This window comes from Oncorhynchus masou, chromosome 9, assembly GCF_036934945.1.
Source record: "Oncorhynchus masou masou isolate Uvic2021 chromosome 9, UVic_Omas_1.1, whole genome shotgun sequence".
In the NCBI taxonomy this organism is placed as follows: Eukaryota; Metazoa; Chordata; class Actinopteri; order Salmoniformes; family Salmonidae; genus Oncorhynchus; species Oncorhynchus masou.
Window position 1 is genome coordinate 63,370,272 of NC_088220.1, and position 144,179 is coordinate 63,514,450.

The 144,179-nt window shown below is 43.4% G+C and overlaps 4 protein-coding genes and 2 long non-coding RNA genes across 11 annotated transcripts in view; 3 read left to right on the forward strand and 3 right to left on the reverse strand.

The window, feature by feature from the left end:
• The window catches only part of LOC135546446 (uncharacterized), a 3,599-nt gene extending 2,619 nt beyond the window's left edge, over window positions 1–980 (forward strand). Inside the window, exon 4 of the long non-coding RNA XR_010456584.1 lies at window positions 1–980. This exon is cut by the window's left edge and continues 268 nt beyond it. This is a non-coding gene — a long non-coding RNA (uncharacterized LOC135546446).
• Window positions 1–5,889, reverse strand: part of LOC135546445 (uncharacterized) — a 7,802-nt gene extending 1,913 nt beyond the window's left edge. Inside the window, exons 1-2 of the long non-coding RNA XR_010456583.1 lie at window positions 5,778–5,889; window positions 3,350–3,569 (exon numbers count right to left, since the gene is read on the reverse strand). This is a non-coding gene — a long non-coding RNA (uncharacterized LOC135546445). The remainder of the gene's footprint in view (window positions 1–3,349; window positions 3,570–5,777) is intronic.
• LOC135546444 (transcriptional adapter 2-alpha-like) lies at window positions 5,091–18,644 on the forward strand. The gene is given in 15 exon segments (XM_064974866.1): window positions 5,091–5,266; window positions 6,359–6,465; window positions 6,604–6,695; window positions 6,879–7,036; window positions 7,630–7,718; window positions 8,045–8,117; window positions 8,255–8,315; window positions 10,453–10,496; window positions 13,344–13,454; window positions 13,917–13,988; window positions 14,259–14,292; window positions 14,294–14,383; window positions 14,813–14,850; window positions 15,240–15,319; window positions 15,753–18,644. Coding segments are annotated over 15 exon segments (1,260 nt in total). The 5' UTR covers window positions 5,091–5,241; the 3' UTR covers window positions 15,939–18,644.
• Window positions 18,645–26,250: 7,606 nt separating this feature from the next.
• On the forward strand, window positions 26,251–34,840 carry LOC135546447 (dual specificity protein phosphatase 14-like). Of its 3 annotated transcripts, XM_064974869.1 has the most exons (3): window positions 26,251–26,840; window positions 29,566–29,769; window positions 32,803–34,840. In XM_064974869.1, exon 3 carries the CDS (start codon window positions 32,914–32,916, stop codon window positions 33,541–33,543), a length of 630 nt encoding a protein of 209 aa, XP_064830941.1. In that variant the 5' UTR covers window positions 26,251–26,840; window positions 29,566–29,769; window positions 32,803–32,913; the 3' UTR covers window positions 33,544–34,840. The 3 variants fall into 3 exon arrangements, with proteins under 3 accessions (XP_064830941.1, XP_064830940.1, XP_064830942.1); XM_064974868.1 differs by lacking the exon at window positions 29,566–29,769; XM_064974870.1 differs by lacking the exons at window positions 26,251–26,840; window positions 29,566–29,769 and adding an exon at window positions 29,787–31,981.
• A 5,576-nt stretch (window positions 34,841–40,416) lies between these two features.
• On the reverse strand, window positions 40,417–81,783 carry LOC135546448 (synergin gamma-like). The gene is given in 25 exon segments (XM_064974871.1): window positions 40,417–41,804; window positions 43,093–43,125; window positions 45,432–45,470; window positions 45,804–45,914; window positions 47,421–47,569; window positions 48,839–48,935; window positions 49,048–49,101; window positions 49,340–49,506; window positions 50,550–51,125; window positions 58,976–59,464; window positions 59,467–59,973; window positions 61,112–61,177; window positions 61,395–61,510; window positions 62,401–62,537; window positions 62,719–62,985; window positions 64,436–64,632; window positions 64,806–64,868; window positions 66,465–66,743; window positions 68,122–68,460; window positions 69,101–69,215; window positions 69,367–69,472; window positions 69,574–69,701; window positions 70,422–70,558; window positions 72,393–72,433; window positions 81,721–81,783. Coding segments are annotated over 25 exon segments (4,380 nt in total). The 5' UTR covers window positions 81,756–81,783; the 3' UTR covers window positions 40,417–41,672.
• An 8,036-nt stretch (window positions 81,784–89,819) lies between these two features.
• Window positions 89,820–114,922, reverse strand: LOC135546449 (hepatocyte nuclear factor 1-beta-A-like). 4 transcript variants are annotated; one of them, XM_064974875.1, is made up of 10 exons: window positions 114,397–114,922; window positions 111,522–111,721; window positions 110,918–111,188; window positions 110,297–110,532; window positions 102,311–102,462; window positions 98,600–98,726; window positions 98,178–98,351; window positions 97,739–97,857; window positions 94,107–94,151; window positions 89,820–92,168 (listed from the first exon to the last, which is right to left on the reverse strand). In XM_064974875.1, exons 1-10 carry the CDS (start codon window positions 114,765–114,767, stop codon window positions 92,148–92,150), a joined length of 1,716 nt encoding a protein of 571 aa, XP_064830947.1. In that variant the 5' UTR covers window positions 114,768–114,922; the 3' UTR covers window positions 89,820–92,147. The 4 variants fall into 4 exon arrangements, with proteins under 4 accessions (XP_064830947.1, XP_064830945.1, XP_064830946.1 ...); XM_064974873.1 differs by having other exon boundaries at window positions 98,160–98,351; XM_064974874.1 differs by having other exon boundaries at window positions 110,285–110,532.
• Between the last annotated feature and the right edge of the window lie 29,257 nt (window positions 114,923–144,179).

Below are 144,179 nucleotides of genomic sequence, written 5' to 3' on the forward strand. Positions count from 1 at the left end.
TGTGTGTGTGTGTGTGTGTGTGTGTGTGTGTGTGTGTGTGTGTGTATAAGCATGTGTGTGTGTGTGTACGTGTGTGTGTGTGGTAGCTAGGAAATGTATGTTTTTGTATTTAAGTAAATATTTGCTATTACTTATGCAGTGAGATGGCCTTTTCATGTTCCAATCAAAATCATAAAACACCAAGAGTGCTTTGGTGATTCCACTCTGGTTGCAGATAATATTTTTTTCTGATAGATTAGTTAGCCTTCAAAATTCATTACATATGAGCAGGAACTAGCCATAATATTATTGCCTTGATCACACTGACAGCATCATTGTGCATTGTCTAGATATGTGTGCAACAAAAGTTCACCTTCTGCTACCATTTTTGTCAAGCCGTCTACACATACAGTTTGACTCATACGTTGATAAATCCAATGTATGCACCACACAGAACGCACTGCAACTGCCTCTGCAACGCAATGCTGGAAGTCAAACGCAGCATTCCATTGGAAATGAATGTACTTCTGGTGTACTAAAACGCAATGAAGCTGTTGGTGTGACTGAGGCATTTTAAGTTGGATTTATCGAAGATATGCGTCAAACTGTATGCATAGAGGGCTTGACAGAAAGGGTAGCAGAAGGTGAATGTTGAAGTTGTATCTTTAATCTCAGTTTTAGATCTATGATAGATCAGTCTTTACCACTTTACCACCGTTGGGCTTGTGAGGGAGATCACCATTAGGGTGGTACATCTAGGCATAGTAGTACCGAATTCTGTGAGACTCTGCATTACTATAAAGTATACTGTAAATGTCACACCTGCTCCCGATCCCCCTCTCTGGTGCTCAATGTCACCAGCGCACTCATCATTACACACACCTGCGCTTAATTATGGGACTCACCTGGACTCCATCACATCATTTACCTCCCCTATATCTGTCACTTCCTCAGATTCATTCCAGAGTCAGCATTGATGCTGTTATGTTTCTCCTGTTCAGAAGCTGTTCTTGTTTTGTTTCATGTCTATTTATTATTAAATCCACACCCTGTACTCGCTTCTCGTCTCCCAGCGTCTGTCATTACAGATCCGCTACAATAAAGGTACCCGTATCCGGCAGTTAAGGGAGCCCCCAAATTAAGTAAGGCCTGGCCATTGGCTTGTTTTTGCCCTTTGTTTTACCGATACACACATCTGCAAACACACACCCTTCTATACAAATAAATATTTGTTTGTGGTGTTAAAACCGTGTCTGGTTTATTGTGTAGGTTTTCTACTTTGTTTTAGTAGGTTCTTCATGGGCTAAAAAGGATGTACCTTCAAGGGCACACAAATGCAATTTACTGAAGTATCAATTGTCTGAATTTTGGATGAACACATGTAAGTTCTCCTGATGAGAAACGTACTGAAAACCCCAATGTAAACCTGCTATAGAGAATCTTTGAAATGTTTTACAACAATGAGTCTGAAATAAATGGAAAGAAAAGGGAAAGAACAGGTATTGAAAGACCTCTGTTCTGACTTTCTGGTGAGGCCTGATCACCCTCGCAAGAAAGATCAGGGACAATGCTTGACATTTTGAATTCATATGTAAACATTGAGAATTTTGAAGAACTTTATAATTGCTACATTTTTCTAAGTGTGATTCGGACCCCGTGAAGGAGAGAGGGAGGGAGTGCTGTCCCTGAATGAGGGAAACCTGTCTCTAGTCTATTTGACTCTTCCTTGAAATCCCTTAAGGGATAAAAGTATTTCCTTATGGAGTTATCAAGGGTTGTAATTCTAATTTTATTTGTTCTGAATCGTTTATATTTTTATTTAACCGGCACTGTTGGGTTACCTTGGACGCATGAATCACAGAGTGGCTTGAAGCCTTCCCCACATTAAATAAGGAAGAAAAGACTGTGTCTTAATGCCTGCTACATGATATTGTTGCACGATTCGGTATACCAAAGTCTAGATAGCGATAAGGGGACACATTTCAACTCAAAGATAATAAAATAACTGTGTAACATGATGCAAGTTAAGAGAAATTTGCATGTACCATTTCAACCGGAAAATTCTGGACTTGTAGAACACTACAATGGCGTTCGGAAAAATAAACTGGCAAAAATATGTGCTCAACCAGGACTACCTGGGTGGATACACTACCCATAGCCTTGTTTTCAATGCGTTCCACCCCAGTCAGTAAAACTGGACTTAGTCCACATGAGGTACTCATGGCCTGTCCCATGAGGACCCCAGCATCGCCACCAGCTGCAGTCACAGATCTGCATCTGTTGGATGACACTATGATGATGTACAGTATAACTCTGACTAACTGTACTCAAGCTGTTCACTCACAGGTCTCTGCTGCCCTAACCTCCCCAGACGACTGTCCCCATCACGATCTCCAGCCCTGAGATTGGGTAATGGTGAGGAGGCACGGCAGAGGTAAAGAAACTTCAAAACCCAGGTGGAAGGGACCACAACAAATCTCCCTCACAAGCCCAACGGTGGTAAAGTGCTTAGGGAAAGACACATGGATCCACGCCTCCCACTGTAAGGTAGCAGAGCCAGAAGATGTTACTCCTGTTACTCCTACACCCCAGTAGAGGCACTCTGCTTACCCTGGGACCTCCTACAACCCAGTAGAGGCATTCTGCTTACCCTGGGACCTCCTACAACCCAGTAGGGGCACTCTGCTTACCCTGGGACCTCCTACAACCCAGTAGAGGCACTCTGCTTACCCTGGGACCTCCTACAACCCAGTAGAGGCACTCTGCTTACCCTGGGACCTCCTACAACCCAGTAGAGGCACTCTGCTTACCCTGGGACCTCCTACAACCCAGTAGAGGCACTCTGCTTACCCTGGGACCTCCTACAACCCAGTAGAGGCACTCTGCTTACCCTGGGACCTCCTACAACCCAGTAGAGGCACTCTGCTTACCCTGGGACCTCCTACAACCCAGTAGAGGCACTCTGCTTACCCTGGGACCTCCTACAACCCAGTAGAGGCACTCTGCTTACCCTGGGTCCTCCTACAACCCAGTAGAGGCACTCTGCTTACCCTGGGACCTCCTACAACCCAGTAGAGGCACTCTGCTTACCCTGGGACCTCCTACAACCCAGTAGAGGCACTCTGCTTACCCTGGGACCTCCTACAACCCAGTAGAGGCACTCTGCTTACCCTGGGTCCTCCTACAACCCAGTAGAGGCACTCTGCTTACCCTGGGACCTCCTACAACCCAGTAGAGGCACTCTGCTTACCCTGGGACCTCCTACAACCCGGTAGGGGCACTCTGCTTACCCTGGGACCTCCTACAACCCAGTAGGAGCACTCTGCTTACCCTGGGACCTTCTACAATCCAGTAGAGGCACTCTGCTTACCCTGGGACCTGCAGCCATTGTGGCTGTGGGCATGCTCTGGGTGGTAGTAGACTTCGAGCAAGAGGAGGATGAACGTGCTAATAACCTCTCTCAGACCTCTCTGCTCCAACAAGGCCCGGCTTAAACAAGGGGAAGCCCAGGAGTAGATGACCCCGCTGACCTGAACCTGGACTCTGATGACCCCGCTGACCTGAACCTGGACTCTGATGACCCCACTGACCTGAAAAGAAGAAAAAGAGGACATGGACATTCCACAGGTCAAACACTTTCTTATAGTTAGCTAGTAATGTCTCTGTACTCCAGAATGAATCAGATTGTTGGGTTTGTTACCAGACAGTGCTAAGACTATGCCATTACTAGCTATACAGTGGGGCAAAAAAGTATTTAGTCAGCCACCAATTGTGCAAGTTCTCCCACTTAAAAAGATGAGAGAGGCCTGTAATTTTCATCATAGGTACACTTCAACTATGACAGAAAAAATGAGAAGAAAATCACATTGTAGGATTTTTAATGAATTTATTTGCAAATTATGGTGGAAAATAAGTATTTGGTCACCTACAAACAAGCAAGATTTCTGGCTCTCACAGACCTGTAACTTCTTCTTTAAGAGGCTCCTCTGTCCTCCACTCGTTACATGTATTAATGGCACCTGTTTGAACTTGTTATCAGTATAAAAGACACCTGTCCACAACCTCAAACAGTCACACTCCAAACTCCACTATGGCCAAGACCAAAGAGCTGTCAAAGGACACCAGAAACAAAATTGTAGACGTGCACCAGGCTGGGAAGACTGAATCTGCAATAGGTAAGCAGCTTGGTTTGAAGAAATCAACTGTGGGAGCAATTATTAGGAAATGGAAGACATACAAGACCACTGATAATCTCCCTCGATCTGGGGCTCCACCCCCACATGGAGTCAAAATGATCACAAGAACGGTGAGCAAAAATCACAGAACCACACGGGGGGACCTAGTGAATGACCTGCAGAGAGCTGGGACCAAAGTAACAAAGCCTACCATCAGTAACACACTACGCCGCCAGGGACTCAAATCCTTTGGAGTGTGTATCAATACACCCAATCACTACAAAGGTATAGGTGTCCTTCCTAACTCAGTTGCTGGAGAGGAGGGAAAATGTTCAGGGATTTTTATATGAGGTCAATGGTGACTTTAAAACAGTTAGAGTTTAATGGCTGTGATAGGAGAAAACTGACATTTTAGTTACTCCACAATACTAACCTAAATGACAGAGTGAAAAGGAAGCCTGTACAGTATAAAATATTCCAAAAACATGTATCCTGTTTACAAGGCACTAAAGTAATACTGAAAAAAATGTGTTCATTAGTTTACTCCAATTAGGGGAGGGGTGGTAGAGTTAAAAGAAGAAAAAAATGTATATACATATATAGTACCAGTCAAAAGTTTGACTATTTTCTACATTGTAGAATAATATTGAAGACATCAAAACTATGAAATAACATATGGAATCATTCAGTAACTAAAAAAAGTGTTAAACAAATCAAAATATATTTTATATTCCATATTCTTCAAAGTAGCCACCCATTGCTTTGATGAGAGCTTTGCACACTCTTGGCATTCTCTCAATGGGATGGTATTTTCATGTTCCACTCAATCATAAAAAAACACCAATATTGCTTTGGTGGTCCAACTCTGGTTGCAGATAATCGGTGTTTTCCGATAGATTAGTTAACCTTAAATTGCTTTACTTTTGAGCATGAACGGTGCAGCGTTTGCGCGAATAAATTGCATCCATCCAGCCAGAGAATCAACAAAGTTGCGCAAATGCTTCCTTTTCAGACACGCTGAATCAAACGCGAAGCAATACATTGGCAACAAACAACATATTCGGGCTTCAGCTGATTTGTTGACCTTATGGACCGCTTGGCATGTTTTGGAAGTAAGTGTTGGCTAAATTGCACAGATAGCAACAGCGCTCAAACACGGCTGAAAACGAGTTTGCACGAGATATGGTTTTCCATCTAACTATCTGCTCAGCTCGTCGCACTAACGCAACATTAGCTACATATAGCTAGATAGAAGTCTAGCCCAGCTAGCTAACAATTATCCATTTTAGCTAACTATGTATTTGCCTTCTGCTAGCTAATCGATTCAACCAGCTACTGTAGCTAGCTAACCAATGCGTCTCTGTTAGCTACATAATTGTCAGCTAGCTTCCGACTTGAAGGGCCTACGCTAGTTACAGTGTATTCAGACCCCTTGACTTTACCCATATTTTGTTACATTACAGCCTTATTCTAAAATTAAATTGTTTTCCTTCATCAATCAACACAAAAACATTGAAATTGAGCTCTGGTGCATCCTGTCGAAATTGATCATCCTTGAGATGTTGCTACAGCTTGATTGGAGTCCACCTGCGGTAAATTAAATTGATTTGGAAAGGAACACACCTGTCTATATAAGGTCCCACCGTTGACAGTGCATGTCAGGGCAAAAACCAAGCCGTGAGGTCAAAAATTGCTATGCAGCGACGCGCCTCCTTAAAACTTGACGGAGCTTGAGAGGATCTGCAGCGAAGAATGGGAGAAACTCCCCAAATTCAGATGTGCCAAGCTTGTAGCATCATACCCAAGAATACTTGAGGCTGTAATCGCTGCTAAAGGTGCTTCAACTGAGTAAAGGGTCTGAATACTTGTAAATGTGATATTTCAGTTTATTGTTAATACATTTGCTAAACATTCTAGACCTGTTTTTGCTTTGTCAATATGGTATATTGTGTGTAGATTGAAGGGGGGGGGGGACAATTGAATCAATTTTAGAATGATGCTGTAACTTAACAAAATGTGGAAAAAGTCAAGGGGTCTGACTACTTCCTGAATGCACCTTCTGTTAGCTACTGCTAAACCTGTGATGCTTGCTTTAAATCTGACCAATAATACATATTTTAACAGAAGATTTCTAGTTGCTAACGTCTGCATATGGTTACCAATAGAATTGGCCAGTTTTGGACGTTACTCTGACTTATTTTCAGATGACCCTTCTGACAAGCCCCCATGTCGAGGTTGCTCATCTAACCTGGTCGAACCCTACATAAAATGTGCTGAGTGTGGACCCTCACCCTTCCTTCTATGTCTCCAGGTGAGGGGTGCACATTGCATCCTCTGGCATGTGCATAAAACTGTTAATACATTTTGCCTAACTTGATAACTCTACTGACACTACCCCCCCCCCCCCCCCAAGTGACCATGCTCAATACCATGCCTCCCCTTCACACAGACGTCAGACTTCCCTGTGGTGGAACCTGGCTGGACAGCGCAGGAAGAGATGGCTGTACTTGAAGCAGTTATGGACTGTGGCTTTGGGAACTGGTTAGTACACACACAATCGCTCTCTCTCTCGTCATATATTACAAACTTGCAGACGAGGGGCCATTTGCAGTCTAACTTGTTTCGTAGCAGCACTCTCGTGTACTGTCTGCCAATATCAATATAAACATGTTCAAATTTATTACAAAAAACATAACTATCACTTTTCTATTTGACTCTGCACAGGCAGGATGTAGCATATCAGATGCGCACCAAAAGCAAGGAGGAGTGTGAGGCCCACTACATGAAGAACTTCATCAACAACCCCTTGTTCTCCTCCACCCTGCTAAATCTCAGACAGATAGAGGAGGCCCGTACTGCAGACACAGCCATTCCCTTCAAACGTCAGTATACGCAAGCAACACACCTACTCCTCTGGACTTCTCCCTCCATAGTAATAAGGAGAGTTTTTGTCATACACGTTATTATAGAATTCTGAAGCCATACAACAAACACAATTTAGGCTATGCTTCAAAATAAATTGTAAACTGGGTGGTTCGAACCCTGTATGCTGATTGGTTGACAGCTGTTTTATATCAGACCGTATGACAAAACATGTATATTTACTGCTGTAATTACGTTGATAACCAGTTTATAATAGCAATAATGCACCATGGGGGTTTGTGATATATGGCCAATATACCACAGCTAAGGGCTGTGTCCAGGCACTCCACACTACGTCATGCTTAAGAACAGCCCTTAGCCGCGGTATATTGGCCATATACCACACCTCCTCGGGCCTTATTGCTTAATTAGACTTCTGTGTATGATTTCCAGCTGATAAAGGCAGGGAGGAATACATGGCTTTTATGATTTATCTGATATGCAACGACATCGTTCCTCATTTGTGCTTGCTTTCTTACACAGCAGTAACGTGTTTATCATGAGGGCCATTTCAGAGCACTAGGTATAAGTACTATGTTGGTTTTCCTCCCAGCCACTGACGATCCCCCCAGGCCCACCTTTGACTCTCTGTTGTCTCGAGACATGGCTGGATACATGCCTGCTCGAGCAGACTTCATGGAGGTGAGGGGAACTAGGGTCTTAAAGCATCCATGCCTTTAGTTGTTCTAATCTCACAAGCCATAGTCAGACATTCACTTTTTCTCTTCTTCTGCCAAAAACATTTCCCCATGTCATAATGAGCATGTCCTCATACTCCTGGCACATTCTAATTAGAATCATTGTAACTACTTAACGATAACCAAGACATAACCCTTGCCACCCTGCTTTTGTATGCATAAATGAAGATATTAGTTCTCCCAAGGGCCATCTTTCTGCAGTCCTATTGAACTCTTACTCATCTCCTTGTCCTTCTGTGGTCCCCTCCTGTTATTTGTCATCCTGTCTAGGAATTCGACAACTATGCTGAGTGGGATCTGAAAGACATTGATTTTGTGGATGATGACTCAGACCTACTACATGGTGTGTTGATAGTGCTATAATTGTATTTGAATTGAAAGTAAAGTCCAACCCTGCTTTCAATAGAGATTGGAAGTGTATGTTTATTGTACAAAATATCCTCATTGCTTTGTCTGACATATGTTTCTGGTTCAATCTAGCGTTGAAGATTGCTGTTTTTGACATATACCATTCAAGGTTAAAGGAGAGAGGTAGAAGAAAGTAAGTTGAAATGTTTTAACTCTGATGTAAGGGGCTTATTCAGCCACTAGATGGCCTCAAATATCTTAGAATCTTTGCCTTTCATCATATGCCTAAAACACTCTGCAAATGTTTCCACAAGAACATTTAATTGCTTTCCAAAATTGGAAATGTGATACCTACACAAGTAACACAACAGTCTACTGACACTAGCCTATTACCATAATCACTGAAGCACTGGTTCAGAATCATCGGTTGCTATGAATTCTGAAAGGCTTAGACATTGCACAACTGTCAAATTTGAGTATTATTTGACCTGGTCACTTTTTATTTATTTTATTTTTTAGATTTGAGACGTTCATGAATTGTCAAACTCCGTCCTCAGCCCCCTTCAGTGTGTGTCAGTACTGGTCTTGGCCACGGTGGTCAGTCCATTCATGTGGTAATACATCCATCACTAAATCAAACATAATGAGTTGCTATTCCCCTAACTCTGTGGTATGGCATGTGGGGTGTGTATTGTATGTTAGCTGGCCAGAGCTCCCAGTACCGTGCATGTTTGTCTCCTCTCAAATGGCCCCCTAGTCCCTACATAGTGCACTACTTTTGACCAGGGCCCATCAAAATTAGTGCACTATGTAGAGACTAGGGGGCCATTTGGGATGTAACACTGCTCGTCTGCCCAATGACTCCCACCCCGAGCTGGTGACATGACTTGACTTGCAGGCCACATAGTTCAAACTCAGTACGCCCCACTGTCAGGTCCTGTTGCACAGCATAGGAAGCCTACTTGTTGCAAAGCTGTTCTCACAACCGTATCTTCAAGCTACACTATATATACAGAAGTATGTGGACACTCCTTTTAAATTAGTGGTTTTGGCTATTTCAGCCACCTGTTGCTGACAGGTGTATAAAATTGAGCACACAGCCATGCGGGGCAGCAGGGTAGCCTAGTGGTTAGAGCGTTGGACTGTTAACCCACTGTTCCTAGGCCGTCATTGAAAATAAGAATTTGTTCTTAACTGACTTGCCTAGTTAAATAAAGGTGTAAAAAAAAAAATAATCTCCATAGAAAAACATTGGCAATAGAATGGCCTTACTGAAGAGCTCAGTGACTTTCAATGTGTCACTGTCATAGGATGCCACCTTTCAACAAGTCAGTTCATCAAATTTCTGCCCTGCTCGAGCTGCCTCGGTCAACTGTGTTATTGTGAAGTGGAAACGTCTAGGAGCAACAGGCTCAGCTGCGAAGTGGTAGGACACACGAGCTTACAGAACACGACTGTTGAGTGCTGAATTGCGTAGTGCTTAAAAATCGTCTGTTCTTGGTTTCCACACTTACTAACGAGTTCCAAACTGCCTCTGGAAGCAACCTCTGCACAAGAACTGTCTGTCAGGACTCAGGAGCTTCATGAAATGTGTTTCCAGCTGCACACAAGCCTAAGATCACCATGCACAATGCCAAGCATTTGCTGAGTGGTTTAAAGCTCACCACCATTGGACTCTGGAGTAGTGGTAACGCGTTCTCTGGAGTGATGAATCTCGCTTCATCTGGCAGTCCGACGGACGAATCTGTGTTTGGCGGATGCCAGGAGATGCAACCTGTCCAAATGCATAAAGCCAACTAAAGTTTTTGGTGGAGGAGGAATAATGGTTTGGGGCTGTTCATGGTTTGGGCAAGACCTCTTAGTTCCAGTGAAGGGAAATCTTAACGCTACAGCATACAATGACATTCTAGACTATTCTGTGCTTCCAACTTGGTAGCAACAGTTTGGGGAAGGCCCTTTCCTGTGTCGGCATGACAATGCCCCCGTGCTGCAGGGATTTGCTACCTTTCGGCCAATGTTTCAACAGCTAGTGGAAAACCTTCCCAGAAAAGTGGAGTCTGTTTTTTAGCAGCAAATGGGAGGTGGACCAAATCCATATTAATGCGCATGATTTTGGAATGAGATGGTTATCAAGCAGGTGGCCACATACTTTTGGTCATGTAGTGTATGCGGTTCAGGTTTAGCAGATATAAGGTACCATCACTCATTCAATAAATGTCAGTCTAAACCCTCTGCTGTTTTCACTCTCTCTACCGGCCTGAGAATTGGCTGGTATTCACCAATGGACGTGTCCATATATTTGACTTTGGTGTCTTAATGTTGTCTTACAGGATCATCAGGGACCATGGACTGATCAACCTGCGGAAGTTCCAGAGTAAGTGCTCTCCTAACAGATTAGAACTGGGCTGCAGAACAACCAGGAGTCCAGGCGTTACTATAACGCCCAGACTGAGTATGCGTTATGTATCCATGGTTGTATGTAAACAACTGTTGCAATAATGATCAACAGTAACCCGAGGGACCCTGGAGGCACTGCCTGTGCTTTTATTTACGCTGGAAGCTGAGAATAGCCCAGTGCGACGTGTGCCAGAGCATGCCGCAGCATAATTATTGCTCCACTATGAATAGATGCCTATGAAATGAACACTGCAGGTCTAATGACCAACTGTATTGGAGATTTGTGAGCTCTTATTGATCCCCTCTCCATGGGCAGTTTTTCATCTAGCTTGGTAATATAATACATTTGTGTGTCCCGCTTTTTATTCATGGGAGATGGGACCGCAAGAGACTCCCTGAATAGATTTATACAATCAGTTCCTCTTTTTCCATTACTGCCCAGTGCAGTGTTATCTCCAGGTGATGCTCTGGGAAATTGGCTGTAGTTTTAGGGGTGGAAAAGGACACCCTTATGTTTTATTTACCAGTCTCCAGTCACTACGGCCCTCCTCCCCATCTCTCCTCCTATCTCGTTAGTCTTTCAAGACAAAAGAGAACCCAGAGTTGCGGTAGAGCTGCAGCGTGGTTGTCATGGAGACTGTCAAAGTGTGTGTGTGTGTGTGTGTGTGTGTGTTAGTCATACGGTAATGGAAGCAGTGTCCAAGCCTGGGAGGCTCACAGTGTCGTGCCTATGCTGATCATGCTGTTGCTCCAGGCAGTTTGAACAAACCATCTCACTCTTCTTATCGGCATCAGTACCACCAATCCAGCCCATTCCTGTTATGGAGTGTTTCAAATCTTTGACTCCGCAGGACATTGACTCTACCTGTGTGTGCATGTCAGACACATTCTCATCACTGTACAGCCACTAAATCAAAGAGAAACTCTTGCTGCCAGCTTGCAGATAGACAAAGCTGTACCAGCCTTGAGCTGCTGTCATACTACCCCACATTCATTGTGTACAGAATATAGAAATCACCATGTCTGCAAAGCCACGAGAGTCCACTCAATAAATAAATATATATATATATTTATCTCAGCAAAAAAAGAAATGTCCCTTTTTTTTCAGGACCCTGTCTTTCAAAGATAATTTGTAAAAATCCAAATAACTTCACAGTTCTTAATTGTAAAAGGTTTAAACACTGTTTCCCATGCTTGTTCAATGAACCATAAACAATTAACGAACATGCACCTGTGGAGCAGTTGTTAAGACACTAACAGCTTACAGATGGCAATTAAGGTTACAGTTATGAAAACTTAGGACACTAAAGAGGCCTTTCTACTGACTCTGAAAGACACCAAAAGAAAGATGCCCAGGGTCCCTGCTCATCTGTGTGAACGTGCCTTAGGCATGCTTTAAGGAGGCATGAGGACTGCAGATGTGGTAAGGGCAATAAATTGCCATATCTGTACTGTGAGATGCCTAAGACCGGATGGACAGCTGATCGTCCTCGCAGTGGCAGACCACGTGTAACTCCTGCACAGGAACGATACATCCGAACATCACACCTGCGGGACAGGTACAGGATGGCAACAACTGCCTGAGTTACACCAGGAATGCACAATCCCTCCATCAGTGCTCAGACTGTTCGCAATAGGCTGAGAGGCTGGACTGAGGGCTTGTAGACCTGTTGTAAGGCAGGTCCTCACCGGGCACAAACCCACCGTCGCTGGACCAGACAGGACTGGCAAAAGGTCCTCTTCACTGACGAGTCACGGTTTTGTCTCACCTGGGGTGATGGTCGGATTCGTGTTTATTGTCGAAGGAATGAGCGTTACACCGAGGCCTGTACTCTGGAGCGGGATCGATTTGGAGGTGGAAGGTCCATCATGGTCTGGGGTGGTGTGTAATAGCATCATTGGACTGCGCTTGTTGTCATTGCAGGCAATCTCAACGCTGTGTGTTACAGGGAAGACATCTTCCTCCCTCATGTGGTACCCTTCCTGCAGGCTCATCCTGACATGACCCTCCAGCATGACAATGCCACCTGTTCAATGCCCGTTCTGTGCGTGATTTCCTGCAAGACAGGAACGTCAGTTTTCTGCCATGGCCAGCGACGAACCTGGATCTCAATCCCATTGAGCATGTCTGGGACCTGTTGGATCCGAGGGTGAGGGCTAGGGCCATTCCCCCCAGAACTGTCCGAGAACTTGCAGGTGCCTTTGTGGAAGAGGGGTAACATCTCACAGCAAGAACTGGCAAATCTGGTGCAGTCCATTAGAAGATGCACTGCAGTACTTAATGCAGCTGGTGGCCACACCAGATACTGACTGTTACTTTTGATTTTGACCCCCCCCCCCCTGTTCAGGGACACATTCTATTTATGTTGGTCATATGTCTGTGGAACGTGTTGAGTTTGTCTCCAGTTGTTGAATCTTGTTATGTTCAAATGCCCATCGGGGGAGCTTTTAACCTGCTGTGGCCATGAACGGCTTATCTCAGTGATGCAAGGGGGTCACTTAATGTGCAATGTCTGGACATGTTCTCCTCTGGTGTTCCTCAAAAGCCTCTAATCTACCAAGATTGAATGTAATACAGATCACTGCTGTCATATCCTCTACAACAGGGCTGCCAGACCCTCTTCCTGGAGATCTACCGGGTTTACAGTCCAACTCTAATTTACCACCTCATTCTACTTATTAGCTGCTCACCAAGACCTTAACTGGCCGTGTCGGGTATGTAGTGTTAGACTGAACCTACACAGGACGGTAGATCTCCAGGAAGAGGGTTGGGCAGTCCTGCTCTACAATTACGTCTCGCGACCATTGTCTTTTTATCTTCCAGTCCTGGAGCATCGCTACCCTAAGGAGGTACAGGATCTGTATGATGCTATGAGACGTTTCGCCAGGGTGGTGGGCCCTATCGAACACGACAAGTTCATAGAGGGTCATGCATGTGAGTATGACATTATAATGCGCACACACAGTAGTCATTTGATGTTCACACCTACAGAATTCAGTTTCTTCCAACCCTTCTACCTCCACAGTCACACATTCTATAATCCCTTGTCTTTAATAAACTTGGTAACACTAAGTTCATCGCTGTGGTAATGAGCCTATTAGATTACCTCCTGTCCTTACACAGCAGATCTCAGCAGCTGGCCTGCTGGAGGTCACATGACTGTCTGGGGCTGAGACATCTCGTTCTGATTAAAGGGCTTGGGCTTCAGGATAGCATGGCACTACTCCTTTGTGTCAGAGAGAGCAGCATTAGAGGTAGAGCCTGCCTGGGTTACAACTCTGATCTGATGTTGGTAGGCACAGGTCTGAGGGATTAAGTGTCTGTCCCTGTCTGCAGTATAGACCGGTGAGGTGAGTGGACAGGCCTTTCTGACCTCATGTCATCCTTGTCTTTCAGTGGAGTTTGAGCTGAGGAGAGAGATTGGCAGGCTGCAGGAGTACAAGAGAGCAGGCATCCATTCTTTCTGCAGTGAGTCCAGTCTACCCATATAACCCTGTCCCCCCCCCCCTACTGCCAGACAGTCCCCCTCGAAACCTGTGTCCCAAATGGCACCCTATTCCCTATTTAGTGCATTACTTTTGACCAGAGCCCATACAGCGCTGGTCAAATTGTGAACTATGTAGGAAAAGGGTTCAATTTTGGACAGAGGCAGAGCCTCATTAGTAACTTCCTTGTGTCAGCCAGGACCCAGGGCTGACTGCACCAGTAACCCCCTCCCTCCTCTGTGTCCCCCTGCAGGTGCCAAGGTGTATGAGCGTGTGAAGCACGTGCGGGCGGATGAAGAGGACCATGCTAGTTGATGTGCTACAGTACATTCAGGACGGACGGGCCTGCCAGCAGTGGCTCAGCAAACAGGCTGCCATGTGAGCCCCGTCCTCTTACCCTTTTGTCCAGTGTTTCACAATCCATTCCTCTGGACCATGTGGTTGTACGGTCATGTTTAAGTCCAACACTAGCCCTCCTGATTCTACTAATCAATGGCTTGATGATTAGTTGACTATTTGAATCCGGGCTGTAACTGAGATACCACCCACTTCTGCAGTTTATTACTGTGCTTGGCTCTAACTGCAACAAGCAGTGCTTGATTGTTGATTTTTTTTTTTAAATATATATTATTTTTTATGTAGAGCTGTTCTTGTCCTTTTGTTTATCCTAAGCACAGCTCTTGGGTGTTCTGATAATTATTCTTCATGAAAAAAAACAGAACTGCTAGTGATTAATTCTCTCTGTGGACAACGATCCCGGAGAGTGAAGTGTGTGCATTGCCTGTAGTGACACTTCTCTTTCCACAGTGATGCTGGTATCACTCCTGTTGTCATCACCACATCAGGTAAGGACTCTCTTCCTTTCCCTCTCCCTCCCTTCCTCTCCTTCCCCAGCTGCCCCTCTTTTTTTCATGGTCCCAGGTGCAGTCACATTAATGTATTCTCAGAGATGCGCATCCAGAAATCCAGTCAACGTACAGGACTGTTATGCTTATTTGTCTGTTAGCTTTATCTTCCCTGTTTCCGTTGTCATTCAGTGACCTCCAGTGCACAAATAGGACACATCTATGTACTCAGTCATTTCCACACAGCTATATTTATACTAATTTGCCTGTCATAAATATTTGTCTTTATTTTCCTCAAACTGATTTTGTCAACCCATCAGTTTGTCATTTATAACAATAATAGAATAGTATTTTTTTTAGATCTGTTAAACAGTGTTATTTTTCCACAGTAACAGGCAGGAGAAGCGCCCCTCCTCTCAACCTGACCGGCCTGCCAGGGACCGAGAAGCTCAACGACAGGGAGAAAGAGGTACACACAGAATCCATTCCATTACATATGAATTCTAGGATCTCTATGGATGTAAGGCTCTCAGCCCCACCAGGGCGGGAAATGATGGGCTTAACAGAGAGTGTGTCCTAAATGGTACCCTCTTCCTCGTAGGCCCTGGTAAAAAGTAGTATACCCTATAGCAGTGCTCGAACTCTGTTCCTGGAGAGCTGTCCTCCTGTAGGTTTTTGCTCCAAAACCAGTTGTAACTAACCTGATTCAGCTTATCAACAATCTAATTATCAGAATCTGGTGTTGTAGCGAAAAACCTACAGGACAGCACCTCTGAGGAAAACGGCTTGGAGAGCGCTGCTCTATGGGGAATACAGTGGTATTTGAGATGCAGTCACGACTGGCATTTTGTTGATGTAACATGGCGTGTCTCTCGCTCTCTCTCTACTGTGGCTGGCTGCAGCTGTGCCAGGTGGTGCGTCTGGTGCCAGGTGCCTACCTGGAGTACAAGCAGGCCCTGCTGAACGAGTGCAGGCGGCAGGGTGGTCTACGGCTGGCACAGGCCCGGGCACTCATCAAGATCGACGTCAACAAGACACGCAAGTTCTACGACTTCCTGATCAAGGAGGGCTACATCAACAAGGCCTAGGCCAGCCTGAGACCAAGGTTGTGTCATAAATGGAACCCAATTCCCTAAATAGTGCACTACTTCTGACCAGAGCCGGGTGCTATTTGGGACACATCCAGAGTCAGAACTGTTCCAGCAGAGGTCATGGCTGGACTGGACACTAACTGACATGTTTTATTCTCATGTCTTGGTGAAATGATGCTGTCATGTGCTGTGAGAACTACGTTTCAATGCCCTTCCTTTGAAAGAAAAACAAAGAATTGTACACTATATTTACAAAAGTATGTGGACACCCCTTAAAATTATTTGATTCTGCTATTTCAGCCACACCCGTTACTGACAGGTGTTTTAAAATTGAGCACACAGCCATGCAATCTCCATAGACAAACATTGGCAGTAGAATGGCTTTACTGAAGCGCTCAGTGACTTAAATCAGTTTGTCAAATTTCTGCCCTGCTAGAGTTGTCCCAGTTAACTGTAAGTGCTGTTATTGTGAAGTGGAAACGTCTAGGAGCAACAACGGCTCAGCCGCGAAGTGGTAGGCCACACAAGCTCACAAGACCGGCGAGTGCTGAAGCGAATAGCGCTTAAGCATTGTCTGTCCTCGGTTGCAACACTCACTACCAAGTTCCAAACTGCCTCTGGAAGCGACGTCAGGACAATAATTGTTCATCGGGCGCTGAATGAAATGGGTTTCCATGGCTGAGCAACAGCACTCAAGTCTAAGATCACCATGCGCAATGTCAAGCGTCGGCTGGAGTGGTGTAAAGCTCAACGCCATTGGACTCTGGAGTGATGAATCACACTTGGCAGACCGATGGACGACTCTGGGTTTGGCAGATGCCAGGAGAACACTACCTGCCCGAATGCATAGTACTAACTGTAAAGTTTGGAGGAGGAATAATGGTCTAGGGCTGTTTTTCATGGTTCAGTCTAGACCCATTGGTTCCAGTGAAGGGAAATCTTAATGCTACAGCATACAATAACATTCTATATGATCCTGTGCTTCCAACTTGGTGGTAACAGTTTGGGGAAGGCCCTTTCCTGTTTCAGCATGACACTGCCCCCGTGCACAAAAAGAGGTCCATACAGAAATGGTTTGTCGGGCCTCCCGGGTGGTACAGTGGTCTAGGGCACTGCATCGCAGTGCTAGCTGTGCCACCAGAGACTCTGGGTTCGCGCCCAGGCTCTATCGCAGCCGGTCGCGACTGGGAGGTCCGTGGGGCGACGCACAATTGGCCTGATGTCATCCGGGTTAGAGAGGGTTTGGCCGGTATGGATATCCTTGTCTCATCGCGCACCAGCGACTCCTGTGGCGGGCCGGGCGCAGTGCACGCTAACCAAGGTCGCCTGGTGCACAGTGTTTCCTCCGACACATTGGTGTGGCTAGCTTCTGGGTTGGATGCGCGCTTGGTTGGGTTGTGTTTCGGAGGACGCATGGCTTTCGACCTTCGTCTCTCCCGAGCCCGTACGGGAGTTGTAGCGATGAGACAAGATAGTAATTACTAACCACGAAAAGGGGTAAAAAAAATGTAATGGTTGGTTGAGATCGGTGTGGAAGAACATGACTGGCCTGCATAGAGCCCTGACATAAACCCCATCAAAAACCTTTGGGATAAAATGAAAAGCGGACTGTGAGCCAGGCCTAATCACCCAACATCAGTGCCCGACCTCACTAATGCTCTTGTGGCTGAATGGAAGCATGTCCCCGCAGCAATGTTCCAAACACTAGTGGAAAGTCTTCCCAGAAGAGTGTTGTTATATCAGCGAAGGGAGGACGTTGAGATGTTTGACGAGCACATACACTACATGTATCTCTGAATTTGTTATCAACTTCAGGTCCTACATTTTTGCATCAGTCTTGCCTTTGTATATGTTCTAACCAAACTGACACAATACCAGTCAAAAGTTTGGACACACCTACTCATTCAAGGGTTTTTCCTTCATTGTATTATTTTCTACATTGTAGAATAATAGAGAAGACATCAAAACTATGAAATAACACATGGAATCATGTAGGATTGAAAAAAAGTATTTTTAAAAAATCAAATATATTTTAGGTTCTTCAAAGTAGCTGCCTTGATGACAGCTTTGCACACTCTTGGCATTCTCTTAACCAGCTTCACCTAGAATGCTTTTCCAACGGTCTTGAAGGAATTCCCACATGCTGAGCACTTGTTGGCTACTTTTCCTTCACTCTGTGATCCAACTCATTCCAAACCATCACAATTGGGTTGAGGTTGGGTGATTGTGGAGGCCAGGTCATCTGATACAGCACTCCATTACTCTCCTTCTTGGTCAAATAGCCCTTACACAGCATGGAGGTGTGTTGGGTCATTGTCCTGTTGTAAAACAAATGATAGTCCCACTAAGTGCAAACCAGATGGGATGGAGTATCGCCGCAGAACGCTGTGGTAGCCATGTTGGTTAAGTGGGCCTTGAATTCTGAATAAATCACTGAGAGTGTCACCTGCATGTACCATCACACCACCATGCTTCACAGTGGGAGCTACACATACGGAGATCAAGCGTTCACCTACTCTGCGTCTCACAAAGACACAATAATCTCAAATTTGGACTTATCAGTGTACAATGTAGAAAATAGTCCAAATAAAGAAAAACCTTGGAATGAGAGGTGTCAACGTTTGACTGGTACTGTACCTTCCTATTTGTACAGTACTTTAATTGTCAGTGACACAGGAGCAGAAAATAAAATTGTGTATTTATTTCTCCTTGTAATGAAATGTTTCATGTAAAATGTATAACAGTACATGGTGTATTTTACTTATCAATGTGTAATAGCAGTTACATGATAACCAACTTTCCATCGTAGCATCGGTGCTAAGTTGCTTTATCTAAGCACGTTCTGTTAGCAACACCTCTCCCAGTTTGATAATGGGCTCCATCTCTGATTCGATTCCTTCTCTGCCAGTGGAGTGAGTCTGGGGCTGTATTTCTACAACTTTTCAGAGTAGGAGTGCTGACCTAGGATCATACCCCCACCCATCCATGTAACCTTAGAAATCTAAAAGGCATAACTGATCCTAAATCAGCACTTTTACCTTGAAACTCTATATACATACAGGCCCTGGTGTGACGTGAGAGATGTGACTAATGCTGACTACCACCTAGACCCAGCCAGCCCAGCGGCCTCTCCCTCTACTCTGATGGCATTATCAGAGCAGCGGTGTCACGTCAGCCAGCGCTAATAGTCTGATTACAGCTCTAGATCCCTCTTTGATGATAAGGAGGAGGCCGCTTCCTGAAATGGCCTTGGGCCTAGAAATGTGTTCTGTCTACAGGGATGAAGAACCCAGAAAGTCTGTTTTGCAGCCTATTGTTATTTCTCTTTTTTGTTATGATACTAGAATATTGTTTATGATTCTGAGGTTCAGCAAGATCGGTGTCTGTTACTGTGGTCCCTAACTAGTATCCTTTGCCCCAATCGCATAGTTTCTTATAATACCAGTCTGCTGCAGACTATGCAGGACCTTGTTAAGACCAATGCAGTTCAAGATGGCTTGTGAGGTTGTAGGTGTATTGGAGAGTTTGAAAAAGTTGTCAGCATTGACTGGACTCTCAATCAATGTGGCTCAATGGGGCCACGTGAACCCCTTATCTACATTGCAAATGGGCCCTGGTCAAAAGTAGTGCACTATATAGGGAACAGGGTGCCATTTGGGATACATGCACTCTGCTCCTCCTGGTGAGAAGATGGAGGAGTGTGAAATAGGAAAGAGAGACTGTCCCAAAAGGTACCTTATTCCCTATAAAGTCTACTACTTTTGACCAGAGCCCATAGACCCTGATCAAAAGTAGTGCACTATAAAGGTACTAGGGTGTTGTTTGGGACATAGACGGAGTGCAGCTGTCAGCAGGTGTCATGGGAGGAAATCGGGATGAGGTTCTGTGGGCGAGAGAACGTTTATCAGGCAGTAAGAAGCTCTGGGACATTCATTTTGACACCAGTGTCTCATGGCCAGGTAAACAAGTTAATTTGCTGGGTTGTCTTGGAATAAGCGTGACATGGCAATGATCAATAAAATAACGAATCAGTAAGGTTAGTTGTTCAAATTACAAGAGCTGTTGATGACAAGAGCTGTTGTTTGTTATGGGGGGAGTGTCAAATTAAGCAGGTTAGGTTTAGCTACAGTGTAAATCCAAGCCGGCTTGGCTCAGCTACAGTGTAAAACCAAGCATGCTGGGCTCAGCTGCACTGTAAAACCAAGCAGGCTGGTTTTAGCTACAGTGTACCGTTTCTCTCTTCACCCACACACTGTCTGTTCAGATGCACTCACCATCACTCCCTTCCCCCATCCATCCCTACAGGGGTGAAGTGATACTGACTTCCTTCAGGGGAAACTCTGCCTCTGTTCATCCATTGAAGTTAAAGTGCATGTGATGGAATAGCGCCACTCTACATTACGCATAAAACACAGAAAGCAAGTGGAACGTGTTAAGATTTTAAGAGCTCTCTTTTTGTCACACACTCCTGTTGTTTTTCATTTTTGCTGACAATAGCTGGTAATTTTTTTATGAACTTTTATTTCACATTTATTTAACCAGGTAGGCTAGTTGAGAACAAGTTCTCAATTACAACTGCGACCTGGCCAAGATAAAACAAAGCAGTGTGACAAACAACAACACAGAGTTACACGTGGAATAAACAAACATACAGTCAATAATTCTTACGTGAATTATGTTATCAATGTTCATAAACTGAACTTCAATTAAACGGCTCAGTCTGCAACCCAGAATTTGTAAGATTATGGTTGAATGAAAGAGAGTCCCAGCTACAATAGCCAAAATGTTTATTCACGAGGAGTAGAGTGTTGGATGCTATTTTGTAAATGACATCGCCGAAGTTAAGGATCGGTAGGATAGTCAGTTAATATATGAGATGCATTGGATGACATCAGTACCCTTTTTCTAGTACTCTCTACTCTGTGCTAAATCTGAAGCATTTCTAATGCACAACTACCAGATCAATCAGTTCAATTATGTAGGCCTATGTTCAGTCATCGAGGAGATATAATCAATCGATAACCTACAATACATCTGACAAACATGTATTTGGATGAATAGTACTAACCGCTCTGTTGTGTACGCATACACAGTAAGGACAAGACACTGTATGATAAGATAAATGACCCTTCAGGGATCATGAACAGGAAATAATGTTAATTTGCTGCTTATTTGAGAAGGCATTGTTAAGTGCCTGCCAAGTCCCCCCTAACATGATCTCGTTCTGTGCCGTTCTCAGTGTTGAAGTGAGGATACATTTTACGGAGTTTACACAATACTGTACTTAGGGCTCTGAAGAAACCTTGGTTAGAAACACAGCTCTCCTAAAGAAATGGACATCTTGATTTTAAAGCATCCCTCGTCTTCCTCAGTATCGATTTTGAACTGCAGTATTATTTTGTGAAAATGGAAGAGAGATGTTTCCTTCCAGTTGGATGAATAAACAAGCAGTTTGGCTTTTTTTCCTGGTCAGTGGAGTCTTGGCCTGTGTGCTAAATGACACACTATTCCCTATACAGTGCACTACTTTTTGTCATGACCAATAGAGTCCTAAACCCTGTATAGTATCCCACTATTTGGGGAATAGGGTGCTATTTGGGACATAACCCTGCTCCTGCTGAAAGGACAAGCTCTAGCCGTTGCCCCCCCACCCGCCGCCTGCCCTTCTGCCTGGCCCCTTTCAGCCATTATTGCTAGGCAGTGATTAACACAGAGTGGAACCTGTCTGCCATTGTCAACACGCTTGGTTCCCTTGGCAACCAGTTCTCAGACCCTCTAGAGCTGAAGTCTGAAAAGAGGATTGGCTGGTGGAAGGAGGAGCAATGGGGGGAGATGTGTCAATAGCCATACACTCGCGCACGCACACACAAGCACACACACACACTTTCTCTTGCCCTGTTGCTCACGCTCATCACTGACTGAGTCACTGTAACGAAAGCCGAGAGCAAGCAGCTGCATTCCATTTAACACATAACATAGTGTTTTTACACTCAATGAGGCACACTTATTGCAGACATTTACTCCAAGTAGAATTTGAATTCTCAGTCAGTCAAATCCTTCTCCTATCAGGACACAAAGCAACAGCGAAGAGTGCAACCTCTTTGACGCTCTGTTATCACAGGTTCTACATGGTTTTCTTTGCAGGAGCTAGCAGCAGCTAAATGTGTTGTTTGATGTGGGAGTAGTCCTGGTCACTGTAACAGAGACACCATGCTAAGACCAGCCTCTCCTGCTGACATGTTGCCACTGCAAACACTTACTGCAGTCACAGCTGGAGCGATGCAGGGAGGGAGGCACCTACGGGAGCAATGGCAGCAGCCAGGGCTTAATTTAGACCGCCGGCCAGAGTTTAATTTAGACCGCCAGCCAGGACTTAATTTAGACCGCCAGCCAGGGCTTAATTTAGACCGCCAGACAGGGCTTAATTTAGACCGCCGGCCAGAGTTTAATTTAGACCGCCAGCCAGGACTTAATTTAGACCGCCAGCCAGGGCTTAATTTAGACCGCCAGCCAGGGCTTAATTTAGACCGCCAGCCATGTCTTAATTTAGACCGCCAGACAGGGCTTAATTTAGACCGCCAGCCAGGTCTTAATTTAGACCGCCAGCCAGGGCTTAATTTAGACCTCCAGCCAGGTCTTAATTTAGACCGCCAGCCAGGGCTTAATTTAGACCTCCAGCCAGGTCTTAATTTAGACCGCCAGCCAGGTCTTAATTTAGACCGCCAGCCAGGTCTTAATTTAGACCGCCAGCCAGGTCTTAATTTAGACCGCCAGCAAGGGCTTAATTTAGACCGCCAGCCAGGTCCAGCATATCTACTCTCCATCACTGACCACAAAACACTTTCCACACGCCTCATCTTACCAGCTCCCTGCCAAGGGGGAGAATGCATCAATGGCAGTCCCAAAATGAATGGCAGAGCAATCCGCAATGTGGCTCTTCTCTTTAGGTTGCGATAGTGTTGCAGCAAGGCTATCTGACAGAGCAGAGCAGAGGATTAGGGTGGATCAGACTGTGCATCTGTTGATTTAGTTTATTTTCTTAGGCATCATCATTAATCATATTATCAGAGGAGAGTATCATGTCCTGTCTGAACTTTGTCCAACTTAGCCGTTTTTACACAGGCCTTTAATTCCACGATAGAGACTGTACTGTACCGACATATAATTCATATAATCTCTGCTGTCCAGAGACATGCCCACCTAAACCATTGAAGCTCCCTGGCTGACCCCTAAACCCAAGGCCAGTCTCCTCTCACTCTAACCCCCTGGAAGTGGCCTACTGGCTTGGAAGGTGTGGAGGGTCCTGGGAGAGAGCAGTACACTCTTAGAAAACAAAGTGCTATCTAGAACCTAAAAGGATTCTTCAGCTGTCCCCATTTGAAGAACGCTTTTTATTCCCAGGTAGAACTTTTTCCATTGAGATGTATACATGGAACACAGAAGGGTTCTATCTGGAAACAAAAAGAGTGATCCAATGGGGATGACCTAAGAATCCTTTTGTAACCATTTTTTTCTAAGAGTTTACTAACATCTCTTATGGGGCAGGTCTCTCTCAGCTCCTGCCAATGCTTCTGGCGCAGCACTTCTATTTCTGCTGTAGGGCTCTCTCTAACTGGGACGCTAAAATGGGTTAGCTGTCACGTCCAGCATTCTTCCTTAACGATTGAATTAGAATCTGGCTCTCGTGCCATGTTTTTATGTTCTTGATTTATTAGTGGGATTCAAGGTTTTCTATAGGCCCCATTGACAAGCGATAGTAGTTATACCCCACCAGTCTTCATTATTTAGAAACTACATACTACAATGTTATGTGGAAAGATGCCTGTGTGTGAAATGTTTGATACTCCAGTGGTAGGTGTGACAGATATGTGTGACAGTCACTATGCTTGCTTAACAGCTTTGCTTCCACAAGTCTGCTACAAACAAACTCTGTTATATAGGAAGCCTCAGTCATTGTGGCCCTAGTGCACCCTGCACCATCATCTGAGCACCTCTCTGAGTAATGGGAAGTGGTACCGCCCACCCATTCGGACCAGACAGCTCCACTGAAAAGAGGCTGCAGGTGCATGTTGTTTTTGGGTGACAGTGAGTGTATATTTTCAGCCTCCATCGCAGGAGGCTCTGGAACAATATTAAACCACCTCACCATCTCACCGGAATGCCTGTGAGTCATCTGACATTTCCGTCTCCCTCTCCCTGCAGCCTCCAGCACTCAAACACACTCTCTTCTCTGTGACGCTCTGTGTCCCAAATGGCACCCTATTCCTGATATAATGCACTACATAAGGAATAGGGTGCCATTAGGGATGTATCCCCTGTCGCTCTCCCTCAATCTTTTTTTCAGTTTTGCCCTCACCCTCTGTCCGAACACTCCTTATTACATCTTACTGCTGGCTTTAATCTCCTTCACTCTATTGGCAGACTACTATTTGCTCTGCTTTTACAATTTGCTCCCCTCCCCACGCATTTCTCCTGTGGTTCTTTGATAAGCACTGACATGTAGCATGAGCTAATATCTGTCTCCTACACCTTGTCCTGTCCTGTGAAATATGACATGCCAATATAGAAAGAGGAACAATGTGTGACTAGCTGTCTACTCCCTGTGTATGTCCCAAATTGCACCATATTCCCTATATAGTGCAATACTTTTGACCAGGGCCCATAGGAAATAGAGCGCCATGTGGAACACACAAAGCTTTTTGGTTTTCATTTGCCCCTGTTTCTTTGCCTTCCTGCCCATCCGGCCAGGCAGCCAGCTCTATATCACCAGAGTTGTGTTGTATTGTGGCTGCACAGCCAGGTAGACAGACCACTGTTTCTTTGCCTTCCTGCCCATCCGGCCAGGCAGCCAGCTCTATATCACCAGAGTTGTGTTGTATTGTGGCTGCACAGCCAGGTAGACAGACCACTGTTTCTTTGCCTTCCTGCCCATCCGGCCAGGCAGCCAGCTCTATATCACCAGAGCTGTGTTGTATTGTGGCTGCACAGCCAGGTAGACAGACCACTGTTTCTTTGCCTTCCTGCCCATCCGGCCAGGCAGCCAGCTCTATATCACCAGTGTTGTGTTGTATTGTGGCTGCACAGCCAGGTAGACAGACCACTGTTTCTTTGCCTTCCTGCCCATCCGGCCAGGCAGCCAGCTCTATATCACCAGTGTTGTGTTGTATTGTGGCTGCACAGCCAGGTAGACAGACCACTGTTTCTTTCACAATTGATTGAGTTTGGTGATTATCATCATGGAACGTAATTAGGAATGACTCAGAGCGGGGACCATGCTTGGGTTTATGGGTAGGAAAATACCCCCTCAGGATCTCATCAAATAACATTGACTTTTCTGCATCCCAATTGGCATCCTATTCCCTACATAGTGCACTATTTCACCAATAGGACTCTGGTCAAACGTAGTGCACTTTATTTGAATTACGGTGCCACATGGGATGCAGACTTTGGCATGCAGCAGCCTTGATAATGGCTGTGTATGGATGTAGTGAAGACATTGTATATCACAGTGGCTTTATGGAAAGCTCTACTGGGGCAGCTGTTCTGCCTGGTCTCAGAGCTGTGACATAGTTGCCGTGGGTCATGTACGGTCATCTCACCCAGCCAGCAGACTGCTTCAACACATTCACAGATTGGGCTGCCTCCGTCTGCTCTGCTCTACAAGGAAATCAAAGAGATTACTCACAGGATAGGGACAAGTGTGTTATTAAACACATTGGCCTATAGCAACAGGTTTATGTAGTCCAGTCTTTGTGAAATAAATGTACCTCATTGATTGCATTTCTTTTGTGTTTGTTGTTACATTTCCTGAATCACATAATTGAAATGTAATGTGAAGAATGCAAGGATACCCAAAGGCAGAAAACGTTCAACCGGTACATTGTAGTGCATGGAATTCTCCGTCCTGTGTTCTATCTCTGAGCCTAATGAGACCAGCCAGACCTTCACAGGGGCTTGGTAACTGGCCAACAGCATTCATAGAACTGTGATGTCTATTGTTGTGTCAGTCCCAAATGGCACCTGATTCCTAATGTAGTGCAATACTTTTGATCAGGGCCCATAGGGCTCAGTATAGGGAATAGGGTGCCATTTGTGCCCCATAATAGACATTCCAGATCTGATTCCTGCTAAAGGTATCAGGTTTTCATCTGACCTTTTCTCTCTTTGTTTTCTTTGACTCCTTTAAACTCTGACCATGAGCGCAGCTGGCTGTTCTAACAAACAACAAACACTGGCATTGTGTCTTGTTTCAGGAAATTTCAAGTTCAAGTATGCTTCCTTGTAGTTCTATTAGTAGACATCGGTCATCTATGACAGCCATGCTCTTTGTGACCCTGTATGGCAGAACATTTGATTGCTTCCTGTTGACTGTGACATTTTTGAAGCGATTCAGATGTTCATGACTATGTTTTCAAAGAACTGCCTTTTGGAGAGATTTGTGAGCTTTGTGAGGCAATGTAGTTGAAGTTCTGTAGAATACCTAGTAGCAAGTCAGATTTCACCATAATTTCACAGGGGCTTGGTACTAACCTATTGTACCCTACCCACGGCTACTTCTACTGCGTTGTTCAGAGGGGAGGCGCTTCAATATACCACCTAGGTTCTTGCTTCAGTATCGAATGTTTTCCTGCGCGACACCGTTGCTGCGCGAACGTTGGAGAGCTGGCTGAAAAAATTTCATTCGCATGGAGTTCTCTCTCTGTTGATTTTGACATTTTAGTGATATTGCTACATACTTATTCTTTAATATTGTATTTTATTTCCCACAAGACTACGACTGTGCGAATTTTCTGCTTTACCTAATGTTCAGAGTTTGAAGCATCTGCAACCGCATGCCTGGAATCGTGCGTTAGCAACTCGCTTGGAAAATCATCGACTCAGGCAAAGTAAAGTGGTTTGGTAAGTTGGTTTATCCTCTACTGTATGTAGCCTATAGATCAAATATCTAGATTTAGTTTTATTCTTGTGATGATAATATTTTGTGTAAAACTCACATATTAGGCAAAGCATAGCCTTTGCATGTCTTTCTGAATGCTTTTCTACAATATCTTATAGTAGGCAGAGAAGGTAGGATTTTCAGCTGGTCAAAGAGTGACAGTAGCGTATCAGTCAAGAGACCAAAACATAGAGCATATATCGCTCTATATATATTCACAGTTCGTTTGCATAATTCGTAGTTATTTTATCATGCCCTGCTAATTTGGTGTGTGATCCAGATGGGATAAAGCTAAAAGGGGAATAATGTGTTTGCACTACAATCAAATAGACTACCATGTGATTTACAAGACCTTACAGAAATCACAAGACCTTGTATTCTTGTAGTCTACTGGACTTATGTTCAACACATGGCATACACGCACACCTATTCACTTTGCACACACACAGTGTAACAGGTTGAGGTTTCCATTCTCATATCTATGAAAGTAGCAGGGATGAAAAGGAGATGACTACTCAATAAGCAACAACATGTATCTCCAACCTCTTTTTTAATACTGTACAATGCTATGGTCTGATCATCGCAGGTAATGCTATACCTGTGACATAAAAATAGTTGTAGACTGTACAACACTCACTCACTCACTCACTCACTCACCCTCATCGTGCCAGCTGGCCATAGGGCAGCAACAAAGGCTCTCCATGTTAGTAAATGCATTATAAATACAGTGATACTTATCATATAATTTATACTGTGTATTCTGCCACAACAACCAATGAATGTGTTCAGTCTTTGTGTCTGTATCGACTAGAGCGAGAGAGATCAAATTACATACATTGAACAAATCAAGCCCTTCAAACAGGATATTCGCAAACAATTAAACATAGCCTTATCTTATGCTTACTCTACCGCAATTTTCTGTCATTCAATTAGCTGGTGCTGCAGGTGGCTTGGGTCCACTTCTCTAGCTGATAGAGAGGGACTTTAAAAAGGGGGCGGCAGGACTGTGTAGAGGGTTACATGGCAGCTTCCACAGACAGGAGACAAATTGCTGGTGTGAATGAGCAGCACCCAGTCGCCGGTGTCACAGGGAGGTGGTACTCTGCTCAGACAGGTGTCAAGACAGCCTAACCCTGGCCTCGTGTGAGGTGTCATCCCTCATATACTGGACAACATACCAGACCAGATTCTCATCTAGCACTTCAAGTTAGGCTGAAGAGGTTCCCTAATCTATGAATGCCCCTGTAAAACAACCCATTTCACATCACCTAGCTGGTGTACGGTGCGTTCGGAAAATATTCAGACCTCTTGACTTTTCCCACATTTAGTTACATTACAGCCTGATTCTAAAATGGATTAAATTCATGGAAGTAGTTTGGAACTCTTCCTAGAGCTGGCTGCCTGGCCAAACTGAGCAATTGGGGGAGAAGGGCCTTGGTCAGGGAGGTGACCAAGAATCCGATGGTCACTTTGACAGAGCTCCAGAGTTCCTCTGTAGAGATGGGAGAACCTTCCAGAAGGACAACCATCTCTGCAGTTCTCCACCAATCAGGCCCTTCATGGTAGAGTGGCCAGACGGAAGCCACTCCTCAGTAAAAGGCACATGACAGCCCGCTTGGAGTTTGACAAAAAGGCACCAAAAGGACTCTCAGACCATGAGAAACAAGATTCTATGGTCTAAAGAAACCAATATTTAATGTTTTTCAGCGGCAGGGACTGGGAGTCTAGTCAGGATCGAGGGAAAGATGACCGGAGCAAAGTACAGAGAGATCCTTGATGAAAACTTGCTCCAGAGCACTCAGGACCTCAGACTGGGGTGAAGGTACACCTTCCAACAGGACAACGACCCTGAGCACATAGCCAAGACAATGCAAGAGTGGCTTCAGGACAAGTCTCTGAATATCCTTGAGTGACCCAGCCAGAGCCCGGACTTGGAGAGACTTGAAATTAGCTGTGCAGCCACGCTCCCCATCCAACCTGACAGAGCTTGAGAGGATCTGCAGAGAAGAATGGGAGAAACTCCCCTAATACAGGTGTGCCAAGCTTGTAGTGTCATACCCAAAGAAGACTCAAGGCTATAATCGCTGCCAAAGGTGCTTCAACAAAGTACTGAGTAAAGGGTCTGAATACTTATGTAAATGTATTATTTCAGTTTTGTATTTTTTTAATCAATTTAATTTAATCCATTGTAGAATAAAGCTGTAACGTAACAAAATGAGGAAAACGTCAATGGGTCTGAATACTTTCCGAATGCACTGTATGTGACAATACATAACCCCCCCAAAAAACGTATAGATGCAGAGCCCTTTATTGTACATAGAAGGCTCTGGGTAGGTGTACAGTTCCTCACAGCTCCCATTTAGCGATAGTGTTCTAGAATAAAGAGTAACTCTGTGGGAACACTGTCTATGAGGGTGAACTACTACGAATTGTATTGTGAGAGAACAGTACACTACTGCTTACTTCCCTCTCTGTTCCAGTCAGACAGCCACTGGTTGATTCAGGAATGTTCTGTGTTTTCAGACATGTCTTGACCAACGGGTGTGAGTGTCAATGAGCTGCTAAATTAGCTGCACATGCCCAGTTCAAATCTGATTTTGAAGGTCCACATTTGGTGTGGGAGAAGAGCCAATTTATGAGGCTCCAGTTTTTCTGCAACGTGGCTCACGTTCCCCATTTGTGCTATAGGAGGTGGAACCGGACCAGAATCTCGCCATGCAGAGAGAGAGAGTCGAGATGTGCATCAGGGAATCTGTGATGGGCCCTGTGTTGACATGTCCTGAAACGAACACTGAGTGATGGGCTGTGTGTTTGCAATGCAGATGTAGGAGAATGCATTTCTGCCATGCCGAGTAGAGCCAAGCACCAGCCAGATGGCTGGCCTCAAGTGTGGTGAGAATGTGCATGATGTGCCTTGAAGGCAGATCGACAGATGGATATTAATGTTAACCCTGTGGAAGGTGCTGAACACTTTTATAAGGGTCCTGTAAATGTGTCTCAAGCTGCTCCCTCTATCAGCTTCATTTTACATATTTATTTTGGAGAATTAAACCACAGAGAAAATTCGATTGACAGAGAGCCATCTCTTTGTCGACAGACAGTCGGTTCATCTCGATGATATCCCCTGCGTAGCCTCCTTCCCTCTTCTCTACTTCCTGCCTCCTCTGCCCAGGCCAAGTCAGATATAAATAGCCATGTGGATGGAGGGAGCGAATGTCAGCAAAGCCAGGCAGTGGTTTTGTGCTTTGCTCCTGTTTCATTCCCTCCAAAAATCTGAGGGGGCACAACGTATGTGAGCATGGCTAGGGCGTGGCTAGGGCGTGGCTAGGGCGTGGCTAGGGTGTGGTCGGATCATTTATTATTTTCAGACACCTGAAACAGCCTTTTCCTGCAATCTAGAGCCATAATCATTATGCCTAATTCTATATGAAAATGAATGTTTCTGCTTATCTAAGCATACCTCTTGAGCTGTCTGTATCCTCCTGACTGGTGGTTATTTTAAATAAGTAAAGTAAGTAAAGTAAGTAAGTAAATATGCTTCTCTGCATCTTTGCTTAAATCTGGAAAGAGATTTAAGGGAATGTGAGTCTTATTCGGTACATTTAGTAATTTAGTAAAAGTCTACCAACTTTGCCTACAGGCATGCCCGGGAACTTGATTGATAACCTGAAAGGTTGGGAGATTGGGAACCTATCTGGGCTAGCTAAAGCCAACTTCATAAAATTGCTAGGTAGTATTACAGAGAAACATAAAATAAAATAGAAAACTGGACAAGTCTGAGGGGACAACTGCCCATGTGCCCCCTATGGGCATGACACCTCTGGTACAGTATATCCTGTTCCCTTTCTCCCATTAAATGTCATTTTGAATCAGTCACTATCTGTATATACAGTCATAGACTGCTCCTAGTGTTGCTGTCACTGCAGGTATTTTTGGTTTATCACCAACGGCAACTGTGAGAAAGATTGTGGAGTCAGCTGCACCTAAGTGTTCCATGGCAACCACTGCATGTGTGAGCAGGCAAGATGCAGGCCAGAGTGAAATGTGGCTCAGGAACAAGGGATTCCGTGGCCGGGCTGAGAGGATAGATTTCTTTGAAGTTAGCATCGGAGGGGAATAGGATAGCAGGATGTGTATCAGTGCTGGGGAAGGAGGGAGGGCAGGGAATAAGGGAGATAGACAACTTGCTCAAACTGGGCCATTGATGGGAATGCAGCCTCAGCCCTCAGTGAATGGCATTCTTGTGACTGCCATTAAAACGAAGCTCTCTGGTAGAAAGCAGGCGCTATCTGTCCTGGTTAGTGGCTTTATGATATGTGTGTGTGTCATACAGAGAGCCTCAGAGAACAACCACATTGAGGTGGAGGGGGACATGGGGTGTGCAGGTGTTTTCAGCACAGACGGCAGATTGAATTCATATTTCATGTGTTTGATTTGATCTGTGTGGCTTGTTAACCAGACTGTGGCAGAGCGGGAGAGAGAGCTCCCCCGGCTATTGTGCAAGGTGTGGATGGGATGACGCACGACCAGTGCAACAGTGTGTAAGGTAGTGCCTTAAACTCTGTGATCCCCCCCCCCCCCTCCAGATAACTAACTTCAATTTAAATGCAGATGGATGAAGGGTCTTTCAAATCAGAGACTGGAGCGATTTGATCTGTATGCAGGAGCTGTGGAGGAGCTGGTAGTGTGTATCTGCCTCCAGAGGACTGATGTCCATATGGTAGAGGGAGGCAGGGGGAGAGGGAGACAGAGAGAGGCTGAGAGAAATGGGACAGGGTGAGTCAGAAAGGCACAGGGAGGAAGAGGGAGACGGGGAGGGACAGCAGGAGTGACGCATTACTCAGAATGGAAGACTGTAGCTTCAGTAACAGTTCTTACTGTGCAGGGGACAGTGTTCTGGTTCCACGTACTGGAAGCTACTGTGTGACCTGTTACAGGAAAACATCCCCAGCCCAGTGTATTTGAATTGTTTTTGTGTTGTTCAGTTTGTTCTTATTAGTCTCTTCTATGCTGTGATGGGGCAACTGGCTCTCTGGCTCCCCTCCATAGATGCCTTAAAGGCATTTTACAGCCACTGAGCCACCACAATACCTTCCCTGGGGGGGTAAGTAGACCCTGCCTGGTACTGGCACTGTGGGCCACACACACATCTCTCTCTCCTGGCGAGGGATGACTTGTGGTAACATTTGCCAGACACAGAACTTTTCTGTCACAGCACAATGTTATCCAAAAAGATCCTAATACCTAATTTGATGAGTCATTGCAAATAGCTTTAATGGCACCCTGCTGATGTAGTTGTATAGGTAACTGCCAAAATAAAGGAAACACTTGAGTAAATGAGGGATACAACGTATATTGAAAGTGGGTGCTTCCACACAGGTGTGGTTCCAGAGATAATTAAGCAATTAACATCCCATCATACTTAGGGTCATGTATAAAAATACTGGGCAGGCCATTATATTGGCTACCATGGCTATGCCCCCATAGGATGACCATGCCTCCATCTGCAGGGCACGAGTGGTCACTGAATGGTTTGATGAGCATGAAAATTATGTAAACCATATGCCGTGGCCATCTGTCACCAGATCTCAACCCAATTGAACACTTATGGGAGATTCTGGAGCGGCGCCTGAGACAGCATTTTTCCACCACTAATAAAACACCAAATTACAGAATTTCTCATGGAAGAATGGTGACAAGTCCCTCCAATAGAGTTCCAGACACTTGTAGAAATTATGCCAAGGTTCATGGAAGCGGTTCTGGCTCGTGGTGGCCCAGCGCCCTATTAAGACACTGTTAGTGGTTTCTTTATTTTGACACTTACCTGTATGTTTGCCAGTCTGAGAGTGGTCATCACAAATTGAATAAAAACACATTTTAAAAAATTGAAAAAACTGAAATTGGGATGTGCCTTTGTTGTTTTAGGTGAATCTTCTGCTGTCTGGTTCTGCTGTTCCAACATGACCTCAGGCTACTGAAGACCTCCCTGTTATTCCTCCTGCTCTCTCTGTATCCCTCCTAGTACTCTATTCTCCAATGGGTTCCCGCAGTCAAGGTGGCTTTTTCCACCATCACCACCATCACAGCTCGGTGGTGCCCACAGCCGTGCCCAGGCTTCTCACAGAGAACGGCAGTCTGCTAGGGGGCATCGCCCAGATCACCCCCAACCTCTTCCTGAGCCGGGGAAACGTGGCATCCAACCGCAGCCTGCTGCTGTCCAAGGGCATCACCTGCGTGGTCAATGCCACTATTGAGCTGCCCAACTTCAACTGGCCCCACGTGGAGTATGTAAAGGTACCCCTCGCGGACATGCCCCACTCCCCCCTCTCCCTGTACTTCGACAGCATAGCTGATAAGATCCACAGTGTTGGGAGAAAGCGGGGAGCCGTGCTGGTGCACTGTGCTGCAGGGGTGAGCCGCTCAGCCTCCCTGTGCCTGGCCTACCTGATGAAGTACCACCGCGTGTCTCTGGCTGAGGCCCACGCTTGGGTCAAGGCCCGCCGGCCAGTCATCCGGCCCAACGGGGGCTTCTGGCGTCAGCTCATCGACTACGAAAGGAAGCTGTTTGGCAGGAACTCTGTGAAAATGGTGCAGACGCCCTACGGGGTGATACCTGACATCTATGAGCGGGAGCGCAGGAATCTGGCACCCTACTGGGGCCTGTAGAGGAGGTCTGGGGCCTCGCCAAGGGGGGAGGGAAGGCGACGGAGAAGAGAGTCCTCCAGGGCTGCCGGTTCATGCATGTTCCCCCAGCCAGAGATGCAGAGTGAGATGAAGCGTGTGACTGTCTATGTGAAGCTTAATTAATAAATGCATTGGGATGTAGGGAGTCTTAGTAATCAGTCACTACACTGCAGACTGGTTACTGGTGGGTGATGCTACACTACACTGCATCAACCCCCGTCTGTCTGTCTCTGAGAGGAAGCAAGGCCTCCTCAAGTCTGGAATCCTCAGGACCAAAGGAGTAGCAGAACCATGACCAAGCCAGACCCCAGATCAGCTGACATGGCCAGACCCAGACTGTGACTTTAGAGTCTAGCTTAATGCCCCAGACTCTGGGAAGGTGTAGGCGGTGCTTTAGACTCGGCAATTTTGACAGGCAGCGGTGTGACTCACTCAAGTCCTTCCCCGACGTAACGTCATGTGATGGTATTGTGCCAGTTTTGCTGTTGTCTTTAATGTGAGAACTAGCAGCAGTCCTGCTCTGTTTTGTTTGACAAATTGAATTATGTTCTTGAGAGAGAACTGAAATCAAGAAAAGATATGGTGCACAATGAATATTTAAAGCTGTTTGTGTATACACATTTTAATCAAGACAACATCTAAGGCTGTTAGTGTATACACTTAAAAGTCCCTACTTACTATGGGGATGATTGTGCAGAATATACTGTATTGGTACTAATATTGTACAATATTATGCTATTTTAGAATGTCACCACCCTCTGTTAATAGGAAGACTACTGTGTTAGGGGCTTGGGAGAATCACAGTTTCTATTTCCCTATTTTTGCCTCATATTGATGTTTAAGTGAAATGAGGTCCAGGGAAGAACACAACCAGATAGTCCTGTGCTTAACTGGTGTACTGTCATTGATAAACCTTCCTATTTTTGTGGTTTGGAAGAATGCTATACCTTACACACGAAAAGCTTTTAATTAAAATGTTAATATTACTGTAGCAAGTGAACAATGCCCTTGTCACAGGTGTAAGCAGAAAGCCAAGCTTACATGAATTTAGTGCTCTATTCAATCTATGGCTGAAGCGTTACAGATTGTGCAATAGAAATGTCAAGGTAATTTCCGACTGAGCCAAATTTGTATCACACTGTAACGCTAAACTTGACATGGATTGAATAGAGCCCGTAGGTTATGAAACTAAGGCAATGAATGATTAACAAGCTAATGTAACGGGTTAGCTCATGCAACTGTTTGTGTTTGAAATGAATAATAAAAGACATGACTGATATGCATTATTGTCAGTTTATACTTTGCCCTGTAAATATGGAATAGTACTGAAGCAGAGTAACATAATGGATCCAGATACAGTGTGACTACACTAGTTTATATAAAAAAGAAAATCTATACATGGAGTATATCAAACATTAGGAACACCTCCACAAACCGGTACACATGGCTGGCACCTACAACCATCAGCCGTTCAGAGGCACTTACATCTTTTGTTTTGCCCATTCACCCTCTAAATGGCACACAAACACAATCCATGTCTCAATTGTCTCAAGGCTTAAAAATCCTTCTTTAACCTGTCTCCTGGATTTAACAAGTGACATCAATAAGGGATCATAGCTTTCACCTGGTCAGTCTATGTCATGGAATGCGCTGGTCTTAATGTTTTGTATTCTCAGTATATATGGAACGTTTAGAAAAGGTAAGACTTTTATGAGGGATTTTCAAGTCCCTCAGTCGAGCACCTGATTCTCTTTTTGTTTAAGCTGGGCTGAAGCGTGTTTTGGGTACACACTTTTTATTTGCTGCTAATGGTCAATATTCATCCATGGTGTTGTAAAGTCATTGTCATTTTGAGAGCCAATCAGTCAATTGTAACTGACCATGGGAATATTCATTGTAATTTTCATGGTGATACTCAAGTTCTTTATTCAGGCCAGTGGAAAATAAAGATGTAATGAGGTTAACAGTAAGTTTAGAATAATTGCAGAATTTTTCACTTTTGATAGATCCTGTTAAAGTCCTACTATCCAGCTGTGCCAACAATGAGGCTGGAATGATTATAACATGGTTCTCTATAGCAACAAAGACAATTCAGATTGAAAATGCACATTTCTTACAAGTTAACCGTGTGCTCTGTTTCTTTGTGACTTTAAACGTCTTGATATAAAAGTGAACTCTGTACACCAGCTCCTTCAACAGAAGACCATGGATGCATCCCAAATGGCACCTTTTTCCCTATATAGTGCACTTCGTTTGACCAGAGCCCTATGGTGTCTGGTCGCAATTAGTGCTCTATAAAGGGAATAAGGTGTCATTTGATTTGGGAAGCAGCCTACTGATGTTGCTCACAACAATTTTCCTCAGAGAAGTCTTCAGATGTCACATCAACATTCTATCATTCATTCTCATTTGGAATGACCACGGAGAACCAGACAGACAGGATGGGAACTATTTGTCTTGTGGCCTATTCTACTGAGGGATCTCCAGAATGGCCTACACAATAAACAGCATTAACCACACAGACACTGGCTCCATTAGATGACAGGCCAAGCGTGATGAAGATGCAGGAGTGATGGGCCCAAATGATACCTTTTTTTATCAGCTTACTTCCCCCAATAGACTGACGCTCTCTGTGTGTGTGTGTGTGTGTGTGTGTGTGTGTGTGTGTGTGTGTGTGTGTGTGTGTGTGTGTGTGTGTGTGTGTGTGTGTGTGTGTGTGTGTGTGTGTGTGTGTGTGTGTGTGTGTGTGTGTGTGTGTGTGTGTGTGTGTGTGTGTGTGTGTGTGTGCGCGCGCGCGCGCGTGGGTATGTCTCTCACTCACTGATTCTCAGGGAATAGTTAGCCATCCTAGAGTAAAGACTACTTTCAGCAGCAGCAGAATATGACCATCAATCAGGAAACCAGTAAGCAGAATGATCTACATTACCCTGAACACCACAGGCAGTAGACTGGGCAACAGTGCAGGCCATGCAGAACAAACTGCTGTGATGAACTGTCGTTAGGCTGTATGTAGGAAGGAGATGTGACTGGCAAAAGGGCTCACAACAAACTTCCTGCCTGACTGCAGCTTAATACGCTTTGCAAAGCTTGGATGGTTGCACTCACATCAAGTTGGTCTCTTTAGAAGATCCTCCATTTTAAATTGGAATATGATCAAATACAAATGATGTGAACAAGCAGATAATATTTCTCATGACACTAACATAGTAGTTTTATTTAACCAGGCAAGTCAGTTAAGAACACATTCTTATTTTCAATGATGGCCTGGGAACAGTGGGTTAACTGCCTGTTCAGGGGCAGAACGACAGATTTGTACCTTGTCAGCTCAGGGGTTTGAACTCACAACCTTCCAGTTACTAGTCCAACGCTCTAACCACTAGGCTACGCTGCCGCCCCAAAGTAATGGTAGTAATGTTATGATGCATCGCCTAATAAAGGAACGTGTTCCTATTCCAGTATTTTATTTAGCCTTTATTTAACTAGGCAAGTCAGTTAAGAACAAATGCTTCTTACAATAATGGCCTACCCCGGCCAAACCCTAACCCGGACAATGCTGGGCCAATTGTGCGCCGCCCTATGGGACTCCCAATCACCGCCGGTTGTGATACAGCCTGGAATTGAACCAGGGTCTGGAATGACACCTCTAGCACAGATGTAGGATCTTAATTTGAGCCAGTTTGTTACAGCAGGAAAATAATAATTCAGCACCAGGAAATGTGAATTGCACTGAAAAAATATATAAACACAAAATGTAAAATGTTGGTTCAATGTTTCATGAGGTGAAATAAATGTACCCACAAAATGCTTATTTCTCTCAAATGTTATGCACAAATTTGTTTACATCCCTGTTAGTGAACATTTATCATTTGCCAAGATAACCCATCAACCTGACAGGTTTTTAATATCAAGAAGCTGATTAAACAGCATGATCATTACACAGGTGCAACTTGTGCTGGGGATGATAAAAGGCCACTCTAAAATATAGTTTTGTCACACAATACAAAACCACAGATAACTCAAGTTTTAAAGGGAGTGTGCAATTGGCATGTTGACTGCAGAAATGTCCACCACAGTTGTTGCCAGAGAATTGAATGTTAACTTTTCTACCAAAAGCCACCTCCAACATAATTTTAGAGAATTTGGCAGTACATTCAACCGGCCTCACAACCGCAGACCATGTGTAACCATGCCAGCCCAGGACCTCCACATCCAGCTTCTTCATCTGCGGGATCGTCTGAGACCAGCCACCTGGACAGCTGATGAAACTGAGGAGTATTTATATCTGTAATAAAGCCCTTTTGTGGGGAAAAACTCATTCTGATTGGCCGGACCTGGCTCCTCAGTGTATAGGCCTATGCCCTCCCACGCATAGGCCTGTGCACCTGCACAGTTATGTGAAATTCATAGATTAGGGACAAATTAATTAATTTCAATTGACTGATTTCCTTATATGAACTGTAACTCAGAGAAATTGTTAATTGTTTATATGTTTGTTCAGTATAATTATGTGGATTGTAATTAATGGATATTTTTTTGTATAGGTTGATACATTATACATTAGGGCAAATGTGGAAATTGCAAACTTCAGAAGCCTTTTTAAACCTTGAATACACTACAAGTTTGCATTTCCTGCTGTGCAAGAAAATTCTCATCAACAAAAGAGTGATCAAATTAGATCCTACATCTGTAAGCTTACTTTTAATTAAAACAGCTCATACAGTTTTTTCCTGGTATATATCATGCTTTTCTATTTAATAACAAAGTACAGACGGAGAGCATAGTCAATATTCTGACAAATAATAATCACGCTTGTTACACCATTGATGGGATAAGAGAAGGCTGCCGAAAAGGGACATGATTTTCTAAAGCAATCAATCCTCATACAGGATGCACTTTGTATGACAATACCTTGACAGCAAATGAAAACTACAGTAACCTTAGTAATGGTCACCAAGTGCAGTGGTGCTGTTAGTGATGAACATTAACACTGAATCAATGTCTGGGCACAGTAATCAATTGCTGTGGAGGAAAAATGGTGGGAGAAGGCGAGGAAGAGAGAGAGTATACTGTATGTATGAATTACAGACTGAGTTCATGTTCATTTGAAAGTTAAACTCAATAAAAATGGAGACAGAATGTGATGGGTTATGAATAGCCCAAGCATCATCAAAGCAGTTATATTTGTCCTCGTGTTCATTCCAAAACCATTTGGTACGACAACTTCTATTGAAACACAATCATGGATGTTTCAGAAAACGATCACAGAATTCTTGCTCCTTTTCCATAGTCATATAGTCAAAGACTGAAGTTCAATCGAGAGAGGGAGACTGACCTTGAAGTAATTCAATTTAAGCAGGGGTGGATGCAGTCATTCTTTCTCAGTGATCGGTTGACTGAGTGGGATTCTATCCTCTCTTCAAGCCTGCCTTTGACTCATCTATCCATTCCCCTTTAGAATGAACACTGATGAGCTCTAAATCCATGGCCCTACCTCACTGTGTTGTCTGGATCAGTTTATAGAAAGGACATAGATGCTGAATACTGTCATCTATTTGTAATAAATAATTAGTGATTAATACATAGTAAGGATTTCTAATAATTTTATCTTGTCATTGTTAAACTGAACAATTGAAAGTGTCTGTAGGAGATATGACTAATCTTGTCAGTGCCTTCTTCAAAGACCCATATTTGACCAGACAGGGGATTCAAATCCTTAATTTCAAAGTACAAGATCTTGGACACTCAAGTGAAAATCTTCACAGATCTCAAGTCATGTAAGCCTCAAGCCTTTTCAAATCAGCAAAACTACAGTTCAGTCTGAAATATCACCCAGATTAGGCTGTGAACACTAGCTTTCATGGCCAATAGGATGTTTGTATGAATTCTAAAGAAAAAAAGGAAAATATAAATTTTTCTAGGGACATCAAAGTAATAAAAATCTCCACTTGAGAATTAAGGGTAAAGGCATTACTTGCGAGTCAGTTGGGCAAAAATTCTGCCTTTAATCAATACTGTAACTGACAATGGGCAGAACATATGAAAGAGCCTGTGGCTGAAGAATAGCAGTAAATACAGTAGGGTAGCACTCCCTCCCATCTCTCCAGACCCATTCTCCTCAGGTGATCCTCCGAGGCACAGCCCTGCAGACAATACTAGGCATGAAGAAGACAGGACATGGGGACAGATGGATGGGTCTGCATTTTAAATTTACAAAGCCTTATTATTCAGTAATTTGAGCATTTGTAATTTTCTGTAATCTGGCAGCTCATGGTGAGAAGACAGAGAGAGGAATTCATTTTCAGCAGGATGTTCAATTAGGGAATGGTGAGAGATAAAATGTATGTTGGAGAACACACACACCTGTCCTGTACACATAAGGAGACAGAATGATAATGAGACTGGTTCCATGCATGGTGCTACTATAAGCATATTTTTCATTTGATTGTCTTAGCTCTCCATCCTCCAGCGATGGCTAAGGTTAATGTATTTCATTTGGCCACAAAGTGATAGAGATGAAGCCTCTCTGGTCTGAGAAATAGCATGTTATTGAGTGAAAAATAAAAGACGAGACAATCTCAAACCATTTGGCATTTTAGGAGAAGTACTGCTAATATGATATTGCTGCATTAGACTCTGAACCTGACTTTATTCCAGATGTCATCCAGATTAAACGACTCGTGCTATTGGGACAATAGAATGCCCTCAGGATTCATGTTGACATTCAAGCCAACCTTCGATTATATTCAGAAAATATTGAAAACAAAACCAAATTCAGCAGAACTGTACCAATAGTTGGATGTGTATGGTAATAGGCTTCCAGGTAATACATTCATTCATTAATGACCATGAAAAGTATTGAATTTATGCATCAATGTATTATTTATGTAAATGTCATCACCTCACATTACAGTTAGTCATTGCAATTACAATACTATGATACTGTAATCCTCACAAAGAGCTGCTGCAATAGTCCATAATTGACTTCATTCAAGACTTAGATCTGCAAAAACATCCCCGCCAACAGCGCGAGTATATATACACTGGCACAGCAAGACAGAAAAACAAAACCTACAGCCAACAATCTTTAAGAATTAAGACTCCCTTTCAAGCCCCAATGTCACAAAAATGTTCAAACAGGACATGAACATTCATTTAGATAAAGCAGTCCTTATCAAACAATACAAAGACATTAAAAAGCAGTCAATGTCACACAATACTTAAAAAGTGAAATATCAATTCAAATGTTAGCAACCATAGACTCTCCTTTTAGAGACCTGACCTTAAAATGGATTCAGTTCCAGCAGTGTGATGACACCACAACCCTGATTCGAGAAGAACAGAGGAGAAAATACTACTTTAAGACCAAAACACCAATAAAGTCTCCCTTTCTTTGCTGAGCTCAAGCATTAAAGAGTAACCAAGCAACAAGTGACAATCAAGGGAAATGACAGATAGCTTTACACTTCAGTTTGTCTCCAAGTTCCTTCATTAGTAGTATATTGCACAGTTTTAATAGTTTGTTATGGACTTGTTGAGTCACAGAAAGAGTGCAGTACAGAAAATGTTGAAACCCATTACCCCATTCATATAACTGTCCACATTTTATCCTGGTCTGACATAGGGACTAGACCTCCTTTGGGTTACCGTAGCACAACATTGGTTAATTATCTGAATAATGTTCGCCAAAATAAATCCTGCCAGGGAAGTCGCATAAGCATCAATGCTAAAAGGCCAACTTGCATTCTACTGTATATGAGACCAGACAATGAAAAAAGAGAGAGAAAATGACACCATTTTTAAAGTATAATTTTACAATACATTATGATACAGAATAGTCTTTACTGTGTCAAGCCTTGAATTTGTACAAACTAGCAGATTTGCACTTCTTCACCGCCGCAAAGAGCACAGAGTACCTCTGAGAGAGAAAGAGAGAGAATAAAAGGCAAATAAATAAAGATGATTCCAGTGAATTCTGAGGTCTCTCCCTCTGTGATCTCTGTATTCGCAGCCCAAGGTGTGAGGCTGTGAGGTGTATGGCGGAGAGCCCGGCTGTTGCACCTCGCCGGTGTTGATTACCTGGCGCCCGTTGCCATGGCAGCGGTGTCTGCAGTTCAGAGCAGGTCGGGCAGAATGAGGCCCGGCGGTTTGGGCTCCACGCAGTTAATCCAGAAATTGGCACAGCTGGCGTGGTACTGGTGGCCCCCGTACGGCAGCTTGAAGTTGTCCGTCTCTGAGTTGAAAGCCTGGCGGAAGGGTCAAATAAGAGCGAAACGAGGGGGATGTTAGGACAACAAGGTTCTACTGAATAGTTAATAAACAGATGAACTTGGCAGTAGCTCAGGCTAACAAATAGAAAGCAGTGGTAAAGATAAATCAACGATCAACAGGAACTAAATAATTGATCTATGAAAGTAATGGTAGAAGCAGGGATTTGTAGGTAGCTTAACCTGCATACAACATCTCCACTGTGGCATATAAACAAGGGGTCAATGAAAACTGGTCCTTTGAAAATATGACTCGTGTTTGGCACAATGATCTGTTTACTGATCAATAAGACTGCTGCTCATTGCCTGTCCTCCTGACTGTTAGTTGAATATATTGAGATAGCTGAATGGCACTCCCACATAACATCTGAATATAGCCGTTGAGAAAATAAACTGAGTGAACTGAGAGGGGCAGAGAGTTGTTATGCGAGCTTGCATTTAGCTGAGCCCAGCTGTAGCAGCAGGTTGGTGATGAGGAGGAGATGCTAATGTTTAAGAGTTTGCATCCCTGGTGAAATATCCGAACTGAAGCAAGAAAGAGAAATAAGTCATGTGTGGTGAATCATATCCTCCCACAGACAACAACCTAGAAACACACACATCATATAGTATACTCATACCTGTCCACCTGCTCACAAACCATTTATAGTACATTTACTATGCTGTGCACACCTGTTGTCTTTCTCACACACACTGACACACTCAGGTTTCACAGACACAATGTATTCTCCTTCCATCTTTTGCACGTCCTCCCACTTCTTTTGTCAAACCTGCATTTAGTCCGCCTGCCAAAGCCTGGAATGTTGGAGAGCGAGAGCGAGAAGAAAGGAGAGAACACAAAGGCATAACCCCTCGTCTCCACGTCCTCCCTCTCCTCCTCCTCACCCCCACCTCCACCTCCACAGTCCCAGCCTGCAGAACTGTAATGATGTGCAATTTACCCATCAAACATGATTGTGCCGACACATATAATGTGGTGAGACATAACAGAAGTAGAAAGTGCTGGAGAGAGGATATGCTTGGGAGAGTTAGACAATTTGAAAACCAAAATGAAAGGTCAGCATGATTAATCCTAGGTAACCTTTCTAACTGTAATCTAAAGGTTAATGACCCTCCATTAGGAAACCAAGACGACAGTGCTGCTCATGGTGCTACAGGGCTCCAGACTAGAAACACCAGCTGTTAATGCAAGGGGCATCATGCCTAAAGAGGGAGGCTACAGTCTACTGCTGCTTAAGAGGTGGAAATAAGTGAAGCATACCCTTACCCTTAACCTCTTGTCATGGTCTTTAGCCAGTGCCTGTAAGTAGCATAAGAGGTGTCAGCATTTTCCTGGTTTCATGCATTGTCCTGAGTAAGCAAAGTGAAACTCTACAGTAACTGAGGATCAGTCCGTCAGTTTGCACAGAATGGAACGTTGGTACACCAAGGAGCTGAAAGAGCAACATTCCAAGAGCCACAAAGTGAAAGAATCTAAAGCACCACCTTACGATCATCCATCTAATTTTCCAATAAACATCAAACAGGGATGGGCATCTTTCAAACAGGGATGGGCATCTTTCAAACAGGGATGGGTATGTTTCAAACAGGGATGGGCATGTTTCAAACAGGGATGGGTAGGATTCCAGACTGTAATAGATTTGAGAGAAATACAGTGCAGTCTGCAAAGACATGGCATCCACTGCCAAGTAAACTTATTTGAATGTTATTGGCCTATTTCCAGATAAAGTCATAACCAAATTAAACAAACTGAAAAATAACTTAAAATCCTGGAGGTACAGTATATTTCAGAATTTGACATTTATGAATAATAATGCATCATACTGCATAAATTAGCATAGGGAAAAAATCCAAACCAGTACTTTTGGGAACGTTTGCACTCATTAGCATTTATCACTGACCAAAAATAGTAATACTTCATTAAACCCAAATTATCACTCAGAGAGTTTATAGCTTGTTGCAGTCGCCAAGTAATAAACTATGTTTAGATGCTACCTGTTGCTTAGCCTGACAGCAGATCTGTATGTGCTGTAACCAACTCCCTTGTCATTCGTTGTCATACCAAACATGTTTGACATGACAACAAGCACATCAGAGGACTTGGCTGACACCCAGGCTGATCTGCTACCAGGCTACATGGTGCTGCTGTTGCCCATCCCTGACATGTGAGGGTGATTGGATGAAGAACATTGAGAAAGGTCTCCATTGGATAAGTTAAAACCCAGAACCCAGTCAGCAGTATCAAAGACCAACAGCCTAGAACCAGTCTCTCAATGGTGCCCATCATCATATTATGCCAGTGATGCCATCAACACCACACCTTTACTTGTAGTTGGAAGACAGACAGAAACTACCTGTACTCTGAAAGATAACAGTATTATCAGCTTCTGTATGAAAACACTTTCTGTGATTTCATTATTCTCTGAGGGGATGTTATTCTCTGTTTGGCTTTTATGCTTCCTTACAAATGTTCCTCTGGACACAAGTTTAATTAAAAGGTGGCTTATTAATCTGATGTCAGGGGCAGGCTGAATATAACTATTATTCAGCCTGCCTCAGTTCACACGAAAGAGAGAGAGGAGAAAGAGCGAGAGAAAGATTGAGATGAACACAGAGAGAGTGTGAGAGAGAGATGGAGAAATACCCTAACCCTCAGCAAATTTCTTAGCACCTGCGCTCCCAGCTCCTGACTGATCTGATGCGTGAGCCACATCAGCTGCCTAAACTCAGCCATCCTCCCTCCGCCTCGCCTCATCAATATATCTCTAGCTAAATGATGCAGGGGAACATCGCAAGAAACAATCAAAGCAATCTTGCCCTGCAGACTGTCCAGTCAAACAATACTATTAATGGACCCCAATATGACAAATAGTTACTGATGATCAGGGTTTGACAAGTGGAAAAGAAAGTGTCACAAACACATTTTAAGCCATAGCAGAACTCAAATGATGAAACAAATGAACACACAGATATGGATGAGTAATGTATAGACTTGTTGTTAGTAGCTGGTAAGAGGTGAAGTGAGAGGTGGCTGCCAGATGAAGGTTGAGCTACAAGCCTGTTATTGTCAGAGTAAAGCTGCATGCTTCACTGACCCTCCAGAAACCTTCCCACAATTCCCTCAGCTCAACCAGAGGTGCCAAAAGAACAACTTCACTCCTCTCACGTCCTGTCTGTCTCCTCCAACTCTTTTTATCTCCCTCTTTTTCTCCATCTCTCCCTTCCTGAATTGTTATCATCTTAACAGGTGTCATTTTATCATCATTGTTTCATCACCTTCTCTTCTAAGACTCATTTTGGAGGGATATCTGGTGAAATCGGATTGTCTGGTCATTTCTAACACATCTGTGCATGAACACAGTGCTGCTGCTGTCGGCATTGGCAGTGTCTCAAATAGCACTCTATACCCTGTATAGTGCACTAGTTTTGACCAGGGCCCATTTTGTCTTTTGGGATGCGGTCAGTGTGAAGGGAGGGAGCTGAGAGGAGAAGAGTGTGCTGTCATTTTGGCACCCCATCGCCTGTCTATCAGTGGAGAATTTGGCCCCCAGGCCCCCAGTAGCAGAGAGTGAAGTGAGATTCAGTTGACAGTTCACTGCCTCATACTCTTTTAAACAGACGTCCAATAGTTGTCTCTTCTTTGCTCTGCAAAATGTTCAAAGTCAAAGAAACGATCATTTAGTTATTATGCGTCAACCACTAGTTTAAAAACAACTCTCAAAAGGCAAAATGATTCATGGTTTATTCAGCTTGAGAAATTTGTTGGAACGGATTTATAATCAAATGTTTCAACAGTTGTTGGGTCCATCTGTTGAGGGATTGAGGGTGTGTTGGTTGGCAATCATGATTATGTGTTGACTGAGAATTACTGTATGCTTATTTTGTTGTGTGTCTGTACGTTTGTGTGTGTGTGTGTGTGTGTGTGTGTGTGTGTGTGTGTGTGTGTGTGTGTGTGTGTGTGTGTGTGTGTGTGCAGACCTTGCTGCGTGAGTCCACGTTGAGCAGGCACACCCCACAGGCCAGCTCCTTGGCGTTCTTGATGCCGTGTCTCAGGATACAAGAGGAGAAGTCCAGCGAGCTCTCATCAGGCTGTACGGAGAAACACACAACATTACACAAGGAGATGCACACACAGGCGAACGTACTCAAACATACACACACACTTTATTTGAATTCACAAATTGCATTACATTCAAGGAGGATTCAAAACATTTCAAAGGTCTTTGTATGCATGGACACTTAAGGATACAGAAAGCCCCTTCTCATAACAGCTGAAACAGAGCAGTACCTAGCCAATTACTTTGCCTTAGGCTGGCCTGCAACCTGGAGGCCACGTACTGTCAGCCTATGTTTGTGACCGAGACACACACAGGGTGGTAGCTTGCCCCCCGTGTGGAGGTGCTGGCAGATTGGTCACCTGATCATAGGACTCCGCTGTGGGGCACACGATGTTGCTACGCCTCACATCAACAACTTCACAAAACACTGCATGAAACGAGGGATCTACAGTTCTGAAATTTGAGGAAATGTACCATATTTGCAAGGATTTTATAAGGGTGCTAACCAATTTACATTTAAAAAATAAGTTGTATATTGAAGCAATAAGGCTCGGGGTGGTGTGGTATATGGCCAATATAACATGTCTAAGGGCTATTCTTAGGCACGACACAATGCATTCAAAGCTCGAACAACCTGGTTTACAATACCTAGATACAGACCACTGTAACTGTACATGTGTAGCAGCCTCCTCTCCAACACTGAGCTACAGAACAATAGCTTGAAGGAAGAGACATGTCTCTATTCATTCATTAACCAGCTAAATGAACTGAAGTAGAAATATGTATTTAATCTGGGAAATTAAAGTAAATACAGTCCACTAGTCTGTTGGCAGCAGAGCTGTGTGAACAAGTGAGTGTGCCCAGACATATATATATATATACACCCTCACCTCCTTTTACTCACTCTCTCTCTCCCTCTCTCTCTCTATCTATATATATATATATATATAGAGAGAATCAAAAGGCAGCTGCAGGTCTACGGTCTGAGATAACGTAGCGTTACAACTCACTCACTGACCGTCTACCTCTACCTCCCTCTGTCCCTCTCTGCTAATTCTCTCTCTTTCTGTACTGACATTATCTCCAGTCAAGAGATGGCCAGCCTGTATTATCTGCTGGCATTTGAGAAGCAATGTTATTCCTGAGGCTGGCTGCAGAGGATAAGGCCAGCACATCTCCTCTCTGCCTCTGTTCTCAACACATCACTACAGCCTACAACAGACAGCTCTACACTCCCCATCCCACAGCTACACACACTAACATATACCAGCATAGGGTTTGGTTTCGTACACTGTCAAGGTTTCATTGATAATCCTACTAGGCAGTCCTTATCCACTCATCATTTCATCAGGAACATTTTCTAGACAAAGTTGTTACAATCAAGTGTCATTTTCTCAGGTCTGTGTGTAGCCTAACCAACTGCATTTTAGGAAGGGAGGTCTGTGAGTGTGTGTGTGTTGACTGTACTGTGTGCGTGGGTCTGTGTGTGTGTGTGTGTGTGTGTGTGTGTCTGTACTGTATCATGTGTGTTTCTTACCGCCAGGTTGGCCAGGGACATGAAGCCCATGAGGTTGTTCCAGACGCGGCTGATGTCTTTCAGCAGCTGCTGCAGCTTCTCGGAACACACGGCTGTGGCCTTGATACCCAGCTCCACACGCTTGGTCACGCGGTACACCTCCACCACACCTGCCACATAAACACACTTGGACAATAAGACAACACCCCTGCTCCCAGTTCTCTCCCACAGCCAGCTCCAACATAAGCCAAATATAGACAGTGAGATGGACAATGAAAAACAGATAACATGTCTACACTCCCCTATGTTGAAACCTCCTCTGAAGTTGGATCATTAGACCAACCTGACATAATGTTGGCTGTAACACTACCCTCCCTGGGGATTGAAGGGTTAACATGTTGTTGTTCTCCGTTGAGAGGTCAAAGGTTTATAATGGTGTGTTTTTGGAAGAAGACTCATTGGTGGTACACTGTGTTCTGTTCTCAGCCCCTCACAACGGTATGGGTGCCTGTCCGACTCTCACCGCTCATTAAAAAGACACCCTGCTGTCTGTCTGGTCAGATACACACTCACGTGCATCCCAAATGGCACCCTATTCCTACTCTGTCTATGACCAGAGCCCTATAGGACAAAAGGAATAAGGTGACATTTGAGACACATCCACAGTCCGTCAGGCCGAGCGGAGACAAGCCCCAACTAGGATCCACAGTCCGTCAGGCCGAGCGAGGACAAGCCCCCGCTAGGATCCACAGTCCGTCAGGCCGAGCGAAGACAAGCCCCCGCTAGGATCCACAGTCCGTCAGGCCGAGCGAAGACAAGCCCCCGCTAGGATCCACAGTCCGTCAGGCCGAGCGAAGACAAGCCCCCAATAGGATCCACAGTCCGTCAGGAAGAGCGAAGAGAAGCCCCCACTAGGATCCACAGTCTGTCAGGCCGAGCGAAGACAAGCCCCCAATAGGATCCACAGTCCGTCAGGAAGAGCGAAGAGAAGCCCCCACTAGGATCCACAGTCCGTCAGGCCGAGCGAAGACAAGCCCCCGCTAGGATCCACAGTCCGTCAGGCCGAGCGAAGACAAGCCCCCAATAGGATCCACAGTCCGTCAGGAAGAGCGAAGACAAGCCCCCGCTAGGATCCACAGTCCGTCAGGCCGAGCGAAGACAAGCCCCCACTAGGATCCACAGTCTGTCAGGCCGAGCGAAGACAAGCCCCCACTAGGATCCACAGTCTGTCAGGCAGAGCGAAGACAAGCCCCCACTAGGATCCACAGTCTGTCAGGCCGAGCAAAGACAATCCCCCACTAGGATCCACAGGCAACACTGGAGCGCTGAATAAATCTCTCAGAGGGGATCAGGCAGAGTTTGGGGTTCTAGCTGAAGACGGTTGGACCTTGTTTAACAAGCTCAGGACCTCTGTCTGTGTCTGTGTGTGTGTCTCTCACCCAGTAGGTAATCCATGCCCTGAGCAGACTGGATGACCTCAGTGCAAACAGTAGAGCAGCTGATGCTGTTTAGGGTGTTGTTGGCTTTAATGATGACCTGGGGACAGAGACAGACAGCAGAATGGGTTAGGGTGACACACACACACACACACACACACAAAAACACACACGCTCAGATATGGCAAAACATATATGTCACACTATCTTACCTGTACAGCACTCTCCAGACACCTCTGCCACTCATATGCATAGCGCTCACTCTCCTGAAACAACATGCTATAGTTGTTAGAAAGAGTTCAGATATGAGAAGACATTTACACATTTCCATAAAGACACTTACATAAATACAAAAAAAATAATAATAAACTTATTAAGGCCAAAGCCTCTGTGGTTTGCTATTGAAATCAATGTCTATTGAACTTCTAAACACTCTACAGAGCACCTGAATAATTGGCAAATGTAGTTAACATGTCTGGGATAGTGTGACTGTGTGTGTCTCACCTCCACCTCCCCAGTCAGGTCCTTGTACTTGTCTCTGATGACGGGCAGGGCAGGCTTCTTCTCACTCAGGGTGCTGGAGCGGTCTCTGAAGGGCTGCTCCGGGGCCGGGGAGGGGGGCGAGCGTCCAATCTCCTTCTCCCCCAAACTGTGGCTACGCTTGTGGGAGCCTGAGGCAAGGAGAAGAGGAGAGAGTGTCTTGATACGTACATAAATAATATATACAGGCAATGTCTGGCATACATACAGTACATTCAAATGCCCTTTTAATGGCCACTTCTACCAACCCAGAGATGTTGGCTAATTCCAGATATGCACCTGTTTGTTTACTATGGCATAATTGGGACTTTTTACTGAGCTCATTTTCTGTTGTGGCTAATTCCTTCTGGACAAGGACACAGACGTCAAAACACTTCATTTACAACAAATGATAATTATGTACAAAATAGCGCCACGGCAACCATTGCAAGTATGAATAATTCATGATGGCTCACTCACTTACACAGACAGACACACACAGAAAAAAAACAGACAGACACATGAAAAAAGACACACAGTCACATGCCACAGGGGCTCTCTCTCTCTGTGTGTGTGTGTGTGTGTGAGAGAGAACAAGGTAATCACCCCCTGCGGAGACATGCATCATCCTCCCCACAGCATGACAGCACTAATACATTCCCCCATTACCTCACACTGATCAGATTACCATTCAATAGGCACAGAAGAATAACAAGTAAAAAGTAATTAGGGTTAACACTGGGAGAGAAATCATTGAGGCAAATGAGCCTTTATCACTTTGGAGGTAGGAATCGCTAATTAACTATGCATGAAACATAACACCGGAAAACAGCAGTAAAAAATGAACACACAAGGAGTGAATACGGTTAATTTTGTCTGGGCATGGATTTTCTGGGCTGTGCTGTTAATTTATTTACAGTCTCTGGGCTGTAGTCACAACACTGCCATCTATTGTCTGACAGCGGAACTGCACTGAGCTGCCGGAGTAGCCACAGAGCTCCAAGTCCTGCTATGTCACATCACAGCCAGCTGATCTGATTCACACCACTACATCAGAACTAGAAGGCATGGAGTAACTGGACACAATATACCACCATCTACTTACTGAGGATCAGAAAATGTACGTATATCTACTATCTACAGAAAATAAATCAACAAGAGGAAAGAGAGACAGAGTACAGGTCAGATAACTCACCTTGTACAGAGAGGTCAAAGGTGGCCAGTTCGCTCTTGATCATCTCTTCACTGGACTTGACCTTGGTCTGAGAGCTGGCCTTCAAAAAGTCAGACTTCCCAAACTTGGCCTTGTCCCCCTGAAAGGCCCTGAACTCATCCGAGGCCTCGTTCAGGTTCCCCACGGAGTCCGGCTCGGCCGCTGCCGCGGGGGAGTCTGAATTCGCTGACACCGTGCTGGCAAAGTCCCCAAAGTCATCATTCTCATCCCCACCCAAACCTTCCGGCTCACAAGAGCCAAAGTCAGCGAAGGCCTCAAACTTGCTGTCGGTCGACACACTATCCTCTGTTGAGAAGGTGGTGATCTTAGTCTGGGCGATGTGTGTGATGAGGATGTTCTCTGTGCTGCCGAATGACATCTCCTTCCTGTGGACTACGTCTGAGTGGAGAGAGGAGGAAACACCAACACCGTCCAGGCCCAGATGCTTCTTGGCCTGATCCTGAGCGGACAGGCATTCCTCTCTTTCTGACCAATCATAGCTGGCCACGCTGCTGACTGCTGACGTTCCGAAGGGGTTAAACTTTAAGTCGTCTCCTTCTGTAATGACAACAAAAAATACACACTGGTACCTCTAAGTGGGAAAAGCATAAGGTGCTGAAATGATAGCTACTACTCAGTCAGCCATGATAAAGTGAAAAGGCATTTGGGCAAGCTATGATATGTTATATGAAAAATACTTACTGTGGAAGCCATATTCTGTGTCTGACATTGAATGTGTGTTGACTTACAACAAGCAGCTTTACATTGCTCAGAATACCACCTCATCTCCCCTACATTGTGTTAAATGCACTGCATTTAATCTTGTGCTGCACTATAGTGTGTATAAGGGTTCACTTACTAGGATGTGATCACCAGCTTAAAGGAGGGATAAAATGCCGAAATTGATTGGGTTCTAAAAATATGTTTTTTTCACCAGTCTATTTCCAATTGGTGACATAGATGACAGATAATATAGGGGTACAACATACGTTCGTTGCTCCCATACAGATACAGTGAAATATTAGTTTGGATAATACCAATAGGTTGAAAACTTCTACAGGATCCCCCCGCGGGATGGTTGAGCTAACGTAGGCTAATTAGCGTGAGGTTATAAGTAACAACAACATTTACCAGGACATATCTGATGTGGGCCTAAAGCTTAAATTCATTGTTATTCTAACTGCACTGTCCAATTTACAGTAGATATTACAATGAAATAATACCATGCTATTGTTTGAGGAGAATGCACAGTTATGACCTTGAAAATGTATTAATAAACCAAGGCCCTTTTGGGTAGTCTTACAACATTTCGAACAGAAATACAATGGTTCATTGAATCAGTCTAAAACTTTGCACATACACTACTGTCATCTAGTGGCCCAAATCTAAACTGCGCCTAACCTGGAATAGTACATTATGGCCTTTCTCTTGCATTTCAAAGATTTCAAAAAACACTATTTTTTCTTTGTATTATCTTTTACCAGATCTAGTTTGTTATATTCTCCCACATTAATTTCACATTTCCACAAACGTTTCAAATGGTATCAAGAATATGCATATCCTTGCTTCAGGTCATGAGCTACAGGCAGTTAGATTTGGGTATGTCATTTTAGGCGAAAAAAAAGGGTCTGATCCTTAAATTAAAGGGATATTTTGGGATTTTGGCAATGGGGCCCTTTATATACTTCCCCAGAATCAGATGAACGTATATGTGTCAGTGTCCAGTGTGAAGGAAGTTAGAGGTAGTTTTGTGAGCCAATACTAACTAGCGTTAGCACAACGTCTGGGAGTCTATGGGTATCTGCTAGCATAAATTAGCCCAGGATTGTTTTAGCTGTCCTCTGATCCAAAGGAAATAGATGTCCTGTCAGGGTTGGCTGCTGGGGTTGTGAGGTAGATTGGAGATCTGACAGTTCTGAGGTAGATAAGACAGGATAGGACGAGGCCCTGATGTAGAATACCTCTCTAGTGTTTTCTCTAGGTGTGTGACAATACTGTAGCACAAACTATTAGGAGCAGACAGTTCTGCTAACATGATGATACAAAATTACATCCGTTTCATGACAGATTGCCATGGCAACCTCAGTAGTGGAGTGGAGCCGTTCTGTCTCTGTATTGATTGTCTACCCCACAAACTGTGTTGTACAAGCAGAACACTGTTCAAGTCATAATATATCGGGCAGGAATTGTATAACTAACGGTAACATAAACAAGCACATATTCTTACAAGTGCTCACACAGTCACACACTCAAACACTCAGAGATACACACTCCTCCTAAGATACAGTATAACCTGCAGGAATGTGTGGACCCCAGTCAGCGTTGCCTCAAGCGTGACAGAACCCTTGCACGCAAAAAAGCAATTTGTGAAATTGACAAGGAGCTAGTGTAGTAGTAAGCCTAATGTAGCTAAACATTATCTGGCCTCTGAGGATAGGAAAGGGAGAAAATAAGACGGTACGCATTTCAGCAATACCAATAGTAATATTTATTACGACAACATGGGTTAAGAGAGCGAGAAAGATCACAAAAGACTCTGAGAGAGGTCTATTGTTACAAGAGGTTTGCCAAACTAACACTTGTAAAAGTATATTTGAATCATTTAGAACACAAGGGCATGCAGTCAGGAAAGAAGAAGAAAAACAAACAGAGAAAACGGTAAAAGAAAGAAACCCCCCAGGAGAATACAGCTGCAGAAAGCAGAATGAGAAGGCACAGTCACAGACTAAAATGAGTAAATCTCGGTAGAAGAAGACACACTGTAGTTGTACTAACAGAGTGGAAAGCAACAGGTTGATTGATAGAAAGATAATTGAATACAGAACACTTGAAAAAGCCAAGGTGATTTAAAGGACAGGTTCAAGGCAGGAGAGTGATTAACCCTTTGAGGACCTGAACGCTTCTCTACTATTCTCGCCATGATAGAAACTCAAAATGTCAACGGCAGACTTTAGAGATAAAATAAACAAGGGTTTTGTCATTTTTAAATCAAAACTTTGTGTCCTACTACATAATGACAACATCATATAAATAGGATACATTTCGACAGTCTACTACATCCAATAGGACTCAGAGGCATTACATTGCCTTACATTCTATTTCTGAGAAGTTGGAGGAGAGGTATGGATCACCATATCCATTGTTTAGCACATGTACATTACCATTCACAAGTTTTGGGTCACTTAGAAATGTCCTTGTTTTTAAAGAAGAGCACATTTTTTGTCCATTTAAAATAACATCAAATTGATCAGAAATACAGTGTAGACATTGTTAATGTTGTAAATTACTATTGTAGCTGGATACCGCAGACTTTTTATGGAATATCTACATTGGCGTACAGAGGCCCATTATCAGCAACCATCACTCCTGTGTTCCAGTGGCACGGTGTGTTAGCTTATCCAAGATTTATCCTTTTAAAAGGCTAATTGATCATTAGAAAACCCTTTTGCAATTATGTTAGCACAGCTGAAAACTTGTGCTAATTAAGACACAATAAAACTGTTGTACTGATTTAATGAAGCAATAAAACGGTCCTTCTTTAGACTAGTTGAGTATCTGGAGCATCAGCTCCAACAGGCTCAAAAGGGCCAGAAACAAAGAACTTTCTTCTGAAACTCGTCAGTCTATTCTTGTTCTGAGAAATGAAGGCTATTCCATGCGAGAAATTGCCAAGAAACTGAAGATCACGTACAACGCTGTGTACTACTCTCATCACAGAACAGCGAGTTTCAGAAGAAAGTTCTTTGTTTCTGGCCATTTTGAGCCTGTAATCAAACCCACAAATGCTGATGCTCCAGATACTCAACTAGTCTAAAGAAGGACAGTTTTTTTATTGCTTCATTAAATCAGTACAACAGTTTTCAGCTGTGCTAACATAATTGAAAAAGGGTTTTCTAATGATCAATTAGCCTTTTCAAATGCTAAACTTGGATTACTTATCACAACGTGCCATTGGAACACAGGAGTGATGGTTGCTGATTATGGGCTTCTGTACGCCTATGTAGATATTCCATTTTTTTTAAATCAGCCGTTTCTAGCTACAATAGTCATTTACAACATTAACTATGTCTACACTGTATTTCTGATCAGTTTGATGTTATTTTAAATAGACAAAAAAAATAGCCTTTTCTTTCAAAAACAAGGACATTTCTAAGTTACCCCAAACTTTTGAACGGTGGTGTGTGTAAACTTGTCAAGTGATCCAACTACATTTTTCTCCATTATGATTCTTCATAAAACCATTCTGCTCAAGCTCTCAAAGGGTTAAAGAAACAAAGCAGGCTATCTTACCACAAGACCTCAGAGAGGTTCTTCATCTTGTCCAATCACAGGTGACAAAATAGATTTAAAGAGACAGTATAATTTTTCTCTTGCTACCTATTAGTTCAACGCTCCTGTGTACAAGCTTTTAATAAGACTCATTCAATAACTAACAGCAAGACAGGGTTTCTCAAGATAATAATCCATCTTTGATTCTGAACCAATCTAAAATATTTTCCATAACTAGGCTATCCTCATAAATACATTTAGTCTTCAAATAGTTTACACAACACAGTTTAAAACAATATCAGGAAGTCTATCTAGTTTGAAAATAAATAGGAATTCATTTTCCTGTAATAAAAATACACTATTAAATCTGTATACATTTAGTATTTTTTTTAAATTTTCTTTAATAAAAACAACTAGTAACACTGTTAAGCAGAAAAATGGCATCCTATAATATGTTCTTGTCAATTTCACAAATTGAACAGGCAGGCACACTGCAGCAAAAAAGCAAGGCAGGGAGGGTATCACTAACTTCAGTGTGTTCTCAAGGAGCCTGTTCGTAGACCAACACATAACAAAACATACCTGAATATCAAAGACAAATGAAAAGGCTTCCCTTTGAGCTGCTCTGACCCAAAGGAGCCCCGGGCGGGGAAAATAAATACTGTCTCTTTAAGGTTGGTTACATTTTCTCCAGGATTGAACACAGTGCAAGCATGTTGAGGCTTTCACACTCCAAGGCCTGTTACTGTACTCTTTCTTAAAGATGAGAATTGATTGGTGCAGTCCAAAAACAAAAATACTGATTGGATAAACGTGGGCCAGAATAAAAGAGAGCAGCAATTAACAGGTTCTGAGGAATGTTTTCAACGCTCCACTATCTCCATCATATTAACGGCAACCATTTTGCTGCAGCTCCGGGATCCGTTGCCATTGCTCATTGTCTTATACTCTCCTTCGAGAGTAGCCTAACCATTTCAGTTCAACTGAAAGTTGATTTATTCTCATGTGCAATAAAACTTCAACAAAAAAAATGGGTGTCGTTACATTGATCATTTCCCGATTTAGAATAACTAAAATGGTGAATTCCTAGACGGAACTTGATTGTGATGCCTCTTTGCCCGAACTGCTAAAACCAATAAACTGATATGTTGGCTAGTGTTGAAATATTATAGGCTATAAGGACATCTCACTGCACCCTTATGCCAATAGATAAGCACATGGGTGTTAAAAGGAGTGTGCTGCTCACACACAGGGGATGTAAGGAGAGACCTTGAATGTACTCAGAGGAATATGAGACGTGACATGGAAGATGAGATGCTTGGTAAATTAATTACGATCATGAGAGGGGAGAAGGGTGCTGATATGGACAATGCCTGGACATTAAGGCTAATTAGATTCCATGAGAGTGTTTCCATTTAGAGGTTCAGTACCCTGGTCCGCTAACCTCTGATCTCTTTGTAGTGATGTGGGCTTTGTGGGGTCAGGGCCAAGAGACCACTTAGGTTTAGGGAGATGGAGCAAAAGCACTATGGGAGACTGATACCCAACACTGGGAGTGTCAAGGAATACTATATGGGTACTCTCTCACACACAGTAGGAAAACTCACTCGTACACATACAAAACACAACCAAGCAATCACACTCACACATACCAACACACAACGAGCAATCAAAACAATTTACTCAATGCAATAAGATTAACTGTGTGATATGATAAACTGTAGGTGATTTCTGCCATTCATAAATACTTTTTGCCTTTTCATAAATACTTTCTTTTCACGTAATACTTAAGTACAGTGCATTCGGAGAGTAATCAGACCCCTTCCCTTTCACACATTGTTACGTTGTTGCATTATTCTAAAAGTTATTAAATATATTTTTTCCTCATCAATCTACAGATACCCCACAATGACAAAATGGATTTTAGAAATGATTGCAAATAAAAAACAGAATAAAAAAAAGAATACCTTATCGACATAAGTATTCAGACCCTTTCCTATTAGACTCGAAATTGAGCTCAGGTGAATCCTGTTTCCATTGGTCATCCTTGAGATGTTTCTACAACTTGATTGGATTCCACCTGTGGTAAATTCAATTGATTGGACATGATTTGGAACGGCACACACCTGTCTATATAAGGTCCCACAGAAGACAGTGCATGTCAGAGCAAAAACCAAGCCGTGAGGTCGAAGGAATTATCCAAGACAGGATTGTGTGGAGGCACAGATCTGGGGAAGGGTACCAAAATAATTCTGCGACATTGAAGATCCCCAAGAACAGTGGCATACATCATTCTTAAACGGAAGAAGTTTGGAACCACCAATACTCTTCCTAAAGCTGGCCGCCCAGCCAAGCTGAGCAATCAGGGGAGAAGGGCCTTGGTCAGGGAGTTGACCAAAAACCCGATGGTCACTCTGACAGAGCTCCAGAGTTCCTCTGTGGAGATGGGAAAAACTTCCAGAAGGACAACAATCTCTGCAACACTCCATCAATCAGGCCTTTATGGTAAAGTGGCCAGACGGAAGCCATTCCTCAGTAAAAGACACATGACGGCCCGCTTGGAGTTACCAAAAAGACACCTAAAGGACTTTCAGACCATGAGCAACAAGATGCTCTGGTCTGATGAAACCAAGATTGAACTCTGGCCTGAATCCCAAGCATCACATCTGGAGGAAATCTGGCACCATCCCTACGGTGAAGCATGGTGGTGGCAGCATCATGCTGTGGGGATGTTTTTCAGCGACAGGGTCTCGGAGACTTGTCAGGATCGAGGAAAAGACTAACGGAGTAAAGTACAGAGAGATTCTTGATGAAAACCTGCTCCAGAGCGCTCAGGACCTCAGACTGGGGTGAAGGTTCACCTTCCAACAGGACAATGACCCTAAGCACACAGCCAAGACAACGCAGGAGTGGCTTTGGGACAAGTCATTGAATGTCTTTAAGTGGCCCAGCCAGAGCCTGGACTTGAACCCGATCAAACCTCTCTGGTGAGACGCCATCCAACCTGACAGAGCGTGAGAGGATCTGGAGAGAATCATTTAAGAAACAGGTGTGCCAAGCCTGTAGCGTCATTCCCAACTAGATTTGAGGCTGTAATTGCTGCCAAAGGTGCTTCAACAAAGTATTGAGTAAAGGGTCTGCATACTTAAGTAAATGTGATATTTCATTTTATTTATATTTATTTTTGCAAAAAAATCTAAAAACCTGTTTTTGCCTTGTCATTATGATTATGATTGATGAGGACAAAAAACAATTACATCAATTTTAGAATAATGTTGTAATGTAACAAAATGTGGAAAAAGTCAAGGGGTCTGAATACTTTCCGAATGCAGTGTATGTCCACGCTCAAGGAACATCTTTACAAATGTTCCTTGTATGCCTCTTATTATCATCATGTTTTGATTTGATAACTGAGCATGAAGCATCAATATAATAAATCTGAGGAAGAATTTGGCTTGCTGTGAGTAAAGGTAAAGCCTATTGCAGCATACAGTAACTGGGCATTCTGAAAGTGATCAATAAAATCCATCTCCTGGTACAGAGGCCCATCACCATTACATGGCTCTGCGTTAATCTGCATTCAGCCATTTTAGTTGCATCACTCAACACACAACCAAGGCTGGGGAGACAAAAGGTGCATTGAGGAGATGAGCGATGTGTGCTATGACAGCACAGACAGGGAATGAAGGCCAGTGGTCTCATAGAGCAGAGTGACTGCATAACATCAACCTGACTGTCTCTCATCAGAGGAGGAGAGGAGGCCTGTGCTTTTTGACTGTGCTACAAATTCTAAACAAATTAGTAATAAATAATAAATTAATCAAAAGTATCTTAATAAGTTTAATAAATAAATAAATAAATAAATATTAGGTGAATAAAAATGCTGAATTTAATACCAGGTAATGATGGGTTTGGGAATGAATGACTGGTGGGTGTGATGAGATGACTGTCTCATCATGATTTAGCAGTAATGTGGTTGAGCTAGCTCACTGCTTTGCCCTCTAGTCTAAACCCTAGTTTAATGGGCACTAAGGGGCACTGAGGGGGGTGGAGACAGAGAGGCCACCGCCAGGCCTACGATCGGTTCTCTATGTGTGACTGGACGGGGCCTCACCAGAGGAGGCGCACTAGTTCCTCACCTGAGGCGGGGGGTTGGTGGGCCGAGAGACCCGGCAGGTCCAGAGAGCTGTCTGACATCACGTGCTTCAGGTCTCCACCCATGTCCGACAGCTTCATGTCCAGCTGCACTGACAGAGCGTCCTCAGAGTCCTCCTTGCCCACGCTGCTGCCCCCGATGGATGGGAGGTCTAGGGACTTAACTGAAGCAGAGTCCTCCTTGCCGCCGTGTTTGAAGGCTGACACCTTATCCACCAGGCTCTTCTCCGAGGCCCCCAGCGCCGTGCAGAACTTGGATGACTGGAAGTCGGCGAAGTCGTCTGCTTCGCTCCTGAGTGACGAGAATGAGCCGCCGGCACTCTCCTTGTTGTCGTCGTACGCCAAGCCTCCCTCCAGAGACAGCTGCTTGAACACGTCGTACTTGTCAGAGCCCTGCTGGGGCAGCTGTGGAGCGATGGTGCTCTCTCCTCTCCCCTCTGCCCTGCCCTCTCCAGACCTCAACCCCTCCCCCTCCCCCCAGAGCTGCCGAAAGCCATGAAGTCTGCAAAGTCATCCTGAGATGCTGCCACGCCTCCTCCCAGAGCAGTGCCAATAGGAACAGCCTCAGAAGACGAGGCGGGGCCAAAGAGGGCAAAGTTGCCAAAGTCCTCAGCCCCTCCCCCAGGGGGCTTAGCCCCACCTGGTGGGAGCACTAGGGAGGGGGGCACAGAGGGGAAGGGACTGGGCTTGGTCTCAGCAGGGGTGGGGGCTGAGGGAGCCATAGAGGAGAAGAGATCCAGGTCAGCTATGTTGAGAGGGATTTTAGGCTGAGAGAGAGAGACTGCTGGTTGTTGTTGTTGATGTAGATGTAGCTGATTTTGTAGTTGCGGTAGAGACTGAGAGTTAGGGAAAGCAGGAGGGAAGGCTGGCTGAAACATCTTGGCCTGGTCTGGAGGGTCTAGTGGAGAGATGCTGTCGGAGGTTTTAAAGTCTGTGAAGCCATCATCCACGCTGACAGACTTGAAATCGGCAAATCCTTCCCCTGCGAAACAAATAGAACAATTGAAGAGGATTGCAAAAGCATTGAACACAGCAGCCAGACAGGGAGGACATTGGCATGACACAGAGTAACATCAGTCGCCTCAGTTCCAGATTATTTTATAATTTCACAATCCTACAAGAAAGAGAGAGGCGGATTAGTTACGCCTCTGTAACATAACAGAGGCGCGTGGTGAATTTCAAGCAGTGGAGAGACCTGCGCTGGGCTGTAGTCCAGAGACACACTGCTATGAAAGAACAGCAGCAGCACACAGCAGTACACAAACCAGGCTGGGCTCTCTACAGAGACACACACAACACCACAACATGCAACAGTCATCTGTCAGTCCCTAACCGTGGGAAAGAACTCCCTCCCAAGTCTCAGTAGTGTTTTCAATTTTTAGAACAGCATCTTATTCCCAAACCACACATTTTACTTCAATCATGACAGGAGGGCCCTAGAAAAGCACAGCAGAAAAGTGGGTAGAGGTGGTTGTAGTGGCTGCTACACCTCTGCAGTAACAGAAGCAGGAAGCACCACTGCTGTTTTGTGGGAGAGAGATAACTAATGTGCTCATTATGGAGAATGAGCCTGGCAGGCAGCACACAGGAAAGGTCACTGCAATCAGACTCAGGCAGGACTTACTGGAGTCGTGAGAGCTGCTGTCCCCATCGGAAACTGTTCTAGTGAAATAGGGAACAGCAGGAAACAGACCTACATCAGGGCGACTTCTGAATGTACTGAACGCTCTGGAAATGTGCGCAAGATAAAAGCACACACACTACAGAGCAAACACAGCACTCAGAAATAGTATTCTTCTTGGTACTCAAGTCTCTAACCCCTTCCCATTTACACAGCTCTACATTGGTCTAAATCTAGGTAGAACACATGGCTATTTCGATCTACGTACAAAAACAAGTCATCAAACATATTTTCTCCTCCAAGGCTACTGTGACTTTGTGTTTGAAGGTCTGTCAGTTTCTTCCTCTAGCCATCTGTTGAGTACAGGGACCATCTCAGAGCCCAGTCCCCACTATGCACTCTCTGAGAGAAGGCTTGGGAGCTGTAGGGGTTGGCTTGGGAACTCTGTGTGTGTGTGTGACCCAGCCCAGAGCCAGGGAGGAGGGAGAGCTCTACTTACCTACTGGTTTCCTGTCACCTGGTGGCTCTAGCTGTCGGAACACACTGTATTTGTCTCCGCCAAAATCTGGGTCAAACAAGATAAACAAAACAGCTGAATGATAAATGACAGCATATTTGGCAGGCAAGAAATGTACTGTACTACAATACCACACAAAGACAATTAGGTAAGTATTCTATGACAAACAACATGAACAATGTATATTTCCTACACATCTGTTAGTTGTGGTGGAGGATGAGCAGTGAATAGTTGAGGTGTGATGTAGGGCCAGGAGGGTGTGTACCTGAGGCAGGCTGAGAGGGCTCTGGAGGCTGCTCCACTGAGAGCTGCTTGAAGACAGCATACTTATCAGAAGATGACGAGGAGGAGCCAGAGACCGGAGTCAGAATGGCAGGAGCACTGCAGACAGACAGACAATACACCATGCTCAGTCCACAGGGGAGTCTGGGGCTATGTCCCAAGTTGCACCCTATTGCCTATATAGTGCACTATTTATGACCAGAGTGCGCTCTGTATGTAGGAAATGTATGTAGGGAATAGTAGTGGACACAGTCTGTAGTGGACACAGTCTGGGGGTCAATGCTGCACCCATCTCCCCTACCTTAATCCCTTTAAGCTGCCTGAGTCGATTGGACACTTACAACGGTGAGATCTCATGGCAGTTTTACACCATACAGTCCCACAGATAAGACACAGGGAATCAAAAGCCTGGAGGGAATGAGAGATCTCTCCTGATGCCAAGCCGTCAACTGACCATCATCTTGTTAAGAGCCATTCTACAGCTGCTGTGAGAGCCAACTGTCTATCCTGACGATTCAGCGTGGGGTTTTTCAGTCTCCCTTTCAATTAGACAGTGATCTGATCCCAGGGTGGGGGGGGGGGGGGGATACGCAGGAGGAAACAATTTAGCTTTTGTTTTTGGGGAGAGAGGAAGGGGATTGTAAAGGACTATGCCACCATGTCACTCAGACGTGAGAACCTTTATTTCCACATTCTCTTTGTTCTTTGTCTTGTAAGATAACTGGCTTTGGGCTGCCTCTTCCTGAGGGACACTCCCCACGCAGGGTTTGAAAAGTAATATAAAGAAACTCATTAAGAGATGTTGAGGTGCAATTGTTATGCTAGAGAGACTATTACAAGCAACTAAGAGACCATGTACTTGTTACCCACAATACCTGTATAAGATGTTGCATTCAGCTTTACTTCCATACAGAACGCATCATCTTATTTAAAGTAATATCAAACACTGATCCAGCCACTGAACTGAAGTCAGTCAGTCTGTACTGTACCTGTTCTGGTGCAGAGAAGGTGTGTTGGTGGGGAAGGTTTGCCCTGACTCCCCCTGGAATTCAGTGAAGGACTGGTCCCCTCCTCCTGCCCTGGGGGCCTCCTGGAAGTCCTGGAAGTCATCATCGTCTGCTTTCCCCTAAACACACCACCAAGACGATGGACACATGAGTGAGGAAACACAGAATGAATGAACATACTTTGGATAAAAGCATCTACTAAATGGCATAAATTCTATAATTATACATAGTGAAATGAAACCACATGTATCTGTATATACTATGGAGAAGCTTGGTTGGCTCATTGGCTGGATGTGATACCTGCAAATGTGGGAAGTTGGTGATGAAGTTGGTGGGAAGTTGGGCAGAGGGTAGAGGAGCTCCAGGAGGAGCCCTGCCCATGACCGCTGGTGCTGGGGTAGGCATGGCCATGGACACGGGGACGGGGGTCTGAGTCATCATGGGCTGCTGGTGTTGGTGCTGCTGGGGCATGACAGGGGCCATAGCCATAGCCAGGGCAGGCAGGTTGGGCACCGGGGGAGAGGGGAACTGGCTCAGGATCTCCACATTCATGGCTGGAAGACCACTCTGCAGGGGAGGGATTAACAGGGATCAGTGGTCAGGTTCAGATAAGGCTGCGTCTCCTGAATGATGATATATTTATTTTAAATGGTATTTATGCCCCGTTTTACTCCCAAATTTCGATCTTGTCTCATCGCTGCAACTCCCCAACGAGCTCGGGAGGCAAAAGTTGAGTCATGAGTCCTCCGAAACATGGTCCACCAAACCGCGCTGCTTAACACCCGCCCGCTTAACCTGGAAGCCAACCACACCAATATTTCGGAGGAAACACCATTCAACTGACGACCGAGGTCAGCCTGCAGGCGCCCGGCCCGCCACAAGGAGTCGCTAGAGTGTGATGAACCAAGTAAAGCCTCCCCAGCCAAACCCTCCCCTAACTCGGATGACGCTGGGCCAATTGTGCGCCGCCATATGGGACTCCCGATCACGGCCGGTTGTGATACAGCCCGGGATCGAACCCGGGTCTGTAGTAACGCCTCTAGCACTGCAATGTAGTGCCTTAGACCGCTGCACCACTCGGGAGGCCCTGAATGATGGACTTTTAGCGTGACATCACTGAAAGTCACAGTAACTGCTTAATGCGTTAATGTCGATTTTCACGTTAGACTTTTAGAAAGTTACACAGACAGGGGCATTAAACTTTGCAAAGACACCCGTCATCATATAGTGAATAGGCAGTGCTGTCTGTAAGTGCATCATCATTTTAAAGCAGTGACACTGGAAAATTGTGCTTCTCCTTTCATCCAACCCAATCATCTATTATAATTGTATTCCATCCAGAAGGAGCCAGACAGATGTTTTGCTGAAATAAATCATTCATTAGTCAAGTTCCATTTTAACAGCCATCACTGGCGGCGGCTTCCCAATCTTTTTCATCATTGTACAAAGGATGCAACTCATGCCGGCGCTCCCTCAAGACTCGTACATAACAGAATAAGTGATATTATTCCCGCTGTGGCAGGTGGCGGTGGCGTGCAGAGTGAGTTGTGCAGTGCAGAGGATTGTCAGTCTCTCAGGGGTGCTGGTGAGCGACAGGGCCTGGCCAGGCCGGGGGAGATAAGAGGTCTGCTGTCACACTCGGCTGAGAAGAGACTCAGTCACTTTCACCTGGCTGCCTGAGCTCAGTCATACCACCACCCTCCCAGAGCCCAGAGCTGAGATTCAGCACAGTCACTCACTATCAGTCTCCCTTTCACATGTCTGGGGTGACTGACTGTAAGACCGTTCTTAGAAGATCAACTGCACACATAATAATATGCAGTAGGCCTAACTACAGAAGGTGGGTAAGGTGCTATGAAACATAATATTAGGGACTGTCCTTTACTTCACGTGAAGAAAAGATCACAGTGAAGGTGAAGGGTGGCTTTGTGTCCCCAATGACAGAACAGATCCTCAAATCTTTCTGTTGTTAATAACTCTGAAGCTTTAAAAAATGTAAGGTGATGCAAATGCCTACCTGTGCCACACCAATCAGAGCCAGGACTGTGTAGAGCTCCTCCTTGGTCAGCATGCCAGGTGTGGTGCGATTGGCTGAGGCCCAGATCTGGCCCAGTGCTTCCCTGGGCAAGCCTGAGGACATCAGGATGGGGTAGAGCTTGGCTGTGTCGATGCCCCCCGGAGTCATGGTGAACTGCAGGACCTTTTTGAACATCTCTGGAAGGGAGAAAGAGAAGGCATAGCAACAGGTCAAACATATTACAGAAAGACTGGGTAGAACTAGGAAGTTTTCTCTGACTCAATGGAGAAGGCGTTGGACAGGATCTGAGTAGACACCATAGACATAATGCATCATTGGTAGAAACCTGTTCCAAAACATAGGTGTTTACCTGGGATGAGGCTGTCGTTGTAGAGCCAGCCTGGTACCATGGGCTGAGGGTACCCACCAACACCTGCTGTCAGCAACACAGGGACAGTTAGGTTAGGAGCTGAAGCAGAGACTTAGAGCTGGGTGTACTACCTGCTCTGCATCTCACCAGACCAGAGCCTGCCTGTATAGTGTTCTCCACCTTCTGGAGATCTGAGTGAAAATGTAATGCTGCTCTGCACTCATTCACTAAGGACACATCCAAAATGGCACTCTGATGCACTACCTTTAACCCATATGGATCTGGTCAAAAGGAGTGCACTATAACGGGAATAGGGTGCCATTTGGGATTCCACACCCTAAGCTTCATACAACTATTCATGTGTCCTTGTACCAGAACCAACTACTCCGACAGCTCCTGAGGGGGAAGAGAGGGTTGGATTTGGGTTATCAAACAAATAAATGAGCCTCTCTCTTTAATTCATAGTGACATTGATCTAAATATTCTGTGTAACCATGAGGTCATTTTTTCATGAATGTACTAAGGTGGAGTTACTGATTCAGCAGGTGTAAAAGCAGCTCCTAAAACACACTGAATAAGGTGCATTCAGAGAGGAAGATGCCTTAATGGATGCATTAGACTAGTACGTCGAAATGACAAATGTTGACTCAAGCAGCTACTTGGCTACATCATCCCCTCATCAGACCAGCTCAATCGTCTCAGACACTTAAATAAATCGTCTCAGACACTTAAATAACTCTATCACAGTTCACCCAGTCTCTGATGAGGAGCCTCTACATTGCCTTGGATGACAGACAGCAAGCGACTGAGGAAAAAGACCAACAAACAAAACCAAATAGACAGCAGCAGAGTAGCCGAGTGGCATGCAGAATAAGAATGAGGCCCCAGGTCTAAACCCAGGGGACCCCAGTAGGAACGTGTCAATCCAAGCGTAGCATCTCATCCGTGTTAAACCTAAGCAGACAGCAGCATGCGCCAGTCTCTCTATGCCTGCATCAAATGACACCCATTACCTACAGGGCCCTATGGGCCCTGGTCAAAAGTAGTACACTATATAGAAAACGGGGGGCCATTTGGGACACAGCCAGAGCGAGAGAGGTTCATCTTTGGGAAAGTGATCCCCAGTAGAGGAACAGACAGAGAATTATTTAGTCAGCAGGCAGGTATTCCTCCAGGGGATCTCCACATTGTTCAGGCTAGCGTGAGACAGGCCAAATGAGATCTGGATGGAGAAGAGACCCAGCAGAACGATTCCTCAGCTATATAGGAGTCCCGAAGCAGTTACCCAAGAAGGCAGAGATGGGACACTCTAGTCCCTATGAGCGACTCATACAAAACAGGATAAATTACATCAAAAGCTTTCAGGCTTTGCCAAACCAATCTGTGAGCCCAGAAGTGGTTAGTATGATTTCCATTACAGATTGAAAAATCAAGAGAAGTATCGGGGTTAGAAACAGTAAAATCACATTTTCTGAAGTCTTATCAGTCAACGTTGAAGTGTTTGCTGAAAAATAAGAGAGGAATCGGGGGGGCATTCGGCCATAAGCTTGAGTGGAGAGAGAAAAAATAAATAGGCCCCATGCTCTGCATTGACAGTGTTAATACTGCAGTGAACGAAGGCAGAGAGAGAGACTGTTAAGAAATGGTTTCTTTTCTCACCACCGTCACTACTGGTTTGGGGAGGAGGGGGGTCGGCTGCTGGTGAGGGGGCTGTGGGCCCCTGTGTTGGTGCCTCTGGTTGTGGTGTTTCTATAGTGAAGACAGAACTCAGGTCCCCAGGAGCCTCAGCCCAGTTCCGGGCCTTGGTGCTGGAGTGAAACTGGGCCGAGACTGTAGCTCTGCAAGGGGCCAGGGTCCTCTGGGACTTAAAGCTAACCTGGGCCTTCTTTTCAGCCGTTAAATCACACGAGGAGAACAGTTTCTCTTCCAGGGACGGGCCTAGAGAAGTGGGTGAGGAGGAACATAGCTGCTTGATATCCCAACCATTCATACTGCCTGTTTCTTAGTTATATTGAATTTAGATTTCACAGAAACTGACCATCATTGCTTTACAGCTTTCATTCAGTGTGCCAATTTAAACTCAGGGACACTGTAAGAATGTAGAACTGTAGAACTGCATCAGCAGCTTCACACATTACATGACAAATATGTTCAACTTTTGCACCTAGGTGGAGCTTCTGGCCGCTTACTGAATGCTACAGATAGGCTAGGCTATCAGTTTCTAGGTCGATGGCACTAGCAGCATATCAAAGAGCTAGAGTAGGGGAGTCAAATTCATTTTGCCCCGGGGGCCCGCATTCGGTCTTCAGCGAGGTCCACAGGGCCGCACTGAAAATGTGTTATAATTTGCAAAAAAATAGTCCTTTATCCATCGTTTTTTACATTTTCGATGCTCCCTGACAGTCTAGCTTTCATTCTGGTGATTATTAGCGAGCAGGACACAGACAAGAAACTGTATGAATGTAGGTTCATTATCATTTCTACAGTGTTTCTATTTGGTTTCAGTCATTTTATGTTTTATTATGTTTTAATATGTTTTATAATAACCACCTGCGGGCCAGATTGGACCCCTTGCAGGCCGGATCCGTTTGACCATTTTTTGCTACAGTATGCATCTACCACCTAATTGGCTTATTATAGAAGGGAGACAAGTAGGTCATTTACTCCTTAAAGGATTGAAGACAGATGTGTGCGTACCAGCTCTCAACTGGCATGTGTCCTCTGTAGGCCAGTTCCCTCCTCCGTACAGAGAACACAGGGAATGATGGAGGAGATTACAAGGCAGGGGACACAACGAGCCCGGCTGCGTCTCAAAGAGCACCCTCTTCCGCTGCCTATTCCACTAGGGAATAGGGTGCCATTTGGGATGCTGCCTAAGTCTCCTGTCCTCCTGGTGTGTTTACTGTCTGTCAGAGTCTTCCATCTCTTCCTCACTGGCTTATCAGGGCCACTGCCAGCCAGAGTGAGCACTAACAGTCCCAGCCCATACTGGATGGTACAAATAAATGTGCCACTGGGAGTATTTTACTAAATGTCAGTAACACAGAACTGGTTGTTGGGTACGGCACTCACATGGTTTACTTTCTATTGTGCATTAACTTAAAGGCTTAAGTAATCTGACCATCTGTCGTACCGTCTGTATGCTTACACACAGTAAACTGACTACAAGCCGAGTCTGACGCTAGAGGGTTTTCAACACCACGATGCGGTACGGCCTATCGTCACATCAGCAGCACTGGTGATAACTTCCAAACTGTGTTATTGGTTGATTATGAATACTGTCTTATGAGGTTGATGCAAACAAAAAAACTGTTACCTTGAAATGCAGATTGAGAGCTGGAGTTTCCAGTAGAGTGTTGGGTGGCAGTAGGAATGGACACAGAGGCAGGGAGGGACTGGGAGGAGGATCTCTGACCAGGACCTGGGTCTAAAGACTGGGGATGGGCCTGGGAGGAGGGGGGGATGGAGGGTCTCTGACTACGACCTGGGTCTAAAGACTGGGGATGGACCTGGGAGGAGGGGGGGAAGAGGGAGGAGGAGGAAGGGAAGGAGGAAGAGGCATCTACGGGCCCCTGCATAAAGTCACTAAACTCATCATCATCAAAAGCAGGGGGGGGGGAGTGAGAGGTGACAGAAGAGTGGGATGGCGATGAGTCTGTAAAAATGGAGGAAGACAACACAGGCTACGATGATGGGAGGTGGACACAGTGCACAGTGCTATAGCAGTGACACATAAAGGCTAGTTGGTGCAGGATCAGAAAACGTACCATGGATTTTTAAGCAAATTATTGTTGAATATGTTCATCATATGAATGAATAAATATGATAATGTCCATAGTTAATATGAACTAAGGATGTCAGATCAATTAATACTAAATAAATACGGTGGTTAGTTTGATGTTTGCTAAAATACATCTTTCTGTAATGCACAAGATAATGACAGTGAGACACACAGTAGGTCAAGTTGAAGATCTAAAACAAAGTGAAACGTGACAGAGAAACAGAAGATTATGTTGCTCTCTTAGCATGCTAGAATCTTTGTGAGACACAGAGGCAGATACAAGCTGCTCTGTCCTTCGCAACAGCTGCTGTCACATAGGTTGATAGCCAGCCTGTTTGTCTGTCTGCCTGTCTCGTCTGTCTGTCTGTCTGCCTACACCCCAGAGGCAGCCTTATCAATCTCGGGGGAGGCTGTTCAGTCAGGCAGCAGGGGAGTGGAGCTGTGTCCTGACTCCTGGGAGACAGATACGGGGGAAACACAGAGTGAAGGACAATGACTGTACTGATGAGTGTACCTGGCTTCTTGGGGTGTGATGATGGCGTGGGGTGCATCTTGGCGTCTCTGCTGAACCCGTCCAGGTTGCCTTTGATGGCCTCCAGCGCGTCGTCCCGACTCGCCCCCATCTGTCCCTGTGGATGGGACAAAGCAGGGCTCAGGGGGGGAGTGTATCTAGAATGACAGCATTGAAGCGTCCGAAATTGCACCCAATGTGTCTTTATCACACTGTGGGAACTAGGCAGGACTGAGGCAGCAGCCAGGCATGATGATGATGTGGCTCACCTTGGGTTTGACGCTGCTCAGCAGCCTCAGCTTCTGTTTCTGCTCCTCAAACTGCCTCCTCTTCCTGTCCTCCTCCAGCATCCGCTGCTGCTGCTCCAGACGCTTCCTACACAACATAACACAGAGAGCATACAGCTAACACACACACTGACCACATAGACAGACAGAACAACATGTAGAGAGAAAGAGAGAGAGAGAGACTCTTACTGGTGTTCCTCAGCCATCTGTTTCTGCATGTCGGCAGTGTACTGGGGCCCGGGGCCCCTCATGCCCATGAACTGCGGCTGGCCCATGAACTGCATCCCAGGGGCCTGCATCCCCATGGCCATCCCACCCTGCACAGAACACACACGCACGCACACAAAGCAGAGGTCTCGTTAGCATTCCTAGCATTCCTTTCATGCATTATTATCACAGCACAATGTCAGGAAACCAATGCATTTCTAAGTTGTTTTAACACAGAAATCACTACATAAGCACAATCAGACTGGAAATAATGTGTGCTATTAACATTATGCAACACAGAGGTCCTAACATTTCAGCAGTGAATGGAGGAAACGTTGTCATTTGATAAAAGAAAGAGCAAAGAGACAGAAATAAAGGCAGGGGATTTGGTGAGGATGAGGCAATGCCCTGTAAAGTGCTCCTTCTTCTAAATGTCTAGCCTGAATGAAAGAGAGATAAAGGCAGAGGATTTGGTGAGGATGAGGCAATGCCCTGCAAAGTGCTCCTTATTCTAAATGTCTAGCCTGAATGAAAGAGAGATAAAGGCAGAGGATTTGGTGAGGATGAGGCAATGCCCTGCAAAGTGCTCATTCTTCTAAATGTCTAGCCTGAATGAGAGCGGTAGCTTGAGGCAGTCTGCTCTCTTATAAAGAGCAGCATTACAGGAGAGATTGTCTTGCCCTTCTTCTTCTTTTGGCTTATTTAATACCTCAGAGGACCAAAGAGACAGTAATGTAAAACAGAATACCTTTCACTCTAGGGTAATGAAAGGAATATGTTGTGGCCATTGCATTCAAATACACACACCCGTGCACGCACACACAACACACCTGCATAGGCATGGCACCAGGAGGCATCTGGACTCCGAAGTTCATTCCCATCATCCCTTGCATGTTAGGCTGCATTTGGACTTGGACCATACCAGGGAAACCCTGCTGTTGTTGCTGCTGCTGTAAGGGCATCATGCCTGGATGAAAACACACCACACATGTACAGTCAACCACAAGCACTACAAAAGGCTACACTGACAAAGGCTTGTTGCAAACCATAGAGATGACATGTAGTAATTAAAGCGTGAACATGTACTGTCAAGGAGGACAATATAAGTAGAGTTGGCCCAACTGGACTGGAGTGTGTTATTGGACATAGACTAGATGTACATTGTGCAGTGAATTATTATTGCAAACACATTTCCTGGACAGGGAAGAGTAAACAGAAGCTCAGCAACAACCCAATCTGTTTTGCCTGTGTGAGTGGAGTGCTGTAACAGCTCAGAGCAAAACAGAGGAGTATTAGGGAATAGAACTAGAGAGTGTGTTTGTTTGCACAGATGCTCTGGCTGACAGTCCTCCTGGAGCCTCCACATGATTTACCATATAACGCCTCAACCAGGCTAAATAATGGGTTATAGATCATCCAAACAAAGTGCTGCATGCATTCTGATGTGTATTTGCTGAAACATCTAAGGACCCCTAACACAGCCGAGAGAGAGCGAGAGCGAGAGCGAGAGCGAGTGTGTGTGTGTGTGTGTGTGTGTGTGTGTGTGTGTGTGTGTGTGTGTGTGTGTGTGTGTGTGTGTGTGTGTGTGTGTGTGTGTTTTGTTTTTGGCATTGGTACCACGTACCGGTAGCAGCATTTTAGCCAACGACTGTTATACTATCTGTCTAGTCTGTGTTTTATAGATGTGCAATAAGCATAACACAGAAATAAGGTAGACCAGTTGATTTCAACATCTGAACAAAGTGGAAAGGCTAGCATGCTGTTCAAACAGTTGGAGACAGACAGAAGGGTGAGTTAATAACAATTCCACTGTTCAACTTTGTTAGCTAGCAAATCGATTCAAGTTGGCTAAACTTGAAATATAAAGACTAGCTGGCTCATCACTAGCACGAGGGCTTGAGGAGCTGTTGATGAGACCTGTGTTCATTCTCTATAGCCTAATACCTGCTACAAGAAGTCATTATTGGTCAATATGCATTGTGTATATTCTCGTTAAATTTGTAACCAAAAATTGCATTTTCATAGACAGACTTGAAAGCCAGAAAAGTGATTATTGCAACAAAAAGCAAGTTAAACTATTTTAATCAAATAAATGTAATTATTAGAGGGTCTTATGGTTGTGTGTAAGGATTATATTTAGTCCAGAATTCATTAGATTATTGCTGACTGTTTTAAATGCAGTGTATTTTACCTTTAATTGTACAACCATGCTTATTTAGAGACAAAAATTATTTTGTAAATCAAGATATATCTTGTGAATTGCCCAGCCCTAGTTTGTTTATGAAGAGTGTCATTGTAAACTCAACAAACACCCTATACATAACACAGCTACAACATAAGCCACATGATACCAGAGAGTTGTCATGGGTAATGACCAACGCTTAGTACTGTTAAGTCATCAAGGTCAATTCCAGAGCTTACTATCACAATGTGAGATGATCAAATATCCCAATTACCTAATAAACTATTACAAACAGATAGGCCCTAGGTTTATGTCTTATGTATTGTATTTGACTGATGTTGTTGTTGATAGAGCAGACTGCACCTCTGAACTGAATTTACTCTGATAAACATCATTATGAGTTTACTGGTTAGGCCTATTTACTGAATCCAAAAACGTCTCAAGAAACCAGGGCACATAAGAGAGTGAAGTGCCCGGGGAGATTTGGAAAAGTAGCGCTGACTGACAGGATGCGTCACAAATGGCACACTATTCCATATAAAGTGCACTACTGGTCAAAAGTACTGCACTAAATAGGGATTAGGGTGCCATGTGGGACGTAGCGTGCAGGATGGCTCACCTTGTGGCGGTCCCAGGCCCCCTCCAACAGGATAAATAAAACTGCAGGAGAGAAGGAAAAACACAGGTCAATAACACAGCTAGAGACTAGCCTAAAGGGAAGACTAATGGAGAACATCTAGGCTGAAATCATTCAACTCTCTCACTATAGGCTATCGCATAAAAGTAGGAAAGATTGGACTATTCATCGAAAACCATTCAGCAAATGGATCATTATCAGTTCACACCAATAATTTGTCAGACTTTAAATTTATTCACATCACAAAGAATTAGCAAAACTGGAGATTGGATATGATTTCCTTACAATGGCACGGAGAGAAAGTAAAACAATAAACATGCTGTATGGTGATGTGGCAATACCTAGCATCCCTTTTTCTGTTCCGTCTTTATATTCTGGACACTTTTCTGTTTGGCTAGGCAGCCTGGACTTGAATCCAGTGTGGCCCTTATTGTTCTAGCTCACTGCTTTCCAGGGAATGCATGAATAAATATTGCATTGACCGCGAACACTAAACCTGACAGGCAGGAAGAAAAATCTATCCAATAACCCTTTTCTGTGGCTCAGAAGAACATTTATCGATCAGGGAATGAGCTCCTCTGAAAACAGTCGTTCTGGAATGCTTCTCCAAGCATATTCATAGTGGTAAAGTAATAACAGCTAAATTTTAATGGAATGCACGTCAGTGGTCGTTTCATGTGCTGTAATTGATGGAGAATCTGTCTAGATCGGGACACGGCAGGGAAATGGAGACAAGAGCAGGAATCTATAGAAACGTATTTATCTATAGAAACACAAAGGATAGACTAGATTCTAAGAACAGACCGTGTCAGAGAACTAGGTAAAAGAGAGGGATAACGAGTCAACAAGGCCAGCTTGGAAATTTGATGCAGTCTGCTTCCTGTCTGACTCCTCCTCTCACTAGCTCTATGGTCCTACTGATGCTTGAGGAGAAAAGAGATGGATGAGGATGCAAGCAGTCAGCTTTAGTCTACCTGCTGCCCATCATAACACCTGAACATCCAGAGAGACTACTAATACCCAGGTAAGCCCACTAGCCCAGTCCATCCTACAGAGCAGTACACTGGACCTTAGAGCTTCACTTTACAACTGCCATTTCAGGCAAATCCATGAATCCATCCAGATAGCACTTGCAAGCTGTTTTTTCTCCATCTTGTCAAAATAATCCTTTCCCAGAGGTACCAAAATGCCATACGAGACAAAAAACTATGTTTTTCTATTTTAGGATGCCAGAATCAAATAATTATAATTTGAAAAGAAAACAGTATTCCTTTGTTTACAAATTGAATAATACAATGCATTAACAATACCAGGATCCTTTCCCATAACCTGGGCTTGATGTGGAGTGAGACATTCTGGCTCACATCTGTTCTCCCTCAGATTTAGCATGTAGCTTTACAGAGCTTTCATAGCAGCGCTATGCTACGCAACCACAGCAAATGAAACCCCCTGGAACAACAGTGCAGATTAACCCAGAGTGAGATCAGCAGTGCCAGCGATACCAGCTATGGGCTCTGTATAGGCCATTGCATTGTACAAGGCCTGTGTTCATTGATACAACCAACATTGTTGGGCTAATATAAGGCTTGGGCTGTGACACATGCATAAAGGTGCTTCTACCACAGTAACTAGCCTACCAGATCCATGTGTATCATTAGACCTAACGCACTTTCTCCTTTTCACTCTGGTAACCAATTTAAACAAAAGCATTGATCTTTCAACATCAATGAACTCCTCATATGAGCTTTAAATTATGTAATGCATCCCTGTCTGCACTGCAACCTAATGTAAACCATACTTCTGCAAGTCTTTCACTCTTTTGGCATTTTGGGGATAATGAATAAATAAAGTGCATACTGAAAGTCAGGAAGCACCAGCACCAGTCGTACCCTCCCAAAGACTGATTAAACAGCTCGGCTTTAATATGATACTTAACTATGAACCTATTAAATAACACTTAACCCTGTCTTGAGCAATTCATCCGAGTACAATTTCTCAGTCTCACCCATCAAAGCACTTTAACTGAAGATGAATGCTACATATAGCTGAGCTTTTCCTACCAGCTCAACACAACTCCAAAATGTAGCTAGTACCTGTTGCTACAGTACAGCTCTCCTATCACAACTCCCTATAGGCCTCATTTTGATTTTTTACTTAACATTTTTGGGATAGGGGGAAGCATTTTCACTTTTGGATGAATAGCGTGCGCAGAGTGAACTGCCTCCAACTCTGTCCCAGATGCTAATATATGCATATTATTATTAGTATTGGATAGAAAAAAACTCTGAAGTTTCTAAAACTGTTTGAATGATGTCTGTGAGTATAACAGAACTCATATGGCAGGCGAAAACCTAAGAAAAATCCAACCAAGAAGTGGGACATCTGAGATTTGTAGTTTTTCAAAGCTTTGCCTACCGAGTACACGTTGAGATATGGATGAGGTTGCACTTCCTAGGGTTCCACTAGATGTCAACTGTCTTTTGAAAGTTGAATAAGGATTCTACTATAAAGGAGCGGCTCATGAGACCTGTTTAAGTCTGGCATCGTGCCTCGGTCTCATGACGTACGCTCCCGACAGAGTTATCTCGTGTTCCTGTGCTTTTTCTGAAGACAGGAATTCTCCAGCTGGAACATTATTGATGATTTATGTTAAAAACATCCTAATAATTGATTCCATACATCGTTTGACGTGTTTCTAAAGGACTGTAATGGAACTTTTTTAGTTTTTGTCTGGATGAAATGCTCGCGCCTCATGAAGTTGGATTACTGGGCTGAACACGCTAACAACAAGTGGCTATTTGGACATAAATGATGGAACTTCATGGAACAAATCAGTCATTTATTGTCAAACTGGGATTCCTGGGAGTGCCTTCTGATGAAGATCATCAAATGTAAGTGAATATTTATCAAATCAAATTTTATTTGTCACATACACATGGTTAGCAGATGTTAATGCGAGTGTAGCGTAATGCTTGTGCTTCTAGTTCCGACAATGCAGTAATAACCAACAAGTAATCTAACTAACAATTCCAAAACTACTGTCTTATACACACAAGTGTAAGGGGATAAAGAATATGTACATAGATATATGAATGAGTGATGGTACAGAGCAGCATAGGCAAGATACAGTAGATGGTATCGAGTACAGTATATACATATGAGATGAGTATGTAAACAAAGTGGCACAGTTAAAGTGGCTAGTGATACATGTATTACATAAAGATGCGGTAGATGATATAGAGTACAGTATATACGTATACATATGAGATGAATAATGTAGGGTATGTAAACATTATTAGGTAGCATTGTTTAAAGTGGCTAGTGATGTATTTTTACATCATTTCCCATCAATTCCCATTATTAAAGTGGCTGGAGTTGAGTCAGTGTGTTGGCAGCAGCCACTCAATGTTAGTGGTGGCTGTTGAACAGTCTGATGGCCTTGAGATAGAAGCTGTTTTTCAGTCTCTCGGTCCCAGCTTTGATGCACCTGTACTGACCTCGCCTTCTGGATGATAGCGGGGTGAACAGGCAGTGGCTCGGGTGGTTGTTGTCCTTGATGATCTTCCTGTAACATCGAGTGGTGTAGGTGTCCTGGAGGGCAGGTAGTTTGCCCCCGGTGATGCGTTGTGCAGACCTCACTACCCTCTGGAGAGCCTTACGGTTGTGGGCAGAGCAGTTGTCGTACCAGGCGGTGATACAGCCCGCCAGGATGCTCTCGATTGTGCATCTGTAGAAGTTTGTGAGTGCTTTTGGTGACAAGCCAAATTTCTTCAGCCTCCTGAGGTTGAAGAGGCACTGCTGCGCCTTCTTCACGATGCTGCCTGTGTGGGTGGACCAATTCAGTTTGTCTGTGATGTGTATGCCGAGGAACTTAAAACTTACTACCCTCTCCACTACTGTTCCATCGATGTGGATAGGGGGGTGTTCCCTCTGCTGTTTCCTGAAGTCCACAATCATCTCCTTAGTTTTGTTGACGTTGAGTGTGAGGTTATTTTCCTGACACCACACTCCGAGGGCCCTCACCTCCTCCCTGTAGGCCGCCTCTGCGTTGTTGGTAATCAAGCCTACCACTGTTGTGTTGTCCGCAAACTTGATGAGTGAGTTGGAGGCGTGTGTGGCCACGCAGTCGTGGGTGAACAGGGAGTACAGGAGAGGGCTCAGAACGCACCCTTGTGGGGCCCCAGTGTTGAGGATCAGCGGGGTGGAGGTGTTGTTGCCTACCCTCGCCACCTGGGGGCGGCCCGTCAGGAAGTCCAGTACCCAGTTGCACAGGGCGGGGTCGAGACCCAGGGTCTCGAGCTTGATGACGAAGGAGGGTACTATGGTGTTAAATGCCAAGCTGTAGTCGATGAACAGCATTCTCACATAGGTATTCCTCTTGTCCAGATGGGTTAGGGCAGTGTGCAGTGTGGTTGAGATTGCATCGTCTGTGGACCTATTTGGGCGGTAAGCAAATTTGAGTGGGTCTAGGGTGTCAGGTAGGGTGGAGCCAGCTGGTCTGCGCATGCTCTGAGGGCGCGGCTGGGGATGCCGTCTGGGCCTGCAGCCTTGCGAGGGTTAACATGCTTAAATGTTTTACTCACCTCGGCTGCAGTGAAGGAGAGTCTGCATGTTTTCGTTGCAGGCCGTGTCAGTGGCACTGTATTGTCCTCAAAGCGGGCAAAAAAGTTATTTAGTCTGCCTGGGAGCAAGACATCCTGGTCCGTGACGGGGCTGGTTTTCTTTTTGTAATCCGTGATTGACTGTAGACCCTGCCACATACCTCTTGTGTCTGAGCCGTTGAATTGAGATGGTGTTCTTTCTAACTTTGTTGATTCCAAAATGGCGGCTTTTACTCTGGCTGTTTTGGGTTCTGAGTGCCGTTCTCAGATAATAACGCTTTTTTGAAATCTGACACAGCGGTTGCATAAAGGAGAAGTCTATCTTCAATTATGTGAATAACGCTAGTATCTTTTATCAATATTTATTATGAGTATTTCTGCTAAAATCACTGGATGTTTTGTAATCAAAACATTACTGCACATAACGCGCCAATGTAAACGGAGATTTTTGGATATAAATATGCACATTATCGAACAAAACATACATGTATTGTGTAACATGATGTCCTATGACTGTCATCTGATGAAGATCATCAAAGGCTAGTGATTAATTTTATCTATATTTCTGCTTTTTGTGACTCATATCTTTGGCTGGGAAAATGGCTGTGTGTTTTTGTGACTTGGCTCTGACCTAACATAATCGTTTGTTGTGCTTGAGCTGTAAAGCATTTTTGAAATCGGACACGATGGATAGATTAACAAGATGTTTATCTTTAATTTGCTGTATTGGACTTGTTAATGTGTGAAAGTTACATATTTCTAAAACATATTTTTGAATTTCGCGCACTGCCTTTTCAGCGGAATGTTGTCGAGCGCTAGAAAGGTTAATTAACCTTTATTTAACTAGGCAAGTCAGTTAAGAACAAATTCTTATTTACAATGACGGCTTACCCCAGCCAAACCCGGGCCAATTGTACGCCACCCTATGGGACTCCCAATCACAGCCAGTTGTTACTGGATTAGAACCAGGAACCAGTCTGTCGTGACGCCTCTAGCACTGAGATGCAGTGCCTTAGACAGCTGCGCCACTCGGGAGCCCAAAGCGGAGTGCTCGTCCCATGTTGTGAGACTTTCTGGTCAAAAGTAGTGCATTACATAGGTAATAGGATGCCATTTGTGACATCCTCAGAGTGCTATGCCAGGCAGCAGGGCCAGTGAAGTAGACTCACGCCTCTGGCTACTGTTGACAGTCTGGGATCAGGTTGTTTCTCATTTATTTCAGGATAGGTTGCCAGCACAGCGCCTACCTGCCTGCTCCCCGTCCCTGGTTCAGTGTGTAACATTGTCATCAAGTAGTATGTCCACCACATCGCAGAGCCTTCACCACACACTAACACAGTCACACACACCCAGCAGGGCTATGCATAGCTAGCCCCGGTCACGTTCGCTGATCTGAGACCACTAGCCAGCCCGTTGGGTGTAGACAGCTTACTAATAGAGATGGGGGAGAGGCCTGAATAATACCAATAGAACCAGAAAAACATTATTCTCTACAGATCTTAGCTTTCAATATAGATGAGTTCAGTTGGAGTTTGTACAGCTGCTCAGTACTCTAAATCAGCACTTCACCTATATCTGACCCCCACCAATGGTCTTAAAGTACACCAATGCCAGGACAAGAAATGTCTCCAGAACATTTGTTAGTCAGAGACAAACATCAACTGTTATTTTCAATGAGACCATATATGAGATAGGCTACTCTTGCCAATCTAATCTGTAGGCCCAGCCTAATCTAAAGCTATTTGGTTTCCCCAGCATCAGTATCCATATCACCTGGCTGGTTGGGTCCATAGGCACGTTGCAGGCAGAGATTAATTATTCACACGGCTCAGCTCAGGCCCAAGCTGCTGATGAAAAAGTCATGAGGATAGTCTTTTCAAGTCCAATGTAGGACGAACTGCTGCTTCACCAATATCAACAGGCTCATGCAGGAATCAAGACTTTACTAAATATTTACCATTTCTCATAGACCTCTACATCAATCGCTAAAAACTGAGAAGAGATTTAAAGCAAAGGCTTTATTTCACTACAGCAGCTCAGGTTTAACACGATAACCGCCTGGCCTTTCAGCCCACCTTGCGGGTTGATGTGAATCTGATGATTTTGCTAAAGAGGATGGCCGGCAACGTTCTCAACTTTCTCTAGTGGGTACATAAGTTTTTGAGGTGCGCAAGGTGCGCAAACATAAGCACCTAGACTTGATAAACAGCGCATAAACAATTGTAAAGCATGAATTGCATTAATAAATATTTGTGGAAATATATCCATGTAAAAATATAACAATAAAAAAAAAACATTAGCCTAAAGTACATTTTCGACACATTAACATTCTAACAGTCTAATAAATATATTTCATATAATGCTATCGGAAGAATAAGAATTTGGTTGTTTATAAAGGTCTTAGGTCACATTAGAAAACTAAAAAACAATTATTTCAAAAGAACATAATAGCATTTTCATTTGTTTATGTTACTTTAGGCTCTAAGAAAAAACAAAAAAACACTAGTTCAAGTCCATGACAAAGGACTCCATTATAATTTTCGTTTTGGTCAAAAGAAACATTGTGGAAATAAGAAAATGAATTTAAAAGAAAACAGAATAGAATATTTGACATGTATTATGTTACAAGTATTTGCTTAGTAGCCAGAGCAATATCGCCATGCGAGTGGTCATGTGCTGAAGGCATGGACAGCGCAAATATTCTTGGAAAAAGTCAAATTTGTAAATAGTGCTGTACCTCTTGAATTGAGAGTAATTTGACAAAGGTAAGTATAGACATCCAAACATGTGACCTGCATGTGACTCTGAAGGAGGATTTGATAGTGATCCTCCTTTCCTTGCATCTGGCTGACTGGCATCGTTTGTTTCCCCTTGCTCATCCACTTGATAGTCAATTATATGTTTTGCATTATTCTAAAGGCCTGATGCAACACGTAGCATGTTTTCGACAGCTTGTTTTTACAAAGTAAAACATAAAAGAGAATGGTATGAATCCGCAAGTCAAATTATTAACGGTGATAAAAAGCCATTAACACAAACTCATCATTATACTATTGTTGTTCTAAATTAAAATCAGCCTCTTCGCCCTCATCATTTAGTTGGGCCAAATTTACATTTGATTGTTAAGTAACTTGCACAATTATATCCCATTCATCCATTTGGCATTCATTCAGTGGGTTGGCATTGTTTGCTTCCCTTTGCTCATCAACTCAGTCAAGGATGTAGCATGTTTTTGTTTCCTTTACAATACATTTGATTAGAAATAGAGTTGTAGTAAATAAAACAGTCCTGTAATAGCTTATTTTTACAAAGTAAATGTAAAAGAAAATAATATCAACCCGCAAGGAGTCTGGTCAAATGATTTGCTATAAACATAAGCGTCAACGCTGATTTAAATTAAATTGTGAAGTAATGTGCACAATTACCATTAATTCAGTGAGAGAGAGACTCATTCGCGCCTGGCTGGGTAACAACGTTCAACAGCGCATTGTCTCGTGGGTTAAGTTGGAAATAGGTGGGGGATAAAACGGGGGGAAAGTCTCTAAATACTTTTCTGTTTGTGATTTAAAAATCCTAACAAATGAGCAATGTAAAATAGAAACATTTAGGAAAAGTTAGGGAAGGCTCAGGACCTTGCATTCCTTTTTGGGCCAATTTGTTTAATTTACAAAATTAAACGTCAGTGGCCGTTGGCCTATAGCGGTTCCATTGTTAAGACATGGCTGATAGATCTGACTGACTGAACTACAATAGTTGTATTATAATGACATCAGACCAGAAGCAAAGATCAGAAAAGCAAAAGTATTTTTAGTCTAAGCAGAGAGGATTTATCTTTCATGGGGGCAAAAACGAGATCTAGGTTATATGCATGTGTGGTGAGATCATGATCAAGCCTAGATTTGGCCACTGAAAGAATGAGGGCATGGCAGCTTGCTTCATGATGTCATCCAACACCTGATCAGACATCAGCTTTGTCCAGGAAGATTCACCATGGCAGCACAGGTTAGCTGCTTTAGTGCTTGAATGTTTAGGGAATAACAGCTTATGGGATATTAGCATGATTTGACCTCAGTTTTTTACAAGTTCCCAGTTGTCTTGAAAGCACCAACAACATTGAAGGAGGTTGGGGAGAATGTGTGCAGTGTGGATACCCTGACGTAACGTTAGCCCGAGCTAATAAGGACGGTAGCAACTATGTTAGCTCGCTAGCTAGTCAGCTCAATCCAACAACCTAAAGATGACAGTGTGTTGAGGTATCGAATCCTCTTAGCCTGCCAATCCATACATGGGCTGTTCGCACAAGCAACTAGCGTTAGCTAGCAAACAACATCTGACAACCCAGCTGATCTAGCTACTCGCTAACGTTAGCTGGATGGCTAGTTAGCTAACGACATTACTGTGCTGCAAATACGCTTTATATAAACTATAACACATTATTTGTTATTATTATTCGACAGCCAGCAAAGATGTGACAATACATCTAACCGTTAGCACTTCAATAAAAAGCTGCATTCCTATGATATCGAGCTAACTTAGGCATCTAGCATAATTAGCTGTATGGCTAGCCTGCCTCGCCTAACGTATTGCAACGCTCATTCTTCACTCGCTATTCCGTGTGTAAATTTAAACCGCAGCTGTCAAGTGCAGAATATCGTAAGACACATTATTGACTCGTTTCTTATATATTTATACAGACAGAAAATAAGTACCTGCCACCTCCCCCAGATCCTGGCCGTAACGCCATCTTGATAACATTGGTCTGTGACAGAAAGATGTCGTCGGCAGTGACCGTGTGTGACGGATCTTCCGGGTCACTGTTGTTTCTCCTCCACAAGATGTCGCTGTGGTGCTTCTGTCAAACTCACTAAAATATTTGGCATTGCGTCCATGGAACATGATGCCAAGGCTCTTGGAAAGTTTACAGTAAATATGTAAATTGTGTACCTGTCTTGATTATATGAAGAAGATGCTTCTCATATCACAAGACAAACCTTTCAAATAGTCCCACATTTCTAAGGTATTTTTTATTTTCGATAAATAAAAGATTAATTAACGTCACTAAGTCAATGCTGATGATTAATTTCCCTGGGTCTTCCATATCACTGACATTAAAACCCTATCCTGGGCTGGATAGAATTAAACCTGCCTCTGCAAGGTTTGCAATATGTGTGTTTTACATAAATACTGTCAGTTCAACACATGCATCGATCATGGTGTTTTTTCAGTCCCTCAAACACTCTGATTTTATTTGATGACATGGGAAAAGTTATCTTCGTGGATAGGCCTACTGCAACATGGGGTCAATTGACTTGACCCCTCATTCTTCCTAATTGATCAAATTAGATTTCCCTAATACAGATGTAGGATCTTCATTTGATCACCCTTTTGCAGAGCTTTCCTGCAATTCCTGCAACTTGTAGTGTATTTGAGGATTAAAAAGCCTTCTGAAGTTTGTCATTTCCACTTTGACATTTCAGACTTTATTTTTCCTTACGAAATGTTTTATCAACCCCTACAAAAACTTCCATTAAATATAATCTACATAATAATATAATTTCCTGTTGCTGCTGATGTAGCAAACTGGGTCAAATTTAGATCCTACATCTGTATATCCATTATCAGCATGTCAAATAAACTGATATATTTACAGCTTGTTGTATTTCATGGCACCTGCATTTGTCCCCTGAGGGATTTGTCCAACATTTATACTGGCTGAATGAGGTATTGAGGCTATTGTGTGGCCCCTCACATAAACATTTTCAGCAAGCATCTTCATTGTTGCACCAGTGACAAGGTGGAGTTACAAGGATGAACCGTTCTCCCACTGTTCTGTGGGTGTTATTGTGAAAGATTTACAGCTTAATGAGGGTAGCCACCAGCTAGGATTGACCGCATTTATATCATTTTTACTCTGAATGCATCTGATGCTTTCAATAGATCACATACAGGGTATATCCTGATTTGTGTAGAATAAGTACCCAAATATGCAAAAGGATATTGCATACTTATACCTTTGAGTATACCATTGTGCATCCACATTAGTATACTAAACTTTCTGACAGAAACTGCAATTTCCAGGTTACAAATTGCCACAAATAAATGACTGCACTACAAATATAAACAAATGTCTTGACCCATTAGTCCATATTGCGTCCATATTGGTACAATGACACATGGCTAATGACACAAATTTAACTGATGCTTGGTGCAATAGATTCTTTGAAAGAAACTACTAACTACTCATTACTAAACTATCATTACAGATACACTGATTAGCAGTTGTCCTATCCTGTGATTTGTTTTAGTGTGAAGTGCTGATTTAAACAATATCTTCTGAAGGAATTTCATTTGTTTGCTACTTTTTGCTACTTGTGAAACTCCTCACCAGCCCCTCATCAGTCTCCTCAGTCCCTCCTACACAGCTCTTTGAATCCATTCACAGGCCTTGAAGAGAGCATGGGTCTCCTACCCTGCTGAGAGCATAGAGTTTAGCTGGAGGCCGGCAGAGTCGGGCAGGTCCCCCTACGGTGGAGCTGCTTGGGCAGGCTGTGGGCAGGCAGACCCCAGAGGTGGCCCTGTGAGAGAGTCGAACATTAACCCAGGCCCACTCTGGGCATCCCACCATTCTCCATAAATCATCAACCTCTTCAGTACCAGGCCAGTGACAGCATCAGCATGACAACTGCAATCTGTCAGGATCCTTCTGTACTGTATATGATCTGTCTCTGACGGTAGAAGACAAGATGAGACACATCTCATTTACTATCCATTTAGAAACAATGGGCCAAAAAGAGCTTTCATTCTTATTCTGACCTATTCCTCTGATGGCCTGCTAGTAAGATTGATTCCCTCGGGCTGTGAAAGGACTCCCCATTCAACTTATTTATCCTTTAACAATGTAATGTATCACATCTGAGGGTTTATGGCCTACTGGATAAAACTAATTTGTTTATATTTGTAGTGCAGTAATTTACTTGTAGCAGTTTGTGTCCTGGGAATGGTTGTTTCTGACAGGAAGTGCAGTATAGTGTACTGTGACAACAACTCTCAGATGTATAGCACTTTGTTCTATTGACTGTTTGTTTCTCTACTTCAGTCGTGTTGTCTCTTGTGTTTATGATACACAACTGTCAGACTCTCAGCTAAATTGTGGCTTGTAATAGATAGAACATCTTCCAGGAGGATTTGTCATACTTTTTACATGTTAATTGAGCCCTTTGTGTTGGCCTGGACAACTACTTTTCATTTAGTATGGCATAAGGGTTTATATACTTGCACACTGAAGACAATAAAGTAATCCCACAACAATGAGCAGGTTACATCAAGTTACAGTACTTTTTACTTGACATTGCAATTTCTGACAGTTACTGCAGATGAATTATATGCTGAGAAAAAAGGGGATGAAATGTTTTTTTAAATAAACGTAAAAGAAAAAGAGTGTTCAAATGTAATCTGGACCTACAACAACAAAGAATTGCATTGAAATGCATATGTAAGAAAGAACCAAAGGCCAACTATACTGTCTATATTTGTCAAACTGCATCACTGTAGGTGGTAGTGAGGGAGATGTACAGTGAAGGGCTAGGATTGTTCTAACTCAGGCCTGTCTGAGAACAGAAGCACAACAGAGGAGCTCTCTCTCTCAGACAGATCAAGGGCTTTGATGGAAGACGCCTCTATCAAAGCTGCTGTATACATGTGTATGTACTTCTCCATGGAGGGCCGGCCGGTGGGCCTGAACTCTGTTCACTGTGGCCAATTAGCCCTGGTAGAGAGTGGCCTCCTGACCCCTGACCCCTGCTGGGCAGTCTTATCCATTAACCCCTTGGGCCCCAGCTGGAGTTGATGTAGTACCCATTCTTTTGGGACTGCTAAACACACGGCCACATTCACCCTGCCGCTTCCACTTTCCGTCCCTGTGTTCCTTCCTTCTGTTCCCCACGTGTCCATCTCGCTCCTTGCGTTGACCTCTGGGTCCCCACTGGACCTGAAGATTCCCTCCTCTGTCCCAATTTGTAAGTCGCTCTGGATAAGAGCGTCTGCTAAATGACTTAAATGTAAATGTAAATGTCTTGGCAATACACTAGTGAACAAATGTCAAACTCTCTGGTCAGTGAAACCTATCCTTACGTGTTCTACTCTCGTATTACAATTTAGCTATGCTGTAATCGGTATCTGCATGACTTTTCTCTTTCCCGGCGTAACTTTCTCCTCTACCTCCCTTTATCACCAACTCCACATCTTGCTTTTTCTGTCCTCTTTGTTTTTCACAATGTGGTCGATGACATGAATGATGACAATACCATGTCGCTCATTAACCTGAGCTCTCTGGCTAGAGATTCCATAACAGAGACCGACTGGATGACAAATGGGTGCAGAATTCAGGGAAGAGACTGTAGGTTCATTTGTTTAACAATGGTTGATGGATCAACATCACATCAAATACTATTGAAACAAAAGGCAAGGATGTAAGACTAAAATAAATGCACAAATAGAATCACTAGATTCTGAGTTCAGATATGGAGATATTAGAAGCTGCCTGGCAGTTACATTTCCCACTAATTTTAGTTAGACTATAATATTTAAAGATAGACAGTCAAATATTTCCTCTCACAGAGCCAAAATGCAAACGTAGCCAAAATGATGCAATAAAACACACAATGATAATGTACAATATTAAATATTCAGTCCAATGCTTTTGTCAATATGTGCTCACATGAACAAACATAATCTGTGATTTCAGTTATAAATTACTCTTAAATTATAACACACAAAAAATCAGATTAGCCCCAGAAAACTGCAACAATTATATTGAATTATAATTTAATTGAAATACCGTAGTTGTGTTAAGTTTTCACACGGCAATTTTGATAGAGATTATGTAAACTATTGGGTGACTTTAATGCTGTATAGTATAGCATCCTAAATTCCCTTATCCAAAAGGATGCAAATGAGTATAGTGCTCTTTCTTCTATAACCTGTGTTTCTTTCAGTGAAAAGTAGTTAAAGAGCAGTAGTCAGATCTTTAGTGGCTCCCTGGGCCTAAAATCAAAGGGCTCATTGATAACCAAACAGAGCAACATCATTGGATTACAAGGGCTTCCCCAGCGTGACTCCTCCTCTTAGAACTATGGAGGACAGTCTCTTTCAGGGTCTTTCAGTTCTCTTTAAACTCAGGATAGAATATCTCAGCCAGAGTATTACTACAGTAATTTGCCATCACATTACATTAACTCTTACAATAAATATCCATTCACCCTCCTGTATATTGTGGTCTCTCATTGTGTATTCAGGTTTTCTTGGACAACACACAATAAAGTGCATTCTAACACTTTGTAAGGTAACATGCTCACTGACTCACAGATTAATTTATCAAAGTTGTCCCCTTCCAGAGGGAAAAAAACCAGGGGCGATTCTTGAACGTTGCTTTTTGTATGGCTGAGATCCTGTCATAAACAAATGATATGCAAAACACTCACTTGTGTCAGTGGGGGAGAGCCGACCTTAAGAGTTGGACACTATAAACTGGATGAATGCAGTTCTAAAACCACATCATATTACTCCACAGAGGATGCAGTTTTCGTTCAGATTTGAGACACTGTATGTTTGTTGTAGTTTTGAGAGAATGTTGTAGTGTTGTACAGCTGAATTAGTATTGCCGAACTGACTCCCGCTATAACTGTGCATTCAAAACAGTTTCTATATTTGAATATTTCCATTTCCATGTGTCATCCTCCCAATGTTCAACTTTTGTAATGAAGTTTGCATGAAGGAAAGACCCTTGAGTATTCAAGTAGACAAACGTTAAGCTAACTTGTGGATGATTCATTCGTTTGAAGTGCAATACATTTCTCAATCACTTCTTTCTCAACCATAGCGAGTAAAATGTAATTATTACTTTGATAATGAAATAGAGTACACCAATTGGTTTTATATTTGTAAGTACAGTTGAAGTCCGAAGTTTACATACACTTATGTTGGAGTCAATAAAACAAATTTTTCAACCACTCCACAAATTTCTTGTTAACAAACTATAGTTTTGGCAAGTCGGTTAGGACATCTACTTTGTGGATGACACAAGTCATTTTCCAACAATTGTTTACAGACAGATTATTTCACTTATAATTCACTGTATCACAATTCCAGTGGGTAAGAACTGTACATTCACTAAATTGACTGTGCTTTTAAACAGCTTGGAAAATTCCAGAAAATTCTGATAGGCTAATTGACATAATTTGAGTCAATTGGTGGTGTACCTGTGGATGTATTTCAAGGCCTACCTTCAAACTCATTGCCTCTTTGCTTGACATCATGGGAAAATCAAAAGAAATCAGCCAAGACAACAGAAAGAAAAATTGTAGACCTCCACAAGTCAGGTTCATCCTTGGGGGCAATTTCCAAACGCCTGAAGGTACCACGTTCATCTGTACAAACAATAGTACGCAAGTATAAACACCATAGGACCACGCAGCCGTCATACCGTTCAGGAAGGAGACGCATTCTGTCTCCTAGAGATGAACGTCCTTTGGTGCGAAAAGTGCAAATCAATTCCAGAACAACAGCAAAGGACCTTGTGAAGATGCTGGAGGAAACAGGTACAAAAGTATCTATATCCACAGTTAAACAAGTCCTATATTGGCATAACCTGAAAGGCCACTCAGCAAGGAAGAAGCCACTGCTCCAAAACTGCCATAAAAAAAGCCAGACTATGGTTTGCAACTGCACATGGGGACAAAGATCGTACTTTTGGAGAAATGTCCTCTGGTCTGATGAAACAGAAATAGAACTGTTTGGCCATAATGACCATCGTTATGTTTGGAGGAAAAAGGGGGAGGCTTGCAAGCCGAAAAACACCATCCCAACCGTGAAGCACAGGGGTGTCAGCATCATGTTGTGGGGGTGCTTTGCAGCAGGAGGGACTGGTGCACTTCACAAAAGGAAGGAAAATTATGAGGAAGGAAAATTATGTGAATATATTGAAGCAACATCTCAAGACATCAGTCAGGAAGTTAAAGCTTGGTCACAAATGGGTCTTCCAAATGGACAATGACCCCAAGCATACTTGCAAAGTTGTGACAAAATGGCTTAAGGACAACAAAGTCAAGGTATTGGAGTGGTCATCATAAAGCCCTGACCTCAATCTTGTAGTAAATTTGTGGGCAGAACTGAAAAAGCGTGAGCGAGCAAGGAGGCCTACAAACCTGACTCAGTTACACCGGCTCTGTCAGGAGGAATGGGACAAAATTCACCCAGCTTATTGTGGGAAGATTTTGGAAGCTTGTGGAAGCCTCTCACATAGACTCTCACATAGCCTTTCACATTGCCTCTCACATACCCTCACACATAGCCTCTTACATAGCCTCTCACATACCCTCACACATAGCAACACAATCATGCTTAACCTCAGCTGAGCAATGTGAGAGACAGTGGCCAGGGTCCATGTATGAATTGCACGTCATACATGTTGTTAGCAGTGGCCTCCCCTCTGTGTGCCCTCTAAAGACCGAGCCCATCCATAATAACAATGTGAGACTCCCGATACTGTGCTTACCGAGACACCAGATTGGCTCTTTCAAGTTGTTCTTCCTGGGGGATATTTCGGTTGTTGTTCCAGACAAGTGGGAAAGGTCTTCCACTGACTCCCTGTACAATTGGTCTGTCTGTCACACAGGGAAAGAAGGAAAATAATCCTCTGCGTTGAAAATATTATGATTGAATCTGGGGACATGTTCAAGGGTTTGCTCAGATCACAAGAAACATACCGATGATGCTTATACACACTAAAGTTTAGAACACACCATGGTAGTTGAAATGAACTTGCTAGATTGCTTGGTGTAGGTGCCTTCCTGTTGGAAATTGAACACGCACTTTAGATTTACAAACTTCAAAGACGCCGTTGTCTTATCACATAGAAATACAACAGATCTTTGTAGAGGGTGCTGTCGTCTTATCACATAGAAATACAACAGATCTTTGTAGAAGGCGCTGTCATCTTATCACATAGAAATACAACCAATCTTTGTAGAGGGCCAATAAACACAGAAATTGACCAACAGGGCTCATTGCTTCAAGGGTTATGTGCATTGTGTTACACATTGCTCCTACTGACAAGGAACACACACACAGACACACACACACACAGACACACACACAGGGACAATGTATACACCTGGGGATTCAGTGTGTCGATCAGATAGCTTGAATAAACATGATTTGCAAAGGCATGAGGTGTGTGGGGTCATCTAGTCGATAGGAATACATTCCTTTCCCACTTCTCATAAGGAAACAGTCAGGTGAAAAGGTAACACTCAGGACGTTAATGTTGTAAAATGCCAGGAAATGTTGTGCTTAGGTTAGGGTGATAACCATTTACCTCAAGGTCCCTCATGAGTCATGATTAAGTATACATGTTGCAAGGGAGGATGAATCAATCTATTGCTAAATCTGTCAACCACTCTTCCCACTGGGCAAAAACTGGTTGAATCAACATTGTTTCCACGTCATTTGAACAAGAAAATTCAATGACATTGAATCAATGTGGAAAACTGATTGGATTTGAGAAAAGTCGTTAACTTAAGGGAATTTAGTTTTTTTTCACCCAACTTTTATGCTAAATCCAATGACATCGGTGAAATTGTTTGGGGATTTCACGTTGAATTGAGGTTAGTTGACAACTCAACCAAATGTAAATCAAAACTAGACATTGAACTGACGTTTGTGCCCAGTGGGTTATTATGTCATCAATAAATATAACCTTTCTGTTAAGACACACAAACAGAAAACACTGACCAACACTAATTCATTCATTTTGAAAAAAAGCTTTACTTGAATATCAACATTTTCTCAGAAAGTATAAATAATGATTTTAAAAGATTGATTTCCATTTTATACAAAAATACATCAAAGAGAAAATAACTTGTCTTTGCCTGTCATCTACAGTTAAAAGTGTAACTGCATGCCCTCTGATTAGATGGCAGTGGGTATGTTTAGATTGAAACAAGGTAGTACAAGTAATAACAAGATAGTGACCTATTGAAAGGGAGTCTGTACAGTATGTGCCAACCAAAATATGGAGTTGGAGAGGGTATGACTTCAATTTAGAAAATATGAAGTAAAATAATTATTCAGAAAGCACGCAGTCAAATGCAGACGATACAAATGTTCATTATAAAAACCTGATTGTTTGTACCCTGTGCTTGTTTTTCTGGAACTCTCTGGTGGATTAGGATTTCATAAGTAACTAAGTGCGGCTGAGTATCCAACTCTCCATAACATTTCTCAACCTCTGTGGAATCCAGCCTGATTATATTGGTTGCTGTCACAACAATAGATGCTTTTATCTTCCACCCATTCACAAATTACAAGACTCATATCACTGTTTTGCTTGCAAATACCTGTAAATATTGTCATTGTCATGGGGAGGGGGCTGTTATGATTTATAAAAGAGAATAATAAAAAAGGGTACAATTCCATGTGTCTTTAAATTAGGAAACGTTGGGAATGAGGAAGTGGGAGGAGAGGGGAGGGAGCCTGGGAGGGCTAAAGTCCCATTCCTGAAATTCACCTGAACCCTATGAGCAAACATCGGTCAGAGAGAGGTCTCCTAGGCAGGCAGGCAGGCATGGGCCACCCTAGGATTGGGACAATGCATACATCCTAAATGGCACCCTATTCCCTATATAGTGCACTACGTTTTAACCAAGGGTAGTGTACTATATAGGGAATAGGGTGCCATTTGGGACAAAACCTATAAATGGGTTTGAAGGCATACAGTGAATATGTGAGTCAACACGCCCACAGGGCAGACTTTGTTTATGATATCATAGCATACTGACTGTGTGTCCAACTGAGTGTCCAACTGAATTTCTGACTACTTTATATACAGTATCTACTGTACACATATATATTTTTTAAATAATTTAAAACTTTGGTTTATTGTTTTGTGTCGTGTTGCAGGCAGCTCTGACAACAGAAACAACATGAGGGGCACTAAGTTCATAGAGTAATGGTGCATCTCAGAAATCCCTCTGTCTTCTGTTTATGGAGTACTGTACACAATTCAGTCTTCTGAGGCTTCATAGGCACTTCATATGCACTTCATATGCACTTCTATGCACATTGCATAGTCCTTTAGTTCTAAAGATTGTCATATCTTTCAATCACAGTTTACAATTGGAACCAAATAAAAAATACAAATATATTGTCTATTATATTTCCCCCGTGTTTGGGAATGACAAATGTTGAAATCCTTTAGACACATGAACAAAGTTATAATTATCTGCACTATTGACTGTTCAGTACAGAAAATGACATAATGAAAAGCAGACATGGAAGACTCCTTCAAACAGAACAGGTATGTACATATATGAAATATCTATCTACAAAAACCTATACAGTTGCTCAGGACAAAGTTAATATGATTGTCATCCAGTAGTTCTGATGGTTGTGCATTGCCGTTGATAATATACAGTATAGTGGGGATCAGATTATTCAGATCTGCCCATCATGAGTCCGGGCCCCATGCCAGAGGGAATCACCCAGTCCCCCATACAGTCCATCCCCACCACAGCCCAATGTAGCTGGACCGACTGAGGCAGATTGTGTCCTCTCGCCCCAGCCTCCATACGCCTTCATCTTTCCACATCAGATCACAGTAACATGTTAGTTCTTCATGGACATCCACTCCACCAGTCCTATTCTTACATTCCACAGCATGTAAGGCATAATGTGAAGATCCATTTGTTTTGTTCCTTGATAATGTCACAAATGATTGGCCACATAGAAGCGATCACTTGTCATTTGCACACATTTTCAATGAAAAGATAAATTAATCATGTTTTCTCAAGATTGTGTTTGTAGTGAAAAATCATACATCCTTGTTGTATGTCAGGGGAAATCCAGTTTCTCCTCCCTTCATTTAGGTGTCTATTAACGCAAAACCTGCAATGTGCATTTCTCTCCCCTTCTCTCACTCCTCCTCTCCTCTCGCCCTCCGCCACCGCCGCTCTGGATTTATTGACTGACTCATCGTCCAGTGCGCTGTTGCCAGTTATTAGGAGTTGTCATGGTTACCACAGTGAGTGGGTGGAAAAATGTGCTCCTGTTGCTAGGCACCAAGGAAGTCAGGTGTGTACTCTCACCAGGCTTGAAGAGGACACTGCAAAAAGAGAGACCGAGAGAGAGGGAAAAAAGCGTCAGAGTGAGTATATCACACAAACAAATTAAGAAAACCTATTCAATAACACAAGAAACAGTTTCTGGTGAGGATGTATTTAATATGTATTGTCATGATAATAGGTCCCATTTCCCCATGGTGTCAGATTCAGATTGGATGTAAACGGCTACAGCAGATTTATCAGCCCTGTGGCCTACTGCCTACCTACACCACACCTGACCAAATACATTCCACATCCTTCTTCCATTTCACTGAAAAACCTTGCTTCCATTCAAATGGCTTTTTGGAGATTGTTTGTGGAATTCATGTTTTCCTTTCGCTCAAGGGGTGGAGGCAGTTGACCCTGGTGTGACCCTCTGGCCAGCAAACAGCCCTACCTGATAAAGGTGGAGGCCAGCTGCTCAGACCACAGTCTAACCCTAAGTGGAGGTGAGTTTAACATGGGGTGGGAGGGGTGTCCTCAGCAAACAAGAGAGTTATAAAGTCTGAGCATATTGGTCATGTCATGAGAAGAGCCTACTGGCCTCTCTGCACCGCCCAGTCCAAATAAAGACCTGAGAGGCAGCCTGGAGGAGCCTCCTGTCTAAACGCTGGCTCGTTTAAATGCTGCTCCACCTATAAAGCTACAAATATACCATGATCTCATCAGAGCACAGCTCAAAACTAGACACCAATATGTTTAGGTTTATTTTCAATGCTCTGAAAAAACATTACTGATGACTGTCTTAGGTCTCGTTACTCAACACTGTAGAGCGATGGGTTCTACATACATATCAAATCAAAAGCCCCCGGTCAGTATCTTTCCAAAACCACTCTAATAAGGGGACAGTTTGCTTTCAAGCCAATCGGAGCATCTGCCAGAATGTTGCTCTGAGCGAGACATCTTAGCACTTCAGCCCGCCACCCAATGAACAGTGACAGTGCTGCGGCCGGGCAGCATAGAGTGCTCTGTCTCAGGCAGCGTGGGAAATTGAGCGTGTGAAAGCAAAGCACAGAGGAAGGCATTTCAGGCTAGAGCGATCACTGGGACCAGGGAGATGTAGGAAAGGGGAAGAGCTGTAATTACAACAAAAAACACCCCCACCCTCACCCTATACTCCCCCACCATCAACCCCCATAGCAGGGAAGTAAGTAGCAGGACACAAGCCTCCTGAACTTTGATTAACAGTGGGGTTAATTTCCTGATCAGGGCACTAGGTCTTGCCAGGCCAGGGAGCGACCAGCCCTCTTTCTCCCCAATGGAGAGGAAAGCGAAAGGAGGCATCATTAATCAAATCCCGTTCAGGATGAGGGCACGGGTGATTGATTGGTCCGGCCTTTCAAAGGAAATAGGAATTCTGAGGAGTATCCATACACCCGACTCCTTGGGCCAATGATTGAGATTTGTGGTCCACATGCTCAGACAAAAGCAGAGTGAACTGAGGACTAGGGTCAAACCCAGCATCAAAGCTAGAGCCTCACAAAAACATTAGCTGTGAAACCATTATGTGAATAAATAAAGATTGCATTGTTCAATATCTCATAAATCTGATCTCATATTGCCATTCATTGAGTTTAGATGCATAAGATGATGGATTACATGAATTAAGGTTCCTGTATCAGTCTGTATAAACATTTATTTATGCCTATATAGTAATCTAAAGCGCAGACATTTAGAATGCAAAATATGGTATATTGCACAGAAATATTCAGTTGAATGACCTTGGCTTTGGGACAACAACACATCACATTGGGGTGAATTCACTGAGCCAGTGCAGTTAAACTAAGTTTGCCTGGTATCAGATCGGTTTGTGTTCTTGCCAACTCCATTGCTGTCATTTTCAAGACAAATAGAGTTGGCATGATGGCACAAACAGACTGGCACTCGGGCTAAAACTAAGGGACTTTATTAAGTGACCATACTAAGAAAATAATATTTACCCAGGAGAGACCCCCCAGTTGCACCATCTTGTTTACGGTAGAATCCTAATGTAAGAGGGATTAAACAAGTCAACACACAATCACAACACACAGACCTGTGTGCAATCTAAAGGGCACCCTATTCCCTACATAGTGCACTACTTTTATCCAGAGCCCTATGGTGCACTATATAGGCAATAAGGTGCCATATGAGACACAGCCCTACTGTATCTAACCTAGTCTATCAGCCTACTGTATCTAACCTACACTATCAGCCTACTGTATCTATCCTAGTCTATCAGCCTACTGTATCTATCCTAGTCTATCAGCCTACTGTATCTAACCTAGTCTATCAGCCTACTGTATCTATCCTAGTCTATCAGCCTACTGTATCTATCCTAGTCTATCAGCCTACTGTATCTATCCTAGTCTATCAGCCTACTGTATCTAACCTAGTCTATCAGCCTACTGTATCTATCCTAGTCTATCAGCCTACTGTATCTATCCTAGTCTATCAGCCTACTGTATCTAACCTAGTCTATCAGCCTACTGTATCTAACCTAGTCTATCAGCCTACTGTATCTAACCTAGTCTATCAGCCTACTGTATCTAACCTAGTCTATCAGCCTACTGTATCTAACCTAGTCTATCAGCCTACTGTATCTAACCTAGTCTATCAGCCTACTGTATCTATCCTAGTCTATCAGCCTACTGTATCTAACCTAGTCTATCAGCCTACTGTATCTTTCCTAGTCTATCAGCCTACTGTATCTAACCTAGTCTATCAGCCTACTGTATCTAACCTAGTCTATCAGCCTACTGTATCTATCCTAGTCTATCAGCCTACTGTATCTAACCTAGTCTATCAGCCTACTGTATCTAACCTAGTCTATCAGCCTACTGTATCTAACCTAGTCTATCAGCCTACTGTATCTAACCTAGTCTATCAGCCTACTGTATCTAACCTAGTCTATCAGCCTACTGTATCTATCCTAGTCTATCAGCCTACTGTATCTATCCTAGTCTATCAGCCTACTGTATCTATCCTAGTCTATCAGCCTACTGTATCTATCCTAGTCTATCAGCCTACTGTATCTATCCTAGTCTATCAGCCTACTGTATCTATCCTAGTCTATCAGCCTACTGTATCTAACCTAGTCTATCAGCCTACTGTATCTATCCTAGTCTATCAGCCTACTGTATCTAACCTAGTCTATCAGCCTACTGTATCTAACCTAGTCTATCAGCCTACTGTATCTATCCTAGTCTATCAGCCTACTGTATCTAACCTAGTCTATCAGCCTACTGTATCTATCCTAGTCTATCAGCCTACTGTATCTATCCTAGTCTATCAGCCTACTGTATCTATCCTAGTCTATCAGCCTACTGTATCTAACCTAGTCTATCAGCCTACTGTATCTATCCTAGTCTATCAGCCTACTGTATCTAACCTAGTCTATCAGCCTACTGTATCTAACCTAGTCTATCAGCCTACTGTATCTATCCTAGTCTATCAGCCTACTGTATCTAACCTAGTCTATCAGCCTACTGTATCTAACCTAGTCTATCAGCCTACTGTATCTATCCTAGTCTATCAGCCTACTGTATCTAACCTAGTCTATCAGCCTACTGTATCTATCCTAGTCTATCAGCCTACTGTATCTATCCTAGTCTATCAGCCTACTGTATCTAACCTAGTCTATCAGCCTACTGTATCTTTCCTAGTCTATCAGCCTACTGTATCTAACCTAGTCTATCAGCCTACTGTATCTAACCTAGTCTATCAGCCTACTGTATCTATCCTAGTCTATCAGCCTACTGTATCTAACCTAGTCTATCAGCCTACTGTATCTAACCTAGTCTATCAGCCTACTGTATCTATCCTAGTCTATCAGCCTACTGTATCTAACCTAGTCTATCAGCCTACTGTATCTATCCTAGTCTATCAGCCTACTGTATCTAACCTAGTCTATCAGCCTACTGTATCTAACCTAGTCTATCAGCCTACTGTATCTATCCTAGTCTATCAGCCTACTGTATCTATCCTAGTCTATCAGCCTACTGTATCTAACCTAGTCTATCAGCCTACTGTATCTAACCTAGTCTATCAGCCTACTGTATCTAACCTAGTCTATCAGCCTACTGTATCTAACCTAGTCTATCAGCCTACTGTATCTATCCTAGTCTATCAGCCTACTGTATCTAACCTAGTCTATCAGCCTACTGTATCTATCCTAGTCTATCAGCCTACTGTATCTAACCTAGTCTATCAGCCTACTGTATCTAACCTAGTCTATCAGCCTACTGTATCTATCCTAGTCTATCAGCCTACTGTATCTATCCTAGTCTATCAGCCTACTGTATCTATCCTAGTCTATCAGCCTACTGTATCTAACCTAGTCTATCAGCCTACTGTATCTAACCTAGTCTATCAGCCTACTGTATCTATCCTAGTCTATCAGCCTACTGTATCTAACCTAGTCTATCAGCCTACTGTATCTAACCTAGTCTATCAGCCTACTGTATCTAACCTAGTCTATCAGCCTACTGTATCTATCCTAGTCTATCAGCCTACTGTATCTATCCTAGTCTATCAGCCTACTGTATCTATCCTAGTCTATCAGCCTACTGTATCTAACCTAGTCTATCAGCCTACTGTATCTAACCTAGTCTATCAGCCTACTGTATCTATCCTAGTCTATCAGCCTACTGTATCTATCCTAGTCTATCAGCCTACTGTATCTATCCTAGTCTATCAGCCTACTGTATCTAACCTAGTCTATCAGCCTACTGTATCTAACCTAGTCTATCAGCCTACTGTATCTATCCTAGTCTATCAGCCTACTGTATCTAACCTAGTCTATCAGCCTACTGTATCTATCCTAGTCTATCAGCCTACTGTATCTAACCTAGTCTATCAGCCTACTGTATCTAACCTAGTCTATCAGCCTACTGTATCTAACCTAGTCTATCAGCCTACTGTATCTATCCTTGTCTATCAGCCTACTGTATCTAACCTAGTCTATCAGCCTACTGTATCTAACCTAGTCTATCAGCCTACTGTATCTAACCTAGTCTATCAGCCTACTGTATCTAACCTAGTCTATAAGCCTACTGTATCTAACCTAGTCTATCAGCCTACTGTATCTAACCTAGTCTATCAGCCTACTGTTAGTGAGTGCTCAGTTCGGGGAGGGGGTGTCAGTGTCGGCTGTGAGGAAGATTTGGTGTGTCAGTACATAAAGAAATGAATCAAGCTGATCTCTAATGGGAGGTTTGCACAAGATACAGTACATAGCCTAACCTCTTCAAGCTTGGAATTGATTTTCAAGCTTTACAACTTACATTTCCAACCACCTATATTTCACAAACATTTTAGTTTAAATACAGTAACTTGTGCAAACATATCTCAGAGAGCAGCAAAAGGGATTATTCCTCACATTATATATGTACATGCTCTAATACACAGAGAGGTCAAATATCAGAGACTGAGGACAAACACTGAGCACAGACACTGAGGACAGACACTGAGGACAGACACTGAGGACAGACAGAGAGAGGAGACTGTATTGACTGAGTCAGGGCCTGGGTAGAGGGGGAGGGGCCTGATTGTGGCCTGTGTCAGGTGAGACTGAAGCATGTTAGTGACTGACCTGTTTGCTGGATGACATGGAGCTGAGAGTACTGAGGCTGTTGGCGTCTGTCACCACCATGGCTGAGGGAAACCGTGACTGGTGGGAATATTGCGTGGGCTCCTGCTTGTGAGGGTACACTGCCGTAGACAAAGACATAGAGAGAACGTCTCATTGTTCATTTTAACCCAATAGATTTGCCTTTATTAATGGGTTAGCATTAGGGTTAGGATTAGGCTACTTCTGTACATACTGAAATTGAGTTTCAAGCCAATCGCATATTAGCAGTAGCCTGGATGGCAGTTTCTGTACTCTCGTCAACTCCTTATGGAATTGTCATGCTAAACAAAGCATGTCAATGAGTGAAAAAGTATCTGGGACCAGGTTAAATCTCCATTATATCCCATCTATGACATGGCATTAGCAATCGTTTAGTGCTTACTAAGAGGCAGGTACTGACTGTGTGAGTGAGTCACGGTGGCCATGAAAGGCTGCTGGCTGGGGGACTGCTGCATCAGGCCATGCTGGTGGGGACTGTGGAGCTGCTGGGAGAACTGCACCGGCTGCAGAGCTGCAAGGCTCCCCGCCACGCTGTTGATCACTGGCACCGACTGGGACTGCGACGTGTTCAGACCTACAACAAAGAGAACCTCAGTGATTTGGCTCATGTCAAAAACATGACAATAAAAGCATGACTATATTCCCTATATAGTGCATTATTTTGACCCCTATTGGTCAAAAGTGAGTTGTGCGCCATTGGAGCTCAACCATTGTATTCATACGAACGCACAAGAAAATAATACAAGAATGTAAACAGAGGGGAATATGGGACATGCATGGGAAATGCAAAGCGCTGGCTGGTTGGTTGATTGGTTGACTCACTCTGTGCAATCGTCATGACTCCAGAGAGAGGCATGATGAGGTTTTGTGTCTGCTGGTGTGTATGGTGGGAGCTGTGGATGTTGGTCAGCGTGCTCACAGGTGGCAGGCCTCCACCTGACGCAGACATCTAGAGAGAGAGACACACTAAGAAACTTAGTGATACCATTCTGGACCAAGAATGAAGTCATGTACTGACAATATGCTAAATCTAACATGCTAACTGATATAAGGATGGTTAAATCAGGGTATAGAGTATAGTAAATCACTTTAGAAGTGAAACCAGATGTTCTCAGCAATGCAGCTCACACAGATAAATGTTGCATTAGTTCTGCTGTGTTTGTGTAACACTGTGTTTGTGTAACTCTGTGTTTGTGTAACACTGTATTTGTGTAACACTGTGTTTGTGTAACACTGTGAGTGGATGTGACACTGTGTTTGTGTAACACTGTGTTTGTCTGACACTGTGTTTGTGTAACACTGTGTTTGTGTAACACTGTGTTTGTGTAACACTGTGTTTGGGTAACTCTGTGTTTGTGTAACACTGTGTTTGTGTAACACTGTATTTGTGTGACACTGTGTTTGTGTAACACTGTGTTTGTGTGACACTGTGAGGGGGTGTGACACTGTGTTTGTGTAACACTGTGTTTGTGTGACACTGTGTTTGTGTGACACTGTGATTGTGTAACACTGTGTTTGTGTAACACTGTGAGGGGGTGTGACACTGTGTTTGTGTAACACTGTGATTGTGTAACACTGTGAGGGGGTGTGACACTGAGTTTGTGTAACACTGTGAGGGGGTGTGACACTGTGTTTGTGTAACACTGTGTTTGTGTAACACTGTGTTTGTGTGACACTGTGTTTGTGTGACACTGTGATTGTGTAACACTGTGTTTGTGTAACACTGTGAGGGGGTGTGACACTGTGTTTGTGTAACACTGTGTTTGTGTAACTCTGTGTTTGTGTAACACTGTGTTTGTGTAACACTGTGTTTGTGTAACACTGTATTTGTGTAACACTGTGTTTGTGTAACACTGTGAGAGGATGTGACACTGTGTTTGTGTGACACTGTGTTTGTGTAACACTGTGTTTGTGTGACACTGTGTTTGTGTAACACTGTGTTTGTGTAACACTGTGTTTGTGTGACACTGTGTTTGTGTAACACTGTGAGAGGATGTGACACTGTGTTTGTGTGACACTGTGTTTGTGTAACACTGTGTTTGTGTAACACTCTGTTTGTGTGACACTGTGTTTGTGTAACACTGTATTTGTGTGACACTGTGTTTGTGTAACACTGTGTTTGTGTGACACTGTGTTTGTGTAACACTGTGTTTGTGTAACACTGTGTTTTGTAACACTGTGTTTGTGTAACACTGTGTTTGTGTGACACTGTATTTGTGTAACTCCAGTCATCTACACCGAGCAAATCCTGAGAAGGAAGACAATAAAAAAGAAGAAATCTGATGATAAAGTGTAAAAGCACAGACTGAAAGTAGTAGTGTGTATGCATGCGTGTGCACGTGTGTGTGTGTGTGTGTGTGTGTGTGTGTGTGTGTGTGTGTGTGTGTGTGTGTGTGTGTGTGTGTGTGTGTGTGTGTGTGTGTGTGTGTGTGTTCACGCACGCGAGTATGTGTTTGTGTAACTCTGTGTTTGTGTAACACTGTATTTGTGTAACACTGTGTTTGTGTAACACTGTGTGGGGATGTGACACTGTGTTTGTGTAACACTGTGTTTGTCTGACACTGTGTTTGTGTAACACTGTGTTTGTGTAACACTGTGTTTGTGTGACACTGTGTTTGTGTAACACTGTGTTTGTGTGACACTGTGGTTGTGTAACACTGTGTTTGTGTGACACTGTGTTTGTGTGACACTGTGTTTGTGTAACTCTGTGTTTGTGTAACACTGTGTTTGTGTAACACTGTGAGGGGATGTGACACTGTGTTTGTGTAATACTGTGTTTGTGTAAATCTGTGTTTGTGTAACACTGTGTTTGTGTAACACTGTATTTGTGTAACACTGTGTTTGTGTAACACTGTGAGGGGATGTGACACTGTGTTTGTGTAACACTGTGTTTGTGTAACACTGTGTTTGTGTAACACTGTGTTTGTGTGACACTGTGTTTGTTTGACACTGTGTTTGTGTAACACTATGTTTGTGTGACACTGTGTTTGTGTAACACTGTGTTTGTGTGACACTGTGTTTGTGTGACACTGTGTTTGTGTAACACTATGTTTGTGTGACACTGTGTTTGTGTAACACTGTGTTTGTGTGACACTGTGTTTGTGTGACACTGTGTTTGTGTGACACTGTGTTTGTGTAACACTGTGTTTGTGTAACACTGTATTTGTGTAACACTGTGTTTGTGTAACACTGTGTTTGTGTGACACTGTGTTTGTGTGACACTGTGTTTGTGTAACACTGTGTTTGTGTGACACTGTGTTTGTGTAACACTGTGTTTGTGTGACACTGTGTTTGTGTAACACTGTGTTTGTTTGACACTGCATTTGTGTAACTCCAGTCATCTACACCGAGCAAATCATGAGAAGGAAGACAATAAAAAAGAAGAAATCTGATGATAAAGTATAAAAGCACAGACTGAAAGTAGTAGTGTGTATGCATGTGTGTGCACCTGGGTGTGTGTGTGTTCACGCACGCGAGTATGTTTTCATATTCCCTGCCAGCTACTCTGAGAGGAGGGGATGGTCAGACAGTGGATGTATCTCAAATGACACTCTGTTCCCTACATAGTGCACTATGGGCCCTGGGCAAAAGTAGTGTACTATAGAGGGAATAGGGTTCCATTTGGGACTCAGTCAGTCATCTGTACGGTACCCATAGATAACAGCCTGTCTGCTCTGACCTGTTACACACTATACTGACCTGCCCTCCCTACAAAAAACTAACATCCTACTGACAGGAGAGGATGACAAATGTACTATGAATCATCAGGGATCTTCTCACTAAATAAAAAGGTTTGTTTTCAACTTTGTTAGATTTAAACATGGCAAATCTGGTTAGTGTCATAAACTCGTTATTATTCTGATACTAAGAATACAATATAATTGTTTTTTTGGCACCAGCGTTCAAGAGTTAGTCTCTGCATGTACTGTACTGTCAAGTTTCATTTTCACCAATCAAATATTGGACTAGGGCAGAGGGCTGAGTTTCTCCCCTCGCGCTCCCTTTTCTGAAGGTAGAAAAAACATTGAACATAATCAAGCGCTGTCGTCATTTCCCTGGCAGAGCAAGCAGTGCTGAGCGCTCCAATCTCCGCTTCTTTTTACAGGGCATTTAATCAATAAGTGCATAATGCAGAATGTTTCTTTGTCAGGTTTATCGGCTCAGCTCTGGACCTACCCGGTTCACATTAGTGGTGAAGGCGTTCTGTATGGCCTAAGCCAAGGCTTGCCGCCTGCCTGCCTATCTGCCCTTTCCACAGAGAGAAGCACAATGCTCTAACTGTTGTTCCCCACAGACTGTTCCATGGAAGTCTGGCTCCGGGACCTGCTTTATATGTCTATGGTTGCATACCAAATTATACCCTATTGCCTTATATAGTCCACTACCTTTGCCCAGAGCACTATGGTACACTATATAGGGCATAAATAATGCAGTACAGAGGGAATAGGGTTCCATTTGGAACGTACCTCATGTTAAACACAGCCCTGGTCCTTATCTAATCAGAGGCCAGGAGGGCCCAGGTGTGTTACTCACCATCTTGGCATCAGGTGACAGCAGACTGTGGCTGGGGTCCAAGCCACCCGGAGACACCTGCTGTAACACCGACTGGCTGGTCGACATGCTGCCATGGTGGTTGATGGTCGTCGAGGAGCTGACCTCACTGGGTCCCTGTTGGCTGTACCGCACTGGAGGAAGGGAGGGAGGTAAAGAGTGAGAGAAATTGACAGATTGTTAGATTGAGAGTTTATTTCTTGACCTAACAACATCTGTGTTACACAGGATAACAGTATATAGGGTAGAGAGACGGTAGCAGGCCTCTCAGTATGACTAAGTGTGCTATGTCAGCAGGTGCTCCAACCCATCAGACTCACCTGCTCTTTGACTCAAACAGGGAGAGTAAACAAACACACTGACCCCTCCACTGGTGCTATCAGCCCAGCTCAGCCAAGGCCATTTAGTGAGTACAATACACCGTACACCAGCCCCCCACAACCCCAGTCCTAGACTTTATGAACTCAAGCACCATTGTTTTTTAGAAAATCAACACTACAGCTTCAAAAACCACAAATACAATTATTTACATTCAATCCAAACATTTGTAATTCTCATTCATTCAACATTAAAGTCCTAAACTGCCATAGAGGCACCAGAGAGTCAAAATGCAGGGAGTTTTGTAGGTTATTCCAACAATGGGGGGCACAAAACCGGAAGGCAGATTTACCTAGATCAGTACATAACCATCCCTGTGAACCGGTTTGGTGTCTCTTATTTTGTTATTTTAACAGTGAAGTGAGGTAGGTCGGAAGCTTGTGTAGTTGAGCTTTGTAAACAAAAAGGGAGTAATGAAGTGGTCTACGGGACATTAATAAGGACCAGCCAACCTTTTGATACAGGATGCAGTGATGCGTATTAAAACTGTCACCTGTGATAAAGCAAAGGGCGCTATGATAGACGGCATCCAGTGGTTTAAGAGTAGTGGCTGCGACATTCCGATAAATGGTGTCACCTTAGTCAAGGACGGGCATGTAAAGTTGACTGTACAATCTGCTTCCTGCTGTATAGAGAAAGACATGATATATTTCTATAAAATAAGCCTACTTTAAATCTCAACTTTCTAACCATGTATGTTTTTTGAATGTAAAATTATTGTCAATCCAAAAGGCCATATATTTATAGGCGGGAATCTGCTTGATGAAAGAATCATCCATTGCATAAATGTGTAAGTATCTGAAATATTTCTATGAGAATTATAAAGCAGCAAACATTTAGTTTTTCCTGCACTACGTACCAATCTTAAATCAAAGCATTGCAGATCCAACATAGCCTGGTCAGCCGTAGGGGCAATAGTGTCATCTGCATACAGATCGATGTTACAGGCTTTTTCAGATAGACCAATATTATTTATACAAATAGAAAAGAGGACAGGTCAAAAAATAGACTCCTGCCGGACACCTTTTGTAATATCGAGGTAACTTGACACCATCAGAAAGCACACATTGTGTCTTGTCTGACAGATAGTTCCCAAACCACTTGTAATACGCCTGGTCGAGGCCCATTTTAAACAACCTTTGAATGAGTAGGGGAGGGTCGACAGTATCAAAGGCCTTGGATAGGTCTATAAATATGGCAGCACAGTGATTCCTACCCAGCATGGAAAGGATCCCTCTGTGCCCAGGTAAAGGTATGGAAGTGAAGAAATGCCTTCTATGTGCAGTATGTCATCAATAGGGAACCCTGTTATGTTCTCACCTATCCTTCCACTCTCCAAACACTTAGTCACTGAATTCTGTGACATCATTGAATGACCCATCTCTTAATCCCGTGTCTAGACCCCTTGTTGTCTCCCACCTCCATTGGCCACCGGGGGCCAAAGGAATGCTGCTCTCCTCCTATCAAATAGATGTTTGCCTGGCCCCCTTTGATACCAACAAAGCAAACATTACACATTTACAACCAATGTCAAACACATTCTTATCCTGTAGTCTCAGTCTCACACAGAGTCTCCCTCCCTCCCCCCTGCAGAGCAGAGCAGTGGGTTGTGACACTGGGCCAGTCCTAAATGGCACCCTATTCCCTATGTAGTGCCCTACTTTAGACCACGGCATGTAGTAGTGCACTATGTAGGGAATAGGGTGCCATTTGGGACAAAACCACTGTGACAGTGTTTACTCTCAGATCCCAGATCTTCCCTGTGCCCTCTGTCCCTGACCCACGCATGTCACCCTGAGTGCCCTGTCTGTCACAGTCCCAGATAGTCACAGACAGTCCCAGACAGTCCCAAACAGCCAGACAGTCCCAAACAGCCAGACAGTCCCAAACAGCCACAGACAGTCCCAGACAGCCACCGACAGTCCCAGACAGCCACCGACAGTCCCAGACAGCCACCGACAGTCCCAGACAGCCACAGACAGTCCCAGACAGCCACAGACAGTCCCAGACAGCCAGACAGTCCCAAACAGCCACAGACAGTCCCAAACAGCCACAGACAGTCCCAGACAGCCAGACAGTCCCAAACAGCCACAGACAGTCCCAGACAGCCAGACAGTCCCAAACAGCTACAGACAGTCCCAGACAGCCAGACAGTCCCAGACAGCCACAGACAGTCCCAGACAGCCAGACAGTCCCAAACAGCCACAGACAGTCCCAAACAGCCAGACAGTCCCAGACAGCCACAGACAGTCCCAAACAGCCACAGACAGTCCCAGACAGCCACAGACAGTCCCAAACAGCCACAGACAGTCCCAAACAGCCACAGACAGTCCCAGACAGCCACAGACAGTCCCAAACAGCCACAGACAGTCCCAGACAGCCAGACAGTCCCAAACAGCCACAGACAGTCCCAAACAGCCACAGACAGTCCCAGACAGCCAGACAGTCCCAAACAGCCACAGACAGTCCCAGACAGCCAGACAGTCCCAAACAGCTACAGACAGTCCCAGACAGCCAGACAGTCCCAGACAGCCACAGACAGTCCCAGACAGCCAGACAGTCCCAAACAGCCACAGACAGTCCCAAACAGCCAGACAGTCCCAGACAGCCACAGACAGTCCCAAACAGCCACAGACAGTCCCAGACAGCCACAGACAGTCCCAAACAGCCACAGACAGTCCCAAACAGCCACAGACAGTCCCAGACAGCCACAGACAGTCCCAAACAGCCACAGACAGTCCCAGACAGCCACAGACAGTCCCAGACAGCCACAGACAGTCCCAGACAGCCACAGACAGTCCCAAACAGCCACAGACAGTCCCAAACAGCCACAGACAGTCCCAAACAGCTACAGACAGTCCCAAACAGCCACAGACAGTCCCAGACAGCCACAGACAGTCCCAAACAGCCACAGACAGTCCCAAACAGCCAGACAGTCCCAGACAGCCACAGACAGTCCCAAACAGCCACAGACAGTCCCAGACAGCCAGACAGTCCCAGACAGCCACAGACAGCCAGACAGTCCCAGACAGCCACAGACAGTCCCAAACAGCCACCGACAGTCCCAAACAGCCACAGACAGTCCCAGACAGCCACAGACAGTCCCAAACAGCTACAGACAGTCCCAGACAGCCACAGACAGTCCCAAACAGCCACAGACAGTCCCAAACAGCCAGACAGTCCCAGACAGCCACAGACAGTCCCAAACAGCCACAGACAGTCCCTGACAGCCAGACAGTCCCAGACAGCCACAGACAGTCCCAAACAGCCACAGACAGTCCCAAACAGCCACAGACAGTCCCAAACAGCCACAGACAGTCCCAGACAGCCACCGACAGTCCCAGACAGCCACAGACAGTCCCAGACAGCCAGACAGTCCCAAACAGCTACAGACAGTCCCAAACAGCCAGACAGTCCCAAACAGCTACAGATAGTCCCAGACAGCCAGACAGTCCCAGACAGCCACAGACAGTCCCAGACAGCCACAGACAGTCCCAGACAGCCACCGACAGTCCCAAACAGCTACAGACAGTCACACACAGGAGACACCAAGCATCATATGTCTGCCATAAAAGAATGGGAGACCGTATCTCACTCAAAATAAAGTTTACCTTAGTAAAAACATGCTTTACTGCCCGTGAAATACAGCTAAATCAGACCAGAGAATTTACCATTTTCATCTTGACTGTATTTCATCCACTAACAACAAACATGTTGTCCAGTCTGTCCAGGCAGACCACAAGAGAACCACAGACAGACCTCATATTGTCTAGAACAGCACACTAGCAACCCCACAGCACTTGTTAACACCGCTACAGAACAATAACGCACTCCATCAGGCCCATGACCCCCATACCCTCACAATGGTAGAGGACTCATAAACAGGCATTTATCTCCAAGCTGGACATCCTGTCAAGTGTCAAGGGGAGAGAGGTGCTATTCAGGCCAGCTTTGTTTTCCTGTGTCAGGCAGTAATTCTGGCTGCAGGGAACCCCAATCCCAGTCAGGAAAGCTTCCGTTGTCTAGTCTGTCTGAAGCAATTGGTCATTTGGAAGGAGGAGGAGGAGGAGGGCTCCATTTCTGGGACACCAGTGGCGCGGCCAGCGGTGTCCACATACCAACCTATGCACCCCCAGTTTGTTATTGGGATATTATAAAGATGCTGTCAATATAGCTTGAGATTAAGAAATCTTTCTTCCTCAAAATAACGTTATATTAGAGACAAAAACAACCCAAAATTTAAACAACTACTGTACTTTCTAGCTGCTTGACATTTGGCCAGTTTCAGACTGTGTCCTACATCCACTCTTATTTACATCATAAAAAAAGTTTGCTAGCTCCTCTCTATCACCAAATAATTCTCAGCTGAAATATGGCTTGAGCTAAATCAACCACAATACCAATGCACACTGAGCACTGGACCAAGGGAGACTAGAAGTAGACCAGGGGAGGGGGAGAACCCTGTGAAGGGGAGTGATAGCGTAGGCAGCAGGGAGTTTCAGCAGGTTTAAAAGGCTTCAGTGCTCTGTGTGACCCATGTAATATCAAAGCCCCTCTTCCCATCCCCAGGCACTGGTCATTGAAGCTTTGGTGCATATGAGAGACCTCCCGGGTCTCTGCAGGACGTAGGCAGGCCTTGGTACCTCTCTGACCAGGTTGGGGCTCCCAGTGGTCAGAGCATGGCCAGGCAGTAGGCAGGCCTTGCCTCTCTATCCCTTGGCCAGGCAAACTCCCACATAGCCTTGGGTGACACAAGGCATTGAGGCAACACAACCTGCTCGCCATTTTTCCCTCCTATAATATGGTGTTTTACTCTCACTGTTATTAAATTAAATAGCACTGTTTTCAGAGGATTACCAAATGAATAGAACGTGCCCATCACACCAGTCTACCAGGTATTGAACCACACTCCCCTCACTGTCATCTTAATCTTACAGCTAAAACCTTTCCAGTGTGTCAGATTAAGTGGGAGATACCTGCATCAGCAGGCTTTGCCGTGTGAGACGAGGGAATATGCTAAAAAATGAAATATCAGCAGGTTATCAGGGGTTCAGTTCAATCTCTTAGCACATTCTGGTGAAAAAGATGCTACTGTTGCTGAATTATCTGGGTTGATTGGAACTTCAACGTCTTTATCTTAGCTTTGATGCAGGTCAACATAAAGGGAGGGCCTATTTAGAACTCTAGACCACACATTCAATATTATTGACACAGGAGTAGCAGCAAAAAAGAAAAGCCGCCCACCTCTATACTTTGCTGAGAGATGTATGAAACTGCTCCCTAAGCTTAGCTTTCAGATTCACCCTCAACGTGGCTGAAACGTTAATCTTTTAGCTTAAAATAAAACAATGAGTTTTTAATGGTGAGCGAGCTTTTCCTTTTCAATGATTATCACATTTTTGGGCTGCACCTCGACTCACATTGGTCGAGCGCCCTCTACTTATTTCTAGATTCACTCTCAAAGAAAGAATCATAACAATTATACACAACATAACAGTATGGTCGTGCCATCCTTTCCCATAACGTTTGGTGAAACACACACACAAACACACACGTATTGGCATCTGTTTCCTTTAGAAAAGGGTTCAATTCCAATTGCCTATTCTCAATAAAAACGTAGGTTGTATGGTTAAATGAACGATCCAAGGGGAAACTATGGCCCTAAAAGTGTTATGGCCTCAGACACATGGATCATTCAGCTGATGAAACAGTTTGATTAAACCAACAGTGTATGTAAATCACCTATTACATGTATGTATTAACATGTGACTAGTAACAGAAGATATCTATTTATACATTTGTTTTGGTTTGGTCTTTTACCAAACACTGACTGTAGAATAACCTCATCTTTCCCCCAAAAATACTATTTGACTGTTTCTCCCATTGTGACCAATGAAGTTAACTCACCCTTATCAACAGAAGTAAGAGAATCAATGAAAACTCCAGGAGTAAGAGGTTTTCCTTGATGTGACCTGATAGTGACCTCCCTCACATAACTGTTGCAGTGGCGCTGAAGGAGGGGGCTACCCACATCTCACTATAGGCTGGAGCACAAGGGGTCATCAGTCCTGTCTGGCCAGAAAAGAGCCAATACCCCAGAGGACAGCTCCTGCTGCTCTGGTCTGCAGAGCGCCCAGCCCCAGCCTCCCTCGGCCACTATACTGACGCCCTATAAAGGTGAGGGGGAGGCTTTAAAATAGCCCCTCCCCAAGGCCCAGCAGTGATAAATGAACCTAGGTTACAGTCACTGCAGTCTTCCAATACGCCACAGACAATAGAGACCCCTGCCAGGCTGGGATATAGAGAGGAGAAGTCAGGGGAGCCACTTATCAAAGGACTGGGAGATGTAGTAGCCAAGGATTTTAACTGTCCATTAAGCATGCATAACACAGGCCGTGGCCTAGCAACGCGATGAGGCAACCTGCTGGGGTGCTATTGTCAGGCCAGTGGCTGACACTGAAAAACAGCTGATGCTGTTGGCAGCACACCGGCAGGACACCTTTTAAGCAGGCAACCGAGGGCTAAGGGGAGCAAAGTACCTTCCGCTTCTGACCCTTAACCTATCCCTCTACAACCAGCCCCTTCTCTCTCCCCTCCACACAAGCCTATCATTGAACCTAGCTCCTCAATTTGAAACCTGAGGTCAATGCTTGGTCAGGTGTGCTGGTAAAAACCACAAGCAAACAGAGCATGGGCTAATGGGCCCAGTATAACCAAAGGTAAAAGAGCAACCCGAGGCAAACGGTTTGTTTTTCTAGAGAGTTGACCTCGTGTTCTAACTTGAAAGAACGACAAGGGGCTTTGATTGAGTCTCTCCAATCATTGCTTTTATGGAGGTGAGCGATGGCACTGAGGATAATGCTGTGCCGAGATATCAGCTCCATTTTATCTCCTATAGACGCCGGTAGATGGCTAAATTGCACTGAGTGCAAACAGCATTATGATGTTTAACGGTCAGTTTGTTGGATTTCCTCTTTACAACTTCAGGAACTTTGTTGATTCCCCAAAAAGTCACCATTGACCGACCAACCTTATGCTTATAGAGTGAATGTGGAAGTAGTGGTTATAGGTTCAACTAGTGCTGAATCCCTACGTGACCCTGCCCTGACCCTGGCCTGTCACAGGACTGCTGCTCTTTGTGCACTCTCCTGCTCCTGCCTGCCTGCTGACTTTGGAGTGGAGATTGCAGGTACAATGTGAATTGTTCTCAGTGTGTTGTCAAATATCAGAATAACAATGACATTTGCTCAGCTCCCTCAGTGACTCTTATTGATCACTTGCCCTCTCTCTTCTCTCTCCCTGATCTCATCAACCATTTTTCTCTCCTTCTTTTCACTCTTGCTTGGCGATGAAAATAAAATCATCCAATTATTTTGCCAACCATTGTTCTTCTAACTGTCAAAGACATGTCCCTGATCAGGATACCATAGTGATTAAATGCACTCAGATCATGGCTGGGACAGGTACAGAAAGAGGAAAGCCCACATTTTTTTATGATTCCATGATTGTGTGTAGGATTATATTAGATATAACAGCAGAGTAATGTACTGTGGTATGCATGTGGTGTGGAGACGCTACCTTGCATCTTACTAGGGGGGGATGCGCTGGTCTGGGAGCTGTGGTGGTGTGGAGAGCTGTGGCTGTGAGACAGGAGAGGGTTCATGCTGTGGATGGGTATGGGGTAGGCGTCCATTGCCAGCTTCTGACGGAAGGCCTCCTCCTTACGCCGGTTGGCAAACCAGTTATAGACCCGTACCTCAGTGACCAGGTTAGAGCCCAGCCCATGAGCTTTAGACGGAGACACCCCTCTCTGGAGACACTCAGCCCTATAGGAGGAGAGATTTAAATAGTATCAATGGAATAAAATGGAAAAGAACAAAGGGGAAATATAATGGTAGTTGCATTGGAATGAGAGTTGGATACAGTAAACAACGAGAGACATTCAACCCTGTCAAGATCATTCTAAGCTAGGGCCATATGCTGCTGTAATAATGGAGTTAGTATCAAATAAGATGTGCCAAACATTCAATTATTGAAAGGAAGAACAAAGTTGTGTCACTTTTTCCCAAATGGCACCCTATTCCCTATATAGTGCATTACTTTTGACCAGAGCCATATTGGCACCAGTGCACTAAATAGGAAATAGGGTGGCATTTGGGACACGCCCCAAAAGGTGTAACTTGCTCATTCTCCAAAGTGTCCTCCGCTCACCTGTTGCACTCCTCCACCAGAGCCTCTCGCTCCTCTTTGCTGGGGTTCTTCTGTCTTTCATAGGCCTGGTAGAGGATCTGTTGGGATGCAGGCCCCCATTTGAAACGGTTCCGTCTCATTTTCTTGCAGGAGGGTTCAGAGCCCACCTCCTCCCCTTGCTGCCCCATACCCTGACCAGGAGGGTTGAACTCTGGGAAGAAAAACAGCACCTGATCCTGACTGCCTTTGTCAGTCATGTTGTTGACAGAACCTTGCACTGCCTGGTTGAATTCTGGAAAATAAGAACAAGGTACATTTGATGCATCTCATGTCACATAAAAACATTGTATTGGCTGGAATGGAGACAAAATAAATCAATAAGACAATAAGACGAAATCAGGCATAATTTAATGAGGGACAATTTCACAATATGTAGCCTAGGTCCTAATGATAAATCAGGCACATTTGAGGCATAGGCTTACCAGAATATGATACTGACCATATGTAGAGCCGAAATATGACATTTATTTTCACGCAAATTGTGTTGTGGGAGGCCATTAGTATTATGACCTCTGTGACTCGAACTGTATCAAAGGCTGTGTGAGAAACTCAAATATTAACTTACGTCTTAGAACTTCCCGCTGTTTCCTGACATACCAGGTGTACAGCGCCGCTCGCTTCTGAGTTTTCATGGGCGTGCCTTTGTTGAGGTGCTGTGAGAGGTGAGACTGATTTAGTCCGGTTACGTCCACCACCTCGCGCTGTGGTATGTTGTGCTGTTGCATGTAGCCTTTAATTATGCGGGCGGCACGCCACGGGTCCTCACTGTGGTTACATAAAACACACATATAACACAATATTCGAATCACCTCGCTAAATACATGTTATTCGTTCTATTAGTAGCCTAATAGTGTTGTGTGTATAATGGCCTATAGGTGTTGGTGCTAAGTTAGCACCAACTCCTAGGTTATAGACCAGTATACACCATAACACTCATACTAATAGCCCTGCTAATCTAATGTATTATTCATTGGCCAAATACATTCCTAGCCTTGCTTCAGCACCAAGATACAGCACGAACATTTATTTCCCTTGGTTTATTCTATTCGTATTTCTCTAGGACTTCTTCTTCTTCTATCCCTGTTTTGCAAGGCCCCAATTGTTTTGGGGTTGGGAAAATTGTTAAGTACCCTAATAAACGACCATTAATCATTGTATTCAATAGTATGTAAATATTTCCAAAGGTTACGGATTTTACTGAGCTAGTGTAAATCGCCTGGATGACTTCAAGTGGTGTATAACTTAACTAAAAATACTTTAAAGTACTACTTTAGTCGTTTTGGGGGGTATCTGTACTTTACTATTTATATTTTTAACAACTTTTAGTTTTACTACATTCATAAAGGAAATAATGTACTTTTTACTCCATACATTTTCCCTGACAACTAAAAGTACTCGTTACATTTTGAATGCTTATCAGGACAGAAAAATTGTCCAATTCACGATCTTATCAAGAGAACATCCCTGGGCATCCCTATGCTGCCTATGATCTGGCGGACTCACTAATCACACATGCTTGTGTGTAAATTATGTCTGAGTGTTGGAGTGTACTTGAGTAATTCTCTATTAAGGTATCTTGACTTTTACTCAAGAATGACAATTGGGTACTGTTTCCACCACTGGTGAACTCATAATACGTTCAGAAACCTGAAAATACTCCGAATCAGGCCTATTTTCAATTCAGTGTTATGACTGTAGCTGAGGCGACACTGATGCATTTGAAAATCAAAATCCTAGACCTTGGTTTATACATTTTCCACTGTTCTTGAAATGTCAATATTTCATAGCAGATGTGAGATACTAAGGATATATGATACAGAAATATATTACAAATGCTACTAAATTAGGCTATCAAATAATCTAAACTAAGCACCAATAGGATAGGCCAGGGGTACATTGGTCCAGAAGCACAGTATTTTATGTCATCTGTGTCTGACGCACACTGACGTTATAGTCTACACATTTTCCCATTTGGACAATAGGTCCATAGGCCTAATCAAATCCAGACTAAATAATCCCAGAATCGAGTATGAATCAAATAAATAAATTGGTGATTTGGTTGAATAAGATCCATGTTGATTGCTTAAACATAGGACATTGATAATACATTGATAATAAATTGAATGTATCAATTCAAGGCTTCCATCCAAAAGTGCATTAACATATCGAAAAATACACTTGCACATGGGCTGAAATCCTCAGAATTATTCCAATGTTTCAATTATATCAACTATAAACAATTGCACAATTGCACCCAAGAATGACAGCTCAATAGGAGGCTTTATGTCGATAAAAAAATCAATATCTCAAAAGAACTTAAAAGGCCTAGAATATATGCGCAGCGTGCTTTAAAAATAATACAGTGAAATAACACTGACATGTATCCTGCCGTCACAGTCATCTCAGATTAACTATTGACTTCACATGGGTCATTTTTGCAAATCTACACACAACTGTTTGTTTTGGAGAGTTAAATCTGCGGGTTTATATATTGGTTTAGATGTTGGTTTATAACATTCGACAATGAATAACCAGATCTCCATTCACTCTAATCATACGACACTGTGTATCTTTCAGTTGATGATTTATAGAATACAATTAATAATAACTTAACTACACGTGGGTTAGTTTTGATTTTCTGCCGGCCACTTGATCATGTTACTAGCGTAATGAATGAACATTTATAAATGTATTTTAGAAGATAAATTAAGACAATAACAACATATACAAAGATTAAGTCCTTTATAGACTACATTCATAAAACAAAATAATATTTGCTTCAAGAAGTGTTGCAATATTTCACCCGAATATTCTTATTATTCTGATTCTTATTATTAGAGCCTATATCTAGTGCAACATTTAATCCTGCATAATAAACAAATGCGTGGGTGTGAATTCACTTTCTCTTCTTGCACTGCCATATATAATCTAAGTGAGAGAGATCGAGTAAGTTAATAATAAATAGATCTCGTTTAGTTGATATTTTGCTAAGGTAAATAAATAATAACCCGTGTGGATAATTAGTAACTAGAACGTGAAAGTACTACTGGCGCATTATTTTAAATTTGTAAAGACGGGGAACATATTGCCTTGCGCTTTACATTTAAATTCAAATGTGTTTTTACAGGAGTTTTGTCAGCATTCTAAAATACATACACGATGCAGATACACTTCTTGGGCGGAAGGTAGCGGTTAGAGTGGTTAGAGCGTTGTAACAGTATCTGACAAAGTAACAATCTGTCGTTCTTCCCCTGAACAAGGCAGTTAACCCACTGTTCCCCGTTAGGCAGTCATTGTAAATATAAATAAATATATAAACTTTTTAAAGACACTGAAATTACAGCAAAATCTAAAATAAGTAGGCATATCCATAATAACATATTTTTTGTTGAATAGTCCTAAATGTATGCAATTAAACATTTAAAGTTGTATCCACTTACGCTAATATTCGGTCAACTTCTGCCCTCTGCTCCGCTGCTTCCTCCGTGTTAAGCGACTGGAGTTCTTTTAGTATCGGTGGGGTATCGAAATCATCTCCGTCCTCGGACCCCTCGTCTCCCGACATTTTGCCCTTACCGTGCCCGTTGCTCAACGTTAGAAATACCGGCTTCGAATCCGAATCATTTCCGTTGATTTTAGAACTTGGCGGAGACATGTGTAGATTCTCCAACTTAACTCCAAAGCCATTCGGGCTAGGATCCATATCGTCCAACGCTTGGATCAGAACATCTTTGGTAACTCCGGAATCTAACAAGGCGCTCAAGAGCTCCTGTTGGAGAGATGTCAACTTGGACACCATTTTCGAGAACATTAAAAAAAAGTTAAATTCTGAACTAAAAGGGAGGCTGGGGAGAATAAAAACTAGAAAGTACAAAAAAAAAGTTCGATCTCTTCCTCTCGTGCTCCAGTGTTAATGTGAATTTCCTACTCCTGACACCTGCTCAGAGAAGCTGGTTCACTTCCCATTTGAGGAGAGTGATATAATTTGCCATGATGCTTTCAGAGGGCAGGGAATATAAAACATGGTAATTAGTGGGCTGGCTGATGGGGACTTTATGCAAATCGCCAGAAGAGGGCTGCACTGACGAACTGAAGCAGGTAGACCTGACAGTGTTTACACTGGAGCGCTGTTGCTTTTATTGGCTCTGCCTTATCAGCAACAAAACTTTCATGAACTTTGGACTCTGTTGTATAAAGACTTTGGTGAAAGAGGAGGGATGGTATACTTGTGATAATAATTACACTACTACTACTACTACTAATAATAATAATAATAATAACACATTGTAATTATAATAATATTGTATAGTCAATATCATATATTATTCGTTACAACATTTATCGTATCAACTGTGTTTACTTTTGTGGTTGTCATTAAATTAAACAGAAAAACATGCAAGCTACATAAATAACATGTATGTCACACAACGTGACACATTCTTAATTATTCACCTACTGTCATAACAAAGTACTCACACAAGCTCGATTATTTCATTATACAAAATAATCTGATTGTGATATGTATATATATATTATTTTTTTACATAGTTCCATAAATATATCAGACACGTCTTGGCCTATGCTTAACAGGTCTGTCAGTCTTGGGCTTGTATTTTGTTTTTCTATATCTTTCTCATAAGATTTATAGTCTAGAGGAATGTCTGACCATTTAAACCACTATTACAGTGAGTTGTTTTCATATACATCAGAATAGACATTAGAAGAGGAGGAGAGGTATCCATGAACAGATCAGCGCGGGAATCGTGGCCATAGTTCAAACGCTCCAGGCGCAGAATGATTGACCAGGCCAACAAGCAGGTGCAGCTGAATATCATTTTTATTTATTTATTTTATTTCACCTTTATTTATCTAGTCAAGTCAGTTAAGAACAAATTCTTATTTACAATGACGGCCTACACATCATAGTAAGCCTACATCATCGGGCAGGTTCGGTGACCTGTAGAACGGGGAGAACTAAACAAATTAACCAGGCTAATATCGAAGAGTTGGTTGGTATAGTCATAAGAGCAAAATGTGGCCTGATATTTTGATAATTTTGTATCCATATGAAAATATATTAATATTGCTTAGCATATTGGTTAACAAGATGTTGATTATATCATATCTGATACAGTGGTATTGCCTGCCAATAATTATACCGCCCTTACTGTCAGTGTAGTATCAATACTCGTGGTTGATCATTATATGACCAGAGGACAGAGCAAACCTACTATAATTGGTCTGCAAATAATGTTTACATTATGCCTATGTTACGCCCCACGTCGTGTCAGTAGGATACTGTTTATAAGCTAGGACTGCATTGAATTACTTAGACAATTCCTAATTGTATACACGTTTTCTTTATAAGTACGCATTAATCCAAGCAAATAAATTATTGTAGGCCAATATGTCATCCACAAGGCTGTATGACAACCGGCAGTGATTGGGAGTCCCATATGGCCGCGCACAATTGGCCCTGAGTCGTCCGGGCTGGTCGGTGTAGGCCGTCATTGTAAATAAGAGTTGGCAAGTCAGTTAAGAACCTAGTTAAATAAAGGTTTAAATAAAACAAAACAAAAAACAAGGCTGATCAAAAATAACTATATTTCTATTGTAACTTTACATAATGTCGGTTTCTTTTCCAGCCTTGTATTAGACAGCTGATTTCAACTAAAATTCCTATATCTATCTAACTATTGCATCAAACTATCTTTTTTAATTTGTTTTATTTAAATGTCCTATGCCAAAAAATATGTTGATTTTTAACCATTTCTAAAAGCTAATGTTAAGAGGGCTTTGACCCCAAAAGTCGTTGTGTTGGTCACGACACGTCTTCAGACGTGTGTCATTTGGTGTCATTACCCAACGCCTTTTGGGGGTCATTTGGTGTCACCGCTGCTATTTGTATCTGTGTCGCTGTCTTGTAAAGTTTTCCTGAGGCTGACACACAACTTTACCTGCACTTCGAACTGGTGTAAATCTCCATCGATCCATTCTGTGCAGCCCGGGTGGAGTTGATAGCAGAACCGTAACAGTTACAGATACATCCCAGTCTGTCTACATACAATACTGTCTCCTCCAATGACAAGTTTATCTGATGATGATAATATATATATTTTTTAACTTTCCAGACAGAATTGAGGGGAATTATTTAATTTCAAAATTATGGGCTCGAATTACTCGTTTTAGTCATATCCACTTCATATCCAGCCATATATATCATTGTAGGTCTATATATCATCGACAAGACTGATCAAAAATAAAGATATTTATTTTGTAACTTTGAACAATTGTATCAAACTATCTTATTTTTTTCCTTTTTTTATGTCCTAAGGCAAAAAGTTGTTGATTTTAACAATTTCTCAAAGCACATGTTAAGAGGGCTATAACCCCCCAAAAGGCGTTGTGTTGGTCATGACTCGTATAATGGTCTTGAGAAATGTGCGTAATTTGGTGTCATTACACAGGATAATGTAATGCAATCAATCTGCTTCTTGTCGCTGCTCTTTGTATCTGTGTCGCTGTCTTGTAAAGTTTTCCTGAGGCTGACACACAACTTTACCTGCACTTCGAACTGGTGTAAATCTCCATCGATCCATTTTGTGCAGCCCGGGTGGAGTTGATAGCAGAACCGTAACATTTACAGCTAAATTACGGTCCGTCTACATAGGAATGTTTGTTTTTTTACTTTCCAGACAGAATTTATGGTAATGAATTCATTTCGAAATGATGGGATCGAAAAACTTGTTTTTGTCATATCAACTTCTCTCATAATTAATTAGATAAGGGTGGCTCACTCAGGAAATTCATCATCTGAGGTTTGGTGGTATTGGCACTCGGCAGAGTTCCATGAAATGAAACATCTGAATAGACGAAGTAATTCGGACTTGACAACAAGACCTATGGTTCATATGAATAATTAATAAGTAGAGCTGTACTCAACATTGTCTGTCATGTCTGTCTCTAATGAATATGCATGAGCACCTACAGTACACTGTTAAAAGGAAGTGCTTTGTAACCCCAAAACTAGTGACAGCTGAGCTGCCACCAACTTGAAGGAGATGAAACCGTAACTTTGCGGGAGTATTGAAATACATCAACCTGAGACATTTTTTGGGGATGCTGCTCTTGCCTTTTCATTTGATAATATTGAATGTGGAATGGGTGCTGTCCTCATTGAAGGTCAATTTGTCTGACGTTTTTGATATCCGTTCATCACGATCCATTACACCACATGGCACAACAGCTTAATACCAATATGGAAATATACTTTTCTTTCTTTAAACATGCATACAACATTGTGTGAAAGGATTATAAAGTATAACCATTTTGAATTACCAACAATTCAAGTCAAGCGGCAAGAGTCAAGTGGCAAGATATGATACGCAAGGTGATTAAAACCAGACTTTCAATTAGTTCAATCACTCTATTGCCTCTCATTGCAACACAATCTCACACTCATTTCGTGCAAATATGTACAAAAAGTATTTCAGCAGATTTTGTGCGTTTCTGAGCGTTTTATGTAGCTCAATTCCTGTGAAAAGACAGATTTTTGTGCGACTTCATTTAATAGGAAAATACATTTTTCGGGGCAACCTTCGGAACAATCTTTTGAAAGTTATTATTTTTATTTATTTATTTTACTTTTATTTAACCAGGCAAGTCAGTTAAGAACAAATTCTTATTTTCAATGACGGCCTAGGAACAGTGGGTTAACTGCCTGTTCAGGGGCAGAACGACAGATTTGTACCTTGTCAGCTCGGGGGTTTGAACTCGCAACCTTCCGCCCCAGAGCAATGCATGACGGGCAATGGTGTTCAACACTGCTATTTTTGTATCCCCCATTTATTTATATATTAAAAAAATGACTGCGTTATTAACAACCCAATATTGTAAATCAACCAGGTTGTCACCGAAACAATTAGAATATAATAGTAGTATAATCGTTTTTTAAATTATTTTTATTAACGCCAATACTGTTTCTATGCTTGTTTTAGCTTAATACTTTGGGACACTGCATTTGTAGTGAGAAAGGCCCTTTTTTCATGCAGGTAACAGTAGTCCTACACAATTTTCTTCATAACGCATTTCATATTTAAACCAGTTAAACATAATGAGTACAGTACATGACAACTAGATACAAATATTCTATTAAAAATCATTAATACAAAAGTCAAAAGTCGGCTCTTACTTGAGTACCAACAAAGTGAGTGTGTGTATATGTATGTAAGTGTTTGTGTACCTGTGTGTGCATTACAATTTCGCATTATAAAAATGTATCTCCATTCCCCAATCAAATACCTTTATCGATACCACAAACAAAAATCTGTATTTCTTCTCAAATCTGGCAACCTTCATAAAATTCGACATAGCTTTGTATAAAATTAATTATGAAAGAAATGGTGTAATGTACATGAAGAAGTGGAATTATGAAGAAAATTGTGTAATTTAGGCTCCATTAAATGTTTGTAGTTTGCACGTTTTAGCAATTATTAACATGGTTAAATAGTTGTAAATCTCTGATTCATTTAGCTTTTGGTATATTTGGCATTTTTATACATATTCTGCATTTCCACTGAAAGCAATAATTAATCAACCCACTAGTGTAAATAAATGAACAGTACCTGTTATAAAACTAACATTTCTCTTCATAAATAAGTATGAGAAATGCTAAGTCTGAAGCCATTTGGCGTTGGGTCTCACAGTCCTTTAATAATGATACATGTTATATCAGCTTAAAAAGGGGTTATTTCCAACCTCTGGGGCATAACATGTTGGGCAGTGGTATAGGAGAGTCTGACACATAACCCCGAACTTGAGTTCAGTCTTCTCCAATGAGGACCAAGAGAGGCCTAGCTTCGTCCTACATGACTGGGAAAGGACTTGATTCTAGGCTGTAAGAAATCCTACAACCATCTCATTAGATCAGAACAGGATGGATCAACAGTGATTCATATTACTGGTTTGCATCCTTAAAAAAAATAGTTGTGTTTTTCTGCATAACACACATTATTTGTCTACCCATATGATGTGGATCATTGTCAGGTTATTAGATGTATACGCTTCAGTAACAAAAAACACCATGGTTGTAATAACACTTAAAACAGATTGTTTGTAAAATTGTAGAATGTGCTTGTTTTGTGTCCACACTGGTAAGTTAACTTATGGAAATGTCTGGTCACAGAGGATTTTCTTCTGAATAACTGGTCAGGGAAAAGTTCTAACTAGTTCTATCCATCACTCCCATTGTTGCTTATCTATTGTTGATCCCCTTAACAAGGCAGTTAACCCACTGTTCCTAGGCCGTCATTGTAAATAAGAATTTGTTCTTAACTGACTTGCCTAGTTAATTAAAGGTAAAATACAAATAAATAAATAAAATAAATTGTTCACTAGATATATTCATGTAATTACGCCCAACACAACGTTGGAAAAACAGAACGCTTACTACTAGATCACATAACTAGACATGAGCGGGACGTAATCCCAACGCTGCCACCAGTGTAGCGGAAGAAAGTGACAACTGCAACAGGGACTCTAACCAGGGCTCATACGTGGCAAAGTGAGCTCTAATGGCGTTGCCATGAAAGCCTAGTAGGCCTCTGGGCAGAGGCAGTAGTCCTACAATGCTGGCATATGCCTTGTTACAATAGCCTAAGTATATAACATGATTGATACGACCGTAATAATCATCATGAAGTGCCATAAGTGTAAGCCAACATAATTCATTATTTTACATTAACCTGTTTAACTGCATTGATATGGCTTAATTGATCATAGTCTAGACTGGTTATCGATGAAAATACCATGCAGTTGCACCATGGGAATTTAAACCAAACAAAATGTTTCCCCACATTTCCCATCATGAAAATGTATCCCCCTTCCCCAATCAAATACTTTCATCGATACTACAAAACAAACATTACAAATATAGCTTTTTACTCCAATCTGGGAACCCTCATAAAATCTGAAATAGCACCAGTATCCAAAAGTATTAAGTGAAAACAAGCATAGAAAACAGCATAAATAAATACAAAAATAAGGCTACTGCTATATTATAAGTATTTTGGTGACAACCTGGTTGATTAACAATATTGGGTTGTTAACATGTTTTTTACATTTTTATATATATAAATAAATGTGGGACACAAAAAAGGGCGGTATGGAACACCATTGCCCAAAATGCATTGCTCCAATAACTTTCATAAGATTGTTCTGAAGTTTGTCTCCCAAAGGTTTTTTTCCTATGCGTTAAGTCACACAACATTTTTTTCCCCCACAACGAATTAAGCCACACAAAAACGCACAAAATCTGCTGAAATAATTTTTGTACATATTTTCACAAATTGAGCTCTCTTTGGTTATCCTTATCATTTTTTAAAGTCTTTTTTTATTTAAACTTTATTTAACTTTATTTGATAAAATATGCATTTTGATTAACCTATTTAGTTGGATTTATTCTTAGATTATTTTGGTAAAATGAAATTAACAAATCATTAAAACAATTTGAATACGTATAAAAAATATATATTTTGGGGATATCTTCACACTTTATTGAGACAATGATGAAATGACAAAGGAGATACAGATAGGTGGAAGAAACAGACTGAAGGGTTGGAGCGGGAATTTGGTGGGGAGAGGAGTGACAGGTCTAAACCGGGTGCGTTATCACTAGACCATGCTGCACGACTTGCATGAATTTTTATTAATGATATATTAAATGTATTTTTTTTTTGTCAATTTCAATTAACCCCAGAATAATTTCTTACAGTGTGGTTGAGTGGGTAAAATTCCAACGAAATGTATCATTTTACTGTCCCTCCTATTTTTAAACTGTCTAAATAAAGCATTTAAAAGATTCTCTATAGGCCCCTATCATGAATCAATATTTAGGCTATAAACCATTTGCATTTCTAAACCATTGACTGAATGAGAAACACAGCTTTTGTGTTTTGATGCTGCCTTTTACATGAACTGAAACCCTCAAAAAGTGTTTTCAGAACACTCTTAAAAACATCAATATGAAGGTTGAAGAACCACTTTGGGTGTTTCAGAGTACTTATTAATTCCTGTTTCAAAAACATTCTGTGCATTAAAACACTTACATTAGGCTTTCCTTCAAACACCCTTCAAAACACCAAATCTCAGTTTAGGTGCACTATTCATGGTTCATTTCACAATCATGGTATTCTGAGACTTTTTACAGTGTAGTCCATTAATGATTTGTCTTTGTTTTTCAAAATTGCTTGCATTTTTTCTGCTCTTATGGATCCGCCCCTTTTTTCCCATTTTCGCCTAAAATGACATACCCAAATCTAACTGCCTGTAGCTCAGACCCTAAAGCAAGGATGTGCATATTCTTGGTATCATTTGAAAGGAAACACTTTGAAGTTTGTGTAAATATGAAAGGAATGTAGGACAATATAACACAATGGATCTGGTAAAAGATAATACAAAGAAAACATTTGTTTATTAATAACTTTTCATGTTCAAAATTGTGCACTCTCCTCAAACAATAGCATGGTATTCTTTCATTATAATAGCTACTGTAAATTGGACAGTGCAGTTTGATTAACAAGAATTTAAGCTTTCTGCCAATATCAAATATGTCTATTTCCTGGGAAATGTTCTTGTTACTTACAACCTCATGGTAATCGTATTAGCCTACGTTAGCTCAACAGTCCCGTGGACGGAACACCTATTCCGAAGAAGTTTTAAAGCTCTTTATGAAATGAAAACACTATAAAAGTTTCATACATTTTTATTAGTGTATAAAATAACTCAGTAGGAAAATAAAAACAGGTATGATTGCAACATTTCCTGAAGGTCATTATTTGTAGAAAATGTAAATGACTAAGGAGCCAGGCTCCTGTCATTTTCACATACCTCCAAAAGATCTGTCAACTATTAACAAGAAATAATAGCAAACAGCAAAAACTGTTTATCCAAAATGCAGTGCATCATCGGGCTTGGCTGTTGTGAAAGAAGCAAACTGTGTGTTGGAGCGTAGCGGATAACACTGACGGACACAGGATTCTCACATGAGTTAGTGACACAGGCAGGGACAGTTGGGCAACAGAGTCTGTTTCCCAAATGGCACCGTATTCCCAATATAGTGCACTACCTTTGACTACACTGCACTACTATGAGGCCGGGTCAAAAGTAGTGCACTGTACAGGGAATAGGGTGTCATTTGGGATGAAGACCATCAGAGGAGGTCAGCCATAGTCCTATTACAACCTCAGTCATATGCAGTGCAGTGGCCTCTGAGTTTGGTCTTCAAACCACTTCAGTATAACTATCTATATTTGGTTGTACTTTGGACTGATATGGACTGTACCACTGACCACTGTTACAGTATTCATTAGAATATTGAAATCAGATTCAGTTGAAATACAAGGACCACCACACTGAAGGACATGCAAATCATTACCCAAAATAGCTATCAATGGAGCCTAACAAATGGATGCAAATTGAAAACAGTGAGATTATTCAGGAGGACTGCTTCAATTACTGTTGGGAGTTGTATAAAACAACATAGAAAGAACAACAGTTGCACATTCATCCACATAGTTGTGACATGACAACACATGCCAACACTTTAATTTACCCATAAGAGAGAGTCTACATTGATAGGCATGTCGTCTCCATATTGTTCCGACAGTTGAGAGGATGGGATTGACTGTTGAGAGGATTGGATAAGACCACTGAATCACTCAACATGGGCTGATAAGAAAATGATCCCCAAAGCTGGAACAACAATACAACTGACAAATCACAGACATTCTTAATTAGATATACTCAATTTCCAAAAACAATTGGCCAATCGGATAAATCTCATCCCTAAAGTTCTGTGTTCCCTTCAGAAACCAACAAGATCATGAAATGGATCAACACCTGGTGTAGAAGAGGGACTGAGTATGAAAGGGCCAAGCCAGGATGTGACAGTCAGTGTGGGATCTGGATCCATCTGGTCTAGGCAAGTTTGCTGTCTACAGTTTTAATGGAAGTGTGATGAGTCCACAGGTTCTGGGATGAACTGTGAGTACAGGTGGTGACCAAAACTACGCTTGGCTGCCATTTCAGTCTTCAGTGACCTCTTCCCCCCCTAACACTCCTCCCCCTGACTTTACGATGGGTTTGGGGCAGACAGCGGAACGTTTGGAAACTCAAACTGAAAAGGGCAAACGCTTCATGTCATGTGCGTGAGATTCAGGAACCAGAGACCATGTCCCGTTCCACAGACTAATCTGGACCTTACCCTCCTCACATTTCACTCCCTGACCGCTCCCCGCTCACCTCTCCATCCTGAAGAAGGCTGGAGTCTATTGTCATTTTTTCACTGCCTCTCACTTTTGCAATATTATTCTATAAACACTCAGCACTGGTCTTACATTATATTTTCAAATTACATTCCGCATTAAGCACTATTACAAAATTCACACAGATTATTTTTTTTTGTGTGTTTTACGAATACATTGACTGGGTTTTACTTATGACCAACTGTTCTTACCCATGCCCTTTGTATAATGATATGTGGAGATAGATGTTGTGTTACCTTGGCATGGAACAGATCGAAGGGGCAATCATCCACACCTACATAACAAAGAGCCTGTTTCAGTAGCGTATGGTGTGTTTTGTCTGCTTTGGCACCGTGTGATAGGATCTATGTCTGTCTGTCACGTAAAAATATCACTGTCTTATCGCATGATTAACAAAAATCTTACCTCAATTTATCTAATTTAAACTAGGATGATCCTGTTGAGATAAGTAATCACCTTTCCAAGATAGTAAGAGGAGTTGTGTCATTATAACACAATTATCATACAATTCACACTTCCATTACACCAGTTTTCCTAAAGTTGGAACCAGATAAAACAACAAATGCAATTAATCAATCAAACCCTGGGGCACTCACATGCTAATAAAATGATAAATCCATTAGTTATTTGATTTATTAGAGCGGCAGAGGGGCTTTGATTGCAAAACATTGAGTTTCCATTGGAAACATTAGCAGCTTTGATCTCTGAGAGAGGAATGGGATTTCATCACTGTCCCTGTAAATCACAGGGAGATTTCAGCCAGTGATGTGGCTGATACCAACACACACCAGCATAGCTTACTTCTCATTGACATCCTGATAAGGTGATACAGGAGGACACTGAAGAGGAAAGTGATGAAAAATGCTGCTGGTATCTAGGCACGGCCTCCTCCCTATTGTTAAACATGACCTGTGGATGATCCTGGCCTGACTGAGGCCCTGACTGTCTGACAGCTAGGGACAGTGTTAGCTCTGTCAACACACATTGGAGAGGGTGTGCATTTCTGTGGACTTTTCTTGAATCAGGCCCAAGACATGAAAGTCTCTATGCCATGTTTGCTCTTATGGAGTGCAATTGAGTTTTTCCTCCTTTCTTTCTCTTTGTTACATCCTGTCAGATCATAGAAGCTTTGAGGTCACACCGTCATTCATCAGTGAGCTGCAGGGAAAACTGTCATTTCTCTTTCCTTCTATTATTCCCTCACCTCCTTTTACTCTCTCTCTCTCTCTCTCTCTCTCTCTCTCTCTCTCTCTCTCTCTCTCTCTCTCTCTCTCTCTCTCTCTCTCTCTCTCTCTCTCTCTCTCTCTCTCTCTCTCTCTCAACTAGAGAGTCATCTTCAATCATCTGACTGACAAGCCAGACTAGAACATGAGTTAAAGGGTTGTGCAGTAACATTAGCTTGCCCATCGGGGCAGTGCGACCCCTTGCATCATTCGATACGCCCCCTCTTCCCAACAGTCAGGAGCAGGCTGCTCCCGGCACCAGCTGAGACTGGCTGCTGCATACTATAGTACAACACACCACCACAACACCACACCACTGATTCATCCTGCTGTCAGACTGGGCCTGGCAGCCCTGCTCAAACTTGGCCCCTCACACTGAATCTCAGGGGAGCTGGTGCTATTGTATAGGGCAGGAGGCTACACAGCATAATCTATTGCTCAGTTTCAATGGTACCCTTAATACTTTCTAAAGGAGTTTACATCAGCACAGTACATAATGGTTTACCTTATAATAACATTTTACAACACGTAATACAAAACAGATTTGAGTAGATAACATCTTAAATTCACCCTACACGGTGAGGGGGTGTTTTTGAGGAACACCTCTGTCTGTCTGTATGTAACATACATAGTATACTCAGTAGAACCACAGGGCCTACAGCACCTTCCTATTCCCTGCATCCATTGCATCCATCCTCTCTAGCCTCCAGCTGCAATCAACTTGCTGCTGTTTTTCTGGCAAGCAGGCCGGTCGGCTGGTGGTCAATATTGACTCAGGGATTGAAGCAACAGCCACTTTGTCAGAGTATAGGGGGCCGGAGACGGTATCTCTATGACTCCCCAGGTGTAAACATGACATGGCTGGGCTTCTTACTGCTGGAAGTCAGGGATGGCAACAAGGAGAACATGCAATACAATCTAAAACACACACAATGTTACCCCCTTCCAGACACCTGCAACAATTTCATCCCATAGATAGGCATCAGGCTCAAGTGAACTGACTCCTTTGGGGTTAGCATGGCGGTGAACTGACTCCTTTGGGGTTAGCATGGTAGTGAACTGACTCCATTGGGTAGTGAACTGACTCCTTTGGGTAGTGAACTGACTCCTTTGGGGTTAGCATGGTAGTGAACTGACTCCTTTGGGTAGTGAACTGACTCCTTTGGGGTTAGCATAGTATAAGGTAGTGAGATGATAACTTACACAACTTACAAAGAGATCAATTAGATTCCATGACCTTTTACTGAGACTGAGACCAAGCTCATGTACTTAGCGGGTTCTTTAGATGATGGATGGATGACTTTCTGGCCCAATCCCAATTGGACCCCTAAACCCTACACCCTGTGCTCTTGTGGAGATCTAAGAGGATTCGACAGTTGTAAGTAATATGGCAATAGCTCCACCTTGCCCTCTGATAGCCTAGGTGGAAGTTTCACCATATTACTTCTACCAATCAAATCCTCTCAGATCTCTATAAATGCATAGGTAGTAGGGCTTAGGGGCCCATTTGGGATTGGACCTTCATGTAGACAAACTGGACAGAGAATGATTACTCTTTTGCATATTTACTGATGAACTGACCACAGTTACAGCCATGCATCAACCATAGAGATAAATAGAGGACTTCTCTTTGTATCTGTGCCATTATAGCGTATGTGACAGCATGGGCAGCGCCATTGATGCTTTCTCCATTTTGAAGTAGTCTATTTTCTTCTTCACGATTCGCTGATCCCTTCTGATGACCCGGTTGGACATGATTCCAACAGGGTCACCAGGAGGAATCAGCAAATGAAGTTGAAAGTCCCACCCAGACCTCTATTATTCTCTGTGGCATCAATTCAACTACTTCTTCCTGTGGTGCGTCCAGTTTGTTTGAACGTATTTTGCAGAATAGTTTGTACTGAATGACACGTTTCACCAAAACGTTCTTGTACGTTCTTGAACAGACTCCCATTTGGTGGGTGTGGCGAGATCTGGCTTGAAGCAATATGTGACGTATTTAAATGGCAGTGGACATACTGACAGCGTTCCCCAACCCACAACTCAACCCTTCCCTGATTTTGAACTGGTCACCACGTATAGCACCGTTTCCGTTCAATTGAACGTCTCAGAATGTAAAAATTTACTGAACGCAGCCCTGTTCCCTACAATTACAAACATCTGACCAATCAGAAAAGATAAAGTAGTTGCTAGGTAGGTAATCAATTAGCATTATAATTCCAAACAACTGATTCACCATATTTTAGAACTCATCAACAATAACTAAGAAAGGAATATGTCCCATAAAATATTCCTACAATCATATTGAGACCAAGACCAAGCTTTTAATTCCAAAGATTGTACGCACATTTCACAGGAAGGACTTTCACACGTTTGATACATTTACACAAAAGTTATCATACCTCAACTGTAATTATATTACACTTGGTGTTGTGTTAACACTTTCAGGTCTGCAGAAAGAAACACCTCAACTAATGCACTCCCAATTCATCTGGGTCCTGGCAGAGAAGTTAATAACATAGTCAGGTTTCATCCCAAATGGCACCCTTTTCCCTATAGTGCACTTCTTTTGACCAGAGCTGTAGGGGCCCTGGTAGTGCACTATATAGGGTGCCATTTGAGACGCAACCTCCCTCTCCAACAGAGTGACTCAGGGAAAACAAATGAGACCAAAAACACACACAGGTACATTGAGGCATGAGAAAAAAGGTAAAGGTGTGTGTGTGGCCCACCACCATCCAGGACCACCAAAGCTCTTTTTTTTCTTCAGGTGAAACAAGAGGTGTTTGTTCACCAACATTTAGTGAAAGGTCACAGTAGATAAATGTGTCAGTTTGGCTCTTGTCCACTGTTTGCCATGGATGACTTGTGCAGACAGCCATAGAGACCACATCACACTTCTCCTGGTGCCAACTCCTACTCAAGGCCTGCCTACGCTTTTCACCTTCCTCATCCATCAAAGCAGAAATCACCCACTACAGGACTACAGTACAGCCTCAGGCCGATCCAAACTGCACACTCCACATTTCTCTTTGTTTCAGAACAGTTCCTATCCATCTCGGCCTAAGGCTCTAAGGCCCCCAATTACACAATGGACCTCCATTATTCCTAAAAGACACATGGTCTATAAGATTGTCAGGTCTACATCCTTTGAGAGCAAAATTATGCTATGGTAGTTATTATGGTAATTATTAGTCTGCTCCTGTGTCCTGCAGCAAGCTGTGCAGTGCTCACACAGTGCTCACACACAAAGAATGAGGAAGACCCACGTCCCTGAGCCTGTGGAAGAAAAGGTAACCTTTGTTTTTTTATTGTGAGTTAGCCATTGGTGACACTGAACTAGTCAACTCTGAAGGCATTTGCATGATTATGCATGTGATTCAAATGCTCTACAGTGCTATGATGGAATATGCGGGCTTCAAATCAACGGCCAATTCCTGATAGGTCTCTTGAACAGCTGTACTGTAGAAGGCTTCTTTTGTACTACATGTGATGTCACAAAGGGTATCAGGCAGAGTACTACTGAAACTACATATGGCTTCACTGCTGCCATCTACTGAGGAATGAGCCAAATAGCTGCACTAAAACCAGACATGTAAGGCCTCAGCTAAAGTATCGCACAAGCAAATTCAAACCCTGAAAAGAAAAACAATCAATTTTCACTCTTTCTCTGTTTTCACACACACACACACACACACACACACACACACACACACACACACACACACACACACACACACACACACACACACACACACACACACACACACACACACACACACACACACACACACACACACACACACACACACACACACACGTGAGTATGCACAAGGCACACACACACACGCACGCACAAACACTCATAAATACATACAGTATCTCCATTGACCTCATTCAGATTAGACTGAAAGTAGAGTGTGCCAAGAAAAAGCTAGGTGTGGCGGTTGGTTGCTATAAATCTGCTGAGAGAAAACCGATGAAATTCTGACTTGACTTGTTAGATGAAAGGAATTCAAATCAGATACAATCCATTAGCTCCTGTTCTCAATGGTTAGGCATACATGACCTTAAATCCTGGAACAGCCTGTTACAAAATGTATAGCACGTTACAGTTCTTCCCAATTGCTAAAACACAATTTTGCAAACTAGGCTAGTTTTATCAAAATACTTAACACAACTTACAAAACCACACTTCCAAACTGCAAAATACCTCATATAGCCTACAAAATGAAGCACTGTAACCAAAACTACATATAGCATTATCAAAATCAAACGTTTGCACGAAATGGCACATACTTCATTCATATTACCAGATTTTTGTCTAACCAACTACACACTGTTGGGCATAATGAAAAGCACTCTCATCTTTAGTATGCTTTGCCATAATACTAAAATAGTTCAATTGTAGAAAATCTTCAGATGCACAGAAATATTGCAGATACACACACATGCTGTTGAAAAATGTATTTCTTTATTTTTCACCAAACAAGTCAGTGCAACATATGCACAGCAGATATATTTACATTGGACTGAACAAAAATATGCTCACAAAAAAACAGTAAACTGAAAGAGAAAATTGCAGAAAAAAGGTGTAGAAAAATGTATAGAAAAAAAGAGTCAAGAAAAATAATTAGGCAGCATCTTGCTGCACAGCTGGGTCTGGCCACAACACCTTGTCCACATCACAGGCAATATCTTCCCTTGCCAGACATCGAGGGAAGAAGCGCCTTGAGTGCCTTATCCATCCCTGAATCGCACTCACATCAATCTCATCACATGCCTCTTCCATAGCCTGCACATGAGGCCTGCGCACAAAGGGCTGCTGGTCGTATACCTTCCCACGCCCTGCCGAAAATAACTCTTCTATGGGGTTTAGAAATGGTGAGTATGGTGGGAGGTATTGCACAAGAAATGGTGGGTGGTCAACAAACCAGTTTTGGTCTCGGGCTGCATGATGAACGCTCACGTTGTCCCATACTACAACGTACCGGGTTCTTTGATGGTCTGCATCATTCAGCTCTGGTGGTATGAGAATGTTGTGGAGTCTGTCCAGAAATGTGAGAATATGGGCTGTGTTGTATGGTCCACGGTTGGCGTGGCGGTGGAGGACACCATGCGTATTGGAGATGGCAGCGCACATTGTGATGTTCCCACCACGTTGGCCAGGAACGTCTATAATGGCTCTGTGGCCAATGATGTTTCTCCCCCTTCTTCTGGTCTCTGCTAGGTTGAACCCAGCCTCATCTATAAAGATGAACTCATGTGGGATTGCATGAGCATCCATTTCCAGTACTCCTTGAAAACAAAGAACAAAAGCAGTCAATATGGTGTTACCCAGTACACTGGGAAACAATGTTGTGTGTAGTGTACTGCAGTCAATATGGTGTTATCCAGTACACTGGGAAACAATGTTGTGTGTAGTGTACTGCAGTCAATATGGTGTTACCCAGTACACTGGTAAACAATGTTGTGTGTAGTGTACTGCAGTCAATATGGTGTTACCCAGTACACTGGGAAACAATGTTGTGTGTAGTGTACTGCAGTCAATATGGTGTTATCCAGTACACTGGGAAACAATGTTGTGTGTAGTGTACTGCAGTCAATGTGGTGTTATCCAGTACACTGGGAAACAATGTTGTGTGTAGTGTACTGCAGTCAATATGGTGTTATCCAGTACACTGGGAAACAATGTTGTGTGTAGTGTACTGCAGTCAATATGGTGTTATCCAGTACACTGGGAAACAATGTTGTGTGTAGTGTACTGCAGTCAATATGGTGTTATCCAGTACACTGGGAAACAATGTTGTGTGTAGTGTACTGCAGTCAATATGGTGTTATCCAGTACACTGGGAAATAATGTTGTGTGTAGTGTACTGCAGTCAATATGGTGTTATCCAGTACACTGGGAAACAATGTTGTGTGTAGTGTACTGCAGTCAATATGGTGTTATCCAGTACACTGGGAAACAATGTTGTGTGTAGTGTACTGCAGTCAATATGGTGTTTTCCAGTACACTGGGAAACAATGCTGTGTGTAGTGTACTGAAGTCAATATGGTGTTATCCAGTACACTGGGAAACAATGTTGTGTGTAGTGTACTGAAGTCAATATGGTGTTATCCAGTACACTGGGAAACAATGTTGTGTGTAGTGTACTGAAGTCAAAATGGTGTTATCCAGTACACTGGGAAACAATGTTGTGTGTAGTGTACTGCAGTCAATATGGTGTTACCCAGTACACTGGGAAACAATGTTGTGTGTAGTGTACTGCAGTCAATATGGTGTTACCCAGTACACTGGGAAACAATGTTGTGTGTAGTGTACTGCAGTCAATATGGTGTTATCCAGTACACTGGGAAACAATGTTGTGTGTAGTGTACTGAAGTCAATATGGTGTTATCCAGTACACTGGGAAACAATGTTGTGTGTAGTGTACTAAAGTCAATATGGTGTTATCCAGTACACTGGGAAACAATGTTGTGTGTAGTGTACTGCAGTCAATATGGTGTTACCCAGTACACTGGGAAACAATGTTGTGTGTAGTGTACTGCAGTCAATATGGTGTTACCCAGTACACTGGGAAACAATGTTGTGTGTAGTGTACTGAAGTCAATATGGTGATATCCAGTACACTGGGAAACAATGTTGTGTGTAGTGTACTGAAGTCAATATGGTGTTATCCAGTACACTGGGAAACAATGTTGTGTGTTGTGGCACTGACGGAAACATGGATCACCACAGATAACACTGCTACTCCTACTGCTCTCTCTTTGTCCGCCCACGTGTTCTCGCACACCCCGAGAGCTTCTGGTCAGCGGGGTGGTGGCACCGGGATCCTCATCTCTCCCAAGTGGTCATTCTCTCTCTCTCCCCTTACCCATCTATCTATCGCCTCCTTTGAATTCCATGCTGTCACAGTTACCAGCCCTTTCAAGCTTAACATCCTTATCATTTATCGCCCTCCAGGTTCCCTCGGAGAGTTCATCAATGAGCTTGATGCCTTGATAAGCTCCTTTCCTGAGGACGGCTCACCTCTCACAGTCCTGGGCGACTTTAACCTCCCCACGTCTACCTTTGACTCATTCCTCTCTGCCTCCTTCTTTCCACTCCTCTCCTCTTTTGACCTCACCCTCTCACCTTCCCCCCTACTCACAAGGCAGGCAATACGCTCGACCTCATCTTTACTAGATGCTGTTCTTCCACTAACCTCACTGCAACTCCCCTCCAAGTCTCCGACCACTACCTTGTATCCTTTTCCCTCTCGCTCTCATCCAACACTTCCCACACTGCCCCTACTCGGATGGTATCGCGCCGTCCCAACCTTCGCTCTCTCTCCCCGCTACTCTTTCCTCTTCCATCCTATCATCTCTTCCCTCTGCTCATACCTTCTCCAACCTTTCTCCTGATTCTGCCTCCTCAACCCTCCTCTCTTCCCTTTCTGCATCCTTTGACTCTCTATGTCCCCTATCCTCCAGGCCGGCTCGGTCCTCCCCTCCCGCTCCGTGGCTCGATGACTCATTGCGAGCTCACAGAACAGAGCTCCGGGCGGCCGAGCGGAAATGGAGGAAAACTCGCCTCCCTGCGGACCTGGCATCCTTTCACTCCCTCCTCTCTACATTTTCCTCCTCTGTCTCTGCTGCTAAAGCCACTTTCTACCACTCTAAATTCCAAGCATCTGCCTCTAACCCTAGGAAGCTCTTTGCCACCTTCTCCTCCCTCCTGAATCCTCCTCCCCCTCCCCTCCCTCCTCCCTCTCTGCAGATGACTTCGTCAACCATTTTGAAAAGAAGGTCGACGACATCCGATCCTCGTTTGCTAAGTCAAACGACACCGCTGGTTCTGCTCACACTGCCCTACCCTGTGCTCTGACCTCTTTCTCCCTCTCTCTCCAGATGAAATCTCGCTTCTTGTGACGGCCGGCCGCCCAACAACCTGCCCGCTCGACCCTATCCCCTCCTCTCTTCTCCAGGCCATTTCCGGGGACCTTCTCCCTTACCTCACCTCGCTCATCAACTCATCCCTGACCGCTGGCTACGTCCCTTCCGTCTTCAAGAGAGCGAGAGTTGCACCCCTTCTGAAAAAACCTACACTCGATCCCTCCGATGTCAACAACTACAGACCAGTATCCCTTCTTTCTTTTCTCTCCAAAACTCTTGAACGTGCCGTCCTTGGCCAGCTCTCCCGCTATCTCTCTCAGAATGACCTTCTTGATCCAAATCAGTCAGGTTTCAAGACTAGTCATTCAACTGAGACTGCTCTTCTCTGCATCACGGAGGCGCTCCGCATCTGCTCTCATCCATCTAGACCTATCGGCTGCCTTCGATACTGTGAACCAGCAGATCCTCCTCTCCACCCTCTCCGAGTTGGGCATCTCCGGCGCGGCCCACGCTTGGATTGCGTCCTACCTGACAGGTCGCTCCTACCAGGTGGCGTGGCGAGAATCTGTCTCCTCGCCACGCGCTCTCACCACTGGTGTCCCCCAGGGCTCTGTTCTAGGCCCTCTCCTATTCTCGCTATACACCAAGTCACTTGGCTCTGTCATAACCTCACATGGTCTCTCCTATCATTGCTATGCAGACGACACACAATTAATCTTCTCCTTTCCCCCTTCTGATGACCAGGTGGCGAATCGCATCTCTGCATGTCTGGCAGACATATCAGTGTGGATGACGGATCACCACCTCAAGCTGAACCTCGGCAAGACGGAGCTGCTCTTCCTCCCGGGGAAGGACTGCCCGTTCCATGATCTCGCCATCACGGTTGACAACTCCATTGTGTCCTCCTCCCAGAGCGCTAAGAACCTTGGCGTGATCCTGGACAACACCCTGTCGTTCTCAACCAACATCATGGCGGTGGCCCGTTCCTGTAGGTTCATGCTCTACAACATCCGCAGAGTACGACCCTGCCTCACACAGGAAGCGGCGCAGGTCCTAATCCAGGCACTTGTCATCTCCCGTCTGGATTACTGCAACTCGCTGTTGGCTGGGCTCCCTGCCTGTGCCATTAAACCCCTACAACTCATCCAGAACGCCGCAGCCCGTCTGGTGTTCAACCTTCCCAAGTTCTCTCACGTCACCCCGCTCCTCCGCTCTCTCCACTGGCTTCCAGTTGAAGCTCGCATCCGCTACAAGACCATGGTGCTTGCCTACGGAGCTGTGAGGGGAACGGCACCGCAGTACCTCCAGGCTCTGATCAGGCCCTACACCCAAGCAAGGGCACTGCGTTCATCCACCTCTGGCCTGCTCGCCTCCCTACCATTGAGGAAGTACAGTTCCCGCTCAGCCCAGTCAAAACTGTTCGCTGCTCTGGCCCCCAATGGTGGAACAAACTCCCTCACGACGCCAGGACAGCGGAGTCAATCACCACCTTCCGGAGACACCTGAAACCCCACCTCTTCAAGGAATACCTAGGATAGGATAAGTAATCCTTCTCACCACCCCCCCCTTAATGATTTAGATGCACTATTGTAAAGTGGCTGTTCCACTGGATGTCAGAAGGTGAATTCACCAATTTGTAAGTCGCTCTGGATAAGAGCGTCTGCTAAATGACTTAAATGTAAATGTAAATGTGTGTAGTGTACTGCAGTCAATATGGTGTTATCCAGTACACTGGGAAACAATGTTGTGTGTAGTGTACTGTAGTCAATATGGTGTTATCCAGTACACTGGGAAACAATGTTGCGTGTAGTGTACTGTAGTCAATATGGTGTTATCCAGTACACTGGGAAACAATGTTGTGTGTAGTGTACTGAAGTCAATATGGTGTTATCCAGTACACTGGGAAACAATGTTGTGTGTAGTGTACTGTAGTCAATATGGTGTTATCCAGTACACTGGGAAACAATGTTGCGTGTAGTGTACTGCAGTCAATATTGTACTTACATCCACATATGCTCGTCTGACCTCTTTGTTTCTTTGAGAGTTTCTCTCAAATGGCACCTTATAAAGTTGTTTCATTCTGATTTGGTTTCGCTTGAGAATGCGAGCCAATGTGGACAGACTGACTCGTTGAATGTTGTTGAATATGGTGTTGTCTTGGATGATGTGGCTTTGAATTTCTCATAATCTGAATCCATTATTTTCCAAAACCAAGTTTACAATGGCAGCATCCTGTACCCCAGTGAACATCTTCCTTCACCATGGTTGTGGCCCCTTCCTCCTCCGTGGTTGTGGCCCCTTCCTTCACCATGGTTGTGGCCCCTTCCTCCTCCGTGGTTGTGGCCCCTTCCTCCACCGTGGTTGTGGCCCCTTCCTCCACCGTGGTTGTGGCCCCTTCCTCCTCCGTGGTTGTGGCCCCTTCCTTCACCGTGGTTGTGGCCCCTTCCTCCTCCGTGGTTGTGGCCCCTTCCTCCACCGTGGTTGTGGCCCCTTCCTCCACCGTGGTTGTGGCCCCTTCCTCCACCGTGGTTGTGGCCCCTTCCTCCACCGTGGTTGTGGCCCCTTCCTTCCCCGTGGTTGTGGCCCCTTCCTCCACCGTGGTTGTGGCCCCTTCCTCCACCGTGGTTGTGGCCCCTTCCTCCACCATGGTTGTGGCCCCTTCCTCCACCATGGTTGCGTCTCTCAGCTCTTTAGAAAAACAAAAAAAACAAAAATATAGGGCTTGGACAATGCAGCCTAAAGATATTTCCCCCACAGTAGAGTGAATTCTACAGGAAATGTGTGCAGTTAGTGTATGACATCAACCATTCATGAAGTAAACAGGTGTCACCCAACTGATACACTATGACATGGGGTGTACTACATAGTGTGAAATACATTTTGGTTACATACCTGTACTCCAGTCTAAATGTCCGGATGACACAGGCGACAGTAAAATGGCTCAAGTTGGGCTGCACTCTCTGTCCAGCCTCTCGCATTGTCAGCCCATGGTTGATGACATGATCAACTCAGGTTGCTCTGATTTCACTCTCTGTCCAGCCTCTCGCATTGTCAGCCCATGGTTGATGACATGATCAACTCAGGTTGCTCTGATTTCACTCTCTGTCCAGCCTCTCGCATTGTCAGCCCATGGTTGATGACATGATCAACTAAGGTTGCTCTGATTTCATTTGAAAGTTGTTGTCTTCTTTGGCCATGAACTCCTCTACCAGCTCTACCCCTACCTTTCACTCTTCCTCCCCCTCTCATTCTCACCCTCCCTCTTCCTCTTCCTCTTCTTCTCTCTGCAGGCAGCAGGGTAGCCTAGTGGTTAGAGCATTGGACTAGTAACCAAGAGGTTGCAAGTTCGCATCCCGGAGCTGACAAGGTACAAATCTGTCGTTCTGCCCCTGAACAGGCAGTTAACCCACTGTTCCTAGGCTGTCATTGAAAATCAGAATTTGTTCTTAAACTGACTTGTCTAGTTAAATAAAGGTAAAAAACAGCTTCTGTTGTTGTAAAACAAAAGGTGCTCACCTGTGGTCTTTTCATAGTGCTTACTTCCTGATTGAAGTGGTAACAATTAACCATTGAAGTTTTTGGCCAGGTAACACATGTATTGGCCAATTAGCTCATGTAGTGTCATTTTGAATGGCAGTGTTTTGAAATGGCAAACGTGACTTCATGTCAGATTGTTGTGTCTTATGCAGAGAACCGTGTGCAGTGCATTTAAAAAGTGTCATTTTCAATTGCAAAATTTGTGTAAAGTAGAAAATGTGTTTAGACTTTTGAAGACTTGAGGAGAGGTTTTGCTCTCTGTGTGTCAGTTTAAATAATTGTGCTGTGCATGTCATTTTAGTGTGTTAGCAATCGGAAAAAACTGTAAAAGCCCTCTTTATTTAATGATACATTTAAAGTAGTTGCAGTGTTACGTTATAATCCACTCCATTTGACAAGTTGACACAATGGACACAAAGAAAATGGCAGATAAATGTTCCCGAAAATAAATCCCATTGTGAAACTTGTGTAAAATCTATCTGGTTGATTGTTGAGACAGTTAAGAGACAGCAACCTTTTCTTGCTTTCTTGAGAAATAGTCTCAGTAATCTTTATTCCAATGCAATCCAATTTCCTGTTGTTGTGGATTTGCATAATGCAATCAGAGAATGAGGTGGGAGAGAGTGGAAGATAAATGGGACAAGGCAGAGTTTACTCTCCCAGAACTGATTCTAACAGGTGGATTTACTGAGGCAGAATCCTCCCTCATCTCCATGCATCACAAACACACACACACACACACACACACACACACACACACACACACACACACACACACACACACACACACACACACACACACACACACACACACACACACACACACACACACACACACACACACACACAGACACACTCACACTCACAATGGTTGGTCGATGCCCGGGCTTGTTGGTCGATACCCGGTCTTGTTTCAGTGACCCACAAACACTGATGCATGTTGGGGGTGAGGTCTGGCTAGGAGTCAGGAGTGCATGTGATTTTGGCCACCCTCCTCCTCCTATGCCTCCCCTTCCCCCTCTTTTCCCTCCCTCCCTCCCTCCCTCCCTCCCTCCCGCCCAATGTTTCCCTTTCTCCTCCTCCTCTCCACAATGAAAGATTCAGAGGTTATTAACTGCTTGGCTTCCTCTGCGATTAGAGCCGGGTTCACTGCCCCCTTATTAATGCAGAGGCACACACCACTGCCATTAGCAGCCATGAGAAGTGGAATGTTCTGACTGAGACCCTGCGGAGCAAACATCGGCACACAAACACACTCTGTGACACATGCATGCACACACACAAACATGTACACAAACATGTACACACACACACACACACACACACACACACACACACACACACACACACACACACACACACACACACACACACGCACACGCACACACACTCACACAGGCACACACATAGACAGACACACACACACATTGACTGCACAAACTTAGCATATTTACCACAGAGGGCACATTCTTTGGCACATAGGAGTAAGAGAGACTTATTTCAGTAGGCTATCATTTAGACCATAAGGGGTAGACCATAAGGGGTAGACCATAAGGGGTAGACCATAAGAGGTAAACCACAAGGGGTAGACCATAAGGGGTAGCCCACAAGGGGTAGACCATAAGGGGTAGCCCACAAGTTGTAGACCATAAGGGGTAGCCCACAAGGGGTAGACCACAAGGGGTAGCCCACAAGGGGTAGACCATAAGGGGTAGCCCACAAGGGGTAGACCATAAGGGGTAAACCACAAGGGGTAGACCATAAGGGGTAGCCCACAGGGGGTAGCCCACAAGGGGTAGACCATAAGTGGTAGCCCACAAGGGGTAGACCATAAGGGGTAAACCACAAGGGGTAGACCATAAGGGGTAGCCCACAAGGGGTAGACCATAAGGGGTAGCCCACAAGAGGTAAACCACAAGAGGTAGACCATAAGGGGTAGCCCACAAGAGGTAAACCACAAGGGGTAGACCATAAGGGGTAGCCCACAAGAGGTAGACCATAAGGGGTAGCCCACAAGAGGTAGACCATAAGGGGTAGACCATAAGGGGTAGCCCACAAGAGGTAGACCATAAGGGGTAGCCCACAAGAGGTAGACCATAAGGGGTAAACCACAAGGGGTAGACCATAAGGGGTAGCCCACAAGAGGTAGACCATAAGGGGTAGCCCACAAGAGGTAGACCATAAGGGGTAGACCATAAGGGGTAGCCCACAAGAGGTAGACCATAAGGGGTAGCCCACAAGAGGTAGACCATAAGGGGTAGACCATAAGGGGTAGCCCACAAGAGGTAGACCATAAGGGGTAGCCCACAAGAGGTAGACCATAAGGGGTAGACCATAAGGGGTAAACCACAAGAGGTAAACAATAAGGGGTAGACCACATGGGGTAGAGGGAAAAAGCACTGAGTGAATACTGGTACTACTAGGTAGGCCACAGGTTGCATCTCACTGGTTGGTGGGTGATCAAATACCTATTGCATGCAATAAAATGCAAATGAATTACTTAAAAATCATACAATGTGATTTTCTGGATTTTTGTTTTAGATTCCGTCTCTCACAGTTGAAGTGTACCTATGAAAAAAAATTACAGACCTCTACATGCTTTGTAAGTGGGAAAACCTGCAAAATCGGCAGTGTATCAAATACTTGTTCTCCCCACTGTATATGTTATAGGATAGAGGGTAGGTACTATTATACACTGAGTGTAAAAACCCCCATTAAGAACACCTTCCTAATATTGAGTTGCAACCCCACTGGCAGAACGGGTGTTGTATGTGGAGGATGAGGGCTAGGGGGGAGTGAGGCCTAAGAGGGTTTTATAAATAATCATCAACCAGTGGGTCTTGCGACAGGTATACAGAGATGACCAGTTTACAGAGGAGTATAGAATGCAGTGATGTGTCCTATAAGGAGCATTGGTGGCAAAGCTGATGGCCGAATGGTAAAGAATATCTAGCTGCTCGAGAGCACCCTTACCTGCTGATCTATAAATTAAATCTCTGTAATTTAGCACGGGTAGGACGGTCATCTGAATCAGGGTTAGTTTGGCAGCTGGGGTGAAAGAGGAGTGATTACGATAGAGGAAACCAAGCCTAGATTTAACTTTAGCCTGCAGCTTTGATATGTGCTGAAAGAAGGACAGTGTCCTTCTAGCCATACTCCCAAGTACTTGTATGAGGTGACAACCTCAAGCTCTAAATCCTCAGAGGTAGTAATCACACAGGTGGGGAGAGGGGTATTCTTCTTACCAAACCACACGACCTTTGTTTTGGAGGTGTTCAGAACAAGGTGAAGGCAGAGGAAGCTTGTTGGACACTAAGAAAGCTTTGTTGTAGAGGATTTACCACAAAATCCGGGGAGCCGCCACCTGAGTATAAGACTGTATCATCTGCATATAAATGGATGAGAGAGCTTCCTACTGCCTGAGATATGCTGTTGAAACTCTACAGCCTTAAAAATGAGCTTTGTAGTTTGGCTATAAACAGGGACAATATAAGCTGAAAACATGACAGTAGCAAGGATGACCTTTGGGTTCAAGTTCTTTTTCTGTCAGCAATTTATTTGTCTTGTCTGACAGCCACAGTAGCAGGTTATCTGTCCCTGTCTATGAGCTCTTTTTATTTCGGCTCAATGTTAATAGATCACTAAATGTGTGAGGAATCAGCACATTTACTTTTACCTCAGACACCAATCAATGCTGGTGTGGCCCCACAGAGAGAGGAGGACTAAATGGGAGCATTGTTGAGCTCACTTACTGTACAGGTACCTCATCCTCGTCCAGATATAGAAGACCACAATCCCCTTCAGTGCTATAAAAGATTGCATCTCACCTGAAGAACAACGATTTACAGTTGAAGTCAGAGGTTTGCATTCACCTTAGCCAAATACTTTTAAACTCAGTTTTTCACAATTCCTGACATTTAATCTTAGTAAGAATTTCCTGTTTTCGGTCAGTTAGGATCACCACTTTATTTTAAGAATGTGAAATGTCAGAATAATAGTAGAGAGAATTATTTATCTCAGCTTTTATTTATTTCATCAAATCCCCACTGGGTCAGAAGTTTATGTACACTCAATTAGTATATGGCAGCATTGCCTTTAAATTGTTTAACTTGGGTCAAACGTTTCAGGTAGATATCCACAAGCTTCCCACAATAAGTTGGGTGAATTTTGGCCAATTCCTCCTGACAGAGCTGGTGTAACTGAGTCAGGTTTGTAGGCCTCTTTGCTCGCATAAGCTTTTTCAGTTCTGCCCACATATTTACTATAGGTTTGAGGTCAGGGCTTTGTGATGGCCACTCCAATACCTAGACTTTGTTGTCATTAGGCCATTTTACCACAACTTTAGAAGTATGCCTGGGGTCATTGTCCATTTGGAAGACCCATTTGCGACCAAACTTTAACTTCCTGACTGATGTCTTGAGATGTTGCTTCAATATATTCACATCATTTTCTTTCCTCATAATTTTCCTTCCTTTTGTGAAGTGCACCAGTCCCTCCTGCAGCAAAGCACCCCCACAACATGACGCTGCCACCCCTGTGCTTCACGGTTGGGATGATGTTCTTCGGGTTGCAAGCCTCCCCCTTTTTCCTCCAAACATAACAATTGTAGCCAAACAGTTCTATTTCTGTTTCATCAGAGCAGAGGACATTTCTCCAAAAAGTACGATCATTGTCCCCATGTGCAGTTACAAACTGTAGTCTGGCTTTTTTATGGCGGTTATGGAGCAGTGGCTTCTTCCTTGCTGAGCAGTCTTTCAGGTTATGTCGATATAGGTCTCGTTTTACTGTGGATATAGATACTTTTGTACCTGTTTCCTCCAGCATCTTCACAAGATCCTTTGCTGTTGTTCTGGGACTGATTTGCACTTTTCACACCAAAGAACGTTCATCTCTAGGAGACAGAATGCATCTCCTTCCTGAACGGTATGATGGCTGTGTGGTCCCATGGTGTTTATACGTGAGTACTATTGTTTATACAGATGAACGTGGTACCTTCAGGCATTTGGAAATTGCTCCCAAGGATGAACCTTGAGGTCTTCGCTGATTTCTTTTGATTTTCCCATGATGTCAAGCAACGACGCACAGAGTTTGAAGGTAGGCCTTGAAATACATCAACAGGTACACCTCCAATTGACTCAAATTATGTCAATTAGCCTGTCAGAAGCCATGACATCATTTTCTGGAATTTTTCAAGCTGTTTAAAGGCACAGTCATCTTAGTGTATGTAAACTTTTGACCCACTGGAATTGTGATACAGTGAATTATAAGTGAAATAATCTGTCTGTAAACAATTGTTGGAAAAATGACTTGTGTCATGCACAAAGTAGATGCCCTAACTGACTTGCCAAAACTATAGTTTGTTAACAAGACATAGGTGGAGTGGTTGAAAAATGAGTTTTAATGACTCCAACCTAAGTGTATGTAAACTTCCGACTTCAACTGTACATTTATATGTATTCATATGTATACAACAGTGGAGGCTGGTGAGAGGAGCTATAGGAGGACAGGGTCATTTTAATGGCTGCAATGGATAAATGGAACTGTATCAAATACAACAAACCAATATAAACAACATTTGACTCCATTCCATTTACTGTTTCCTGCCTACCATCCAAATGATAACTCCACATGGAATAAGGACAGGTCTGATAAATGTGTTGTTCCAATCAGAAGATAAACAGAGGACCACATGGAACAGGTCTACTGTACACTACACCAGCAGACATCGGCTATGTAATTATCTAAAGCCTACAGTACATATCCATAACCCCTCCTATGGAAATAATGGAAATGTGTAGCTACTGTTCTCTATAAATGTAGGATACTATAGGCCTACTACTTACAAAGCTCTAATGTTGATCACAAGTAACAAATACTTCAAGAGCCCCCATTGGGTCTACTTTGCTTGTTTAAATTGGTTTAGAACTTGAACAAATACTAGTCTGGCCCTTTGCCACCTAATGTGAAACCTAAGTTATCTATTATAATATGAGTAAAGAGAAGAGCTTCACACTCAATCAACCATGGCGTCTGTCTTGTCCCTCTCTGACAGCTTGAAGCAGCTACAGTCACCTTCCACTCTGAGTGTGTGTTGTCACCAGACATGACTCTTACCTCGTGACAAATGATGATGATCTTCACAAGAGGAAATCAAGGTTATTTCTTGATTTCAAATAAGACACACAATAATATCATTAAATATTGACTGAAGATTTGTTTGAATAATAGCAGTACTGAAGTATTTCCACAGTCACTTATGAAAACAACTGTTGTCATAACCGACAGTTGACCGTAACAAACACCAGATTAGGTCTACCGACAGTTGATTGTAACAAACACCAGATTAGGTCAACATACAGTTGATTGTAACAAACACCAGATTAGGTCTACTGACAGTTGATTTTAACAAACACCAGATTAGGTCAACAGACCTAATTGTAACAAACACCAGATTAGGTCAACAGACAGTTGATTGTAACAAACACCAGATTAGGTCAACAGACAGTTGATTGTAACAAACACCAGATTAGGTCAACAGACAGTTGATTGTAACAAACACCAGATTAGGTCAACACACAGTTGATTGTAACAAACACCAGATTAGGTCAACACAGTTGATTGTAACAAACACCAGATTAGGTCAACAGACAGTTGACAGTAACAAACACCAGATTAGGTCAACAGACAGTTGACTGAGACAAACCCCAGATTACGTCTACCGACAGTTGATTGTAACAAACACCAGATTAGGTCAACAGACAGTTGACAGTAACAAACACCAGATTAGATCAACAGACAGTTGACTGTGACAAATCCCAGATTACGTCTACCGACAGTTGACTGTAACAAACACCAGATTAGGTCAACAGACAGTTGACTGTAACAAACACCAGATTTGGTCAACCGACAGTTGATTGTAACGATCACCAGATTGGGTCAACGACAGTCTCTATCAATGGGAAAGCATCTTAAAGGTCTTGGCCGGTGGTCCTTTGGCCTGGTGAAAACAGTTTCTGATATTCTCTATCATGTAGGATAATGTGTACCCATCTCTGACACTTTTCTGTTGGTAACTGATTCATTTTAATGGGTATGTTTTTGTGTGTTATCGTTGGCATCACTATTGTACCAAGTGAAGCGTGTAGTGCCATGATGATCACTGGGGGTCAGGGAGAATGTAGACAGATCCACCTGACAGTGATCAGGATGAGGATGAGTGCCAATGGAAGTGCCCAGATCAGCCCCCTCCCATTACCACCCCCT

What these genes read in the sequence shown, in the direction of transcription:
- LOC135546447 (XM_064974869.1), top strand. Translation starts at nt 32,914, where the DNA reads ATGGGTTCCCGCAGTCAAGGTGGCTTTTTCCACCATCACCACCATCAC.
- LOC135546449 (XM_064974872.1), bottom strand. Translation starts at nt 114,767, where the DNA reads ATGTTCTCGAAAATGGTGTCCAAGTTGACATCTCTCCAACAGGAGCTC. An exon ending in CCCCCCTAGTAAGATGCAAG is followed by an intron (nt 102,463 to 110,284) that starts GTAGCGTCTCCA and finishes CCCTTCCTCCAG; the next exon opens with TGCGGTACAGCCAACAGGGA. An exon ending in TGTCACCTGATGCCAAGATG is followed by an intron (nt 98,727 to 102,310) that starts GTGAGTAACACA and finishes CTCTCTCTCTAG; the next exon opens with ATGTCTGCGTCAGGTGGAGG.